Source organism: Bombina bombina, chromosome 4 (assembly GCF_027579735.1).
Source record: "Bombina bombina isolate aBomBom1 chromosome 4, aBomBom1.pri, whole genome shotgun sequence".
In the NCBI taxonomy this organism is placed as follows: domain Eukaryota; kingdom Metazoa; phylum Chordata; class Amphibia; order Anura; family Bombinatoridae; genus Bombina; species Bombina bombina.
In genome coordinates, this window is record NC_069502.1 from 847,962,759 (window position 1) to 848,106,937 (window position 144,179).

Genomic DNA, 144,179 nt, shown 5'->3' on the forward strand with positions numbered 1-144,179 from the left:
AGAATTTTACAGTTTCTTCAGGATGGTTTAGATAAAGGTTTGTCCGCCAGTTCCTTGAAAGGACAAATCTCTGCTCTTTCTGTTCTTTTTCACAAAAAGATTGCTAATCTTCCTGATATTCATTGTTTTGTACAAGCTTTGGTTCGTATAAAGCCTGTCATTAAGTCTATTTCTCCTCCTTGGAGTTTGAATTTGGTTCTGAGGGCTCTTCAAGCTCCTCCTTTTGAACCCATGCATTCATTGGACATTAAATTACTTTCTTGGAAAGTTTTGTTCCTTTTGGCCATCTCTTCTGCCAGAAGAGTCTCTGAATTATCTGCTCTTTCTTGTGAGTCTCCTTTTCTGATTTTTCATCAGGATAAGGCGGTGTTGCGAACTTCTTTTGAATTTTTACCTAAGGTTGTGAATTCCAACAACATTAGTAGAGAAATTGTGGTTCCTTCATTATGTCCTAATCCTAAGAATTCTAAGGAGAAATTGTTGCATTCTTTGGATGTTGTTAGAGCTTTGAAATATTATGTTGAGGCTACTAAGTCTTTCCGAAAGACTTCTAGTCTATTTGTCATCTTTTCCGGTTCTAGAAAAGGTCAGAAAGCTTCTGCCATTTCTTTGGCATCTTGGTTGAAATCCTTAATTCACCATGCTTATGTCGAGTCGGGTAAAACTCCGCCTCAAAGGATTACAGCTCATTCTACTAGGTCAGTTTCTACTTCCTGAGCGTTTAGGAATGAGGCTTCGGTTGATCAGATTTGCAAAGCAGCAACTTGGTCCTCTTTGCATACTTTTACTAAATTCTACCATTTTGATGTGTTTTCTTCTTCTGAAGCAGTTTTTGGTAGAAAAGTACTTCAGGCAGCAGTTTCAGTTTGAATCTTCTGCTTATGTTTTCATTAAACTTTATTTTGGGTGTGGATTATTTTCAGCAGGAATTGGCTGTCTTTATTTTATCCCTCCCTCTCTAGTGACTCTTGCGTGGAAAGATCCACATCTTGGGTAGTCATTATCCCATATGTCAGTAGCTCATGGACTCTTGCTAATTACATGAAAGAAAACATAATTTATGTAAGAACTTACCTGATAAATTCATTTCTTTCATATTAGCAAGAGTCCATGAGGCCCACCCTTTTTGGTGGTTATGATTTTTTTGTATAAAGCACAACTATTCCAATTCCTTATTTTATATGCTTTCGCACTTTTTTTTATCACCCCACTTCTTGGCTATTCGTTAAACTGATTTGTGGGTGTGGTGAGGGCTGTATTTATAGGCATTTTGAGGTTTGGGAAACTTTGCCCCTCCTGGTAGGAATGTATATCCCATACGTCACTTGCTCATGGACTCTTGCTAATATGAAAGAAATGAATTTATCAGGTAAGTTCTTACATAAATTATGTTTTGTTTCACTGCATATGGGTCGCAGTAGTGGCTTCAAATGTCTTTTTCTTTTGTATTTTTGACCCAGACACAGTGAAATAAATGTTTCTGTATGTATGTCTGTTTCAGAGTGCCTGTAAGTGTGAACGTGTGTCTGTGAGTGTTTCTGTGCGCCTGTTAGTGAGTGTGAGAGTGAGTGTGTGCGACTGAGAGAGTGTATATATGTGTGTATGTATGTGTGTGTGTTTTTCTGGCGTATCATAGCCAGTTCCTCACTAGCCTCTGACCTCACCGCACATCACTGAGCTTTTTTCCGCAGCATTTGCCATGGCATTTCACGGGGCCCTAAGAGTGGGAGAATTACCACAGTCAAAGACGGCAAAAGTGGGAGGGGTGTTGTGCGAGCATATCAGATTCGTTGAAAATGGGGTATTGTTATTTATACCCAGATCAGGAAAGTAGGGGCGCATGGTTATTGCTCCCTACGAATCAGGGTTCATCTAGTTGCCCTTATGCCTTGTTGAAGGCCTTCTCGGACGTACGTCCAGTGGGTCCTCATAGGTTTCTAATTCACCGGGATGGTACCCCACTCACGAGATTTCAGTTCCATAGGGTCCTATGATGGGCTGCTGAAAGGGCGGGTTTAAATCCTAATACCATAGCCCCTCATTCATTTAGGGTTGGGGCTGCTACAACAGTGGTGGCTCTAGGTTGGTCGGCTGACCGTATAAAGGCACTGTGGAGGTGGAAATCCAGGAGGTATCAGTTATATGTGAGACCCCTTTTATCCAACTGCTAAGTTAGTTCGGTCTGTTTCTGTTCTGATGTTTTCACTGTTGTGGTATGGAGTTAACACTTTTTTCTTTTGAAGGGCCTAGCAGTGGTCCGCTCCATGTCTGGATTGTGGGGCACTCGTTCGTGCACTGGGCAGCCATCCGAGCGTCAATGCAACCTGGAGGACAGCAGCTGGGGTTCTCGTCATCTAGGGTGGTGGTAAGGGAGGAGAGGCCTTTGCTGGGCAGGTCTGCCTGGATTGCTGCAAGATGGCATGAGACGTTGGTAAGAACCCTATGTCTTGATCCTCCTTTTAGGAGGGAATGATCTTGGTTAAATTCCCGGACGGTATTTGAGTGCAGTTATCCAGTCAGATCTGCACACCTTCAAAGCTTGGATGCCTGGTGTCAGAATGGGATGGTCCAATATTAGGTTAAAAGCTCAATAGGGATGTGAGGAAATTAATGTTCAAACTTAGAGGCTTTGTTGTGGAGCACAAGAACATTACGGCAGCTGACCGGAGTCTCTACCAAGGCGACAGGGTGCATCTTTCTGACCATGGCAGTTATTATTAATTCTTCCTACAGAGGAGTATATGGCATTTATTCTCTTAAAGAAATGTAAGGCAAATTGCCTGGAATGAACATAAGGGTTAAGGCCAAGACAGAGGAGTGGGAGTGTTCTGGTTTGTGTGTGTGAAACAATGTTGCAGTTAGAGAGGAGGGTTTTGGTTTACCTTTTTAAGACCTGTACAGGAAGTCCAAATCCTCTTTCTGCTTGTTTCTTCAAAGTTTTCCCCACCCTATCTCTCCCTTTTTATTGTTTTAGACGGCAATCAGAGGGATCCATCATTATGGTGGTCCCTAGAGTTAGGGGTGTCCGAGGCATGATGAGGGCTATTAAGCCCATTGCTACAAGTCTAAGGACATTATGTTTCAGCTCCCCAGGTGTTCAATGTGGTTTGCACCTTATTGACCCTGGTCCTAATGGTCTGGAGTGGTGGGTTGCACCCTGGGCTGGCGGGTGGACAGTGTCCGGGGGCAGGATGTGATCGAGGTAGAGTGATGACTATTTACAGCCAGGGGTGACGTGCGTCTGGGGTGTTCCCTGCCCATGTGATTCAAAGCCGAGAACTCCCTAAGCCATTACAGTACTGAGCAACGCTCTGCTTTCTCTCCTGCCCCCTAGTACTGCCCATCTTGTTAGCATGGGTTAGTACGCATTAGCTAGTACCTGATTGCCGCCCCCCTGGTCCATGTTTAATCATGTTGGTCATTTGGTTCCTTGTGTTGCCATAATAAATGTGACCTGCGGGTTTTATAACCAAGAAGTTGTGTGTTTATTTCTATGTTAGAAATAAGGTTACTGTTTACATTAAACTTTATTATGTAAATAGTTAAGTTATTATTAATTCTTCCCACAGAGGAGTGTATGGCATTTAATCCCTTATGACATCACATAGTTACATATTGTTCATCAATACTCTATACTGAACACTGATATCACACACTTACATATTGTTCATCACTCCTCTATATTACACAGTGACATCACACAGTAACATATTGTTCATCACTGCTCTATATTGCACACTGACATCACAGTTATATATTGTTCATCACTCCTCTATACTGCACACTGACATCACACAGTTACCTAATGTTCATTACTACTCTATATTGCACACTGACATCACACAGATAAATATAGTTCATCACTCCTCTATATTGCACACTGACATCACACAGTTACTGTCACGGGGTGGGTGTTGCCAGTGGTTGCTGGAGGGAGGAGCGGTCAGTCCTGCAGTCAGCGTGGCTTTTCTTGGGTCCTGAAAAAGACCAACTTCAGGCAGGGAGACACCAGCAATACTCTGCACGACTCCAGTGGACAGGGTCTGTTGCTCAGACCTGTGGGTCACAGCATGCTCAGTGTAACAAGATCCTAAAGTAATAGTAGCTCAGGCAGACAAAGTGATAATAGCCCATTCATCCCAGTGACACAGCCAAGACTTGTATCCTCAGAAGTCTGTTTTATTGAGGAAACTGCAGTAGTATAAATAGCACTTCTTATCACACTCTAGGTGCCATAAAACAATAAAAACTCCCTCTCTTTATCTGTATCTACACTTGAGCAGACCAGATGGACCCTAACGCCAGCTTGATACTAGGAGCCATGGCCCGCCTGCTTAACGAACACTATGAGAGGTTGTCACAAGTGTGGTTTGCTGAAGTGCATAGTCTCCGTACACTTACTCTCCAAATTGGTAACCGGTGTACTATAGCCAAAGGAAAAACTGAGCAAGAAATCAGAGGAGGAGATTCTCATGTATGCCCTACAGACTGGGAGATGTCCACCCCACATGGTCATGAGCCAGGGAAAGATCATGCCCCCAGCACCTCCCAGCAAGCGACTGCACTGGATTTTTCTGCTACGTAATCTATAGCGTTGAATGGAGACGCCATAAAACAGTGTGGGCTGAGAGCTACCGAGGCCAGCGTCGGTTTGCCGAGATCTGAGAAACATGCCATTGTCAGGTCAACGCCTCAACTGCCTAGCTCCTCGAGTCAACTCTGGGATAACTTAGAGGACACAGGCGCTGCCCACAAGGATATAGGAGCGAATACGGAGGAAGCCTTAATGTCTATCCAAGTGGAACTCTCGCTCAATCGGCTAACCTCCCGTTTTACATCAGGCAGTCACAGATTCCCTGGAGATTTGTCCATCAGGTCTCAGCTCCATGTAACAGCAAGGGCAGAGCATTGGTATGCTTGCAGAGACGTTAAAGTAGGTATCGGCTGAACTAATCCTAGGTATGATGTAAGAAATCTTGTTAACACGCTCATGATATCTTACAATAGTGATGTCTTTCACTATCTCTCAGTCCGTTTCCACATAATCAGTGAGTCTGTTCTTTTACATATTCATCTCCACTATAGAGACTCTTTACTTTGGAGCTATGTTTACTTTTAGAGACACATCCACATATCCTTTGGAACTATCTATGACGACCCAGGAGTCTGAATAATTAAGTATCCATATTTATTTCAGATATGTGGCTTGGGTTTAGGGTAGCATGGCTGTTGTCTCATGATCAATTGTATTATATAGCTATGAATCATACCACCAACTACACGCATGAAGTTTCTCCCATCAGTGGCCCTGACAATTATTAGTGTGTTCATGAGCACTTAACCTGCATAGGGTATCAACATTTTTATTTCTTAGTATTTAAGTGTAAACTATGAGGCAGGCGTTAACTATTCCAGATTCAGTCAGGTAGATGGTTAAATATATTAGTCTTTCTTCTTACCTTCTATATGAATACATTTATATACTATGGTTACTATCTGCTAGATTACGAGTTTTGCGTTAGCCTTAAAAAGCAGCGTTGAGAGGTCCCAACGCTGCTTTTTAACGCCGCTGGTATTATGAGTCTTGCAGGTACAGGTGTACCGCTCCCTATTTTTTCGTGACTTGAAAATACCGCAAATCCACTTACGTCAATTGCGTATCCTATATTTTCTATGGGATTTTTCGAACGCCGGTATTACGAGTCTTCATAAAAGTGAGCGGTACACCCTCTCCTGTCAAGAATCGTACCGCATTTAAAAGTCAGTAGTTAAGAGTTTTATGGGCTAACGCCGTAGCATAAAACTCTTAACTAAATTGCTAAAAAGTACACTAACACCCATAAACTACCTATTAACCCCTAAACCGAGGCCCCCCCCCACATCGCAAACACTATAATAAAATTTTTAACCCCTAAGCTGCTGAACCGGACATCGCCGCCACTTTAATAAATATATTAACCCCTAAACCGCCACACTCCCGCCTCGCAAACACTAGTTAAATATTATTAACCCCTAATCTGCTGGCCCTAACATCGCCGCCACCTACCTACATTTATTAACCCCTAATCTGCCGCCCCCAACATCGCCGCCACTATATTAAATGTATTAACCCCTAAACCTAAGTCTAACCCTAACACCCCCCCTAACTTAAATATAATTTAAATAAATCGAAATAAAATTACTACAATTAACTAAATTATTCCTATTTAAAACTAAATACTTACCTATAAAATAAACCCTAAGATAGCTACAATATAACTAATAGTTACATTGTAGCTAGTTTAGGATTTATTTTTATTTTACAGGCAACTTTATATTTATTTTAACTAGGTACAATAGTTATTAAATAGATGTTAACTATTTAATAACTACCTAGTTAAAATAAATACAAATTTACCTGTAAAATAAAACCTAACCTAAGTTATAATTACACCTAACACTACACTACAATTAAATTAATTACCTACATTAAATTAAATTAACTACAATTAAATACAATGAAATAAAATTAACTAAAGTACAAAAAAACAAACACTAAATTACAGAAAATAATAAAATAATTACAAGTTTTTAAAACTAATTACACCTAATCTAATCCCCCTAATAAAATAAAAAAGTCCCCCAAAATAAAAAAAGCCCTACCCTATACTAAATTAAATTAAAATTACCAAAGTAATCAGCTCTTTTACCTGAAAAAAAAAAATACAATACCCCCAACATTAAAACCCACCACCCACACACCCAACCCTACTCTAAAACCCAACCAATCCCCCCTTAATAAAACCTAACACTAACCCCTGAAGATCACCCTACCTTGAGACGTCTTTACCCAACCGGGCTGAAGTCCTCTACGAAGCCAGGCGAAGTGGTCCTCCAGACGGGCAGAAGTCTTCATCGAAGCCGGGCAGAAGAGGTCCTCCAGACAGACAGAAGTCTTCATCCAGACGGCATCTTCTGTCTTCATACATCCGTCGCGGAGCGGGTCCATCTTTAAGACATCCGATGCGGAGCATCCTCTTCATCCGACAGCTACTGGAACAATGACGGGTCCTTTAAAGGATGTTATATTGTAGCTATCTTAGGGTTTATTTTATAGGTAAGTATTTAGTTTTAAATAGGAATAATTTAGTTAATAATAGTAATTTTATTTAGATTTATTTAAATTAGATTTAAGTTAGGGGGGGTTTTAGGGTTAGGGTTAGACTTAGGTTTAGGGGTTAATACATTTAATATAGTTGCAGCGACGTTGGGGGGGCAGATTAGGGATTAATAAATATAATGTAGGTGCCGGGGATGTTAGGGGCAGCAGATTAGGGGTTCATAGCTATAATGTAGGTTGCGGCGGTGTCCGGAGTGGAAGATTAGGGGTTAATAATATAATGTAGATGGCGGCGGTGTCCGGAGCGGCAGATTAGGGGTTAATAATATAAAGCAGGGGTCAGCGATGTCGGGGTCGGCAGATTAGGGGTTAATAAGTGTAAGATTAGGGGTATTTAGACTCGGGGTTCATGTTAGGGTGTTAGGTGCAGACATAAAATGTATTTCCCAATAGGAATCAATGGGGCTGCGTTAGGAGCTGAACGCTACTTTTTTGCAGGTGTTAGGTTTTTTTTCAGCCGGATCTGCCCCATTGATTCCTATGGGGAAATTGTGCACTAGCACGTTTAGCCAGCTCACCGCTACCGTAAGCAGCGCTGGTATTGAGGTGAAATGTGGAGCTAAATTTTGCTCAACGCTCACTTTTCTGCGGCTAACGACGAGTTTGTAAAAACCCGTAATACCAGCGTTGTCTGTAGGTGAGCGGTGAGCATAAACTGCTCATTAGCACCGCACAGCCTTACCGACAAAAACTCGTAATCTAGCCGTATATGTTTTAAAGTTTTACTCTTTGTTTAAATTACAGACCTATGTGACAGTTTGATAGAATTTCAACACCTATACCTATGTATGTTCCTTGGTATTGCTTTGTTAAAATGCATGAAAAATATATTCCTACCAAGATGATGCATTTTGAAATGGTACTATTAGCCTATGCATAGTCACCAGGCTTCTCCACTAGAGGGGAGTAAAGTTTTACTTATAAATTTAAAAGTGTATCAATACTTTCTCAGTTTCAGGATTAATTGTATTATATAGCTGAGAATCATACCATCAATTACACGCATGAAGTTTCTTCCATCAGTGGCCCTGACAATTATTGGTGTGTACATGAGTGCTTAACCTGCATAGGTTGTCAAAATTTGTATTTCTCAGTATGTAAGTGTAAACTCTGAGGCAGGCATTAACTATTCAAGATTCAATCAGGTAGATGGTTAAATATAATAGTCTTGGGCCCGATCCGATATGCAGCGTCGCCCGCAAAAGCCGGCGACACCGAAATTTGCGCTACTTTGGTCGAATTCTGATTGGCTGATAGGATTCTATCAGCCAATCGGAATTAAGGTAGAAAAATCTGATTGGCTGATTGAATCAGCCAATCAGATTCAAGTTCAATCTGATTGGCTGATTGGTTCAGCCAATCGGATTGAACTTGAATCTGATTGGCTGATTCAATCAGCCAATCAGATTTTTCTACCTTAATTCCGATTGGCTGATAGAATCCTATCAGCCAATCGGAATTTGACGGACGCCATCTTGGATGACATCATTTAAAGATACCTCATTCCTCGTTCAGTCGTCGTGCCGGATGGATGCTCCGCAGCGGAGGAGCGAAGAAAGAAGATTGAAGATGCCGCTTTGCTTGAAGACATTGCCGGATGGAAGAAGACTTCACTGCCGCTTGCTTGAAGACATCGCCCGGATGGAAGAAGACTTCTTTGCCGCTTGATTGAAGACATCGCCCGTATGGAAGAAGACTTCTCTGCCGCTTGATTGGATATCGCCCGGATCGGATGAAGAGTTCTGCCCGGCTGGGTGAAGACAAGGTAGGGAGATCTTCAGGGGGGTAGTGTTAGGTTTTTTTAAGGGGGGTTTGGGTGGGTTTAGAATAGGGGTATGTGGGTGGTGGGTTGTAATGTTGGGGGTGGTATTGTGTTGTTTTTAAAAGGCAAAAGAGCTGTTTTCTTTGGGGCATGCCCTCCAAAAGGCCCTTTTAAGGGCTGGTAAAGTAAAAGAGCTGTTAACTTTTTAAATTTAGAATAGGGTAGGGAATTTTTTTTATTTTGGGGGCTTTATTATTTTATTAGGGGGCTTAGAATAGGTGTAATTAGCTTAAAAATCTTGTAATCTTTTTTTTATTTTTTGTAATTTAGTGGGGGTTTTTTGTAATTTAGTTTAGTTTATTTAATTGTATTTTAGTTTAGATATTTGTAGTTTATTTAATTTATTGATAGTGTAGGTGTATTTGTAACTTAGGTTAGGATTTATTTTACAGGTAAATTGGTAATTATTTTAACTAGGTAGCTATTAAATAGTTATTAACTATTTAATAGCTATTGTACCTAGTTAAAATAAATACCAAGTTACCTGTAAAATAAATATAAACCCTAAAATAGCTACAATGTAATTACATTGTAGCTATCTTAGGGTTTATTTTATAGGTAAGTATTTAGATTTAAATAGGAATATTTTAATTAATAATATTAATATTAATTAGATTTATTTTAATAAGAATTTAGTTAGGGATGTTAGAGTTAGATAGGGTTATTATACTTAATATATATATAATATAATAACGATATTAACTATATTAACCGTAATATAATTAGGGTTAATATAGTTAATATATATAATATAATAACTATATTAACTATATTAACCCTAATATAATTAGGGTTAATATAGTTAATATAGCTGGCGGCGGTGTAGAGGGATTAGATTAGGGGTTAATCTATTTAATATAGGTGGCGGCGGTGTAAGGGGATTAGATTAGGGGTTAATACATTTATTATAGGTGGTGGCGGTGTAGGGGGATTTAGCTTAGATGCAAAAGAGCTGTTTACTTTGTGACAATGCCCCGCAAAAAGCCCTTTTAAGGGCTGGTAAAAGAGCTGATTTCTTTGGGGCGTGCCCCGCAAAAAGCCCTTTTAAGGGCTGGCAATAGAGCTGTTTACTTTGGGGTAGTGCCACGCAAAAAGCCCTTTTCAGGGCTATTTGTAGGGTAAGACTTAGGTTTAGTGGTAGGGATAGTTTAGTATTTTAGGGGTTAATTAATTTAATATACGTGGCGGCGGTTTAGCGTGATTAGATTAGGGGTTAATTATTTAATATAGCTGGTGGCGGTGTAGGGGGATTAGATTAGGGGTTATTTAATATAGCTGGCGGCAGGGTAGGAGCTCACATTAGGGGGTAGGTAATGTAGGTGGCGGCGGTGTAAGGGGCTCACTTTAGGGGGTAGGTAAGGTAGATGGCGGCGGGGTAGGGGCTCACTTTAGGGGGTAGGTAAGGTAGATGGCGGCGGTGTAAGGGGCTCACTTTAGCGGCTAGGTAAGGTAGATGGCGGTGGTATAAGGGGCTCACTTTAGGGGGTAGGTAAGGTAGATGGCGGCGGGGTAGGGGCTCACATTAGGGGTTATAGATTTAATATAGCTTGCGGCGGGGTCCGGGAGCGGCGGTTTAGGGGTTAATAACTTTATTAGGTGGCGGCGGGGTCCGGGAGCGGCGGTTTAGGGGTTAATACATTTTTTATTGTTAGGATAGTGAGGGGGGATAGCGGATAGAGGGTTAGACATGTCGGGCTAAGTTTGGGAGGCGTGTTAGACAGTACGGGAGATTTAATACTTTAGTCAGGTTTTGTAGGCGCCGGCAGTTTCTAAAGGGCCGTAAGTCACTGGCGACTCCAGAAATTTGTACTTACGTAGATTTTTGGACATCGCTGGTTTGTCAGACTTACGGCACTTTAGCCTCTGATGGCGCCGTGTATAGGATAGCTCGAGTTGCGAGCTGAAACTGCGGGCGGTGGGGGTTCCCTCGCTTGCGCCGCAAACTACGATCTTTATCGGATCGCGCCCCTTTTTTTTTGCTTTCTACATGAATAAATCTATGTACTATGGTTACTATATGTTTTAGAGTTTTACTCTGTGTTTAAATTACAGACCTGTGTGACATCTTGATAGTATATAAACACCTATACCACTGTTATGGGTTTGTTAAAATGCATGAAAAATATATTCCTACCAAGATGATGCATTATGAAATGCTACTATAAGACTATACATAGACCTCAGACTTCTCCACTGCTCTCTTAGTTTTATCCATTCTAGAACAGCACTTGGACTGATGTGATAACCCTCCTGAAAGACATGGAGTAACCTTAGCAAACATTTTATATATACCCCCTTGTTCCTTAGTATTTAATTAGTGGTAATAATTATTCATTCTGCTATGTATTTGCTCTTTATACCAAGCTGTTATTGTCCCTTATATAATTTGTTTTTCAACAGTCTCTAAAATATCTTGGGCCCAAGAGTAGTGATGTCGCGAACAGTTCACCGGAGAACAGTTCCCGGTGAACATAGCTTGTTCGCCTTCGCCACTGCGGGCGAACATATGCGATGTTCGATCCGCCCCTATTCGTCATCATTGAGGAAACTTTGACCCTGTATCTCACAGCCTGATGACACATTTTAGCCAATCAGCAGCAGACACTCCCTCACAGACCCTCCCAGCTTCTGGGCAGCAGCCATTTTAGATTCATTACGATCTTGCTTTCTTAGTGAGAGGAGGTTTAGTGTTGCTGCTGCTGACATTATAGGGAAATAGATAGCTAGGCTAGTGTATTTAGTGTCCACTACAGTCCTGAAGGACTCATCTAATCTCTGCTGTAAGGACAGCACCCCAAAAAGCCCTTTTTAGGGCTAGAACTTCAGTTGTTTTTTTATTTTTTATTTGTAATTTGATTTGCATTTGCCTGGCTTTCAGCCTGTGTGTGAGGCTCACAGCATATACTGTGATTAGTGCCACCACTGATATCTGCTTAACATTAGTGTAAATTTAAACAACAAAACTTTTAAATCATTTTGCTAGTGTAATCTAATTTCATTTTCTATCAGGCCTGTGTCTCATGCTCACACAGCATATACTGTGGTTAATTGCTCTGTACCAGCCACCACTCATATCTGCTTAACATTATTGTAAATTTAAACAACAAAACTTTTAAATCATTTTGCTAGTGTAATCTAATTTCATTTTCTATCAGGCCTGTGTGTCAGGCTTACGCAGCATATACTGTGGTTAATTGCTCTGTGCCAGCAGCCACCACTCATATCTGCTTAACATTATTTTAAATTTAAACAACAAAACTTTTAAATCATTTTGCTAGTGTAATCTAATTTCATTTTCTATCAGGCCTGTGTCTCAGGCTCACACAGCATATACTGTGCTTAATTGCTCTGTGCCAGCAGCCACCACTGATATCTGCTTAACATTAGTGTACATTTAAACAACAAAACTTTAAATCATTTTGCTAGTGTAATCTAATTTCATTTTCTATCAGGCCTGTGTGTCAGGCTTACACAGCATATACTGTGGTTAATTGCTGTGCCAGCAGCCACCACTCATATCTTCTTAACATTATTGTAAAGTTAAAAAAAAAAAAAATTAAATCATTTTACTAGTGTAATCTAATTTCATTTTTTATCAGGCCTGTGTCTCAGGCTCACACAGCATATACTGTGGCTAATTGCTCTGTGCCAGTCACCACTCATATGTGCTTAACATTAGTGTAAATTTAAACAACAAAACTTTTAAATCATTTTTCTAGTGTAATCTAATTTCATTTTCTATCAGGCCTGTGTCTCAGGCTCACACAGCATATGCTGTGGTTAATCGCTCTGTGCCAGCCACCACTCATATGTGCTTAACATTATTGTAAATTTAAAAAAAAAAACTTTGAAATCATTTTGCTAGTGTAATCTAATTTAATTTTCTATCAGGCCTGTGTCTCAGGCTCACACAGCATATACTGTGGTCAATTGCTCTGTGCCAGCCACCACTCATATGTGCGTAACATTAGTGTAAATTTAAACAAAAAAACTTTTAATTAATTTTGCTAGTGTAATCTAATTTCATTTTCTATCAGGCCTGTGTGTCAGGCTCACACAGCATAGACTGTGGTTAATTGTTCTGTGCCACCACTGATATCTGCTTAACAATCATTAGTGTAAAATTTTTTTAAAAAAACTTTAAAATCATTTTGCTAGTGTAATCTAATTTCATTTTCTATCAGGCCTGTGTGTCAGTCTCACACAGCATATACTGTGGTTAATTGCTGTGCCAGCCACCACTCATATCTGCTTAACATTATTATAAATTTAAAAAAACAACTTTTAAATAATTTTGCTAGTGTAATCTAATTTCATTTTCCATCAGGCCTGTGTGTCAGGCCCACATCATATATTGTGATTAATAGCTCTTTTTTCCACCACTTATATCTGGTGTAACATTAGTGTAAATTTTTAATAATTTTTTTTTTTACATCAGTCCTCTTCTAGTGTTATTTAATTTTAGTTGCCAGGCCAGCCTGGCTGCCATTAGTGCCAGCCTGTTTGTCAGGCTGCCAGCATATACTGTGCCTACTTCCATCCTCAGTGCCAGTCCACCACTCCTATCTGGTGTTACATTATTTTAAATTTAAAAAAAAAAAACTTTTACATCAGTCTTCTAGTGTTATTTAATTTTAGTTGCCAGGCCAGCCTGCCACTAGTGCCAGCCTGTGTGTCAGGCTGCCAGCACATACTGTGCCTACTTCTATCCTGAGTGCCATCACTCCTATCTGTTGTAACATTACTGTAACTTTTTAAAAAAAAAATTACATCAGTCTTCTATTGTTATTTAATTGCAGTTGCCTGTCTGCCAGCGTGTGTCAGGCCCACTTTCCAACTAGTGCCACCAATCATATTTGTTATTACAGCAGTGTAAATATTAAAAAAAAAACTTTTTTGACTGTGAATCATCAGTCTGCTAGTGCAATTGAATTGCAGTTTCCTGCCTGCCAGCGTGTGTGCCAGGCCCACTTGCCAACTAGTGCCACCAATCATATTTGTTCTAGCAGTATTGTAAATATTTAAAATAAAAACTTTTTTGACTGAGAAACATCACTCATCTAGTGTAATCTAATTGCAGTTGCCTTGCTCCCAGCGTGTGTGCCAGGCCCACTTGCCAACTAGTGCCACCAATCACATTTGTTATAACAGTAGTGTAAATATAAAAAAAAAAATCAGTCTGCTAGTGTAATCTAATTGAAGTTTCCTGACTGCCAGCTTGTGTGCCAGGCCCACTTGCTGCCAACTATTGCCACCAATCATATTTGTTATAACAGTTTTGAAAATATTTAATATCAAAACTTTTTTGACTGTGAATCATCAGTCTGCTAGTGCAATTGAATTGCAGTTGCCTGCCTGCCAGCGTGTGTGCCAGGCCCACTTGCCAACTAGTGCCACCAATCATATTTGTTATTACAGTAGTGTTAATATTTAAAATAAACATTTTAGACTGTGAATCATCAGTCTGCTAGTGCAATTGAATTGCAGTTTCTTGCCTGTCAGCGTGTGTGCCATGCCCACTAGCCAACTAATGCCACCAATAATATTTGTTTTAACAGTATTGTAAATATTTTAAATAAAAACTTTTTTGACTGAATCATCAGTCTGCTAGTGCCATTGAATTGCAGTTGCCTGCCTGCCAGCGTGTGTGCCAGGCCCACTTGCCAACTAGTGCCACCAATCATATTTGTTATAACAGTATTTTAAATATTTACAATAAAAAATGTTTTGACTGTGAATCATCAGTCTGCTAGTGCAATTGAATTGCAGTTGCCTGCCTGCCAGCGTGTGTGCCAGGCCCACTTGCCAACTACTGCCACCAATCAAATTTGTTATAACAGTATAGTAAATATTTACAATAAAAACTTTTTTGACTGTGAATCATCAGTCTGCTAGTGCCATTGAATTGCAGTTTCCTGCCTGCCAGCGTGTGTGCCATGCCCACTAGCCAACTAGTGCCACCAATCATATTTGTTGTAACAGTATTTTAAATATTTAAAATAAAAACTTTTTTGACTGTGAATCATCAGTCTGCTAGTGCAATTGAATTGCAGTTGCCTGCCTGCCAGCGTGTGTGCAAGGCCCACTTGCCAACTAGTGCCACCAATCATATTTGTTAGAACAGTATTGTAAATATTTAAAATAAAAAAATTTTAGACTGTGAATCATCCGTCTGCTAGTGCAATTGAATTGCAGTTTCCTGCCTGCCAGCGTGTGTGCCATGCCCACTAGCCAACTAGTGCCACCAATCATATTTGTTGTAACAGTATTTTAAATATTTAAAATAAAAACTTTTTTGACTGTGAATCATCAGTCTGCTAGTGCCATTGAATTGCAGTTGCCTGCCTGCCAGCGTGTGTGCCAGGCCCACTTGCCAACTACTGCCACCAATTATATTTGTTATAACAGTATAGTAAATATTTACAATAAAAACTTTTTTGACTGTGAATCGTCAGTCTGCTAGTGCCATTGAATTGCAGTTTCCTGCCTGCCAGCGTGTGTGCCATGCCCACTAGCCAACTAGTGCCACCAATCATATTTGTTGTAACAGTATTTTAAATATTTAAAATAAAAACTTTTTTGACTGTGAATAATCAGTCTGCTAGTGCCATTGAATTGCAGTTGCCTGCCTGCCAGCGTGTGTGCCAGGCCCACTTGCCAACTACTGCCACCAATCATATTTCTTATAACAGTATAGTAAATATTTACAATAAAAACTTTTTTGACTGTGAATCATCAGTCTGCTAGTGCCATTGAATTGCAGTTGCCTGCCTGCCAGCGTGTGTGCCAGGCCCACTTGCAAACTACTGCCACCAATCATATTTGTTATAACAGTATTGTAAATATTTACACTACAAATTTTTTTGACTGTAAATCATCAGTCTGCTAGTGCAATTGAATTGCAGTTGCCTGCCTGCCAGCGTGTGTGCCAGGCTCACTTGCTAACTACTGCCACCAATCATATTTGTTATAACAGTATAGTAAATATTTACAATAAAAACTTTTTTGACTGTGAATCATCAGTCTGCTAGTGCAATTGAATTGCAGTTTACTGCCTGTCAGCATGTGTGCCATGCCCACTAGCCATCTAGTGCCACCAATAATATTTGTTGTAACAGTATTTTAAATATTTAAAATAAAAACTTTTTTGACTGTGAATCATCAGTCTGCTAGTGCCATTGAATTGCAGTTGCCTGTCTGCCAGCGTGTGTGCCAGGCCCACTTGCCAACTACTGCCACCAATCATATTTGTTATAACAGTATAGTAAATATTTACAATAAAAACTTTTTTGACTGTGAATCATCAGTCTGCTAGTGCAATTGAATTGCAGTTGCCTGCCTGCCAGTGTGTGTGCCAGGCCCACTTGCCAACTAGTGCCACCAATCATATTTGTTATAACAGTATAGTAAATATTTAAAATAAAAAAAATTTAGACTGTGAATCATCAGTCTGCTAGTGCAATTGAATTGCAGTTTCCTGCCTGCCAGCGTGTGTGCTATGCCCACTAGCCAACTAGTGCCACCAATCATATTTGTTGTAACAGTATTTTAAATATTTAAAATAAAAACTTTTTTGACTGTGAATCATCAGTCTGCTAGTGCCATTGAATTGCAGTTGTCTGCCTGCCAGCGTGTGTGTCAGGCCCACTTGCCAACTACTGCCACCAATCATATTTGTTATAACAGTATAGTAAATATTTAAAATAAAAAAATTTTAGACTGTGAATCATCAGTCTGCTAGTGCAATTGAATTGCAGTTGCCTGCCTGCCACCTTGTGTGCCAGGCCCACTTGCCAACTAGTGCCACCAATCATATTTGTTATTACAGTAGTGTTAATATTTAAAATTAAAACTTTTTTCACTGTGAATCATCAGTCTGCTAGTGCAATTGAATTGCAGTTTCCTGCCTGCCAGCGTGTGTGTCAGGCCCACTTGCCAACGAGTGCCACCAATCATATTTGTTATAACAGTATTTTAAATATTAAAAAAAAAAAAATTTTGACTGCGAAGCATCAGTCAGCTAGTGTAATCTAATTGCAGTTGCCTTCCTCCCAGCATGTGTGCCAGGCCCACTGGCCAACTAGTGCCACCAATCATATTTGTTGTCACAGTACTTTTAATCTTTAGAAAAAAAACATTTTTGACTTTGAAACATCAGTCTGTTTTTTTGTGTCAGGCTCACAGCGTATACTGTGCTCACTTGCCCAGTGCCACCACTCATAATTTGTTTAATAGTATTGTAAGTGTACATTTAAAAAAAAATGACAGGCAGAGGCAGGCCATCCCGCAGGTTCCGTCGTGGTCGTGGTGCTGTGATTCCTTTAGACCCTACAACTATGCACATTGTTCAGAGGCCAGGTGCCAGGGAAGCGAAAAGTTCTGAGGAGGACCTAGTTGAATGGCTAACACAGGACACCCAATCTTCTACAGCTTCCGCTCCTAGTCCTAACCTTGACGCACCATCCACCTCCAGCTGTGCTTTGGGCACCTCTCAAGTGACCAGTGCCACTCGCCCACCTGTCGCCACCACCAACACTAGCACCACAGCCGCTTCACTTGATCTGTCAGAGGAGTTATTGACACATAAGTTGGAAGAAATGAGTGATGCGCAACCATCATTGACAGAGGATGTAGATAACAGTGATATGTCTCAGTCAGGCAGCATTACAGACATGGAGGTACGGTGTGATGATGATGATGTTGTACCCGCTGCTGCTTCCTTTGTTGATGTGTCAGATACAAGTGAAGCGGTTGATGATGATGTGTCCGTGGATGTCACGTGGGTGCCTGCAAGAAGAGAAGAAGAAGAGGGGGAAGTTCAGATGGGGAGACAGAGAGGAGGAGGAGGAGACGAGTTCGAAGCAGGGGGAGGTCGTCGCAAGGAGATAGTAGTGGCACAGTCAGACAGCATGCATAGGCACCCGGGGTCAGCCAGACAGCACGCCGACGCCAATCAACGCATGCTGTTGACACCACCAGAATGCCGTCATCGCAGAGCTCAGCAGTGTGGCATTTTTGTGTGTGTCTTCCTCTGACAACAGCAATGCCATTTGCAACCTGTGCCAAAATAAACTGAGTCGTGGGAAGTCCAACACCCACCTAGGTACAACTGCTTTGCGAAGGCACATGGTCTCACATCACAAACGCCGATGGGAAGAACACATGAGTAGAAGCAGCACACAAACTCAAAGCCGCCCTCCTCCTCCTGGTCCAGCATCTTCAGCCACGTCAACCACTGCTGTCCTCCTTGCCCGCTCTCAACCATCCTCCACTCAGTCTCTCTTACGTAGCAGTTCCTGGTCATCTGCCCACAGTCGGGTGTCTGTCAAGGACATTACAAAGCAATTATAGGAGCGCCTAAAAGGCTGAGGTAAATCCCAGGTTCCTTATTTAAGTAACATGAACTAGGTTACATAAAATAATGTCACCAATATTGGATTGTGACCCAATAGATATAAGAAAACTTCAAAAATTCTTAAAAGAATATTTACTTTAATAACAAAATCCAAAAAAACAGAAACAGATATTTTAAAATCCTCACAAATTGGATCAATACTTATGATCAGTGTACCTCCAAATATGGTAAGATACTAACAGTAGTCCAGCTATGATTTAAAACAGTTACATCTAAAACAGTAGACTCATTTAAGGCTGTATCTAAAACAGTAAACTCATGATAAAGCTGGTGCTCAATAATAGTGAATATACAAATATCTCAGGGACCAATGTGAGCCCCAATATGTGTATTAAAGTCAGGTAATAAGTGGGGTTCCCTAACTAGTAACAAAAAGATAAGATAGAGTGATAGATAACACCGGATAAGATAACTACATGAAATACTAATATAAAATAGTAAGTAATCAATACAAAAAATGAAATTTCTTAGGTGAATGTTTACCAAATACAACAATATCAATTGTAAAAACTAAGAAAAATAAGAAAATGGTGTATATATATTCGCTTGTGAACACAATGTGTACCAAAAAAAATGTGTACCAAAAAAATATATACAATGTGTACCAACAAATGTGTACCAAAGAATAATGTGTACCAAAAAATAAATGATCTAATACCGGTATGATCAGTAAATTGGTTTACCAGTTAAGTGAAAAAACATTTATGTCAGGGAGACAAAAAATAAAAAACTATCCAGAATGTATAACCAGAGCTGTCCTTAGCTATGTATTCTAAGAACTGGTCTGGTATTATAGGAACTATTAGGATCCTAAAACTTATTCTTATATAAGTTACTATAAATGGTAATATAGGAGGTATAATTAAAAAACAACACAATCTTCACAGTCTAAAAACAACACAATATTCGCAATCAAAAAACAAGAAACAAATAACAAATGAAATTAAAAGAACAAAGTCCAATGTCCAATAGGGGAATGGTCCATATAAAAGTCAAATGTGAAATACGATGATCTTTAAATCCAATGGTCTCTGAAAACCTGTGGAAAGAAATATAAAGTTCACTAAACAATGGGCTTAAGGGAACTAAGTCTACAGGTATTCAACTCACCCAATAAGCCTTGATCCTGGTGATATATGAGCCTCACAAATCTCTATAATTGTCTACGCGTTTCGGCCCTGTAGTGGGGCATTTTTCAAGACAGTAGTGAGGCTCAATAGTTACTAACCTTAAATAAGGGGTTTGGCGCTAAAAAACTGAAAAAACGGCGCCAAATTCGGAGACACCCGCGACCGGAAATGACGTTTTTTGTCACGTGGTCTGACCGGAAGTTGCCACGACCGGAAATGACGTCACAGTCGTTTCCGGTGTTCTCGCCGACTCCATATTTATGATGGGCATGTCTAGGCGGATATGGGCAATTGGTTATATGAGTAATATCAAATTTGGGAAACAACAAAAAATGTGTGATTTTGACTTCCATAATGTAGATATAAATGGGCATATGTAAATGGATGTAGGTAATAGATACCAAATACGGAAAGAAAATTATTATATTAGATATCAATATAAATATTTTCGCTGACATCTTATTATTAAAGGAATATAAAGGCGAAATATTCCTAATGGTTAATTAAAATAGGGGCATGCCCTGTTGATGACGGATTCATTACAAATATTAAGACATTATTATTAAAAACCATTAATATCGATGTTAAAAAATCTTACTAGGATAATTTCAGTTTTTGATTTTAGGCTCATATACTACCAGGATTTACAAATATCTCATAAAATAAAAATGAAAAATAAAGATGCCTAAGGATCTAACAAATATCTATTGGGTTAGCTAATGGGTAAACTCCGGGTTTATAAATATACATTGTCAATACAAAAGGAACCATTTAGATACATAATATTCAAGAGTGTCATTGTGGGGACAAACCAATTATATTCCTTATACATATAACAGATTAGCCCTGTAAGTATGAATATCTAAGTTCATGAGAAAACGTCAAACAATGACTTATTAAGATGACCCTAAATGGGAAATACTAAACTGGGATTATAAGAAAAGGGATTACAAAAATAGGGGATTACGAAAGATACTCCCTCTGTTGTAAATGGCCCTATATATATGAATAACTTAGTTCGACTGATAAAGGAAACTGAGATAATCCGGGTCTAGAGGACTTCAAACTTATATATATAGGAAGAGACAGATGTAAAATGTCCAATATTATGACTCTATAGCTATAAGGCAAATACTCTCTTCTGAAATTGCCGTGTGAATAGTTAAAACAGGTGTACTATTTCAAAATTAGCATTTAGCCCTCTAGGGTGGATGCAATCCATTTTGAAAATCCATTCTGATTCTTTTTTCAGTAATCTTGACTCAATATTACCTCCTCTCCAATCTTTGGTTAAAGTGAATGTAAAGTGCGCATCCTCACTAACGTTACCCTTAACGTCTATTAAAAATAAATACCAGTTTCATTCATCGATTTACAATGTTTTTGTTATATACCTTGTTTTTTTATTTTGTTCGTTGGCTCCTGTTATTTTGATCTTCCACCCGGCACGCGCGCCTACTTAGTGTCAGTCTGATTGACGTCTTAATTACCAATCAAGGTTCTAACCACAGGGGGACCCACCCACTTACGCTGACGTCACTACTCCTTTCTGCGCCTGCGTTATCATGTTCACCGACGATTTCCTTTAACGCTCGTGCACATTTCGCGCATGCGCAATTGTTTTACTTTACGGAGCCCTGTCATTTCGGTAAGTACATCAGTAACAGGGCTGGGTTAGCAGATCGTTTCCTTCTCTTCACGATAGTATTCATTGAATGTATTGATTCAATGAATACTATGGTTGATTGACAGCAGAGACAGCATTTCACGCATGCACAATGGGAAGTGAAAACGGGAGCGCGCATTGAAGAGACGTAAACAGCGGGTGGGACCGCTGTATACGTGATATGTCTAAAACTAAGGAAGTAAACTATGGGAGGAGCAGGTACTGTGAATAGTCGATATTTTGACTAAAAAATAAACTACATATTACTAATTTTTTAATAAATGTATAGTGGCGGTTAGGTTAATATCAGGATTGCCTACAGGAATATGTGTTCAAAAGAACGAAAATTGACAATCACTTTAATTTATGAATCCCCATATATCTCAGACTTTTATTGCTACCTCCATGTACCTCATAGAAATGCTTATACAGGGGTACATCAGTTTTTTTCCACTTTATTTGGAGTAGATGTTCACGGATCCTATCTTTCAATTTGCGGGTGGTCTGCCCTACGTATTGTAAACCACACCCACATTCAATGAGGTAGATAACACATTGGTCCGTGCATCTAATAGTTTGTCTGATCTTAAATGATTCTTGGGAGATGTTAGACTTGCAGATATCTCTCTTCAGTCCATGGGTACAGGCCTTGCATAGATGGCACGGAAAAAAACCTTGTAACCTCTTCCCCATAACTCCTAAGGTGTTCTCATTTTTCTTATTTTTGGGGACACTTGGAGCCAAGATCGACTTCAAATTTTCTGCTTTCCTGTAAATAAAGCTAGGATGTGAGGGGAGATGTTCACCCAAGATATCATCGTCTTTCAAAAGGTGCCAGTGTCTTCTTATTATATCCTCAATTCTTTTTTTATTTTCACTGTATGTAGTAATGAAAGGTATTTTTATGTTACTGCTCTCTCTCATCTGTGTATTTTCTTTTGGTTTATATGTTAGGAGGGTATCTCTTTTTATAACACTAATTTCTTTGATGGTGTTATTGATAAGGCCTTTATCATAACCCCGTTCCAAAAACCTATTCTTTAATGTAATCGATTGTTCCGTCCACATTTCGTCACTTGAGCAGTTCTTTCTTATTCTCAATAGCTGTCCCTTTGGGATGTTGTCAATCCACTTTTTGTGGTGGCAGCTGGTCTGGTGGATGTAGTTGTTAGAGTCCACTTCTTTGAAGTGGGTGGAAGTTTCGATTTTTCCATTGATGACTTGGATGTTTAGGTCAAGGAAGGTTATGGAGTTCTTACTAATGTGATTAGTGAATTTGAGGTTTAGTTCATTCAGGTTCATGACATCTAGTGTGTGCTTCAGGTCATTTTCACTCCCTCTCCATATAATTAGGAGATCATCTATGTAACGTTTGTAGAGGACCAGATCCGCGCTCGCTGGGCAGGATTCCCAAAAAATGGTTTCCCACTTTCCCATATGTAAGTTGGCATAACTCGGCGCGAATCTGGTCCCCATAGCCGTTCCACAGATTTGCCGATAAAATTTATTTTCAAATTTGAAATAGTTATGTTTGAGAATATAATCAATACCATCTAGTATAAACCTGCTTTGGGGTTCAGGCATATTCTCATCCTTATTCAAATAGTAACTTATGGACTCTAGACCTTTCTCATGGGGAATGGAGGTGTAGAGTGATGTGACATCACTAGTAGCCATAATTAGATTTTCATCCCATTCGATGTCTTTCAACAAGTTAAGAACTTCGGTGGAGTCCCTCAGATAAGATGGTAGCGATCTTACATATGGTTGAAGAGTCTTATCTATGTATTCTGATAAGTTACTAGAAAGAGAGTCAATGCCCGATATTATCGGTCGCCCAGGAGGGCTAACCAAACTCTTATGGATTTTTGGCAAATAGTAGAACACTGGAATCCTTGGGTGTTTATTGGTGAGGTAGTTGTTTTCTTTAACATTAAGAATCCCTATATCGCTGGCTTCTGTAATGAGAGAGTCTAGGATACTTTTATATTCATCAGTCGGATCATTTCTCAATATTTCATAAGTTTCTTTGTCATTCAAAATCCTACTCGATTCCTTTATATAGTCAGCTTTATTCAGTATCACTATTCCCCCGCCCTTATCGGCTGGTTTAATGACAATGTTGTTGTTATCTTCCAACTCAGATATCACTTTTCTTTGTTTAGAGTTAAGGTTCATCTTAAACCCCTTCTTAGATGTCAATTTCTTGATATCATTACTGACCATGGTTTCGAAAGTTTCAATGGCCGGACCTTTGCAGTGAGTTGGATAAAACCGTGATTTTGGACGGAGGTCTGTGTGTATGAACTCATCTTCATCAGGGCGTCTGGGTATAAGTGTCTGAGTATTTTCCAATGGGGACTTCAAAAAATATCTTTTCAGAGTTAACTTTCGTACAAACTCTTTGGTGTTAAGATATGTGTGAAATTTATTCAGTCCCCTCGATGGGGCATATGAGAGACCCAATCTTAAAACTTCTTTTTCATCTGGTTTTAAGACCGTACTACTTAAATTGAATATCCCTTTCACCTCAATCTTTTCAACTTCTTGGTCTGTATCCACAGTTTCGGACGGGGTTATTGGGGGGTCCAGGTGGTGTCTGTTCTTATTTCTAGACCCTGCTCTTCGTCCCCTATGTATCTTCTTTTTTGAGGTGTATCCATGTCCTCCAATGTGACTTGTTTTCTTTTTCCTTTCGGTTCCCTCATCTGTGGATTGTGGCCCATTTCTAAAAAAGGTACCGAAGAAGAGGTTTGAATGGTTCCTTCCCTTGGGTTGTTGCCGTTCTCTCTGAATGGAGGGGTGGCTAATGGAGAAAATCTATTGGGCAATTCCCTAAAATTTTCTTTCCACTCGTTCTGTTTTCTCTGGTTCAACTGGGGGTAGTATTCCTCCCTCTGAGGTAGTCGTATTGAGTTGGTCTGGGGATAGTATTCTTCCCTACGTTGTCGCCATATTCGTCTGAACGGGGTTCTGTCTTGTCGTCTCCCTATCAGTTCATTGAAGTCTCCAAAACCTGATTCATCTTGTTGTTGTCGATATTGTCCATAATTGTCTCTGGACTCATAGGGCTGATATTGTCTGTTGTTACGTCTGTTCCAATATGGGGGATATGCTTCCCTCTGTCAAGGACATGTTTGACAAAGTCACCCCCTTGCCCGGCGTCTGATAGCTGGCTTGTCTGAACTCTTAGCCCGCCAGCTTTTACCATACAAGCTGGTGGAGTCTGAGGCTTTCAAAAAAATTGTATCTATTGGGACACCGCAGTGGAAGGTACCTGGCCGAAATTTCTTTTCACAAAAGGCAATCCCAAACCTGTACTCGATTGTGCGAAAGGAAGTAATGGCATGTCTGCTGACGTCTGACAAGCATGGAATGCGTGGCTCTGCAGAGGAGTTGGTGACACCGCCACGACTTGCAGGCAGGCCTGCTGCTACCTCCTCTACTCCTCCTACTCCATCCTCTTCCATAACCTCTTCCTCGGCTGAGTGCTCTTCTGCTTCTGCTTCTTGCTCCACATCAACGGCACCCCCCGAGCTCCCCAGGTACTATTCAACATCCCGGATATGGCAGTGTCATGCCGTCTTGGGGTTGACTTGCCTGAAAGCCGAGAGTCACATCGCACCAGCACTCCTGTCCGCCCTGAACGCACAGGTGGATCAGTGGCTGATTCCGCACCAACTGGAGATTGGCAAGGTTGTTTCTGACAATGGAAGTAATTTGGTGGCGGCATTGAAATTGGGCAAGTTGACACATGTGCCGTGCATGGCACATGTGTGTAATCTGATTGTACAACGGTTTGTGCATAAGTACCCAGGCTTACAGGACGTCCTGAAGCAGGCCAGGAAGGTGTGTGGCCATTTCAGGCTTTCCTACATGGCCATGGCGCACTTGTCCGATTTCCAGCATCGAAACAACCTGCCAGTGAGGCGTTTGATTTGCGACAGCCCGACACGGTGGAATTCAAAACTCCTAATGTTCGACCACCTGCTCCAACAAGAAAAAGCAGTTAATGAGTATTTGTATGACCGGGGTGCTAGGACAGCCTCTGGGGAGCTGGGGATTTTTTTGCCAAATTACTGGACGCTCATGCGCAATGCCTGTAGGCTCATGCGTCCTTTTGAGGAGCGACATCATACCATTTGTTTTCTTCCTGGAGCGTGCCCTGCGAAGAGTGCTGGATCAGGCCGTAGATGAGCATGAAGAGGAAGAGTTGTGGTGTCCATCACCACCAGAAACAGCCTTATCAGCATCGCTTGCTGGACCTGCGGCAACGCAGGAAGAGGATTGTGAGGAAGAGGAGTCAGAGGAGGAATGTGGCTTTGAGGAGGAGGAGGAAGACCAAGCACAACAGGCATCCCAGGGTGCTCGTTGTTGTCACCTATCTGGTACCCGTGGTGTTGTACGTGGCTGGGGGGAAGAAGATACCTTCAGTGACATCAGTGAGGACAAGGAACGGGACATGATTAGCTCGGCATTCAACCTTGTGCAAATGGGGTCTTTCATGCTGTCATGCCTGTTGAGGGACCCTCGTATAAAAAAGCTGAAGGAGAACGACCTGTACTGGGTGTCCACTATACTAGACACCCGTTATAAGCATAAAGTGAATGAAATGTTACCAAATTCCCGCAAGAAGGAAAGGATGGAGCAGTTAAAAAATAAATTAAAAACTATGCTTTACACAGCGTATAAGGGTGATGTCACAGCTTAACGGGAATCTAACAGGGGAAGAGATGAAAGTAATCCTCCTCCCACGACCACGGCGGCAAGGACAGGACGCTTTCCTGACGTGTTGTTGATGGAGGACATGCGGACCTTTTTAACTCCTATGCATCGCCAGAGCCTTTCGGGATCCAGCCTCAGAGAAAGACTCAACCGACAGGTAGCAGACTACCTAGCATTAACTGCGGATCTCGACACTCTGAGGAGCAATGGACCCCTTGACTACTGGGTGTGCAGGCTTGACCTGTGGCCTGAGCTATCCCAATTTGCAATCGAACTTCAAGTGTCCTGTCAGAAAGGACCTTCAGTGCAGCAGGAGGTTTTGTCACTGAGAAGAGAAGTCGCCTAGGTCAAAAAAGTCTTGATTATCTCACCTTTATTAAAATGAATGAGGGATGGATCCCGAAGCGACTGACATTGGGCGATACATTTGAGTAAAAAAGGCCTGATGATGAGATGAGCAGCCTTGGGCTACAAATGGTACACCCGCTGCCGTATTTTTTCTGACTTGCGTGACTTATCCGCCAACAACTAGTGTTCAAGCTGCAAGGTTTTAGGGCACTTTCTAACTGTTTTACAAACATCAATATTTCTGCCGGCTGCAAAAATACCTAATTTTTCAGGCATTTGGATATGCCTAATTTTTCTGGCCTCTGGTGCTGCACTGTGCCTACAAAACCCAAACCAAAAAAAGGGACATAACAGTGATGAAACTGTTAAGAATAGTACTCATTAACACACCACTCATATCTGGTGGTACAGTAGATTGCACGCGCAGCGCCCCAAATTTGAAGTAGGAGGACGACCAAGCATCTTTTTCCATCTCACGGTTCTGAAAAATTATCTATGGGTTCCTAAAAACGATGCCATACCTGAACTCGATTGTGCAAAAGGATGTCATATGTGGTGTTTCATGCTGTTGTGTCTGTTGAGGGTCGTGGACCATCGTATAAAAAGGCTGAAGGAGAAAGACCTGTACTGGGTGTCCAAGCATGGTTTTTTGTTCAATTTCACGTTTCCTCTAAATTATCTCCGGGTTCCTAAAATCAATGCCATATCTGTAATCTATTGTGCAAAAGGATGGCATATGTGGTGTTTCATGCTGTTGTGCCTGTTGAGGGTCGTGGGCCATCGTATAAAAAGGCTGAAGGAGAACGACCTGTACTGGGTGTCCAATCACGTTTTTTGTTCAATTTCCCGGTTCCTAAAAATTATCTCCGGTTTCCTAAAATCAATGCCATATCTGTACTGGATTGTTCAAAAGGATGGCATATGTGGTGTTTCATGCTGTTGTGCCTGTTGAGAGTCCTGGACCCTCGTCTAAAAAGGCTGAAGGAGAACGAAGTGTACTGGGTGTCCAAGCATGTATTTTTTGTTCAATTTCCTGGTTCCTAAAAATTATCTCCGGGTTCCTAAAATCAATGCCATATCTGTAATCTATTGTGCAAAAGGATGGCATTTGTGGTGTTTCATGCTGTTGTGCCTGTTGAGGGTCGTGGGCCATCGTATAAAAAGGCTGAAGGAGAACGACCTGTACTGGGTGTCCAATCACGTTTTTTGTTCAATATTCCCGGTTCCTAAAAATTATCTCCGGGTTCCTAAAATCAATGCCATATCTGTAATCTATTGTGCAAAAGGATGGCATATGTGGTGTTTCATGCTGTTGTTTTTGTTGAGGGTCGTGGGCCATCGTATAAAAAGGCTGAAGGAGAACAACCTGTACTGTGTGTCCAATCACGTTTTTTGTTCAATATTCCCAGTTCCTAAAAATTATCTCCGGGTTCCTAAAATGGATGCCATACCTGTACTCTATTGTTAAAAAGGATGGCATATGTGGTGTTTCATGCTGTTGTGCCTGTTGAGGGTTGTGGGCCATCGTATAAAAAGGCTGAAGGAGAACGACCTATACTGGGTGTCCAATCACGTTTTTTGTTCAATATTCCCAGTTCCTAAAAATGATCTCCGGGTTCCTAAAATCAATGCCATATCGGTAATCTATTTTGCAAAAGGATGTCATATGTGGTGTTTCATGCTGTTGTGCCTGTTGAGGGTCTTGGGCCATCGTATAAAAAGGCTGAAGGAGAACGACCTGTACTGGTTGTCCAGTTCCTAAAAATGATCTCCGGGTTCCTAAAATCAATGCCATATCGGTAATCTATTTTGCAAAAGGATGTCATATGTGGTGTTTCATGCTGTTGTGCCTGTTGAGGGTCTTGGGCCATCGTATAAAAAGGCTGAAGGAGAACGACCTGTACTGGTTGTCCAAGCACTTTTTTTGTTCAATATTCCCGGTTCCTAAAAATTATCTCTGGGTTCGTAAAATCAATGCCATATCTGTAATCTATTGTGCAAAAGGATGGCATATGTGTTGTTTCATGCTGTTGTGCCTGTTGAGGGTCGTGGGCCATTGTATAAAAAGGCTGAAGGAGAACGACCTGTACTGGGTATCCAAGCACGTTTTTTGTTCAATATTCCCGGTTCCTAAAAATGATCTCCGGGTTCCTAAAATCAATGCCATATCTGTAATCTATTGTGCAAAAGGATGGCATATGTGGTGTGTCATGCTGTTGTGCCTGTTGAGGGTCGTGGGCCATCGTATAAAAAGGCTGAAGGAGAACGACCTGTACGGGGTGTCCAAGCGCGTTTTTTGTTCAATTTCCCGGTTCCTAAAAATTATCTCCGGGTTCCTAAAATCGATGCCATATCTGTAATCTATTGTGCAAAAGGATGGCATATGTGGTGTTTCATGCTGTTGTTTCTGTTGAGGGTCCTGGACCCTCGTCTAAAAAGGATGAAGGAGAACAGAACGACCTGTACTGGGTGTCCAAGCATGGTTTTTTGTTCAATTTCCCGGTTCCTAAAAATTATCTCTGGGTTACTAAAGTCGATGCCATACCTGTACTCTATTGTGCAAAAGGATGGCATATGTGGTGTTTCATGCTGTTGTTTCTGTTGAAGGTCCTGGACCCTCGTCTAAAAAGGCTGAAGGAGAACGACCTGTACTGGGTGTCCAAGCACGTTTTTTGTTCAATATTCCCGGTTCCTAAAAATTATCTCCGGGTTCCTAAAATCAATGCCATATCTGTAATCTATTGTTAAAAAGGATGGCATATGTGGTGTTTCATGCTGTTGTTTCTGTTGAGGGTCCTGGACCTTCGTCTAAAAAGGCTGAAGGAGAACGACCTGTACTGGGTGTCCAAGCATGGTTTTTTGTTCAATTTCCCGGTTCCTGAAAATTATCTCCGGGTTCCTAAAATCGATGCCATACCTGTACTCGATTGTGCCAAAGGATGGCATATGTGGTGTTTCATGCTGTTGTTTCTGTTGAGGGTCCTGGACCCTCGTCTAAAAAGGCTGAAGGAGAATGACCTGTACTGGGTGTACTGTCCAAGCATCTTTTTCCATCTCCCGGTTCCTAAAAATTATCTCCGGATTCCTAAAATCGATGCCATACCTGTACTCGATTTTGCCAAAGGATGGCATATGTGCTGTTTCATGCTGTTTTTTCTGTTGAGGGTCCTGGACCCACGTATAAAAAGGCTGAAGGAGAACGAGCTGTACTGGGTGTAGTTTCCAAGCATCATTTTCCATCTCCCGGTTCCTAAAAATTATCTCCGGGTTCCTAAAATCGATGCCATACCTGTACTCTATTGTGCAAAAGGATGGCATATGTGGTGTTTCATGCTGTTGTGCCTGTTGAGGGTCGTGGGCTATTGTATAAAAAGGCTGAAGGAGAACGACCTGTACTGGGTATCCAAGCACGTTTTTTGTTCAATATTCCCGGTTCCTAAAAATTATCTCCAGGTTCCTAAAATCAATGCCATATCTGTAATCTATTGTGCAAAAGGATGGCATATGTGGTGTTTCATGCTGCGGTGCCTGTTGAGGGTCGTGGGCCATGGTATAAAAAGGCTGAAGGAGAACGACCTGTACTGGGTGTCCAAGCACGTTTTTTGTTCAATTTCCCGGTTCCTAAAAATTATCTCTGGGTTCCTAAAATGGATGCCATACCTGTACTCTATTGTTAAAAAGGATGGCATATGTGGTGTTTCATGCTGTTGTTTCTGTTGAGGGTCCTGGACCCTCGTCTAAAAAGGCTGAAGGAGAACGACCTGTACTGGGTGTCCAAGCATGGTTTTTTGTTCAATTTCCCGGTTCCTGAAAATTATCTCCGGGTTCCTAAAATGGATGCCATACCTGTACTCGATTGTGCCAAAGGATGGCATATGTGGTGTTTCATGCTGTTGTTTCTGTTGAGGGTCCTGGACCCTCGTCTAAAAAGGCTGAAGGAGAACGACCTGTACTGGGTGTACTGTCCAAGCATCTTTTTCCATCTCCCAGTTCCTAAAAATTATCTCCGGATTCCTAAAATCGATGCCATACCTGTACTCGATTTTGCCAAAGGATGGCATATGTGCTGTTTCATGCTGTTTTTTCTGTTGAGGGTCCTGGACCCATGTATAAAAAGGCTGAAGGAGAACAAGCTGTACTGGGTGTAGTGTCCAAGCATCTTTTTCCATCTCCCGGTTCCTAAAAATTATCTCCGGGTTCCTAAAATCGATGCCATACCTGTACTCTATTGTGCAAAAGGATGGCATATGTGTTGTTTCATGCTGTTGTGCCTGTTGAGGGTCGTGGGCTATTGTATAAAAAGGCTGAAGGAGAACGACCTGTACTGGGTATCCAAGCACGTTTTTTGTTCAATATTCCCGGTTCCTAAAAATTATCTCCGGGTTCCTAAAATCAATGCCATATCTGTAATCTATTGTGCAAAAGGATGGCATATGTGGTGTTTCATGCTGCGGTGCCTGTTGAGGGTCGTGGGCCATCGTATAAAAAGGCTGAAGGAGAACGACCTGTACTGGGTGTCCAAGCACGTTTTTTGTTCAATTTCCCGGTTCCTAAAAATTATCTCCGGGTTCCTAAAATTGATGCCATATCTGTAATCTATTGTGCAAAAGGATGGCATATGTGGTGTTTCATGCTGTTGTTTCTGTTGAAGGTCCTGGACCCTCGTCTAAAAAGGCTGAAGGAGAACGACCTGTACTGGGTGTCCAAGCATGATTTTTTGTTCAATTTCCCGGTTCCTAAAAATTATCTCTGGGTTCCTAAAATCGATGCCATACCTGTACTCTATTGTTAAAAAGTATGGCATATGTGGTGTTTCATGCTGTTTTTTCTGTTGAGGGTCCTGGACCCTTGTCTAAAAGGCTGAAGGAGAACGACCTGTACTGGGTGTCCAAGCAACGTTTTTTGTTCAATATTCCCGGTTCCTAAAAGTTATCTCCGGGTTCCTAAAATCAATGCCATATCTGTAATCTATTGTGCAAAAGGATGGCATATGTGGTGTTTCATGCTGTTGTTTCTGTTGAGGGTCCTGGACCCTCGTCTAAAAAGGCTGAAGGAGAACGACCTGTACTAGGTGTCCAAGCATGGTTTTTTGTTCAATTTCCCGGTTCCTAAAAATTATCTCCGGGTTCCTAAAATGGATGCCATACCTGTACTCTATTGTTAAAAAGGATGGCATATGTGGTGTTTCATGCTGTTGTTTTTGTTGAGGGTCCTGGACCCTCGTCTAAAAAGGCTGAAGGAGAACGACCTGTACTGGGTGTCCAAGCCACGTTTTTTGTTCAATATTCCTGGTTCCTAAAAATTATCTCCGGGTTCCTAAAATCAATGCCATATCTGTAATCTATTGTGCAAAAGGATGGCATATGTGGTGTTTCATGCTGTTGTTTCTGTTGAGGGTCCTGGACCCTCGTCTAAAAAGGCTGAAGGAGAACGACCTGTACTTGGTGTCCAAGCATGTTTTTTTGTTCAATTTCCCGGTTCCTAAAAATTATCTCCGGGTTCCTAAAATGGATGCCATACCTGTACTCTATTGTTAAAAAGGATGGCATATGTGGTGTTTCATGCTGTTGTTTCTGTTGAGGGTCCTGGACCCTCGTCTAAAAAGGCTGAAGGAGAACAACCTGTACTGGGTGTCCAAGCACGTTTTTTGTTCAATATTCCCGGTTCCTAAAAATTATCTCCGGGTTCCTAAAATCAATGCCATATCTGTAATCTATTGTGCAAAAGGATGGCATATGTGGTGTTTCATGCTGCTGTGCCTGTTGAGGGTCGTGGGCCATCGTATAAAAAGGCTGAAGGAGAACGACCTGTACTGGGTGTCCAAGCACGTTTTTTGTTCAATTTCCCGGTTCCTAAAAATTATCTCAGGGTTCCTAAAATCAATGCCATATCTGTAATCTATTGTGCATAAGGATGGCATATGTGGTGTTTCATGCTGTTGTTTCTGTTGAGGGTCCTGGACCCTCGTCTAAAAAGGCTGAAGGAGAACGACCTGTACTGGGTGTCCAAGCATGGTTTTTTGTTCAATTTCCCGGTTCCTAAAAATTATCTCCGGGTTCCTAAAATCGATGCCATACCTGTACTCTATTGTTAAAAAGGATGGCATATGTGGTGTTTCATGCTGTTTTTCTGTTGAGGGTCCTGGACCCTTGTCTAAAAGGCTGAAGGAGAACGACCTGTACTGGGTGGTAAAGCAACTTTTTTTGTTCAATATTCCCGGTTCCTAAAAATTATCTCCGGGTTCCTAAAATCAATGCCATATCTGTAATCTATTGTGCAAAAGGATGGCATATGTGGTGTTTCATGCTGTTGTTTCTGTTGAGGGTCCTGGACCCTCGTCTAAAAAGGCTGAAGGAGAACGACCTGTACTAGGTGTCCAAGCATGGTTTTTTGTTCAATTTCCCGGTTCCTAAAAATTATCTCTGGGTTCCTAAAATGGATGCCATACCTGTACTCTATTGTTAAAAAGGATGGCATATGTGGTGTTTCATGCTGTTGTTTTTGTTGAGGGTCCTGGACCCTCGTCTTAAAAGGCTGAAAGAGAACGACCTGTACTGGGTGTCAAAGCATGTTTTTTTGTTCAATTTCCCGGTTCCTGAAAATTATCTCCGGGTTCCTAAAATGGATGCCATACCTGTACTCGATTGTGCCAAAGGATGGCATATGTGGTGTTTCATGCTGTTGTTTCTGTTGAGGGTCCTGGACCCTCGTCTAAAAAGGCTGAAGGAGAACGACCTGTACTGGGTGTACTTTCCAAGCATCTTTTTCCATCTCCCGGTTCCTAAAAATTATCTCCGGATTCCTAAAATCGATGCCATACCTGTACTCGATTTTGCCAAAGGATGGCATATGTGCTGTTTCATGCTGTTTTTTCTGTTGAGGGTCCTGGACCCATGTATAAAAAGGCTGAAGGAGAACGAGCTGTACTGGGTGCAGTGTCCAAGCATCTTTTTCCATCTCCCGGTTCCTAAAAATTATCTCCGGGTTCCTAAAATCGATGCCATACCTGTACTCTATTGTGCAAAAGGATGGCATATGTGTTGTTTCATTCTGTTGTGCCTGTTGAGGGTTGTGGGCTATTGTATAAAAAGGCTGAAGGAGAACGACCTGTACTGGGTATCCAAGCACGTTTTTTGTTCAATATTCCCGGTTCCTAAAAATTATCTCCGGGTTCCTAAAATCAATGCCATATCTGTAATCTATTGTGCAAAAGGATGGCATATGTGGTGTTTCATGCTGCTGTGCCTGTTGAGGGTCGTGGGCCATCGTATAAAAAGGCTGAAGGAGAACGACCTGTACTGGGTGTCCAAGCACGTTTTTTGTTCAATATTCCCGGTTCCTAAAAATGATCTCCGGGTTCCTAAAATCAATGCCATATCTGTAATCTATTGTGCAAAAGGATGGCATATGTGGTGTTTCATGCTGTTGTGCCTGTTGAGGGCCGTGGGCCATCGTATAAAAAGGCAGAAGGAGAACGACCTGTACTGGGTGTCCAAGCACGTTTTTTGTTCAATATTCCCGGTTCCTAAAAATTATCTCCGGGTTCCTAAAATCAATGCCATATCTGTAATCTATTGTGCAAAAGGATGGCATATGTGGTGTTTCATGCTGCGGTGCCTGTTGAGGGTCGTGGGCCATCGTATAAAAAGGCTGAAGGAGAACGACCTGTACTGGGTGTCCAAGCACGTTTTTTGTTCAATTTCCCAGTTCCTAAAAATTATCTCAGGGTTCCTAAAATCGATGCCATATCTGTAATCTATTGTGCATAAGGATGGCATATGTGGTGTTTCATGCTGTTGTTTCTGTTGAGGGTCCTGGACCCTCGTCTAAAAAGGCTGAAGGAAAACTACCTGTACTGGGTGTCCAAGCATGGATTTTTGTTCAATTTCCCGGTTCCTAAAAATTATCTCCGGGTTCCTAAAATCAATGCCATATCTGTAATCTATTGTGCAAAAGGATGGCATATGTGGTGTTTCATGCTGTTGTTTCTGTTAAGGGTCCTGGACCCTCATCTAAAAAGGCTGAAGGAGAACGACCTGTACTAGGTGTCCAAGCATGGTTTTTTGTTCAATTTCCCGGTTCCTAAAAATTATCTCTGGGTTCCTAAAATGGATGCCATACCTGTACTCTATTGTTAAAAAGGATGGCATATGTGGTGTTTCATGCTGTTGTTTCTGTTGAGGGTCCTGGACCCTTGTCTAAAAGGCTGAAGGAGAACGACCTGTACTGGGTGTCCAAGCAACGTTTTTTGTTCAATATTCCCGGTTCCTAAAAATTATCTCCGGGTTCCTAAAATCGATGCCATACCTGTACTCTATTGTGCAAAAGGATGGCATATGTGGTGTTTCATGCTGTTGTTCCTGTTGGGGGTCGTGGACCATCGTATAAAAAGGCTGAAGGAGAACGACCTGTACTGGGTGTGCTGTCCAAGCATCTTTTTCCATCTCCCGGTTCCTAAAAATTATCTCCGGGTTCCTAAAATGGATGCCATACCTGTACTCGATTGTTAAAAAGGATGGCATATGTGGTGTTTCACCCTGTTGTGCCTGTTGAGGGTCGTGGACCATCTGTCAGACTCTCTTACGATAGCTAAGTGATAAGAATCATAAAATGAGTTTTAGAACCACAGCTGCTGAGACTTTAACTATGTACTTATAATTTGAGTAGTTGTAGCAAGAGGAATTACTGCTGTATGACAGGAACTACCAACAGTGATATTGTCAAGCAGCAGATAAAGCAGTAAGCAAGGTTAATGTCAGGGAGAAAATGAGCAGACACTATTGCTACCACATATGCTATTTCTTAACACTGAATTTATGTAGCAGTGTATCTCACATAATAACCCATAAAAATAGATAAACTTGGTAAAAATTTACCTTTAATTATAACAATGAATAACTACTGTTGTACAACATGTAATTGAAAATAGGCAGAAAATAAGTAACATAAACTGTTAGAGAGAAGTGACAAGCTTGTCTGACATATGCTCCTAGCTAGAGGAGTTTAAAGAATTACGGCAAGGTAAGTTTAAAGACAACTGTAAGATACTTGAGTTTTAGGTACCTGATATGAGAGCAATTCCCCTATGAGGGCTCCGTGAGATCCGGTTTAGGAGGTGCCACACAGGCTACAGGAGAACCGGTATTGCAGGTTAGTTCAGAGCTCCGGTTTCTCCGTGGTTGGCGTGTGACGTCACCGCAGAGTGATCCAATGTAGATCCGGACTAACAATCTGAAGACGGTGCAAGCTGGTTAGCAGCAACAACAGGGACAAGCTTTGGCTCAGGATAGTACCGTTTAGCTACCAGTGGGTGGCAGACGGACAATAACAACCAATGGAGAATGGTAAGTCCAGGCTTTTATAGGCAATGCTTGTGTAAAATGGAGTGTTAATTAAAGGGACAGACACAACAATATGCCCTGCAGTGATAATCCTGACAGTATCCCCCCGTCTAGGAGCAACTCCGGTGCTCAGGGTGCGGACGGTCCGGGTTCCTCCTATGGAAAAGCTAAATTAATCGTGGTGCGGAGATGTTACTAGCAGGTTCCCAGGAATCGTGTTCCGATGAGTATCCTTTCCAACTAACGAGATATTGCAACATCCCACGGAATAACCGAGAATCCAGAATTGCTCGGACTTCATATTCAGTGGTAGGGTCTATTGAAACCTGCGCGGCACAATCCGATAGAATGTTTCTTAATGCCTTGTATGGTTTGAGGAGGGAGACATGGTAGGGTGTACTTTCATATTTTCTGGAAGTTTTAGGGTAACGGCATTTACATTCAGAACCCGGGTGATAGGATAGGGTCCTATATATAGAGGAGAGAACTTCTTTGAAGGAGTATTGAGCTTCAGATTTCTGGTGGATAACCAAACGAGGTCTCCGATAGTATAAGAGGGGGGTTTCCTTCTTTTCCTATCATAGTATTTTTTTTGTGTTTCCTTTGATTCTACAATGGCTGTTTGTATAGCAGAGAAACTGTTAGAGATGGCATCGGAGAGTTCAGATATACCTGGAAAAGTGCTACGATTATCAGGGTGTAAATGAAACCTGGGGTGGAAACCATAATTGGCAAAGAACGGTGTAGTTCCAGTGGTGGAATTAATAGTGTTGTTGAATGAAAACTCAGCATAGGGTAAGTGTATGGACCATGAATCTTGTTGATCAGAGCAATAAAGCTGTATATACTGCTCAATCCATTGGTTACATCGCTCTGTCTGCCCGTTACTTTGAGGATGATAAGCAGTAGTGAGTCTTTTGTCAATGCCGAATAACTTGCAGAAGTTTGTCCATAATCTACTAGAAAATTGGCTTCCCCTGTCACTGAGGATAGAAGTAGGAAGACCGTGGAGTTTGAAGACATGTTTTATAAGTAATTGGATGGTTTCCATGGCGGTAGGCAATTTGTGATACGGAACGAAGTGTGCCATTTTACTGAATAAGTCTACCACTACTAAAATGGTGTTAGTTGTTCGATTCAGGTAATTCAACTATAAAATCAAGTGCTATTTCTGACCATGGAATTGATGGAGTAGTGAGAGGTAGTAGAAACCCATAGGGTGCTTGTTTTGTTGATTTGGAAATGGTACATGTATGACACGAAGCTACATACTGTTTTACCTCTTTAGTCATATTAGGCCACCAGTAAGACCTCTTTGCAAGTTCTAGTGTCTTTTTTATTCCCGGGTGTCCAGCTAGTAAAGAATCATGGACAGTTTGTAAAACCATTTGTCTGCGAGTTGGAGGAATGTACAACAGTCCCTGGTGGTAATACAATTTATCATCCCTCCTGTCCAGGAGGGATAGTGGTTTTGTTTGATCTTCCGTTTGTTCACGTAGCAATTGTGTTTTGAAGTTGCAGATAAAAGAAATAAACCTGTCTTTAGGTATCAAGCTTTCATCGGGTGGAGGGTTACGTTCATAACAAGGTAACCTAGAGAGGGCGTCTGCTTTATGATTTTTACTTGCTGGTTGATAGACTATTAGATAATTAAGGAAAACAGATTCCGCAGCAAAGGAGTAAAGAAGGACTGTGAGAGATTTGCAAGTAAAATCGTGTTTAATACATCTCAAACATGTATATCATACAAGGCACAGCAAAACAAACCCGCTGACGCGTTTCCCGCTTTACAAGCGGTTCATCAGAGCTGGGGAAAAGGTGTTACAGACAGCTGTTAAATTACAGGTAACAAAGGTGAATAGCCAATCGGCATACAGAGTTTTCACCTACGTCTCAACTAATCACAAACAAGTTAGTTTACATAATCAATAAAGTCGATACATTCTAGACAATCATATACATATAAAGGATTGTTAAAACAAAAACACCTATTCTAAAAAGAGTAATATATCAAAGTACTGAATAGCGGTATCCCTATGCAAACAAATATATATTGTAACTGTCGTTACATTTAAAGTAACAAAATCCCGCATTATAATAATCCCCACAGTATAAAAGTCAAATGCAAACATATATCTTAAAGGGCAAAACGCGGAAAAGTGTTACAATGTAACGACTACACTTGACTGAGTAGAACTTTAGTCTTATTTAGGATATAATTGTAAAACTATAAATTCAGAAACTTATTAATAAGCTCGATAACAACACTGTGACCAGATAAACAATGTGAATAGAAAATCTTCCACTAGTTAAATTTGATACCTCACATTGTTCACATTATCATCCAATCATCAGAACAGCATTGAAAAACTAAATTTAAAGGTAAATTTAAATTTAAATTTAAAGGTGCACTTACACTAATGTATAGAACATGAAATAAGCAATAACTATTTTAGGCATCAATGAATAGTTTGATATCACTTATTTTATTGATCCCTAAGGGGGAACCTGTTTTTAAAGTGTAGATCCAATAGATCTCTCTCTTACTCAAAGCCTTATATCTATCACCACCTCTAGAGTTCATTTTCACTTGTTCAATACCTTGGAATCGAAAATACCTAAATTTATTAGCATGTTCAAAAAAATGTTTAGCCACTGGTGTTTTTGGTACATCTGCCTCCAGGGACAGAAGATGTTCTCTGATCCTATCCTTAAGACCCCTAGAGGTGAGACCTACATATTGAAAATTGCAATGTAAACAGGTTATGAGGTAAACCACAAATCTGTGTTATCAAAGGGATTGGGTTTCTCCCCTGCACGAGACTTTAATCTATTCGATACAATACTGGACGTAAACAAATTCATACGTAAAATAGCTTTGAAAAAGCATTTTAGTGCCAATGTTGAACCACAGGCTGTGGAAGATGAAATGAGAGACACGATTACCATTAGTGATAGCTGTAACTTTAAAGAACTATGTGATGTTGTGACTCTTTGTGATTTACAGAGTGATGGATCTTGTCCTGGAGTTGTATCGAAACAACAACCAATGTTGAAACCTAAGTCTACCACTTTCTATCCAGTACAGGCACGAAATGATGTAATTGAGTTGTTTCATTCAATTCTAGAACAAGATCTAGTAGAATTGTCTATGAAATTAAATAATGATAACAGCAAGAAAACATCTAAGTATAGCAATTTAAATAAAAAAGAAATAACTGCATTGAATCGATTGAGCACTAATTCTGATTTGATGATAGTCAATTCCGATAAGGGAGGGTCTATTGTTGTGTTAGATAAAGTTGACTACAACAAAGAGGTTTTTCGTCAGCTGGGGGATACTATAACATACAAAAAACTTACTTTTAATCCCACCAATAAATTTCAAAAGGAGCTTAAGCATCTATTGGATTTAGGGACAGAGAATGCTGTTCTTACCAACAAGATAGTGGATTCCATATATGTTGAATACCCAAGGATACCAGTGTTCAAGTATTTACCCAAAATACATAAGTCCTTGGTTAATCCCCCAGGGAGGCCAATTATTTCTGCAATTGGCTCTCTGGGGGAAAGACTGGGTCAATGGGTTGATGCACAGCTCCAGCCAATAGTTCAATCGTTACCAGGGTTCTTGAGAGATACTAAACACTTATTGAGGTCCATTAAAGATTTTGAATGGAAGGAAAGTTTTCTATTTTCCACTATAGATGCAGTTTCCCTCTATTCATGCATACCGCATGAACAGGGACTAAGTGCAACTAGAAGAATGCTCCTTAGGTACTCAGGATATGATGATATTTTAATTGAGTTTCTTATAGAAGCTATATCTTTTTTGCTACATCATAATTATTTCATGTTTAATGACGATTTCTACTTACAACTCAGAGGGACAGCGATGGGGGCAAAATTTGCCCCCTCGTATGCAAATCTATATTTAGCTGATTTTGAAACAAGGAAGATCTTTAATAATGATAACCCTTATAAAAATGAAATCTTATTATACACCAGATATATTGACGATATTTTGATAGTCTGGGGGGGTGCAATAGTAGATCTAGAGAGATTTGTTGACTATATGAATAGTAATGATAATAACCTCAGCTTCACCTATAGTGTCTCGGGGGATAGTGTATCATATCTGGATGTACTCTTAGGACATAATGAGAATTCAATTGTCACTGAAGTTTATAGAAAGGATACCTCTGGGAATACTATCTTGAGAGCTGATTCTCTACATCCTAAACATTTGAAAAAGGGAATCCCAAAAGGCCAGTATATCAGGTTAATGCGTAACTGCAGTACATTAGATGGCTATTGGAAACATGCAAATGAGTTAACTTCACGCCTAGTTGACAGAGGTTATAACCAAGATGAATTAAACAGTATTGCTAAATTGGTCTCTAGTTTTAATAGAGGTAACTTACTTAAAGATAAACCTAGAAACAGGAATGTAGCCCAAGGCAACATTGGTGTTAATTTTATAACTAAATTTAGTAACCAATATGATGCTATTTGTAAAGTCATTAAGAAAAGGCTGCCCTTATTGGAAATGGATGATGATCTCAAAGTATTATCGAGAAACTGTAAATTCATCTCCTATAGATCTGACACTATAGGGGACAAAATTAATAAGAATCGTGGTTCTGGAGCAAACAGTAATACCTCGATGAAGGAAGGCAGAACAGGTAATTGGTTATCGAAAAAAAGTGGTTTCTACAGATGTGGAGTGAGACCGTGCAAGAGCTGTGATTTTGCCCTTGTAGGGGATACGTTCCATTCAACTAATACTAATATTACTTATAATATTAGGGAACGTATCAACTGTAGCTCTACATTTGTGGTTTACCTCATAACCTGTTTACATTGCAATTTTCAATATGTAGGTCTCACCTCTAGGGGTCTTAAGGATAGGATCAGAGAACATCTTCTGTCCCTGGAGGCAGATGTACCAAAAACACCAGTGGCTAAACATTTTTTTGAACATGCTAATAAATTTAGGTATTTTCGATTCCAAGGTATTGAACAAGTGAAAATGAACTCTAGAGGTGGTGATAGATATAAGGCTTTGAGTAAGAGAGAGATCTATTGGATCTACACTTTAAAAACAGGTTCCCCCTTAGGGATCAATAAAATAAGTGATATCAAACTATTCATTGATGCCTAAAATAGTTATTGCTTATTTCATGTTCTATACATTAGTGTAAGTGCACCTTTAAATTTAAATTTAAATTTACCTTTAAATTTAGTTTTTCAATGCTGTTCTGATGATTGGATGATAATGTGAACAATGTGAGGTATCAAATTTAACTAGTGGAAGATTTTCTATTCACATTGTTTATCTGGTCACAGTGTTGTTATCGAGCTTATTAATAAGTTTCTGAATTTATAGTTTTACAATTATATCCTAAATAAGACTAAAGTTCTACTCAGTCAAGTGTAGTCGTTACATTGTAACACTTTTCCGCGTTTTGCCCTTTAAGATATATGTTTGCATTTGACTTTTATACTGTGGGGATTATTATAATGCGGGATTTTGTTACTTTAAATGTAACGACAGTTACAATATATATTTGTTTGCATAGGGATACCGCTATTCAGTACTTTGATATATTACTCTTTTTAGAATAGGTGTTTTTGTTTTAACAATCCTTTATATGTATATGATTGTCTAGAATGTATCGACTTTATTGATTATGTAAACTAACTTGTTTGTGATTAGTTGAGACGTAGGTGAAAACTCTGTATGCCGATTGGCTATTCACCTTTGTTACCTGTAATTTAACAGCTGTCTGTAACACCTTTTCCCCAGCTCTGATGAACCGCTTGTAAAGCGGGAAACGCGTCAGCGGGTTTGTTTTGCTGTGCCTTGTATGATATACATGTTTGAGATGTATTAAACACGATTTTACTTGCAAATCTCTCACAGTCCTTCTTTACTCCTTTGCTGCGGAATCTGTTTTCCTTCTGTGACTTTTTACTAATAGGGGTTTGGAGAGCCCTAGCAGCAAAAGCAGTATATGCCTGTGAATCCGGTATCACGCTAATACCTAGGAAGGCCCTGGATTGTAACTCTCTGCACACACGGATGTTCGGTGCTTGAATGTGTAAACAGAACTGCTATAAACACAGCAACTGAATATTACAGGATCATTCTACACTGAGAGGGTGCTATCTGGGTGAGTCCTTACCTTATTGTTATCCATACTTGGAAATTCTATTGTATAGGTGATGCCCGCATGAGTGGGACTCGCTGATAGAGTTGATTTCACCTGTATGCACATCACGCATAATTTGCTGTATACATTGCATTAATGCTGAGAAGTCTCACCTTGTGATTTTTATTAGATAATTAAATCTGGTGAGGAATAAATTCCACCTTACTTGTCTAGAGGAGAGGGTCCTAGTGCTTTTTAGGTACTGCAAGTTTCTGTGATCCATATAGATCAATATTGGAACACATGTACCCTCAAGAAGGTGCCTCTAATGCTCGAGTGACAATTTCATAGCCAACATTTCTTTTTCCCCAATGGGATAATTTTGTTCAGCTGAATTCAGTGATTGAGAAAAAAAAGCAACAGGGTGTAGAGGTTGTTTTAAGCCGTCTCTTTGTGAAAGAACAGCACCAACGGCGATGTCTGAAGCATCAACTTCCAGTATATATTGATACTCGGGATTCGGAAATCTAAGAATAGGTGCAGTGGTGAATTTTAGTTTCAAAAATTCAAAAGCTTTTTGTGCTTCTTGATTCCATTTAAATGGAATGCTTGTCCTTGTTAAGGTGGTTAATGGTTTGGTGAGTTTAGAGAAGTTCTTTATAAATTTGCGATAAAAATTCGCAAAGCCCAGGAACCTTCGGACTTCTTTTCTTGATTTAGGGCTAGGCCAATCTTTAATGGTTTGTATCTTTGATTCCTCCATGTGGATACCTGAGGGCGTGATGATGTACCCAAGAAAAGCTATACTCTGAGAATTGAAAATACATTTTTCTGGTTTGACATAGAGGTGATTGTCTCTTAAACGAGAGAGGACTTGTCTCACATGTAGTATGTGAGGTCTTCCCGACGGCGCTAACTTACAAGACCTAAGCTCCTATAACGATAGGGTCTCTAGATACCCAAGAGGAAAAGAAAGGAAAAGTTTGGTGTTAGGAGCGCCTATTAAAAGGCTAAGTCTAATGGGGGTATAAACGAAAATTCGTCGTTTAGTATACCAGCACAAGGAGCCCAAGTAAGTAAAATATTTAAAAGTTTAATATAGCTTTAAAATTAACAAATTTATTAAGGCAATAGCTTGGTATCTATAATTGCGCACAGATTATAAAAGCATAAAAGTATATGGATCCATATTACTTCATAAAATAGACAATAATTAAAAACATTCCAATGGTGAACTGTTTATGTGATAAAAACAGTTTTACAATCTATGATAAAATTGGTTTGGGTGAAGTCAAAAAGATGAAAAGATAATACAATAAATACAATAAAATAAAATACAGAAATGATGCAATAAAATTCAGAAAATGGTGTACAAAAAGCAGCAAATGGGGATAGGTCGTGTGACCTAGGATAAAAACATATATGTGAAAAGTGTCTTCCTTATATAAATGTTGATCCTTTGAAAAAAATGAAATAGTGTTTTAAACCTGATGAAATTGTGAAGAAACTTGTGTGAATCCCCTCGTGGAAAAAATCAAAAAGTATCCAAAATTAAAAAGTGTCCAAAATTAAGTCAATAATTATATCAAAAAAGGCAAAAAAGTCAATTACAATAAATCGAAAATCCAAAATAAGATGTCAAATTGAAAATTAAATCCAAAAGAATTTAAGTGATAATGTGATGTCCAATAAAAGTCAAAAAAAGTTAAAAAAATGCCATCTGTGTTTATGAATCAAACCGTGAATAACTGAAAGAATAGAATCCAACTGACCAATTTCTTGAAAATATTTGGATATAAAAAACCATGGATATATAAAAAATGATGAATATAGAAAATAATTATAAAAAAATGTAAGACGATCCAATCCCTGTGGAAAAAGAAAAATGCAACATAGAGCAGTATCGTTTAAAATACGTTTACACAAGTAGAAATAAAACTCACCATATATGTCAACGCGTTTCGGCCCACCAATAGGGCCTTTTTCAAGACTGATGTCTTGAAAAAGGCCCTATTGGTGGGCCGAAACGCGTTGACATATATGGTGAGTTTTATTTCTACTTGTGTAAACGTATTTTAAACGATACTGCTCTATGTTGCATTTTTCTTTTTCCACAGGGATTGGATCGTCTTACATTTTTTTATAATTATTTTCTATATTCATCATTTTTTATATATCCATGGTTTTTTATATCCAAATATTTTCAAGAAATTGGTCAGTTGGATTCTATTCTTTCAGTTATTCACGGTTTGATTCATAAACACAGATGGCATTTTTTTAACTTTTTTTGACTTTTATTGGACATCACATTATCACTTAAATTCTTTTGGATTTAATTTTCAATTTGACATCTTATTTTGGATTTTCGATTTATTGTAATTGACTTTTTTGCCTTTTTTGATATAATTATTGACTTAATTTTGGACACTTTTTAATTTTGGATACTTTTTGATTTTTTCCACGAGGGGATTCACACAAGTTTCTTCACAATTTCATCAGGTTTAAAACACTATTTCATTTTTTTCAAAGGATCAACATTTATATAAGGAAGACACTTTTCACATATATGTTTTTATCCTAGGTCACACGACCTATCCCCATTTGCTGCTTTTTGTACACCATTTTCTGAATTTTATTGCATCATTTCTGTATTTTATTTTATTGTATTTATTGTATTATCTTTTCATCTTTTTGACTTCACCCAAACCAATTTTATCATAGATTGTAAAACTGTTTTTATCACATAAACAGTTCACCATTGGAATGTTTTTAATTATTGTCTATTTTATGAAGTAATATGGATCCATATACTTTTATGCTTTTATAATCTGTGCGCAATTATAGATACCAAGCTATTGCCTTAATAAATTTGTTAATTTTAAAGCTATATTAAACTTTTAAATATTTTACTTACTTGGGCTCCTTGTGCTGGTATACTAAACGACGAATTTTCGTTTATACCCCCATTAGACTTAGCCTTTTAATAGGCGCTCCTAACACCAAACTTTTCCTCACATGTAGTATGTGTTCAGAAAGTGTCTTAGAGTATATTAAAATGTTGTCTAGATATATGACTATGAAAATGTCTAAGATATCTCTAAACAAGTCATTTATTAAATACTGGAAGGTGGCCGGGGCGTTACAGAGCCCGAACGGCATGACTGTGTATTCATAGTGGCCGTATTGGGTCCTGAACGCCGTCAGCCACTCATCCCCACTTAGTACTCTGATTAAATTATACGCCCCCCGAAGGTCCAATTTCGTAAAGAACTTGGCCCCTTCTAATCTCTCGATTAGTTCTGGAATCAGAGGCAAGGGGTATCTATTCTTTACTGTGATCCTGTCTATAGTCTATAATGGGCCTTAGGGAGCCGTCTTTGTTTTTTACAACGAATATTCCGGCTCCCGCCGGTGATGTAGAAGGGCGTATAAACCCCTTCCTTAAGTTATCCTCTAAGTATGATTTTAAGTGTTCGAGTTCTGTTTTAGAGAGAGGAAAGATATGCCCACAGTCATACTTCCTATGTGGAGGTAAACTCTCAGACTCGGTCTTATTGAATAGATCCATAAAATCCCTATACTCACTAGGTATTTGGATCTCAGTATTTGCCTGGGAAGTGTGGAGGATAGCAATAGGGAAACATGTAGTAATGCAATATTTGGAGTTAAAAGTGAGTGATAGTGTTTCCCATGATATACTGGGGTTATGTAAACTTAACCATGTTAAACCCAGAATAACAGGGGATACTGGTGAAGTAATAACATCGAAAGATATATATTCCCTGTGATGTTCAGTCGTAGATACCAATAGAGGTATCGTCTGATATTCGACTGGACCTGAGGAAAGAATCTTACCATCTATACCACGCAAAAGAATAGGAGATTTTTTTGTGCACAAGTGGTATTTTATTACTATGGGTGAATTCCTTATTAATATAACAGGCTGTTGCACCAGAATCAATAATGGCTGGAACGTTGACTCGTAGGAGATCCCACTGTAATAAAAGATTGATTTTACAATAGGTTGTGGTGGAATCATAAGTGTTACAACAGGATAGGGTTGTAGTATTTTTACCCTTTCGTTGTCTCAGCAAAGAGGGACAGTCTTTCACGGTATGCTCTTCTGAGGCACAATATAAACACAAGTTGTTTTCACGTCTTCTATTTTTCTCTTGGGTAGATAGGGGTCCTTTCAGAAAACCGATATCCATAGGTTCAACTGTTGATTTACTAGAGGCATGAGGTGTAGGGGTTGTATAATGTTTTTTGTAATGTGTCTCCTGGTAAAACCTCTCATGCATACGTTCTCTGAGACGCCTATCTATTGTGATAGTGAGATTTATAAGCCCTTCTAAGGTGGAGGGCAGGTCTATGCGAGACAGCTCATCTTTGATAGGCTCGGATAGGCCGAGTCTAAATTGGTTTTTAAGAGATACATCATTCCACTGGGAATCTTTTGCCCATCTTTTAAAGTCAGAGATATACTCTTCTACAATTATTTTCTTTTGTTTCAATGCCCTAAGAGCTGTCTCAGCGGTTTGTTGTTTGAATAGATCTTCGTATAACTGACCCATAGCCGTTAGGAAAGCATCAAGTGAGTTTAATATAGTGTTGTTAGTCTCAAAAAAAGTATTGGCCCATGTACGGGGTTCGCCTCTCAAGTAAGAAATTATAGTCAGAACACGAGACCTATCATTTGGGTAAGTTTGTGGCTTAAGTGTAAAAAGCAGAAGGCAAGCATTTTTAAAATCTCTGTATTGAGATCTGTCACCAGAAAATTTCTCAGGGAGACTTATTTGTGGTTCTGATGAATGTATCTTAGGTTCTATGTATTCTTTAATGTAAGCCTTAAGGGCACTATTTTCTGCCTTGAGTGTGGTTAAGCCCTCTGTTAGTAAATCAACTCTTTGGTTTAAAGTCTGCATACGTGCAGTCATCTCAGCTGGGTCCATTTGTAATTATGGCTTGTTATTCTGTCAGACTCTCTTACGATACCTAAGTGATAAGAATCATAAAATGAGTTTGAGAACCACAGCTGCTGAGACTTTAACTATGTACTTATAATTTGAGTAGTTGTAGCAAGAGGAATTACTGCTGTATGACGTGAACTACCAACAGTGATAGTGTCAAGCAGCAGATAAAGCAGTAAGCAAGGTTAATGTCAGGGAGAAAATGAGCAGACACTATTGCTACCACATGTGCTATTTCTTAACACTGAATTTATGTAGCAGTGTATCTCACATAATAACCCATAAAAATAGTAAAAATAGATAAACTTGGTAAAAATTTACCTTTAATTATAACAATGAATAACTACTGTTGTACAACATGTAATTGAAAATAGGCAGAAAATAAGTAACATAAACTGTTAGAGAGAAGTGACAAGCTTGTCTGACATATGCTCCTAGCTAGAGGAGTTTAAAGAATTACGGCAAGGTAAGTTTAAGGACAACTGTAAGATACTTGTGTTTTAGGTACCTGATATGAGAGCAATTCCCCTATGAGGGCTCCGTGAGATCCGGTTTAGGAGGTGCCACACGGGCTACAGGAGGTCCGGTATTGCAGGTTAGTTCAGAGCTCCGGTTTCTCCGTGGTTGGCGTGTGACGTCACCGTGGAGTGATCCAATGTAGATCCGGACTAACAATCTGAAGATGGTGCAAGCTGGTTAGCAGCAACAACAGGGACAAGCATAGGTTCAGGATAGTACCGTTTAGCTACCAGTGGGTGGCAGACAGACAATATCAAGCAATGGAGAATGGTAAGTCCAGGCTTTTATAGGCAATGCTTGTGTAAAAAGGAGTGCTAATTAAAGGGACAGACTCAACAATATGCCCTGCAGTGATAATCCTGACACTATCGTATAAAAAGGCTGAAGGAGAACGAAGTGTACTGGGTGTCCAATCATGTTTTTTGTTCAATTACCCGGTTCCTATAAATTATCTACAGATTCCTAAAATCAATGCCATACCTGTACTGGATTGTTCAAAAGGATGGCATATGTGGTGTTTCATGCTGTTGTGCCTGTTGAGGGTCCTGGACCCTCGTCTAAAAAGGTTGAAGGAGAACGAAGTGTACTGGTCGTCCAAGCATCTTTTTCCATCTCCCGGTTCCTAAAAATTATCTCCGGGTTCCTAAAATGGATGCCATACCTGTACTGGATTATTCAAAAGGATGGCATATGTGGTGTTTCCTGCTGTTGTTTCTGTTGAGGATCCGGGACCCTCGTATAAAAAGGCTGAAGGAGAACGAAGTGTACTGGGTGTCCAATCATGTTTTTTGTTCAATTTCCCGGTTCCTAAAAATTATCTCCGGGTTCCTAAAATCAATGCCATACCTGTACTGGATTGTTCAAAAGGATGGCATATGTGGTGTTTCATGCTGTTGTGCCTGTTTAGGGTCCTGGACCCTCGTCTAAAAAGGCTGAAGGAGAACAAAGTGTACTGGTTGTCCAAGCATCTTTTTCCATCTCCCGGTTCCTAAAAATGATCTCCGGGTTCCTAAAATCGATGCCATACCTGTAATGGATTATTCAAAAGGATGGCATATGTGGTGTTTCCTGCTGTTGTTTCTGTTGAGGGTCCGGGACCCTCGTCTAAAAATGCTGAAGGAGAATGAAGTGTACTGGGTGTCCAATCATGTTTTTTGTTCAATTTCCCGGGTCCTAAAAATTATCCCTGGGTTTCTAAAATGGATGCCATACCTGTACTGGATTGTTGAAAAGGATGGCATATGTGGTGTTTCATACTGTTGTGCCTGTTGAGGGTCCGGGACCCTCGTCTAAAAATGCTGAAGGAGAACGAAGTGTACTGGTTGTCCAAGCATCTTTCTTTCATGTAATTAGCAAGAGTCCATGAGCTAGTGACGTATGGGATATACATTCCTACCAGGAGGAGCAAAGTTTCCCAAACCTCAAAATGCCTATAAATACACCCCTCACCACACCCACAATTCAGTTTTACAAACTTTGCCTCCGATGGAGGTGGTGAAGTAAGTTTGTGCTAGATTCTACGTTGATATGCGCTCCGCAGCAAGTTGGAGCCCGGTTTTCCTCTCAGCGTGCAGTGAATGTCAGAGGGATGTGAGGAGAGTATTGCCTATTTGAATGCAGTGATCTCCTTCTACGGGGTCTATTTCATAGGTTCTCTGTTATCGGTCGTAGAGATTCATCTCTTACCTCCCTTTTCAGATCGACGATATACTCTTATATATACCATTACCTCTGCTGATTCTCGTTTCAGTACTGGTTTGGCTTTCTACAAACATGTAGATGAGTGTCCTGGGGTAAGTAAATCTTATTTTCTGTGACACTCTAAGCTATGGTTGGGCACTTTGTTTATAAAGTTCTAAATATATGTATTCAAACATTTATTTGCCTTGACTCAGAATGTTCAACTTTCCTTATTTTCAGACAGTCAGTTTCATATTTGGGATAATGCATTTGATTTAATCATTTTTTCTTACCTTCAAAAATTTGACTCTTCCCTGTGGGCTGTTAGGCTCGCGGGGGCTGAAAATGCTTCATTTTATTGCGTCATTCTTGGCGCGGACTTTTTTGGCGCAAAAATTCTTTTTCCGTTTCCGGCGTCATACGTGTCGCCGGAAGTTGCGTCATTTTTTGACGTTATTTTGCGCCAAAAATGTCGGCGTTCCGGATGTGGCGTCATTTTTGGCGCCAAAAGCATTTAGGCGCCAAATAATGTGGGCGTCTTATTTGGCGCGAAAAAATATGGGCGTCGCTTTTGTCTCCACATTATTTAAGTCTCATTTTTCATTGCTTCTGGTTGCTAGAAGCTTGTTCTTTGGCATTTTTTCCCATTCCTGAAACTGTCATTTAAGGAATTTGATCAATTTTGCTTTATATATATGTTGTTTTTTCTCTTACATATTGCAAGATGTCTCACGTTGCATCTGAGTCAGAAGATACTACAGGAAAATCGCTGTCTAGTGCTGGATCTACCAAAGCTAAGTGTATCTGCTGTAAACTTTTGGTAGCTATTCCTCCAGCTGTTGTTTGTATTGATTGTCATGACAAACTTGTTAAAGCAGATAATATTTCCTTTAGTAAAGTACCATTGCCTGTTGCAGTTCCTTCAACATCTAAGGTGCAGAATGTTCCTGATAACATAAGAGATTTTGTTTCTGAATCCATAAAGAAGGCTATGTCTGTTATTTCTCCTTCTAGTAAACGTAAAAAATCTTTTAAAACTTCTCTCCCTAGATGAATTTTTAAATGAACATCATCATTCTGATTCTGATGACTCTTCTGGTTCAGAGGATTCTGTTTCAGAGGTTGATGCTGATAAATCTTCATATTTATTTAAAATGGAATTTATTCGTTCTTTACTTAAAGAAGTACTAATTGCTTTAGAAATAGAGGATTCTGGTCCTCTTGATACTAATTCTAAACGTTTGGATAAGGTATTTAAAGCTCCTGTGGTTATTCCAGAAGTTTTTCCTGTTCCTAATGCTATTTCTGCAGTAATTTCCAAAGAATGGGATAAATTGGGTAATTCATTTACTCCTTCTAAACGTTTTAAGCAATTATATCCTGTGCCGTCTGACAGATTAGAATTTTGGGACAAGATCCCTAAAGTTGATGGGGCTATTTCTACCCTTGCTAAACGTACTACTATTCCTACGTCAGATGGTACTTCGTTTAAGGATCCTTTAGATAGGAAAATTGAATCCTTTCTAAGAAAAGCTTATCTGTGTTCAGGTAATCTTCTTAGACCTGCTATATCTTTGGCTGATGTTGCTGCAGCTTCAACTTTTTGGTTGGAAACTTTAGCGCAACAAGTAACACATCATGATTCTCATGATATTATTATTCTTCTACAGCATGCTAATAATTTTATCTGTGATGCCATTTTTGATATTATCAGAGTTGATGTCAGGTTTATGTCTCTAGCTATTTTAGCTAGAAGAGCTTTATGGCTTAAAACTTGGAATGCTGATATGGCTTCTAAATCAACTTTACTTTCTATTTCTTTCCAGGGTAACAAATTATTTGGTTCTCAGTTGGATTCCATTATTTCAACTGTTACTGGTGGGAAAGGAACTTTTTTACCACAGGATAAAAAATCTAAAGGTAAAAACAGGGCTAATAATCGTTTTCGTTCCTTTCGTTTCAACAAAGAACAAAAGCCTGATCCTTCATCCTCAGGAGCAGTTTCAGTTTGGAAACCATCTCCAGTCTGGAATAAATCCAAGCCAGCTAGAAAGGCAAAGCCTGCTTCTAAGTCCACATGAAGGTGCGGCCCTCATTCCAGCTCAGCTGGTAGGGGGCAGGTTACGTTTTTTCAAGGAAATTTGGATCAATTCTGTTCACAATCTTTGGATTCAGAACATTGTTTCAGAAGGGTACAGAATTGGTTTCAAGATGAGACCTCCTGCAAAGAGATTTTTTCTTTCCCGTGTCCCAGTAAATCCAGTAAAAGCTCAAGCATTTCTGAAATGTGTTTCAGATCTAGAGTTGACTGGAGTAATTATGCCAGTTCCAGTTCCGGAACAGGGGATGGGGTTTTATTCAAATCTCTTCATTGTACCAAAGAAGGAGAATTCCTTCAGACCAGTTCTGGATCTAAAAATATTGAATCGTTATGTAAGGATACCAACGTTCAAGATGGTAACTGTAAGGACTATCTTGCCTTTTGTTCAGCAAGGGAATTATATGTCCACAATAGATTTACAGGATGCATATCTGCATATTCCGATTCATCCAGATCATTATCAGTTCCTGAGATTCTCTTTTCTGGACGAGCATTACCAGTTTGTGGCTCTGCCGTTTGGCCTAGCTACAGCTCCAAGAATTTTTACAAAGGTTCTCGGTGCCCTTCTGTCTGTAATCAGAGAACAGGGTATTGTGGTATTTCCTTATTTGGACGATATCTTGGTACTTGCTCAGTCTTTACATTTAGCAGAATCTCATATGAATCGACTTGTGTTGTTTCTTCAAGATCATGGTTGGAGGATCAATTTACCAAAAAGTTCATTGATTCCTCAGACAAGGGTAACCTTTCTGGGTTTCCAGATGGATTCAGTGTCCATGACTCTGTCTTTAACAGACAAGAGACGTCTAAAATTGATTGCAGCTTGTCGAAACCTTCAGTCACAATCATTCCCTTCGGTAGCCTTATGCATGGAAATTCTAGGTCTTATGACTGCTGCATCGGACGCGATCCCCTTTGCTCGTTTTCACATGCGACCTCTTCAGCTCTGTATGCTGAATCAATGGTGCAAGGATTACACGAAGATATCTCAATTAATATCTTTAAAACCGATTGTTCGACACTCTCTAACATGGTGGACAGATCACCATCGTTTAATTCAGGGGGCTTCTTTTGTGCTTCCGACCTGGACTGTAATTTCAACAGATGCAAGTCTCACAGGTTGGGGAGCTGTGTGGGGATCTCTGACGGCACAAGGAGTTTGGGAATCTCAGGAGGTGAGATTACCGATCAATATTTTGGAACTCCGTGCAATTTTCAGAGCTCTTCAGTTTTGGCCTCTTCTGAAGAGAGAATCGTTCATTTGTTTTCAGACAGTCAATGTCACAACTGTGGCATACATCAATCATCAAGGAGGGACTCACAGTCCTCTGGCTATGAAAGAAGTATCTCGAATTTTGGTTTGGGCGGAATCCAGCTCCTGTCTAATCTCTGCGGTTCATATCCCAGGTATAGACAATTGGGAAGCGGATTATCTCAGTCACCAAACGTTGCATCCGGGCGAATGGTCTCTTCACCCAGAGGTATTTCTTCAGATTGTTCAAATGTGGGAACTTCCAGAAATAGATCTGATGGCGTCCCATCTAAACAAGAAACTTCCCAGGTATCTGTCCAGATCCCGGGATCCTCAGGCGGAGGCAGTGGATGCATTATCACTTCCTTGGAAGTATCATCCTGCCTATATCTTTCCGCCTCTAGTTCTTCTTCCAAGAGTAATCTCCAAGATTCTGAAGGAATGCTCGTTTGTTCTGCTGGTAGCTCCGGCATGGCCTCACAGGTTTTGGTATGCGGATCTTGTCCGGATGGCCTCTTGCCAACCGTGGACTCTTCCGTTAAGACCAGACCTTCTGTCACAAGGTCCTTTTTTCCATCAGGATCTGAAATCCTTAAATTTAAAGGTATGGAGATTGAACGCTTGATTCTTGGTCAAAGAGGTTTCTCTGACTCTGTGATTAATACTATGTTACAGGCTCGTAAATCTGTATCTAGAGAGATATATTATAGAGTCTGGAAGACTTATATTTCTTGGTGTCTTTCTCATCATTTTTCTTGGCATTCTTTTAGAATACCGAGAATTTTACAGTTTCTTCAGGATGGTTTAGATAAGGGTTTGTCCGCAAGTTCATTGAAAGGACAAATCTCTGCTCTTTCTGTTCTTTTTCACAGAAAGATTGCTATTCTTCCTGATATTCATTGTTTTGTACAGGCTTTGGTTCGTATAAAACCTGTCATTAAGTCAATTTCTCCTCCTTGGAGTTTGAATTAGGTTCTGGGAGCTCTTCAAGTTCCTCCGTTTGAACCTATGCATTCATTGGACATTAAATTACTTTCTTGGAAAGTTTTGTTCCTTTTGGCCATCTCTTCTGCCAGAAGAGTTTCTGAATTATCTGCTCTTTCTTGTGAGTCTCCTTTTCTGATTTTTCATCAGGATAAGGCGGTGTTGCGAACTTCTTTTGAATTTTTACCTAAAGTTGTGAATTCCAACAACATTAGTAGAGAAATTGTGGTTCCTTCATTATGTCCTAATCCTAAGAATTCTAAGGAGAAATTGTTGCATTCTTTGGATGTTGTTAGAGCTTTGAAATATTATGTTGAAGCTACGAAATCTTTCCGTAAGACTTCTAGTCTATTTGTTATCTTTTCCGGTTCTAGAAAAGGCCAGAAAGCTTCTGCCATTTCTTTGGCATCTTGGTTGAAATCTTTAATTCATCTTGCCTATGTTGAGTCGGGTAAAACTCCGCCTCAGAGAATTACAGCTCATTCTACTAGGTCAGTTTCTACTTCCTGGGCGTTTAGGAATGAAGCTTCGGTTGACCAGATTTGCAAAGCAGCAACTTGGTCCTCTTTGCATACTTTTACTAAATTCTACCATTTTGATGTGTTTTCTTCTTCTGAAGCAGTTTTTGGGTTGAAAAGTACTTCAGGCAGCGGTTTCAGTTTGAATCTTCTGCTTATGTTTTTCATTAAACTTTATTTTGGGTGTGGATTATTTTCAGCAGGAATTGGCTGTCTTTATTTTGTCCCTCCCTCTCTAGTGACTCTTGTGTGGAAAGATCCACATCTTGGGTAGTCATTATCCCATACGTCACTAGCTCATGGACTCTTGCTAATTACATGAAAGAAAACATAATTTATGTAAGAACTTACCTGATAAATTCATTTCTTTCATATTAGCAAGAGTCCATGAGGCCCGCCCTTTTTTTGTGGTGGTTATGATTTTGTATAAAGCACAATTATTCCAATTCCTTATTTTATATGCTTTCGCACTTTTTTATCACCCCACTTCTTGGCTATTCGTTAAACTGAATTGTGGGTGTGGTGAGGGGTGTATTTATAGGCATTTTGAGGTTTGGGAAACTTTGCCCCTCCTGGTAGGAATGTATATCCCATACATCACTAGCTCATGGACTCTTGCTAATATGAAAGAAATGAATTTATCAGGTAAGTTCTTACATAAATTATGTTTTTTCCATCTCCCGGTTCCTAAAAATTATCTCCGGGTTCCTAAAATCGATGCCATACCTGTAATGGATTATTCAAAAGGATGGCATATGTGGTGTTTCCTGCTGTTGTTTCTGTTGAGGGTCCGGGACCCTCGTTTAAAAAGGCTGAAGGAGAACAAAGTGTACTGGGTGTCCAATCATATTTTTTGTTCAATTTCCCGGTTCCTAAAAATTATCTCTGTGTTTCTAAAATCTATGCCATACCTGTACTGGATTATTCAAAAGGATAGCATATGTGGTGTTTCCTGCTGTTGTTTCTGTTGAGGGTCCAGGACCCTCGTCTAAAAAGGCTGAAGGAGAACGAAGTGTACTGGGTGTCCAATCATGTTTTTTGTTCAATTTCCCGGTTCCTAAAAATGATCACTGGGCTTCTAAAATCGATGCCATACCTGTAATGAATTATTCAAAAGGATCGCATATGTGGTGTTTCCGGCTGTTGTTTCTGTTGAGGGTCCGGGACCCTCGTTTAAAAAGGCTGAAGGAGAATGAAGTGTACTGGGTGTCCAATCATCTTTTTTGTTCAATTTCCCGGTTCCTAAAAATTATCACTGGGTTTCTAAAATCGATGCCATACCTGTAATGGATTATTCAAAAGGATCGCATATGTGCTGTTTCCTGCTGTTGTTTCTGTTGAGGGTCCGGGACCCTCGTTAAAAAAGGCTGAAGGAGAACGAAGTGTACTGGGTGTCCAATCATCTTTTTTGTTCAATTTCCCGGTTCCTAAAAATTATCTCCGGGTTTCTAAAATCGATGCCATACCTGTACTGGGTTATTCAAAAGGATGGCATATGTGGTGTTTCCGGCTGCTGTTTCTGTTGAGGGTCCGGGACCCTCGTTTAAAAAGGCTGAAGGAGAACGAAGTGTACTGGGTGTCCAATCATATTTTTTGTTCAATTTCCCGGGTCCTAAAAATTATCTCCGGGTTTCTAAAATCGATGCCATACCTGTACTCTATTATTCAAAAGAATGGCATATGTGGTGTTTCATGCTGTTGTGCCTGTTGAGGGTCCTTGACCCTCGTCTAAAAAGGCTGAAGGAGAACGAAGTGTACTGGTCGTCCAAGCATCTTTTTCCATCTCCCGGTTCCTAAAAATTATCTCCGGGTTCCTAAAATGGATGCCATACCTGTACTGGATTATTCAAAAGGATGGCATATGTGGTGTTTCCTGCTGTTGTTTCTGTTGAGGGTCCGGGACCCTCGTATAAAAAGGCTGAAGGAGAACGAAGTGTACTGGGTGTCCAATCATGTTTTTTGTTCAATTTCCCGGTTCCTAAAAATTATCTCCGGGTTCCTAAAATCAATGCCATACCTGTACTGTATTGTTCAAAAGGATGGCATATGTGGTGTTTCATGCTGTTGTGCCTGTTTAGGGTCCTGGACCCTTGTCTAAAAAGGCTGAAGGAGAACAAAGTGTACTGGTTGTCCAAGCATCTTTTTCCATCTCCCGGTTCCTAAAAATTATCCCCGGGTTCCTAAAATCGATGCCATACCTGTAATGGATTATTCAAAAGGATGGCATATGTGGTGCTTCCTGCTGTTGTTTCTGTTGAGGGTCCGGGACCCTCGTCTATAAATGCTGAAGGAGAATGAAGTGTACTGGGTGTCCAATCATGTTTTTGTTCAATTTCCCGGGTCCTAAAAATTATCCCTGGGTTTCTAAAATGGATGCCATACCTGTACTGGATTGTTGAAAAGGATGGCATATGTGGTGTTTCATACTGTTGTGCCTGTTGAGGGTCCTGGACCCTCGTCTAAAAATGCTGAAGGAGAACGAAGTGTACTGGTTGTCCAAGCATCTTTTTCCATCTCCCGGTTCCTAAAAATTATCTCCGGGTTCCTAAAATCGATGCCATACCTGTAATAGATTATTCAAAAGGATGGTATATGTGGTGTTTCCTGCTGTTGTTTCTGTTGAGGGTCCAGGACCCTCGTCTAAAAAGGCTGAAGGAGAACGAAGTGTACTGGGTGTCCAATCATGTTTTTTGTTCAATTTCCCGGTTCCTAAAAATGATCACTGGGTTTCTAAAATCGATGCCATACCTGTAATGGATTATTCAAAAGGATCGCATATGTGGTGTTTCCGGCTGTTGTTTCTGTTGAGGGTCCGGGACCCTCGTTTAAAAAGGCTGAAGGAGAACGAAGTTTACTGGGTGTCCAATCATCTTTTTTGTTCAATTTCCCGGTTCCTAAAAATTATCACTGGGTTTCTAAAATCGATGCCATACCTGTAATAGATTATTCAAAAGGATTGCATATGTGGTGTTTCCGGCTGTTGTTTCTGTTGAGGGTCCGGGATCCTCGTTTAAAAAGGCTGAAGGAGAACGAAGTGTACTGGGTGTCCAATCATCTTTTTTGTTCAATTTCCCGGTTCCTAAAAATTATCTCCTGGTTTCTAAAAACGATGCCATACCTGTACTGGATTATTCAAAAGAATGGCATATGTGGTGTTTCCTGCTGCTGTTTCTGTTGAGGGTCCGGGACCCTCGTTTAAAAAGGCTGAAGGAGAACGAAGTGTACTGGGTGTCCAATCATATTTTTTGTTCAATTTCCCGGGTCCTAAAAATTATCTCCGGGTTTCTAAAATCGATGCCATACCTGTACTCTATTATTCAAAAGAATGGCATATGTGGTGTTTCATGCTGTTGTGCCTGTTGAGGGTCCTGGAACCTCGTCTAAAAAGGCTGAAGGAGAACGAAGTGTACTGGTCATCCAAGCATCTTTTTCCATTTACCGGTTCCTAAAAATTATCCCCGGGTTCCTAAAATGGATGCCATACCTGTACTGGATTATTCAAAAGGATGGCATATGTGGTGTTTCCTGCTGTTGTTTCTGTTGAGGGTCCGGGACCCTCGTATAAAAAGGCAGAAGGAGAACGAAGTGTACTGGGTGTCCAATCATGTTTTTTGTTCAATTACCCGGTTCCTATAAATTATCTACAGATTCCTAAAATAAATGCCATACCTGTACTGGATTGTTCAAAAGGATGGCATATGTGGTGTTTCATGCTGTTGTGCCTGTTGAGGGTCCTGGACCCTCGTCTAAAAAGGCTGAAGGAGAACAAAGTGTATTGGTTGTCCAAGCATCTTTTTCCATCTCCGGGTTCCTAAAATCGATGCCATACCTGTAATGGATTATTCAAAAGGATGGCATATGTGGTGTTTCCTGCTGTTGTTTCTGTTGAGGGTCCGGGACCCTTGTCTAAAAATGCTGAAGGAGAATGAAGTGTACTGGGTGTCCAATCATGTTTTTTGTTCAATTTCCCGGGTCCTAAAAATTATCCCTGGGTTTCTAAAATGGATGCCATACCTGTACTGGATTGTTGAAAAGGATGGCATATGTGGTGTTTCATACTGTTGTGCCTGTTGAGGGTCCTGGACCCTTGTCTAAAAATGCTGAAGGAGAATGAAGTGTACTGGGTGTCCAATCATGTTTTTTGTTCAATTTCCCGGGTCCTAAAAATTATCCCTGGGTTTCTAAAATGGATGCCATACCTGTACTGGATTGTTGAAAAGGATGGCATATGTGGTGTTTCATACTGTTGTGCCTGTTGAGGGTCCTGGACCCTCGTCTAAAAATGCTGAAGGAGAACGAAGTGTACTGGTTGTCCAAGCATCTTTTTCCATCTCCCGGTTCCTAAAAATTATCTCCGGGTTCCTAAAATCGATGCCATACCTGTACTGGATTATTCAAAAGAATGGCATATGTGGTGTTTCCTGCTGCTGTTTCTGTTGAGGGTCCGGGACCCTCGTTTAAAAAGGCTGAAGGAGAACGAAGTGTACTGGGTGTCCAATCATATTTTTTGTTCAATTTCACGGGTCCTAAAAATTATCTCCGGGTTTCTAAAATCGATGCCATACCTGTACTCTATTATTCAAAAGAATGGCATATGTGGTGTTTCATGCTGTTGTGCCTGTTGAGGGTCCTGGAACCTCGTCTAAAAAGGCTGAAGGAGAACGAAGTGTACTGGTCATCCAAGCATCTTTTTCCATTTACCGGTTCCTAAAAATTATCCCCGGGTTCCTAAAATGGATGCCATACCTGTACTGGATTATTCAAAAGGATGGCATATGTGGTGTTTCCTGCTGTTGTTTCTGTTGAGGGTCCGGGACCCTCGTATAAAAAGGCAGAAGGAGAACGAAGTGTACTGGGTGTCCAATCATGTTTTTTGTTCAATTACCCGGTTCCTATAAATTATCTACAGATTCCTAAAATAAATGCCATACCTGTACTGGATTGTTCAAAAGGATGGCATATGTGGTGTTTCATGCTGTTGTGCCTGTTGAGGGTCCTGGACCCTCGTCTAAAAAGGCTGAAGGAGAACAAAGTGTACTGGTTGTCCAAGCATCTTTTTCCATCTCCCGGTTCCTAAAAATTATCTCCGGGTTCCTAAAATCGATGACATACCTGTAATGGATTATTCAAAAGGATGGCATATGTGGTGTTTCATACTGTTGTGCCTGTTGAGGGTCCTGGACCCTTGTCTAAAAATGCTGAAGGAGAATGAAGTGTACTGGGTGTCCAATCATGTTTTTTGTTCAATTTCACGGGTCCTAAAAATTATCCCTGGGTTTCTAAAATGGATGCCATACCTGTACTGGATTGTTGAAAAGGATGGCATATGTGGTGTTTCATACTGTTGTGCCTGTTGAGGGTCCTGGACCCTCGTCTAAAAATGCTGAAGGAGAACGAAGTGTACTGGTTGTCCAAGCATCTTTTTCCATCTCCCGGTTCCTAAAAATTATCTCCGGGTTCCTAAAATCGATGCCATACCTGTAATGGATTATTCAAAAGGATCGCATATGTGGTGTTTCCTGCTGTTGTTTCTGTTGAGGGTCCGGGATCCTCGTTTAAAAAGGCTGAAGGAGAACAAAGTGTACTGGGTGTCCAATCATATTTTTTGTTCAATTTCCCGGTTCCTAAAAATTATCTCTGTGTTTCTAAAATCTATGCCATACCTGTACTGGATTATTCAAAAGGATGGCATATGTGGTGTTTCCTGCTGTTGTTTCTGTTGAGGGTCCAGGACCCTCGTCTAAAAAGGCTGAAGGAGAACGAAGTGTACTGGGTGTCCAATCATGTTTTTTGTTCAATTTCCCGGTTCCTAAAAATTATCACTGGGTTTCTAAAATCGATGCCATACCTGTAATGGATTATTCAAAAGGATCGCATATGTGGTGTTTCCGGCTGTTGTTTCTGTTGAGGGTCCGGGACCCTCGTTTAAAAAGGCTGAAGGAGAACGAAGTGTACTGGGTGTCCAATCATCTTTTTTGTTCAATTTCCCGGTTCCTAAAAATTATCTCCGGGTTTCTAAAATCGATGCCATACCTGTACTGGATTATTCAAAAGGATGGCATATGTGGTGTTTCCTGCTGTTGTTTCTGTTGAGGGTCCGGGACCCTCGTCTAAAAAGGCTGAAGGAGAACGAAGTGTACTTGGTGTCCAATCATGTTTTTTGTTCAATTTCCCGGTTCCTAAAAATGACCCCTGGGATTCTAAAATCGATGCCATACCTGTACTGGATTATTCAAAAGGATGGCATATGTGGTGTTTCCTGCTGCTGTTTCTGTTGAGGGTCCGGGACCCTCGTTTAAAAAGTCTGAAGGAGAACGAAGTGTACTGGGTGTCCAATCATATTTTTTGTTCAATTTCCCGGGTCCTAAAAATTATCTCCAGGTTTCTAAAATCGATGCCATACCTGTACTCTATTGTTCAAAAGGATGGCATATGTGCTGTTTCCTGCTGTTGTTTCTGTTGAGGGTCCTGGACCCTCGTCTACAAAGGCCCGCAGGAGAACTACCTGTACTGGGTGTACTGTCCAAGCATCTTTTTCCATTTCCCGGTTCCTAAAAATTATCTCCAGGTTCCTAAAATCGATGCCATACCTGTACAGGATTATTCAAAAGGATGGCATATGTGGTGTTTCATGCTGTTGTTTCTGTTGATAGTCCGGGACCCTTGTATAAAAAGGCTGAAGGAAAACGACCTGTACTGGGTGTCCAATCATGTTTTTGCATCTCCCGGATGTAGCGTTACTCCACTAGGGGGTCTCCCTTCCTCTGTCCAAACCCAGGGGTGGCCACCGTATAGTGGGACCAGAGATATAGTTGCTGAGACCGGGGTCAAGCCAGCACGTGTATCTCCCGCAGCTGGGCTGGTCTCAGTGGACTCCCATTCAGGTTGCATCCTCTCTGCACTGCAGCTCTTTCTTAGCAGGTATCGCCCCCTCTGCCTGTCTGCTTCTATGCAGGAATAAATCCACCTGCCAGGCTGCTTCTTGACAGGAATTGATCCCTCTTTTTCCAAATAGTGGGACCAGGGCTATCGTGGCTGAGACCGGGTTCAAACCAGCGGCTGTATCTCCCCCAGCTGGGCTGGTCTCAGTGTGCTCCCAGGCAGGTAGCGTCCGCTCTGCCTGTCTGCTTCTAGGCAGGAATAGATCACTCTGCCTCACTGCACACTTCAAGCAGGTATCATGCCCTCTGGTTTCTTATAGGCATGAATCAATCGCTCTGCCTTGCTGCTCCTTTCAGGCAGGCCAGCTCTTTGCATACAGGCCCACAGACTCTGTAACAGATCTCTCTTGCAGGGAGAGGTGCAGCCAGAATGCAGGGTCAGAACCTTTGGCAACTGGTATACCTGAAAGAATCAAACAGCACAAAAAGGCAATCCCGGACCCCAACCTGTACTCCATTATGCAAAAGGAAGTAACCTTACCATGGTTCCCTGACCGCACATCTTGTAATACTCTGTCATTGAAATTATATATCTATCAAATCTATCTATCTATTTATCTATCTAATCTATCAATCTATCTAATCTATCTAACTCAATCGTATCTATCAAATATATATTGCATCTATCGATCTCTGTATTTCTTATCTATCAAATGTATATTGCATCTTTTGATCTGCCTTGCTGCTCCTTTCAGGCAGGCCAGCTCTTTGCATACAGGCCCACAGACTCTGTAACAGATCCCTCTTTTAGGAAGAGGTGCAGCCATAATGCAGGGTCAGAACCTCTGCAACTGGTATACTTGATTGTGCAAAAGGAATTAACCTTACCATGGTTCCCTGACCGCACATCTTGTTGTTATATTTGGTGAGGGTAATCAGGCAGGCCGTATAGACCTCCCCCGATAGGGGGAGTAAAAGGGATTAAAGAGCTAAGAATAGTACTAATATAAACACAACCTAGTTATGATGGGTCCCAGACCGCATGTCTTGTTGTTATATTTAGTGAGGGTAATCAGGCAGGCTGTATAGACCTCCCCCCATAGGGTGAGTAACAGGTATTAACCCCTTAAGGACCAGCGACGTACCCTGTATGTCGCTGGCCTTTTTTTGGGACTTGATTGTTTTATAGCACGGTCTTGCCACCAGCGTTGAGACTGCTCTATTCCACAAAGCCTGCTGGAGGGAGGGCATTAATAGCGTGTTCTTGCTAGACTTGTGCTATTATGGCCTGAAAAAACCCTTAACGACCAGTGACATACAGGGTACATTGTGGTCATTAAGGGGTTAAACTAATAAGAACTGTACTACTTAACACAACCTAGTTACCATGGGTCCCAGAACGCATGTCTTGTTATATTTGGTGAGGGTAATCAGGCAGGCCGTATAGACCTCCCCCGATCGGGTGGGTAACAGGTATTGAACTAATAAGAATAGTACTACTTAACACAACCTAGTTACCATGGGTCCCAGACCACATGTCTTGTTGTTATATTTGGTGAGGGTAATCAGGCAGGCTGTATAGACCTCCACCGATAGGGGGAGTAAAAGGGATTAAAGTGCTAAGAATAGTACTAATATAAACACAACCTAGTTACCATGGGTCCCAGACCGCATGTCTTGTTGTTATATTTTGTTAGGGGAATCAGGCGGGCCATATAGACCTCCCCCGATAGGGTGAGTAACAGGTATTAAACTAATAAGAACTGTACTACTTAACACAACCTAGTTACCATGGGTCCCAGACCGCATGTCTTGTTGTTATATTTGGTGAGTGTAATCAGGCAGGCTGTATAGACCTCCCCCGATAGGGTGAGTAACAGGTATTAAACTAATAAGAACTGTACTACTTAACACAACCTAGTTACCATGGGTCGCAGACCGCATGTCTTGTTATTATATTTGGTGAGGGTAATCAGGCAGGCCGTATAGACCTCCCCCGATAAGGAGAGTTACAGGGATTAAAGTGCGAAGAATAGTACAACTTCACACAACCATGGGTCCCAGACTGCATGTCTTGTTGTTATATTTGGTGAGGGAAATCAGGCAGGCAGTATAGACCTCCACCGATAGGGGGAGTAAAAGGGATTAAAGTGCTAAGAATAGTACTAATATAAACACAACTTAGTTACCATGGGTCCCAGACCGCATGTCTTGTTATATTTGGTGAGGGTAATCAGGCAGGCCAATAGACCTCCCCCGATAGGGGGAGGAACAGGGATTAAAGTGCTAAGAATAGTACTAGTTAACACAACCTTACCATGGCTCCCAGACCGCATGTTTTATTGTTATATTTTGTGAGGGTAATCAGGCAGGCCATATAGACCTCCCCCGATAGGGGGAGGAACAGGGATTAAAGTGCTAAGAATAGTACTAGTTAACACAACCTTTCCATGGCTCCCAGACCGCATGTCTTATTGTTATATTTTGTGAGGGTAATCAGGCAGGCCGTATAGACCTCCCCCGATAGGGTGAGTAAAAGGGATTAAAGTGCTAAGAATAGTAATTAAACAAGATATACCCAGTCGGTAGAATATAGCTACTCTTTATGTGTGATAATCCCCAATAATCACACTAATACTAGAAATATATTACAAAAGATAAGAGTGCGCTCCAAGGAGCTCTACCATTCAATACTCAGCAATAACAAAATAATATAACCCAATATATTTATGGTCTTATTTATTTCACATAAAAAAATTTTTTAAAAACTTATTTAATATTACAATACATCAATAACATAAACAAATGTAATTTATAATAAGGTGCACATTTTTGTATTACACAATTTAAACAACAAAAATAAGGATAAAATTAAGAGGCTTGTTTCAGCGTGTTACTTTTTTAACCATATATTGCAATTATTTGCAGTGATACTTTTCTATCAAAATCTCGCTACTTATTGTAGCAATAATTGATACAAGAATATGACAACAATGTTGTGAACGATAATTAAATCTCAAACTGACTTTTTCGAATACTAAGAGTGTGCAAATGCTTGAAAGTCTGTATTGAGGCAATGTTATAACCTTGTATCCCTTGCTTGCCAAACTTTTATGTGCAAGTAGTAAGTCAATATTTTATGACACAATGATAAGTTCTGTTTTCTTTTGTGTGCAGCAATAAGTTCCGTTTTAAAGATCTTTTTAAGAAGCCCCAAATGGGTACACAAACTCACCAGAATCCGAAAGGCAAATATTTTTAAAAAACCTTTCCCTGACCTCTCCAAGTGTTGGCGTCTTCTGAGTCAGCCGTTAGCTCCGGCTGTGACGTGTAGCATTCACGTGATACCACTTCTCCGCCAATAGCTCAGTCAGGTTACCGGTAGATTGCTTTTTTAAATAAGATCTCAAATGGGGATAGATCCAATTGCTATGATTCCATATAGCAGAGTTTTGCTTATGCACAACAAGTCTCAACACACCAGGTCTCTTCCGTGATTTAGATCACTGTAGTTCCCGTTTAACTTTTTGCAATTATACAGGATAGAGCGTTCAGTAAGGCATAGATAGAGCTGGCCAGCTTCCACAGGTCCGATCATCTACGCGTTTCAGCAGAAATGCTTTTTTCAAGATGTGCCTGTGGACTTCCCATCATGCCTTTATACATATCCCATTTAAACTGCAGTTTTTTATTGGATAGTTGATCAGAATAGTTCATTTGACACGCTTCTGCCTCATATTAGTCAGTTCATTTGACACATTTATGCCTCATATTAATTATTTATTTCATTTGTCACTCTTATGCCTCATATTAGTCAGTTTATTTGATACACTTATGTCTCATGTTAGTCAGTTCATTTGGCACGCTTATGCCTCATATTAATAAATTCATTTAACACGCTTATGCCTCTTATTACCTTATACATTTTTTAAAAACAATTATCATTATCATAACTCTATTCCTAATAATATTATTTTTCAATACACATAATATAGCTTACTACCAATTAGTATTAGGTTAAAATTCAGAATATTACATTTATTTAATTACTTAGTTTGCCTATACCTATAGTACATAATAAAAAACAAATATGAAAAGATAATACAATTCCAATTTTAAAATTACATATAAAATGTATTGCACATTTAAAAGTTATTTAGGGATGAACATATAGTGTTATTGTTAAAATGCATCTACTCTATATTAAAAATATATTCTCTAAAATCTATGATCCAAAATTATATTATAAATTAAATAAAAGGGTTAAGATCCAATTCAGCATTTAGCCCTAGTGGTGTTAACGTTTTAAATTTAAAAATTAGTTCAGCCTCAGTTTTTAAAAGTTTTTTATTTACATCTCCACCTCTCCAATCCTGTGTGATTTTTCTCAGGCCCCAATATTTTAGTCCCTTAGGGTTTTTATTATGGGCTTCTTTAAAATGTTTGGAGAGTAGATGGCCTTCTACACCATTTTCAATATTAAGTAGGTGTTCCCTAATTCTGTCCCTCAACATGCGTGAGGTCTCACCTAAATATTGCATCTTACAAGGACATTCTATTAAGTAGACTACATTCTTGTCAGAACATCTAATTAGATCCTTGATTTTAAATTCTTTATGTGTCACTGTAGATGTTACACTAGTTTTTTTTACAGCTAAATTTACAGGCTTTACACGATATGCAAGGATAGTAGCCTTCTAATTTGTTGCCTTTTAAGTCTTTGTCTATACTTTTCCTTGGCTTAAAAGTGCTAGGTGCTAGAATTGATTTCAAATTTCTTGCTTTTTTAAAAACTATTCTTGGTCTGTCAGTTAGGGACTCTCCTAAAAATGGGTCTCTGTGCAACAAATGCCAATGTTTATTAAGGACCCCTCTTAATTTATTGTGCTCAATATTAAAATCAGTTATAAATGGTATATCTAATATACCTTCTATACGTTCTTTAGGTTGTTTTCCTATTTAAAGCTCATCCTGTGTTTTTTCTTGGGCTTTTTGTTTAGCTGTTTTTATTAGATTCGAATTATAACCTCTCTTTTTAAAATTTTCTTCTAGAATTGTAGATTGTTGAGTAAAATCATCTTGTTCACTACAATTTTTTCTAATTCTCAAGAATTGATTTTTAGGGATATTTTCAAGCCACATTTTATAGTGGCAGCTATTATTATGAATAAAATTATTAGAATCAACCTCTTTAAAATGTGTTTTAGTAGTGATCTTATCATTGGTGATTATAATATCCACATCCAGAAAATTTATCTTAGTTTTACTTTTTTCATAAGTTAAATCTATACCAAATCTGTTATTTTTAAAATCTTCTATAAAAATATCTAAAAGTTATTCATCCCCTTTCCAAATAATTATAATGTTATCTATGAAACGACGATAGAGCACCAAGTTCGCCTCCCAGCTAGATCCATGGATCATCTCCTCTTCAATGAAACCCATGAATAAGTTGGCATAGCTGGGAGCGAACTTGGTGCCCATCGCCGTTCCTTTAGTTTGTAGATAATATTGGTTATTAAAATTAAAATAATTATTGTTTAATATAAAAGTTATACTTTCAATTAAAAACTCAATTTGTTCAATTTGTATTTCTCCATATTTGTGTAGAAAATGTTCAACTGCCTGAATTTGTGCTGTATATTGGTGTACAAAGAGCACACATCACAGGTTGCAAATATTAAATCATTTTTCCATTCTATGTTTTTTAATAATTGTAATAATTCTGTGGAATCTTTTAAGTGAGAGGGTAATTTAACCACATAATGTTGTAAGTAATTATCCACAAATTATTACAATTATTAAAAAACATAGAATGGAAAAATGATTTAATATTTGCAACCTGTGATGTGTGCTCTTTGTACACCAATATACAGCACAAATTAGGAATTCAGGCAGTTGAACATTTTCTACACAAATATGGAGAAATACAAATTGAACAAATTGAGTTTTTAATTGAAAGTATAACTTTTATATTAAACAATAATTATTTTAATTTTAATAACCAATATTATCTACAAACTAAAGGAACGGCGATGGGCACCAAGTTCGCTCCCAGCTATGCCAACTTATTCATGGGTTTCATTGAAGAGGAGATGATCCATGGATCTAGCTGGGAGGCGAAACTTGGTGCTCTATCGTCGTTTCATAGATAACATTATAATTATTTGGAAAGGGGATGAAGAACTTTTAGATATTTTTATAGAAGATTTAAAAATAACAGATTTGGTATAGATTTAACTTATGAAAAAAGTAAAACTAAGATAAATTTTCTGGATGTGAATATTATAATCACCAATGATAAGATCACTACTAAAACACATTTTAAAGAGGTTGATTCTAATAATTTTATTCATAATAATAGCTGCCACTATAAAATGTGGCTTGAAAATATCCCTAAAAATCAATTCTTGAGAATTAGAAAAAATTGTAGTGAACAAGATGATTTTACTCAACAATCTACAATTCTAGAAGAAAATTTTAAAAAGAGAGGTTATAATTCGAATCTAATAAAAACAGCTAAACAAAAAGCCCAAGAAAAAACACAGGATGAGCTGTTGAGGGACAGAATTAGGGAACACCTACTTAATATTGAAAATGGTGTAGAAGGCCATCTACTCTCCAAACATTTTAAAGAAGGCCCATAATAAAAACCCTAAGGGACTAAAATATTGGGGCCTGAGAAAAATCACACAGGATTGGAGAGGTGGAGATGTAAATAAAAAACTTTTAAAAACTGAGACTGAACTAATTTTTAAATTTAAAACGTTAACACCACTAGGGCTAAATGCTGAATTGGATCTTAACCCTTTTATTTAATTTATAATATAATTTTGGATCATAGATTTTAGAGAATATATTTTTAATATAGAGTAGATGCATTTTAACAATAACACTATATGTTCATCCCTAAATAACTTTTAAATGTGCAATAAATTTTATATGTAATTTTAAAATTGGAATTGTATTATCTTTTAATATTTGTTTTTTATTATGTACTATAGGTATAGGCGAACTAAGTAATTAAATAAATGTAATATTCTGAATTTTAACCTAATACTAATTGGTAGTAAGCTATATTATGTGTATTGAAAAATAATATTATTAGGAATAGAGTTATGATAATGATAATTGTTTTTAAAAAATGTATAAGGTAATAAGAGGCATAAGCGTGTTAAATGAATTTATTAATATGAGGCATAAGCGTGCCAAATGAACTGACTAACATGAGACATAAGTGTATCAAATAAACTGACTAATATGAGGCATAAGAGTGACAAATGAAATAAATAATTAATATGAGGCATAAATGTGTCAAATGAACTGACTAATATGAGGCAGAAGCGTGTCAAATGAACTATTCTGATCAACTATCCAATAAAAAACTGCAGTTTAAATGGGATATGTATAAAGGCATGATGGGAAGTCCACAGGCACATCTTGAAAAAAGCATTTCTGCTGAAACGCGTAGATGATCGGACCTGTGGAAGCTGGCCAGCTCTATCTATGCCTTACTGAACGCTCTATCCTGTATAATTGCAAAAAGTTAAACGGGAACTACAGTGATCTAAATCACGGAAGAGACCTGGTGTGTTGAGACTTGTTGTGCATAAGCAAAACTCTGCTATATGGAATCATAGCAATTGGATCTATCCCCATTTGAGATCTTATTTGAAAAAGCAATCTACCGGTAACCTGACTGAGCTATTGGCGGAGAAGTGGTATCACGTGAATGCTACACGTCACAGCCGGAGCTAACGGCTGACTCAGAAGACGCCAACACTTGGAGAGGTCAGGGAAAGGTTTTTTTAAAAATATTTGCCTTTCGGATTCTGGTGAGTTTGTGTACCCATTTGGGGCTTCTTAAAAAGATCTTTAAAACGGAACTTATTGCTGCACACAAAAGAAAACAGAACTTATCATTGTGTCATAAAATATTGACTTACTACTTGCACATAAAAGTTTGGCAAGCAAGGGATACAAGGTTATAACATTGCCTCAATACAGACTTTCAAGCATTTGCACACTCTTAGTATTCGAAAAAGTCAGTTGGAGATTTAATTATCGTTCACAACATTGTTGTCATATTCTTGTATCAATTATTGCTACAATAAGTAGCGAGATTTTGATAGAAAAGTATCACTGCAAATAATTGCAATATATGGTTAAAAAAGTAACACGCTGAAACAAGCCTCTTAATTTTATCCTTATTTTTGTTGTTTAAATTGTGTAATACAAAAAGGTGCACCTTATTATAAATTACATTTGTTTATGTTATTGATGTATTGTAATATTAAATAAGTTTTTAAAAAATTTTTTATGTGAAATAAATAAGACCATATATATATTGGGTTATATTATTTTGTTATTGCTGAGTATTGAATGGTAGAGCTCCTTGGAGCGCACTCTTATCTTTTGTAATATATTGCTAAGAATAGTACTAATATAACACAACCTAGTTACCATAGGTCCCAGACCGCATGTCTTGTTGTTATATTTGGTGAGGGTAATCAGGCAGGCCGTATAGACCTCCCCCGATAGGGGGAGTTACAGGGATTAAAGTGCTAAGAATAGTACAACTTAACACAACCTAGTTACCATTGGTCCCAGACTGCATGTCTTGTTGTTATATTTGGTGAGGGAAATCAGGCAGGCCGTATAGACCTCCACCGATAGGGGGAGTAAAAGGGATTAAAGCTAATAAGAATTGTACTACTAAACACAACCTAGTTACCATGGGTCCCAGACCGCATGTCTTGTTGTTATATTTGGTGAGTGTAATCAGGCAGGCCGTATAGACCTCCCCCGATAGGGGGAGGAACAGGGATTAAAGTGCTAAGAATAGTACTAGTTAACACAACCTTACCATGGCTCCCAGACCGCATGTTTTATTGTTATATTTTGTGAGGGTAATCAGGCAGGCCATATAGACCTCCCCCGATAGGGGGAGGAACAGGGATTAAAGTGCTAAGAATAGTACTAGTTAACACAACCTTTCCATGGCTCCCAGACCGCATGTCTTATTGTTATATTTTGTGAGGGTAATCAGGCAGGCCGTATAGACCTCCCCCGATAGGGTGAGTAAAAGGGATTAAAGTGCTAAGAATAGTAATTAAACAAGATATACCCAGTCGGTAGAATATAGCTACTCTTTATGTGTGATAATCCCCAATAATCACACTAATACTAGAAATATATTACAAAAGATAAGAGTGCGCTCCAAGGAGCTCTACCATTCAATACTCAGCAATAACAAAATAATATAACCCAATATATTTATGGTCTTATTTATTTCACATAAAAAAATTTTTAAAAACTTATTTAATATTACAATACATCAATAACATAAACAAATGTAATTTATAATAAGGTGCACATTTTTGTATTACACAATTTAAACAACAAAAATAAGGATAAAATTAAGAGGCTTGTTTCAGCGTGTTACTTTTTTAACCATATATTGCAATTATTTGCAGTGATACTTTTCTATCAAAATCTCGCTACTTATTGTAGCAATAATTGATACAAGAATATGACAACAATGTTGTGAACGATAATTAAATCTCAAACTGACTTTTTCGAATACTAAGAGTGTGCAAATGCTTGAAAGTCTGTATTGAGGCAATGTTATAACCTTGTATCCCTTGCTTGCCAAACTTTTATGTGCAAGTAGTAAGTCAATATTTTATGACACAATGATAAGTTCTGTTTTCTTTTGTGTGCAGCAATAAGTTCCGTTTTAAAGATCTTTTTAAGAAGCCCCAAATGGGTACACAAACTCACCAGAATCCGAAAGGCAAATATTTTTAAAAAACCTTTCCCTGACCTCTCCAAGTGTTGGCGTCTTCTGAGTCAGCCGTTAGCTCCGGCTGTGACGTGTAGCATTCACGTGATACCACTTCTCCGCCAATAGCTCAGTCAGGTTACCGGTAGATTGCTTTTTTAAATAAGATCTCAAATGGGGATAGATCCAATTGCTATGATTCCATATAGCAGAGTTTTGCTTATGCACAACAAGTCTCAACACACCAGGTCTCTTCCGTGATTTAGATCACTGTAGTTCCCGTTTAACTTTTTGCAATTATACAGGATAGAGCGTTCAGTAAGGCATAGATAGAGCTGGCCAGCTTCCACAGGTCCGATCATCTACGCGTTTCAGCAGAAATGCTTTTTTCAAGATGTGCCTGTGGACTTCCCATCATGCCTTTATACATATCCCATTTAAACTGCAGTTTTTTATTGGATAGTTGATCAGAATAGTTCATTTGACACGCTTCTGCCTCATATTAGTCAGTTCATTTGACACATTTATGCCTCATATTAATTATTTATTTCATTTGTCACTCTTATGCCTCATATTAGTCAGTTTATTTGATACACTTATGTCTCATGTTAGTCAGTTCATTTGGCACGCTTATGCCTCATATTAATAAATTCATTTAACACGCTTATGCCTCTTATTACCTTATACATTTTTTAAAAACAATTATCATTATCATAACTCTATTCCTAATAATATTATTTTTCAATACACATAATATAGCTTACTACCAATTAGTATTAGGTTAACATTCAGAATATTACATTTATTTAATTACTTAGTTTGCCTATACCTATAGTACATAATAAAAAACAAATATGAAAAGATAATACAATTCCAATTTTAAAATTACATATAAAATTTATTGCACATTTAAAAGTTATTTAGGGATGAACATATAGTGTTATTGTTAAAATGCATCTACTCTATATTAAAAATATATTCTCTAAAATCTATGATCCAAAATTATATTATAAATTAAATAAAAGGGTTAAGATCCAATTCAGCATTTAGCCCTAGTGGTGTTAACGTTTTAAATTTAAAAATTAGTTCAGCCTCAGTTTTTAAAAGTTTTTTATTTACATCTCCACCTCTCCAATCCTGTGTGATTTTTCTCAGGCCCCAATATTTTAGTCCCTTAGGGTTTTTATTATGGGCTTCTTTAAAATGTTTGGAGAGTAGATGGCCTTCTACACCATTTTCAATATTAAGTAGGTGTTCCCTAATTCTGTCCCTCAACATGCGTGAGGTCTCACCTAAATATTGCATCTTACAAGGACATTCTATTAAGTAGACTACATTCTTGTCAGAACATCTAATTAGATCCTTGATTTTAAATTCTTTATGTGTCACTGTAGATGTTACACTAGTTTTTTTTACAGCTAAATTTACAGGCTTTACACGATATGCAAGGATAGTAGCCTTCTAATTTGTTGCCTTTTAAGTCTTTGTCTATACTTTTCCTTGGCTTAAAAGTGCTAGGTGCTAGAATTGATTTCAAATTTCTTGCTTTTTTAAAAACTATTCTTGGTCTGTCAGTTAGGGACTCTCCTAAAAATGGGTCTCTGTGCAACAAATGCCAATGTTTATTAAGGACCCCTCTTAATTTATTGTGCTCAATATTAAAATCAGTTATAAATGGTATATCTAATATACCTTCTATACGTTCTTTAGGTTGTTTTCCTATTTAAAGCTCATCCTGTGTTTTTTCTTGGGCTTTTTGTTTAGCTGTTTTTATTAGATTCGAATTATAACCTCTCTTTTTAAAATTTTCTTCTAGAATTGTAGATTGTTGAGTAAAATCATTTTGTTCACTACAATTTTTTCTAATTCTCAAGAATTGATTTTTAGGGATATTTTCAAGCCACATTTTATAGTGGCAGCTATTATTATGAATAAAATTATTAGAATCAACCTCTTTAAAATGTGTTTTAGTAGTGATCTTATCATTGGTGATTATAATATCCACATCCAGAAAATTTATCTTAGTTTTACTTTTTTCATAAGTTAAATCTATACCAAATCTGTTATTTTTAAAATCTTCTATAAAAATATCTAAAAGTTCTTCATCCCCTTTCCAAATAATTATAATCTTATCTATGAAACGACGATAGAGCACCAAGTTCGCCTCCCAGCTAGATCCATGGATCATCTCCTCTTCAATGAAACCCATGAATAAGTTGGCATAGCTGGGAGCGAACTTGGTGCCCATCGCTGTTCCTTTAGTTTGTAGATCATATTGGTTATTAAAATTAAAATAATTATTGTTTAATATAAAAGTTATACTTTCAATTAAAAACTCAATTTGTTCAATTTGTATTTCTCCATATTTGTGTAGAAAATGTTCAACTGCCTGAATTCCTAATTTGTGCTGTATATTGGTGTACAAAGAGCACACATCACAGGTTGCAAATATTAAATCATTTTTCCATTCTATGTTTTTTAATAATTGTAATAATTCTGTGGAATCTTTTAAGTGAGAGGGTAATTTAACCACATAATGTTGTAAGTAATTATCCACAAATTATTACAATTATTAAAAAACATAGAATGGAAAAATGATTTAATATTTGCAACCTGTGATGTGTGCTCTTTGTACACCAATATACAGCACAAATTAGGAATTCAGGCAGTTGAACATTTTCTACACAAATATGGAGAAATACAAATTGAACAAATTGAGTTTTTAATTGAAAGTATAACTTTTATATTAAACAATAATTATTTTAATTTTAATAACCAATATTATCTACAAACTAAAGGAACGGCGATGGGCACCAAGTTCGCTCCCAGCTATGCCAACTTATTCATGGGTTTCATTGAAGAGGAGATGATCCATGGATCTAGCTGGGAGGCGAAACTTGGTGCTCTATCGTCGTTTCATAGATAACATTATAATTATTTGGAAAGGGGATGAAGAACTTTTAGATATTTTTATAGAAGATTTTAAAAATAACAGATTTGGTATAGATTTAACTTATGAAAAAAGTAAAACTAAGATAAATTTTCTGGATGTGAATATTATAATCACCAATGATAAGATCACTACTAAAACACATTTTAAAGAGGTTGATTCTAATAATTTTATTCATAATAATAGCTGCCACTATAAAATGTGGCTTGAAAATATCCCTAAAAATCAATTCTTGAGAATTAGAAAAAATTGTAGTGAACAAGATGATTTTACTCAACAATCTACAATTCTAGAAGAAAATTTTAAAAAGAGAGGTTATAATTCGAATCTAATAAAAACAGCTAAACAAAAAGCCCAAGAAAAAACACAGGATGAGCTGTTGAGGGACAGAATTAGGGAACACCTACTTAATATTGAAAATGGTGTAGAAGGCCATCTACTCTCCAAACATTTTAAAGAAGCCCATAATAAAAACCCTAAGGGACTAAAATATTGGGGCCTGAGAAAAATCACACAGGATTGGAGAGGTGGAGATGTAAATAAAAAACTTTTAAAAACTGAGACTGAACTAATTTTTAAATTTAAAACGTTAACACCACTAGGGCTAAATGCTGAATTGGATCTTAACCCTTTTATTTAATTTATAATATAATTTTGGATCATAGATTTTAGAGAATATATTTTTAATATAGAGTAGATGCATTTTAACAATAACACTATATGTTCATCCCTAAATAACTTTTAAATGTGCAATAAATTTTATATGTAATTTTAAAATTGGAATTGTATTATCTTTTAATATTTGTTTTTTATTATGTACTATAGGTATAGGCGAACTAAGTAATTAAATAAATGTAATATTCTGAATTTTAACCTAATACTAATTGGTAGTAAGCTATATTATGTGTATTGAAAAATAATATTATTAGGAATAGAGTTATGATAATGATAATTGTTTTTAAAAAATGTATAAGGTAATAAGAGGCATAAGCGTGATAAATGAATTTATTAATATGAGGCATAAGCGTGCCAAATGAACTGACTAACATGAGACATAAGTGTATCAAATAAACTGACTAATATGAGGCATAAGAGTGACAAATGAAATAAATAATTAATATGAGGTATAAATGTGTCAAATGAACTGACTAATATGAGGCAGAAGCGTGTCAAATGAACTATTCTGATCAACTATCCAATAAAAAACTGCAGTTTAAATGGGATATGTATAAAGGCATGATGGGAAGTCCACAGGCACATCTTGAAAAAAGCATTTCTGCTGAAACGCGTAGATGATCGGACCTGTGGAAGCTGGCCAGCTCTATCTATGCCTTACTGAACGCTCTATCCTGTATAATTGCAAAAAGTTAAACGGGAACTACAGTGATCTAAATCACGGAAGAGACCTGGTGTGTTGAGACTTGTTGTGCATAAGCAAAACTCTGCTATATGGAATCATAGCAATTGGATCTATCCCCATTTGAGATCTTATTTGAAAAAGCAATCTACCGGTAACCTGACTGAGCTATTGGCGGAGAAGTGGTATCACGTGAATGCTACACGTCACAGCCGGAGCTAACGGCTGACTCAGAAGACGCCAACACTTGGAGAGGTCAGGGAAAGGTTTTTTAAAAATATTTGCCTTTCGGATTCTGGTGAGTTTGTGTACCCATTTGGGGCTTCTTAAAAAGATCTTTAAAACGGAACTTATTGCTGCACACAAAAGAAAACAGAACTTATCATTGTGTCATAAAATATTGACTTACTACTTGCACATAAAAGTTTGGCAAGCAAGGGATACAAGGTTATAACATTGCCTCAATACAGACTTTCAAGCATTTGCACACTCTTAGTATTCGAAAAAGTCAGTTTGAGATTTAATTATCGTTCACAACATTGTTGTCATATTCTTGTATCAATTATTGCTACAATAAGTAGCGAGATTTTGATAGAAAAGTATCACTGCAAATAATTGCAATATATGGTTAAAAAAGTAACACGCTGAAACAAGCCTCTTAATTTTATCCTTATTTTTGTTGTTTAAATTGTGTAATACAAAAAGGTGCACCTTATTATAAATTACATTTGTTTATGTTATTGATGTATTGTAATATTAAATAAGTTTTTAAAAATTTTTTTATGTGAAATAAATAAGACCATATATATATTGGGTTATATTATTTTGTTATTGCTGAGTATTGAATGGTAGAGCTCCTTGGAGCGCACTCTTATCTTTTGTAATATATTGCTAAGAATAGTACTAATATAACACAACCTAGTTACCATAGGTCCCAGACCGCATGTCTTGTTGTTATATTTGGTGAGGGTAATCAGGCAGGCCGTATAGACCTCCCCCGATAGGGGGAGTTACAGGGATTAAAGTGCTAAGAATAGTACAACTTAACACAACCTAGTTACCATTGGTCCCAGACCACATGTCTTGTTGTTATATTTGGTGAGGGTAATCAGGCAGGCCGTATAGACCTCCCCCGATAGGGTGAGTAACAGGTATTAAACTAATAAGAATTGTACTACTTAACACAACCTAGTTACCATGGGTCCCAGACCGCATGTCTTGTTGTTATATTTGGTGAGTGTAATCAGGCAGGCCGTATAGACCTCTCCTGATAGGGTAAGTAACAGGTATTAAACTAATAAGAACTGTACTACTTAACACAACCTAGTTACCATGGGTCCCAGACCGCATGTCTTGTTGTTATATTTGGTGAGGATAATCAGGCAGGCCGTATAGACCTCCACCGATAGGGGGAGTAAAAGGGATTAAAGTGCTAAGAATAGTACTAATATAAACACAGCCTAGTTACCATGGGTCCCAGACCGCATGTCTTGTTGTTATATTTTGTTAGGGGAATCAGGCGGGCCATATAGACCTCCCCCGATAGGGTGAGTAACAGGTATTAAACTAATAAGAACTGTACTACTTAACACAACCTAGTTACCATGGGTCCCAGACCGCATGTCTTGTTTTTATATTTGGTGAGTGTAATCAGGCAGGACGTATAGACCTCCCCCCGATAGGGTGAGTAACAGGTATTAAACTAATAAGAACTGTACTACTTAACACAACCTAGTTACCATGGGTCGCAGACCGCATGTCTTGTTATTATATTTGGTGAGGGTAATCAGGCAGGCCGTATAGACCTCCCCCGATAGGGAGAGTTACAGGGATTAAAGTGCGAAGAATAGTACAACTTAACACAACCTAGTTACCATGGGTCCCAGACCGCATGTCTTGTTGTTATAATTGGTGTGGGAAATCAGGCAGGCCGTATAGACCTCCACCGATATGGGGAGTAAAAGGGATTAAAGTGCTAAGAATAGTACTAATATAAACATAACCTAGTTACCATGGGTCCCAGACCGCATGTCTTGTTGTTATATTTTGTTAGGGGAATCAGGCGGGCCATATAGACCTCCCCCGATAGGGTGAGTAACAGGTATTAAACTAATAAGAACTGTACTACTTAACACAACCTAGTTACCATGGGTCCCAGACCGCATGTCTTGTTGTTATATTTGGTGAGTGTAATCAGGCAGGCTGTATAGACCTCCCCCGATAGGGTGAGTAACAGGTATTAAACTAATAAGAACTGTACTACTTAACACAACCTAGTTACCATGGGTCGCAGACCGCATTTCTTGTTATTATATTTGGTGAGGGTAATCAGGCAGGCCGTATAGACCTCCCCCGATAGGGAGAGTTACAGGGATTAAAGTGCGAAGAATAGTACAACTTAACACAACCATGGGTCCCAGACCGCATGTCTTGTTATATTTGGTGAGGGTAATCAGGCAGGCCAATAGACCTCCCCCGATAGGGGGAGGAACAGGGATTAAAGTGCTAAGAATAGTACTAGTTAACACAACCTTACCATGGCTCCCAGACCGCATGTCTTATTGTTATATTTTGTGAGGGTAATCAGGCAGGCCATATAGACCTCCCCCGATAGGGTGAGTAAAAGGGATTAAAGTGCTAAGAATAGTACTAATATAAACACAACCTAGTTACCATAGGTCCCAGACCGCATGTCTTGTTGTTATATTTGGTGAGGGTAATCAGGCAGGCCGTATAGACCTCCCCCGATAGGGGGAGTTACAGGGATTAAAGTGCTAAGAATAGTACAACTTAACACAACCTAGTTACCATTGGTCCCAGACCGCATGTCTTGTTGTTATATTTGGTGAGGGTAATCAGGCAGGCCGTATAGACCTCCCCCCGATAGGGGGAGTTACAGGGATTAAAGTGCTAAGAATAGTACAACTTAACACAACCTAGTTACCATTGGTCCCAGACCGCATGTCTTGTTGTTATATTTGGTGAGGGTAATCAGGCAGGCCGTATAGACCTCCCCCGATAGGGGGAGTTACAGGGATTAAAGTGCGAAGAATAGTACAAAATAACATAACCTAGTTACCATGGGTCCCAGACCGCATGTCTTGTTGTTATATTTGGTGAGGGTAATCAGGCAGGCCGTATAGACCTCCCCCGATAGGGTGAGTAACAGGTGTTAAACTAATAAGAATTGTACTACTTAACACAACCTAGTTACCATGGGTCCCAGACCGCATGTCTTGTTGTAATATTTGGTGAGGATAATCAGGCAGGCCGTATAGACCTCCCCCGATAGGGGGAGTTACAGGGATTAAAGTGCGAAGAATAGTACAAAATAACATAACCTAGTTACCATGGGTCCCAGACCGCATGTCTTGTTGTTATATTTGGTGAGTGTAATCAGGCAGGCCGTATAGACCTCTCCTGATAGGGTGAGTAACAGGTATTAAACTAATAAGAACTGTACTACTTAACACAACCTAGTTTCCATGGGTCCCAGACCGCATGTCTTGTTGTTATATTTGGTGAGGATAATCAGGCAGGCCGTATAGACCTCCACCGATAGGGGGAGTAAAGGGATTAAAGTGCTAAGAATAATACTAATATAAACACAGCCTAGTTACCATGGGTCGCAGACCGCATGTCTTGTTATTATATTTGGTGAGGGTAATCAGGCAGGCCGTATAGACCTCCTCCGATAGGGAGAGTTACAGGGATTAAAGTGCGAAGAATAGTACAACTTAACACAACCTAGTTACCATGGGTCCCAGACCGCATGTCTTGTTGTTATAATTGGTGTGGGAAATCAGGCAGGCGGTATAGACCTCCAACCTATAGGGGGAGTAAAAGGGATTAAAGTGCTAAGAATAGTACTAATATAAACACAACCTAGTTACCATGGGTCCCAGACCGCATGTCTTGTTGTTATATTTGGTGAGGTTAATCAGGCAGGCCGTATAGACCTCCCCCGATAGGGTGAGTAACAGGTATTAAACTAATAAGAACTGTACTACTTAACACAACCTAGTTACCATGGGTCCCAGACCGCATGTCTTGTTTTTATATTTGGTGAGTGTAATCAGGCAGGCCGTATAGACCTCCCCCGATAGGGTGAGTAACAGGTATTAAACTAATAAGAACTGTACTACTTAACACAACCTAGTTACCATGGGTCGCAGACCGCATGTCTTGTTATTATATTTGGTGAGGGTAATCAGGCAGGCCGTATAGACCTCCCCCGATAGGGAGAGTTACAGGGATTAAAGTGCGAAGAATAGTACAACTTAACACAACCTAGTTACCATGGGACCCAGACCGCATGTCTTGTTGTTATAATTGGTGTGGGAAATCAGGCAGGCTGTATAGACCTCCCCCGATAGGGTGAGTAACAGGTATTAAACTAATAAGAACTGTACTACTTAACACAACCTAGTTACCATGGGTCGCAGACCGCATTTCTTGTTATTATATTTGGTGAGGGTAATCAGGCAGGCCGTATAGACCTCCCCCGATAGGGAGAGTTACAGGGATTAAAGTGCGAAGAATAGTACAACTTAACACAACCATGGGTCCCAGACCGCATGTCTTGTTATATTTGGTGAGGGTAATCAGGCAGGCCAATAGACCTCCCCCGATAGGGGGAGGAACAGGGATTAAAGTGCTAAGAATAGTACTAGTTAACACAACCTTACCATGGCTCCCAGACCGCATGTCTTATTGTTATATTTTGTGAGGGTAATCAGGCAGGCCATATAGACCTCCCCCGATAGGGTGAGTAAAAGGGATTAAAGTGCTAAGAATAGTACTAATATAAACACAACCTAGTTACCATAGGTCCCAGACCGCATGTCTTGTTGTTATATTTGGTGAGGGTAATCAGGCAGGCCGTATAGACCTCCCCCGATAGGGGGAGTTACAGGGATTAAAGTGCTAAGAATAGTACAACTTAACACAACCTAGTTACCATTGGTCCCAGACCGCATGTCTTGTTGTTATATTTGGTGAGGGTAATCAGGCAGGCCGTATAGACCTCCCCCCGATAGGGGGAGTTACAGGGATTAAAGTGCTAAGAATAGTACAACTTAACACAACCTAGTTACCATGGGTCCCAGACCGCATGTCTTGTTGTTATATTTGGTGAGGGTAATCAGGCAGGCCGTATAGACCTCCCCCGATAGGGGGAGTTACAGGGATTAAAGTGCGAAGAATAGTACTAAATAACACAACCTAGTTACCATGGGTCCCAGACCGCATGTCTTGTTGTTATATTTGGTGAGGGTAATCAGGCAGGCCGTATAGACCTCCCCCGATAGGGTGAGTAACAGGTGTTAAAATAATAAGAACTGTACTACTTAACACAACCTAGTTACCATGGGTCCCAGACCGCATGTCTTGTTGTTATATTTGGTGAGGTTAATCAGGCAGGCCGTATAGACCTCCCCCGATAGGGGGAGTTACAGGTATTAAAGTGCTAAGAACTAGTACTACTTAACACAACCTAGTTACCATGGGTCCCAGACCGCATGTCTTGTTGTTATATTTGGTGAGTGTAATCAGGCAGGCCGTATAGACCTCCACCGATAGGGTGAGTAACAGGTATTAAACTAATAAGAACTGTACTACTTAACACAACCTAGTTACCATGGGTCCCAGACCGCATGTCTTGTTGTTATATTTGGTGAGGGTAATCAGGCAGGCCGTATAGACCTCCCCCGATAGGGTGAGTAACAGGTATTAAACTAATAAGAACTGTACTACTTAACACAACCTAGTTACCATGGGTCCCAGACCGCATGTCTTGTTGTTATATTTGATGAGTGTAATCAGGAAGGCCGTATAGACCTCCCCCGATAGGGTGAGTAACAGGTATTAAACTAATAAGAACTGTACTACTTAACACAACCTAGTTACCATGGGTCGCAGACCGCATGTCTTGTTATTATATTTGGTGAGGGTAATCAGGCAGGCCGTATAGACCTCCCCCGATAGGGAGAGTTACAGGGATTAAAGTGCGAAGAATAGTACAAATTAACACAACCTAGTTACCATGGGTCCCAGACCGCATGTCTTGTTGTTATAATTGGTGAGGGAAATCAGGCAGGCGGTATAGACCTCCAACCGATAGGAGGAGTAAAAGGGATTAAAGTGCTAAGAATAGTACTAATATAAACACAACCTAGTTACCATGGGTCCCAGACCGCATGTCTTGTTGTTATATTTGGTGAGGTTAATCAGGCAGGCCAATAGACCTCCCCCGATAGGGGGAGGAACAGGGATTAAAGTGCTAAGAATAGTACTAGTTAACACAACCTTACCATGGGTCCCAAACCGCATGTCTTATTGTTATATTTTGTGAGGGTAATCAGGCAGGCCAATAGACCTCCCCCAGCTAGGTGGAGTAACAGTGATTAAAGTGCTAAGAATAGTACTAGTTAACACAACCTTACCATTGTTCCCAGCCCGCATGTCTTATTGTTATATTTTGTGAGGGTAATCAGGCAGGCCATATAGACCTCCCCCGATAGGGGGAGGAACAGGGATTAAAGTGCTAAGAATAGTACTAGTTAACACAACCTTTCCATGGCTCCCAGACCGCATGTCTTATTGTTATATTTTGTGAGGGTAATCAGGCAGGCCGTATAGACCTCCCCCGATAGGGTGAGTAAAAGGGATTAAAGTGCTAAGAATAGTACTAATATAAACACAACCTAGTTACCATGGCTCCCAGACCGCATGTCTTATTGTTATATTTTGTGAGGGTAATCAGGCAGGCCGTATAGACCTCCCCCGATAGGGTGAGTAAAAGGGATTAAAGTGCTAAGAATAGTACTAATATAAACACAACCTAGTTACCATAGGTCCCAGACCGCATGTCTTGTTGTTATATTTGGTGAGGGTAATCAGGCAGGCCGTATAGACCTCCCCCTATCGGGGGAGTTACAGGGATTAAAGTGCTAAGAATAGTACAACTTAACACAACCTAGTTACCATGGGTCCCAGACCGCATGTCTTGTTGTTATATTTGGTGAGGGTAATCAGGCAGGCCGTATAGACCTCCCCCGATAGGGAGAGTTACAGGGATTAAAGTGCTAAGAATAGTACAACTTAACACAACCTAGTTACCATGGGTCCCAGACCGCATGTCTTGTTGTTATAATTGGTGAGGGTAATCAGGCAGGCGGTATAGACCTCCACCGATAGGAGGAGTAAAAGGGATTAAAGTGCTAAGAATAGTACTAATATAAACACAACCTAGTTACCATGGGTCCCAGACCGCATGTCTTGTTGTTATATTTGGTGAGGGTAATCAGGCAGACCGAATAGACCTCCCCCGATAGGGTGAGTAACAGGTATTAAAATAATAAGAACTGTACTACTTAACACAACCTAGTTACCATGGGTCCCAGACCGCATGTCTTGTTGTTATATTTGGTGAGTGTTATCAGGCAGGCCGTATAGACCTCCCCCGATAGGGTGAGTAACAGGTATTAAAATAATAAGAACTGTACTACTTAACACAACCGAGTTACCATGGGTCTCAGACCGCATGTCTTGTTGTTATATTTGTTGAGGGTAATCAGGCAGGCCGTATAGACCTCCACCGATAGGGGGAGTAAAAGGGATTAAAGTGCTAAGAATAGTACTAATATAAACACAACCTAGTTACCATGGGTCCCAGACCGCATGTCTTGTTGTTATATTTTGTTAGGGGAATCAGGCGGGCCATATAGACCTCCCCCGATAGGGTGAGTAACAGGTATTAAACTAATAAGAACTGTACTACTTAACACAACCTAGTTACCATGGGTCCCAGACCGCATGTCTTGTTGTTATATTTGATGAGTGTAATCAGGAAGGCCGTATAGACCTCCCCCGATAGGGTGAGTAACAGGTATTAAACTAATAAGAACTGTACTACTTAACACAACCTAGTTACCATGGGTCGCAGACCGCATGTCTTGTTATTATATTTGGTGAGGGTAATCAGGCAGGCCGTATAGACCTCCCCCGATAGGGAGAGTTACAGGGATTAAAGTGCGAAGAATAGTACAAATTAACACAACCTAGTTACCATGGGTCCCAGACCGCATGTCTTGTTGTTATAATTGGTGAGGGAAATCAGGCAGGCGGTATAGACCTCCAACCGATAGGAGGAGTAAAAGGGATTAAAGTGCTAAGAATAGTACTAATATAAACACAACCTAGTTACCATGGGTCCCAGACCGCATGTCTTGTTGTTATATTTGGTGAGTGTAATCAGGCAGGCCGTATAGACCTCCCCCGATAGGGTGAGTAACAGGTATTAAACTAATAAGAACTGTACTACTTAACACAACCTAGTTACCATGGGTCGCAGACTGCATGTCTTGTTATTATATTTGGTGAGGGTAATCAGGCAGGCCGTATAGACCTCCCCCGATAGGGAGAGTTACAGGGATTAAAGTGTGAAGAATAGTACAACTTAACACAACCTAGTTACCATGGGTCCCAGACCGCATGTCTTGTTGTTATAATTGGTGAGGGACATCAGGCAGGCGGTATAGAGCTCCAACCGATAGGAGGAGTAAAAGGGATTAAAGTGCTAAGAATAGTACTAATATAAACACAACCTAGTTACCATGGGTCCCAGACTGCATGTCTTGTTGTTATATTTGGTGAGGGTAATCAGGCAGGCCAATAGACCTCCCCCGATAGGGGGAGGAACAGGGATTAAAGTGCTAAGAATAGTACTAGTTAACACAACCTTACCATGGCTCCCAGACCGCATGTCTTATTGTTATATTTTGTGAGGGTAATCAGGCAGGCCATATAGACCTCCCCCGATAGGGGGAGGAACAGGGATTAAAGTGCTAAGAATAGTACTAGTTAACACAACCTTTCCATGGCTCCCAGACCGCATGTCTTATTGTTATATTTTGTGAGGGTAATCAGGCAGGCCGTATAGACCTCCCCCGATAGGGTGAGTAAAAGGGATTAAAGTGCTAAGAATAGTACTAATATAAACACAACCTAGTTACCATAGGTCCCAGACCGCATGTCTTGTTGTTATATTTGGTGAGGGTAATCAGGCAGGCCGTATAGACCTCCCCCTGATAGGGGGAGTTACAGGGATTAAAGTGCTAAGAATAGTACAACTTAACACAACCTAGTTACCATTGGTCCCAGACCGCATGTCTTGTTGTTATATTTGGTGAGGGTAATCAGGCAGGCCGTATAGACCTCCCCCGATAGGGAGAGTTACAGGGATTAAAGTGCGAAGAATAGTACAACTTAACACAACCTAGTTACCATGGGTCCCAGACCGCATGTCTTGTTATTATATTTGGTGAGGGTAATCAGGCAGGCCGTATAGACCTCCCCCGATAGGGAGAGTTACAGGGATTAAAGTGCGAAGAATAGTACAAATTAACACAACCTAGTTACCATGGGTCCCAGACCGCATGTCTTGTTGTTATAATTGGTGAGGGAAATCAGGCAGGCGGTATAGACCTCCAACCGATAGGAGGAGTAAAAGGGATTAAAGTGCTAAGAATAGTACTAATATAAACACAACCTAGTTACCATGGGTCCCAGACCGCATGTCTTGTTGTTATATTTGGTGAGTGTAATCAGGAAGGCCGTATAGACCTCCCCTGATAGGGTGAGTAACAGGTATTAAACTAATAAGAACTGTACTACTTAACACAACCTAGTTACCATGGGTCCCAGACCGCATGTCTTGTTGTTATATTTGGTGAGGGTAATCAGGCAGACCGAATAGACCTCCCCCGATAGGGTGAGTAACAGGTATTAAAATAATAAGAACTGTACTACTTAACACAACCTAGTTACCATGGGTCCCAGACCGCATGTCTTGTTGTTATATTTGGTGAGTGTTATCAGGCAGGCCGTATAGACCTCCCCCGATAGGGTGAGTAACAGGTATTAAAATAATAAGAACTGTACTACTTAACACAACCTAGTTACCATGGGTCTCAGACCGCATGTCTTGTTGTTATATTTGTTGAGGGTAATCAGGCAGGCCGTATAGACCTCCACCGATAGGGGGAGTAAAAGGGATTAAAGTGCTAAGAATAGTACTAATATAAACACAACCTAGTTACCATGGGTCCCAGACCGCATGTCTTGTTGTTATATTTTGTTAGGGGAATCAGGCGGGCCATATAGACCTCCCCCGATAGGGTGAGTAACAGGTATTAAACTAATAAGAACTGTACTACTTAACACAACCTAGTTACCATGGGTCCCAGACCGCATGTCTTGTTGTTATATTTGATGAGTGTAATCAGGAAGGCCGTATAGACCTCCCCCGATAGGGTGAGTAACAGGTATTAAACTAATAAGAACTGTACTACTTAACACAACCTAGTTACCATGGGTCGCAGACCGCATGTCTTGTTATTATATTTGGTGAGGGTAATCAGGCAGGCCGTATAGACCTCCCCCGATAGGGAGAGTTACAGGGATTAAAGTGCGAAGAATAGTACAAATTAACACAACCTAGTTACCATGGGTCCCAGACCGCATGTCTTGTTGTTATAATTGGTGAGGGAAATCAGGCAGGCGGTATAGACCTCCAACCGATAGGAGGAGTAAAAGGGATTAAAGTGCTAAGAATAGTACTAATATAAACACAACCTAGTTACCATGGGTCCCAGACCGCATGTCTTGTTGTTATATTTGGTGAGTGTAATCAGGCAGGCCGTATAGACCTCCCCCGATAGGGTGAGTAACAGGTATTAAACTAATAAGAACTGTACTACTTAACACAACCTAGTTACCATGGGTCGCAGACTGCATGTCTTGTTATTATATTTGGTGAGGGTAATCAGGCAGGCCGTATAGACCTCCCCCGATAGGGAGAGTTACAGGGATTAAAGTGCGAAGAATAGTACAATTTAACACAACCTAGTTACCATGGGTCCCAGACCGCATGTCTTGTTGTTATAATTGGTGAGGGACATCAGGCAGGCGGTATAGAGCTCCAACCGATAGGAGGAGTAAAAGGGATTAAAGTGCTAAGAATAGTACTAATATAAACACAACCTAGTTACCATGGGTCCCAGACTGCATGTCTTGTTGTTATATTTGGTGAGGGTAATCAGGCAGGCCAATAGACCTCCCCCGATAGGGGGAGGAACAGGGATTAAAGTGCTAAGAATAGTACTAGTTAACACAACCTTACCATGGCTCCCAGACCGCATGTCTTATTGTTATATTTTGTGAGGGTAATCAGGCAGGCCATATAGACCTCCCCCGATAGGGGGAGGAACAGGGATTAAAGTGCTAAGAATAGTACTAGTTAACACAACCTTTCCATGGCTCCCAGACCGCATGTCTTATTGTTATATTTTGTGAGGGTAATCAGGCAGGCCGTATAGACCTCCCCCGATAGGGTGAGTAAAAGGGATTAAAGTGCTAAGAATAGTACTAATATAAACACAACCTAGTTACCATAGGTCCCAGACCGCATGTCTTGTTGTTATATTTGGTGAGGGTAATCAGGCAGGCCGTATAGACCTCCCCTGATAGGGGGAGTTACAGGGATTAAAGTGCTAAGAATAGTACAACTTAACACAACCTAGTTACCATTGGTCCCAGACCGCATGTCTTGTTGTTATATTTGGTGAGGGTAATCAGGCAGGCCGTATAGACCTCCCCCGATAGGGAGAGTTACAGGGATTAAAGTGCGAAGAATAGTACAAATTAACACAACCTAGTTACCATGGGTCCCAGACCGCATGTCTTGTTGTTATAATTGGTGAGGGAAATCAGGCAGGCGGTATAGACCTCCAACCGATAGGAGGAGTAAAAGGGATTAAAGTGCTAAGAATAGTACTAATATAAACACAACCTAGTTACCATGGGTCCCAGACCGCATGTCTTGTTGTTATATTTGGTGAGGGTAATCAGGCAGGCCAATAGACCTCCCCCGATAGGGGGAGGAACAGGGATTAAAGTGCTAAGAATAGTACTAGTTAACACAACCTTACCATGGCTCCCAGACCGCATGTCTTATTGTTATATTTTGTGAGGGTAATCAGGCAGGCCATATAGACCTCCCCCGATAGGGGGAGGAACAGGGATTAAAGTGCTAAGAATAGTACTAGTTAACACAACCTTTCCATGGCTCCCAGACCGCATGTCTTATTGTTATATTTTGTGAGGGTAATCAGGCAGGCCGTATAGACCTCCCCCGATAGGGTGAGTAAAAGGGATTAAAGTGCTAAGAATAGTACTAATATAAACACAACCTAGTTACCATAGGTCCCAGACCGCATGTCTTGTTGTTATATTTGGTGAGGGTAATCAGGCAGGCCGTATAGACCTCCCCTGATAGGGGGAGTTACAGGGATTAAAGTGCTAAGAATAGTACAACTTAACACAACCTAGTTACCATTGGTCCCAGACCGCATGTCTTGTTGTTATATTTGGTGAGGGTAATCAGGCAGGCCGTATAGACCTCCCCCGATAGGGAGAGTTACAGGGATTAAAGTGCGAAGAATAGTACAACTTAACACAACCTAGTTACCATGGGTCCCAGACCGCATGTCTTGTTGTTATAATTGGTGAGGGAAATCAGGCAGGCGGTATTGACCTCCAACCGATAGGAGGAGTAAAAGGGATTAAAGTGCTAAGAATAGTACTAATATAAACACAACCTAGTTACCATGGGTCCCAGACCGCATGTCTTGTTGTTATATTTGGTGAGGGTAATCAGGCAGGCCGTATAGACCTCCCCCGATAGGGGGAGTTAGAGGGATTAAAGTGCTAAGAATAGTACAACTTAACACAACCTAGTTACCATGGGTCCCAGACCGCATGTCTTGTTGTTATATTTGGTGAGTGTAATCAGGAAGGCCGTATAGACCTCCCCCGATAGGGTGAGTAACAGGTATTAAACTAATAAGAACTGTACTACTTAACACAACCTAGTTACCATGGGTCCCAGACCGCATGTCTTGTTGTTATATTTGGTGAGGGTAATCAGGCAGACCGAATAGACCTCCCCCGATAGGGTGAGTAACAGGTATTAAAATAATAAGATCTGTACTACTTAACACAACCTAGTTACCATGGGTCCCAGACCGCATGTCTTGTTGTTATATTTGGTGAGTGTTATCAGGCAGGCCGTATAGACCTCCCCCGATAGGGTGAGTAACAGGTATTAAAATAATAAGAACTGTACTACTTAACACAACCTAGTTACCATGGGTCTCAGACCGCATGTCTTGTTGTTATATTTGGTGAGTGTAATCAGGCAGGCCGTATAGACCTCTCCTGATAGGGTGAGTAACAGGTATTAAACTAATAAGAACTGTACTACTTAACACAACCTAGTTACCATGGGTCCCAGACCGCATGTCTTGTTGTTATATTTGGTGAGGGTAATCAGGCAGGCCGTATAGACCTCCACCGATAGGGGGAGTAAAAGGGATTAAAGTGCTAAGAATAGTACTAATATAAACACAACCTAGTTACCATGGGTCCCAGACCGCATGTCTTGTTGTTATATTTTGTTAGGGGAATCAGGCGGGCCATATAGACCTCCCCCGATAGGGTGAGTAACAGGTATTAAACTAATAAGAACTGTACTACTTAACACAACCTAGTTACCATGGGTCCCAGACCGCATGTCTTGTTGTTATATTTGATGAGTGTAATCAGGAAGGCCGTATAGACCTCCCCCGATAGGGTGAGTAACAGGTATTAAACTAATAAGAACTGTACTACTTAACACAACCTAGTTACCATGGGTCGCAGACCGCATGTCTTGTTATTATATTTGGTGAGGGTAATCAGGCAGGCCGTATAGACCTCCCCCGATAGGGAGAGTTACAGGGATTAAAGTGCGAAGAATAGTACAAATTAACACAACCTAGTTACCATGGGTCCCAGACCGCATGTCTTGTTGTTATAATTGGTGAGGGAAATCAGGCAGGCGGTATAGACCTCCAACCGATAGGAGGAGTAAAAGGGATTAAAGTGCTAAGAATAGTACTAATATAAACACAACCTAGTTACCATGGGTCCCAGACCGCATGTCTTGTTGTTATATTTGGTGAGTGTAATCAGGAAGGCCGTATAGACCTCCCCCGATAGGGTGAGTAACAGGTATTAAACTAATAAGAACTGTACTACTTAACACAACCTAGTTACCATGGGTCCCAGACCGCATGTCTTGTTGTTATATTTGGTGAGGGTAATCAGGCAGACCGAATAGACCTCCCCCGATAGGGTGAGTAACAGGTATTAAAATAATAAGAACTGTACTACTTAACACAACCTAGTTACCATGGGTCCCAGACCGCATGTCTTGTTGTTATATTTGGTGAGTGTTATCAGGCAGGCCGTATAGACCTCCCCCGATAGGGTGAGTAACAGGTATTAAAATAATAAGAACTGTACTACTTAACACAACCTAGTTACCATGGGTCTCAGACCGCATGTCTTGTTGTTATATTTGTTGAGGGTAATCAGGCAGGCCGTATAGACCTCCACCGATAGGGGGAGTAAAAGGGATTAAAGTGCTAAGAATAGTACTAATATAAACACAACCTAGTTACCATGGGTCCCAGACCGCATGTCTTGTTGTTATATTTTGTTAGGGGAATCAGGCGGGCCATATAGACCTCCCCCGATAGGGTGAGTAACAGGTATTAAACTAATAAGAACTGTACTACTTAACACAACCTAGTTACCATGGGTCCCAGACCGCATGTCTTGTTGTTATATTTGATGAGTGTAATCAGGAAGGCCGTATAGACCTCCCCCGATAGGGTGAGTAACAGGTATTAAACTAATAAGAACTGTACTACTTAACACAACCTAGTTACCATGGGTCGCAGACCGCATGTCTTGTTATTATATTTGGTGAGGGTAATCAGGCAGGCCGTATAGACCTCCCCCGATAGGGAGAGTTACAGGGATTAAAGTGCGAAGAATAGTACAAATTAACACAACCTAGTTACCATGGGTCCCAGACCGCATGTCTTGTTGTTATAATTGGTGAGGGAAATCAGGCAGGCGGTATAGACCTCCAACCGATAGGAGGAGTAAAAGGGATTAAAGTGCTAAGAATAGTACTAATATAAACACAACCTAGTTACCATGGGTCCCAGACCGCATGTCTTGTTGTTATATTTGGTGAGTGTAATCAGGCAGGCCGTATAGACCTCCCCCGATAGGGTGAGTAACAGGTATTAAACTAATAAGAACTGTACTACTTAACACAACCTAGTTACCATGGGTCGCAGACTGCATGTCTTGTTATTATATTTGGTGAGGGTAATCAGGCAGGCCGTATAGACCTCCCCCGATAGGGAGAGTTACAGGGATTAAAGTGCGAAGAATAGTACAACTTAACACAACCTAGTTACCATGGGTCCCAGACCGCATGTCTTGCTGTTATAATTGGTGAGGGACATCAGGCAGGCGGTATAGAGCTCCAACCGATAGGAGGAGTAAAAGGGATTAAAGTGCTAAGAATAGTACTAATATAAACACAACCTAGTTACCATGGGTCCCAGACTGCATGTCTTGTTGTTATATTTGGTGAGGGTAATCAGGCAGGCCAATAGACCTCCCCCGATAGGGGGAGGAACAGGGATTAAAGTGCTAAGAATAGTACTAGTTAACACAACCTTACCATGGCTCCCAGACCGCATGTCTTATTGTTATATTTTGTGAGGGTAATCAGGCAGGCCATATAGACCTCCCCCGATAGGGGGAGGAACAGGGATTAAAGTGCTAAGAATAGTACTAGTTAACACAACCTTTCCATGGCTCCCAGACCGCCTGTCTTATTGTTATATTTTGTGAGGGTAATCAGGCAGGCCGTATAGACCTCCCCCGATAGGGTGAGTAAAAGGGATTAAAGTGCTAAGAATAGTACTAATATAAACACAACCTAGTTACCATAGGTCCCAGACCGCATGTCTTGTTGTTATATTTGGTGAGGGTAATCAGGCAGGCCGTATAGACCTCCCCTGATAGGGGGAGTTACAGGGATTAAAGTGCTAAGAATAGTACAACTTAACACAACCTAGTTACCATTGGTCCCAGACCGCATGTCTTGTTGTTATATTTGGTGAGGGTAATCAGGCAGGCCGTATAGACCTCCCCCGATAGGGAGAGTTACAGGGATTAAAGTGCGAAGAATAGTACAAATTAACACAACCTAGTTACCATGGGTCCCAGACCGCATGTCTTGTTGTTATAATTGGTGAGGGAAATCAGGCAGGCGGTATAGACCTCCAACCGATAGGAGGAGTAAAAGGGATTAAAGTGCTAAGAATAGTACTAATATAAACACAACCTAGTTACCATGGGTCCCAGACCGCATGTCTTGTTGTTATATTTGGTGAGGGTAATCAGGCAGGCCAATAGACCTCCCCCGATAGGGGGAGGAACAGGGATTAAAGTGCTAAGAATAGTACTAGTTAACACAACCTTACCATGGGTCCCAGACCGCATGTCTTATAGGTTATATTTTGTGAGGGTAATCAGGCAGGCCAATAGACCTCCCCCGATAGGGGGAGGAACAGGGATTAAATTGCTAAGAATAGTACTAGTTAACACAACCTTACCATGGCTCCCAGACCGCATGTCTTATTGTTATATTTTGTGAGGGTAATCAGGCAGGCCATATAGACCTCCCCCGATAGGGGGAGGAACAGGGATTAAAGTGCTAAGAATAGTACTAGTTAACACAACCTTTCCATGGCTCCCAGACCGCATGTCTTATTGTTATATTTTGTGAGGGTAATCAGGCAGGCCGTATAGACCTCCCCCGATAGGGTGAGTAAAAGGGATTAAAGTGCTAAGAATAGTACTAATATAAACACAACCTAGTTACCATAGGTCCCAGACCGCATGTCTTGTTGTTATATTTGGTGAGGGTAATCAGGCAGGCCGTATAGACCTCCCCCGATAGGGGGAGTTACAGGGATTAAAGTGCTAAGAATAGTACAACTTAACACAACCTAGTTACCATTGGTCCCAGACCGCATGTCTTGTTGTTATATTTTGTGAGGGTAATCAGGCAGGCCGTATAGACCTCCCCCGATAGGGTGAGTAACAGGTATTAAACTAATAAGAACTGTACTACTTAACACAACCTAGTTACCATGGGTCCCAGACCGCATGTCTTGTTGTTATATTTGGTGAGGGTAATCAGGCAGGCCGTATAGACCTCCCCCGATAGGGTGAGTAACAGGTATTAAAATAATAAGAACTGTACTACTTAACACAACCTAGTTACCATGGGTCCCAGACCGCATGTCTTGTTGTTATATTTGGCGAGTGTAATCAGGCAGGCCGTATAGACCTCCCCCGATAGGGTGAGTAACAGGTATTAAAATAATAAGAACTGTACTACTTAACACAACCTAGTTACCATGGGTCCCAGACCGCATGTCTTGTTGTTATATTTGTTGAGTGTAATCAGGCAGGCCGTATAGACCTCTCCCGATAGGGTGAGTAACAGGTATTAAACTAATAAGAACTGTACTACTTAACACCACCTAGTTACCATGGGTCCCAGACCGCATGTCTTGTTGTTATATTTGGTGAGGGTAATCAGGCAGGCCATATATACCTCCCCTGATATTGGGACTAACAGGTATTAAAGTGCTAAGAACAGTACTACTTAACACAACCTAGTTACCATGGGTCACAGACAACATGTTTTGTTGTTATACTTTCTCAGGGTAATCATGCAGGCCATATAGACCTACACAGATAGGGGGAGTAACATGGATTAAAGTGCTACGAATAGTACTAATATAAACAAAACCTAGTTACCATGGGTCCCAGACCGCATGTCTTGTTGTTATACTTTGTCAGGGTAATCATGCAGGCCATATATACCTCCCCTGATATTGGAACTAACAGGGATTAAAGTGCTAAGAATAGTACTACTTAACACAACCTAGTTACCATGGGTCCCAGACCACATGTCTTGTTGTTATACTTTGTCAGGGTAATCATGCAGGCCATATATACCTCCCCTGATATTGGGACTAACAGGTATTAAAGTGCTAAGAACAGTACTACTTAACACAACCTAGTTACCATGGGTCACAGACAACATGTTTTGTTGTTATACTTTCTCAGGGTAATCATGCAGGCCATATAGACCTACACAGATAGGGGGAGTAACATGGATTAAAGTGCTAAGCATAGTACTAATATAAACAAAACCTAGTTACCATGGGTCCCAGACCGCATGTCTTGTTGTTATAATTTGTCAGGGTGATCATGCAGGCCATATAGACCTCCCCCGATAGGGGGAGTTACAGGGATTAAAGTGCTAAGAATAGTACTACTTAACACAACCTAGTTACCATGGCTCCCAGAACGCATGTTTTATTATTATACTTTGTAAGGGTAATTATATATCTATCAAAATGATCTATTTATCTTCTATCGATTCTATCTAACTATCAATCTATGTATATCTCTCTATCAAATCTATCTATCTCGTGGCCGGACTGATTTGAGACAGCCACTTGTGTTTAGGCCAAATTTGAAGTAGGAGGACAGACCAATCATCTTCTTCCATCTCCCTGTTCCAAAAATGCAGCCCATATAGACCTCCCCCGATAGGGGGAGTAACAGGTAGTAAACTGCTAAGAATAATACTACTTAACACACCACGGGTCCCAGACCGCATGTCTTATTGTTATACTCTGTCAGGGAAATCATATATCTATCAAATCTATCTATTTATCTATCAAATCTATCTAACTATCAATCGTATCTATCAAATATAAATTGAATCTATTGATCGATGTAATTCGTATCTATCAAATGTATATTGCATCTTTTGATCTATGTAATTCGTATCTATCAAATGTATATTGCATCGATTGATCTATGTAATTTGTATCTATCATATGTATATTGCATCTATTGATCTATGTAATGTATGTATCTAACTATCAAATCTATCTAACTCGTGGTTGTGCAAATGGACTGTTTGCAGTTGTTTGCGGTGCATTACACAGGGAGTTTGGTCTGTCACTGTGAAGCAGTGGTAATTTTGACGGCAAATTTCAATTTAGTCTTAGTTTTAGTCTTTTGACTAAAATGCCATTTTAGTTTTAGTCATATTTTAGTCATCTGAATTGTTTTAGTTTTAGTCTAGTTTTAGTCGACTAACTCTTCAGTTGATATTAGTCGACTAAATCTCCAGTAGATTTTAGTTGACTAAAATCTAAGGGGTTTAGTTAAAGTGTAATGTATTATTTAAGCATTTCTCTATAATTTTCAAACTCATTATATACTCCAGGAGTAAACATAACACACATTATTATTAATTGTATTAAGGTTTAAACATGCAGTATAGACACAGATTTAGAAACTGTTAATTTTGACAGCAAATTTTGATTTAGATTTAGTCATAGTCTTTTGACTAAAATGCCCTTTTAGTTTTAGTCATATTTTAGTTATCAGAATTTCTTTAGTTTTATGCTCATTTTAGTCAAGTTTTAGTCGACGAAATTAACACTGCTGTGAAGCGGGCGTAACCCTTTCACTACCTGATAGATACTATATCATACCTGATGTTTTAGAGCACATTATTCAAAACAATTTAGGAATGTTAGGTGATTTATGCCCTTTATGGCTTAAAACCAGACTCTGAATCAACTATGTAATTTTCCGTGGGAGTTTTGCCATGGATCCCCATCCGGCATGCCACAGTCCAGGTGTTAGTCCCCTTGAAACAACTTTTCCATCACTATTGTGGCCAGAAAGAGTCCTTCTGGGTTTTAAAGTTCGCCTGCCTATTGAAGTCAATGGTGGTTCGCGCGGTTCGCCGGTTCGCGAACAGTAGCGGAAGTTCAAGTCCGCCGTTCTCCCCAAAGTCCCCCATTATTTCATTAATCTAATCTAGGAGGTCCAAAAGAGGCCCCCTTTTGTCTTTGGGGGAATTATTACTTCATTTTATATCTCACTATATCTTAAAGGGATACACCTTAATAGAAAATATGAGGTTCCATTTTTATTTGCTTTCTTAGGCAATATGAGTGTTCCTAGTTTGACAAGTCTTTATTTGGAGATTATAATCATGTCAGTGATTTCATCTCTTGTATGTTTGTAGCTCTGTGATATAACTTGCCTGTTTTACTTATTCTACTACCTCAATAAATATCCTATATAATAAAAGGCTAAGTGTGTTTGTCCGAAGCTGTCATGCGCAGTAGAGACAGCACAAGGTCAAACACACCTGGCCTTTGAGTCCCTAGCTGATCTGCAGCAGAAATGGGCGAGGGGGCGTGGCCGGGCTTGAAGTGTCGTGGAGGGGGCGTGGCTGTGCATGAAGGGGGCGTGACCAGGCGTGGTCGCGAGATAGAGAGGGGGAGAGATAGAGAGGGGAGAGAGATAGAGAGGAAGGGAGAGAGAGGAGGGGAGAGAGAGAGCTCAAAAGAGAGGGGGGAGAGAGAACAGAAGAGGGTGAATAGAGAGAGCAGAAGAGGGGGGATAGAGCGAGGGAGAGAGAGACAGCAAAAAAGAGAGGGGGAGAGAGACAGCAAAAGAGAGGGGGGAGAGAGATAGCAAAAGAGGGGGTAGAGAGAGACAGCAAAAGAGAGGGGGAGAGAGACAGCAAAAGATGGAGGGGGAGAGAGACAGCAAAAGAGAGGGGGAGAGAGACAGCAAAAGAGAGGGGGAGAGAGACAGCAAAAGAGAGGGGGAGAGAGACAGCAAAAGAGAGGGGGAGAGAGACAGCAAAAGAGAGAGGGGGAGAGAGACAGCAAAAGAGAGGAGGGAGAGACAGCAAAAGAGAGAGGGGAAGAGAGACAGCAAAAGAGAGGGGAAGAGAGACAGCAAAAGAGAGGGGGGAGAGAGACAGCAAAAGAGAGGGGGAGAGAGACAGCAAAAGAGAGGGGGGAGAAAGACAGCAAAAGAGAGAGGGGAAGAGAGACAGCAAAAGAGAGGGGGGGACAGCAAAAGAGAGGGGGGAGAGAGACAGCAAAAGGGAGAGGAGGAAGAGAGACAGCAATAGAGAGGGGGGAGAGAGACAGCAAAAGAGAGGGGGGAGAGAGACAGCAAAAGAGAGAGGGGGAGAGAGACAGCAAAAGAGAGGGGGGAGAGAGACAGCAAAAGAGAGAGGGGAAGAGAGACAGCAAAAGAGAGGGGGAGAGAGACAGCAAAAGAGAGGGGGAGAGAGACAACAAAAGAGAGAGGGGGAGAGAGACAGCAAAAGAGAGAGGGGAAGAGAGACAGCAAAAGAGAGGGGGGAGAGAGACAGCAAAAGAGAGAGGGGGAGAGAGACAGCAAAAGAGAGGGGGAGAGAGACAGCAAAAGAGAGAGGAGAAGAGAGACAGCAAAAGAAAGGGGGAGAGAGACAGCAAAAGAGAGAGGGGGAGTGAGACAGCAAAAGAGAGGGGGGAGAGAGACAGCAAAAGAGAGGGGGGGAGAGAGACAGCAAAAGAGAGAGGGGAAGAGAGACATCAAAAGAGAGGGGGAGAGAGACAGAAAAAGAGAGGGGGAGAGAGACAGCAAAAGAGAGAGGAGGAAGAGAGACAGCAAAAGAGAGGGGGGAGAGAGACAGCAAAAGAGAGGGGGGAGAGAGACAGCAAAAGAGAGAGGGGGAGAGAGACAGCAAAAGAGAGGGGGGAGAGAGACAGCAAAAGAGAGGGGGGAGAGAGACAGCAAAAGAGAGAGGGGAAGAGAGACAGCAAAAGTGAGGGGGTGAGAGACAGCAAAAGAGAGGGGGGAGAGAGACAGCAAAAGAGAGAGGGGGAGAGAGACAGCAAAAGAGAGGGGGGAGAGAGACAGCAAAAGAGAGGGGGGAGAGAGACAGCAAAAGAGAGGGGGGAGAGAGAGCGCAAAAGAGGGGGGAGAGAGAGAGCGCAAAAGAGAGGAGGGAAGAGCGCAAAAGAGAGGGGGGAAGAGCGCAAAAGAGAGGGGGGGAGAGAGAGCGCAAAAGAGAGGGGTGGAGAGAGAGCGCAAAAGAGAGGGGAGAGAGAGAGCGCAAAAGAGAGGGGAGAGAGAGCACAAAAGAGAGGGGAGAGAGAGAGCGCAAAAGAGAGGGGAGAGAGAGAGCGCAAAAGAGAGGGGAGAGAGAGAGAGCGCAAAAGAGAGGGGGAGAGAGAGAGCGCAAAAGAGAGGGGGGAGAGAGCGCAAAAGAGAGGGGAGAGAGAGACAGCAAAAGAGAGGGGGGAGAGAGACAGCAAAAGAGAGAGGGGAAGAGAGACAGCAAAAGAGAGGGGGTGAGAGACAGCAAAAGAGAGGGGGGAGAGAGACAGCAAAAGATAGAGGGGGAGAGAGACAGCAAAAGAGAGGGGGGAGAGAGACAGCAAAAGAGAGGGGGAGAGAGACAGCAAAAGAGAGGGGGGAGAGAGACAGCAAAAGACAGAGGGGGAGAAACTAAGTTAAATGAACAAAGACATTTGCTAAACAGCATTATAAACCTAATAAAATAATCACACAACACAGACTTCACTTGCATTTCTCTGCAAACTGTTCTTTCTATGCATTCCAATCTGGACTGATTTATAGCCAGGAAGGTCTTGTTCCTTTGAAATCTGCTTGATAGCTCAGGTCTGGTTAAACTGATTAATTTCAGCTTGCTTGGCTTTGCTGCAACACAAGCGGACAGCTCCACATACTGGCTATTTTAATAAATGCACTGCTTCTCAATGCTTTTCAATAGCAGTCACATGACTGGAAAAAAAGGTTGTTATTCTGAAACGGTGTAAATTGAACCGTTGTAAAACGAGGGCCACCTGTATATATATATATATATATATATATATATATATATATAATTACTCCCCTCTCTTAGAAACTGAACAATAGCAGCCAGAATCTAGACACATGTGACCAATTAGCAGCATAGTGGTAAGGCAACCAATAGCAGAATGTCAGCTGCAGCTATTCCTGATTGTTCATTAACTTGACTCTTGATTGGCTAAAACAGAACCAATTAAATGAATGTGTTTCAGCCAATTAAAGGAGTGCCTACTTCCTATGGAGATTTACACTGAGTTTGTCTGACTGCAGATTGCCGACATTACACAGTTACATATTGTTCATCACTCCTTTATATTGCACACTGACATTACACAGTTACATATTGTTCATCACTCCTCTATATTGCACACTGACATCACACAGTTAAATAATGTTCATTACTCCTCTATATTGCACACTGACATCACACAGTTACATATTGTTCATCACTCCTCTATACTGCACACTGACATAACACAGTTACATACTCTGCATCACTCCTCTTTATTGCACACTGACATCACACAGTTAAATAATGTTCATAACTCCTCTATATTGCACACTGACATCACACAGTTACATATTGTTCATCACTCCTCTATACTGCACACTGACATCACACAGTTACATACTCTGCATCACTCCTCTTTATTGCACACTAACATTACACAGTTACATATTGTTCATCACTCCCATATATTGCACACTGACATCACACAGTTACATAATGTTCATTACTCCTCTATACTGCACACTGACATCACACAGTTACATATTATTCATCACTAGTGATGTCCCGAATAGTTCGCCGGCGAATAGTTCCAGACGAACGAAGCTTGTTCGCGTTCGCCGTGGCGGGCGAACATATGCGATGTTCGATCCGCCCCCTATTCGTCATCATTGAGTAATACTTTGACCCTGTACCTCACAGTCAGAAGACACATTCCAGCCAATCAGCAGCAGACCCTCCCTCCCAGACCCTCCTACCTCCTGGACAGCATCCATTTTAGATTCATTTGGAAGCTGCATTCTTAGTGAGAGGAGGGATAGTGTAGCTGCTGCTGATAATAGCAGTCAGTTTCCTTCACACGGGTGCGTTTCAGTGCCTGTCAGGGCACAGTGTCACCCCAGTGCAACTCATATCTGGCGTAACAGTAGTCTACATTTTAAAAAAACAACACTTTTTTTACTGTGTTAAATAATAGCAGTCAGTTTCCTTCACACGTGTGCGTTTCAGTGCCTGCCAGGGCACAGTGTCACACCAGTGCAACTCCTATCTGGTGTAACAGTAGTGTACATTTAAAAAAAAAAATACAATTTTGACTGTAATAGATTGAATAGCAGTTAGTTGTCTGCAAGCGTGTGTGTCAGGCCTACAGCGTCTACTCTGCCAACTTCTGCCAGTACACAGTGCCACTCATATCTGTTGTCACAGTAGCTTGCATGCATAGTACCACTAATCGAAAAAAAAATGACAGGCAGAGGCAGGCCACCCCGCAGGGGCCGTCATGTTTGTGGTGCTGTGATTCCCTTTGGCCCTAGAATAATGCCCAGTGTTCAGAGGCCACGTACCCTGAACTCGAACAGTTCTGAGGACATAGTTGACTGGCTAACACAGGACACCCAATCTTCTACAGCTTCCGCTCGGAACCTTGACACACCATCCTCCTCCAGCTTAGCTTCGGGCACCTCTCAAGTTACCACTCGCCCGCCTGCCGCCACCACCAACACTAGCACCACAGCCGCTTCACTTGATCTGTCAGAGGAGTTATTTACACATCAGTTGGAAGAAATGAGTGTTATGGTTGCCTCCAGGCTGGCTGGAAGTTGGACCGTAGAAAAGGATGCTCCTAGCGCTCCCCAAAGGATCATCAGCACCGTAGACATCATACGTAATGCAGACTCTACGAACCACCGCTGCTGGGCTGGTATCTCGCCGTCTGCTCTGCGTCCTGGACCTACGACAAGTTAGAGGGTCAGAATAGGTCTGTTGTGCTGGAACACACAGCCTGCTTTTTATTGAGGTTACATGCAAAAAGGACACTCTCAGGGGGAGGCATAAAATCCCCAATCACACATTTGATACATTTAGATAGAGAGGCAACGCCCTTTTACAGGCCATAGTAGAATTACATTTCTTCAGCAGATAACAATTTACACACAATAAAACAATGCAGTCCACCTTATCACTAGCAGGCTGATTAGACAAAGGGAATGTTTATCACTAAACTTAATTAGAGCTGATCCCAGCAAACTTGTATTTAGAATTGAACAAAATTAACTCTTAATGGCACACAATGAAAACTAATGCTTTTGTAATAGTGCTCCCTTTCTGTGGAACACTCTGCCTGTGTGGTACTTGGTTCAGTAAGCCCTATTTACTGAACCAAGTGGGAGAAAGCCAGGGACAAGTTATTTTACAGGTCTGGGGACATAGTCTTAAAGGGGCATTGTTCACCAAAGTCACAATATGTCCCCAGACGGTTCTTAAAGGGCCATACACACCCAATAAAAGTTAATATGTTCTCAGGGGCACAATCTTCCAGGGGCCATAGTCATGAGGAAGGAGGCTGGCAAATAGGCTTCTCCAAAATCTAGGGAAGCAGGGCAATTTCCCATTTAAAGGGCCAGTTACAAATAGCAGTTTGTAACATATCTCCCCTTTTGGAGGGAGACTAACCAGGCACCTGACCTTCTGTCGGTCAGTGCCTAAGTTAGTCTCGCAACCCACCCACAAATAAACATTAGCAGCAAAGTAGCCCCCCCACAATAAGTAGTACTGGCCTGTAGGTTCCAGGTTGTAGGATGAAAGTGTAGCATCCTCGGCCTTCCTGGCGCAGCTGGGCAAATAGCTGATGGTACTTGGGGGGCAGAGGCTAGCGGCACTCTGCCCTGGTGCCAGCGCTTCTGCTGGGGTGAGGGGTTTGCAGGCCAGTCCTGTAACAAGGGGGTCTGTAGGGCAGAGGCCAGCAGCGCTCTGTCCTGATGCCAGCTCTTCTGCTGGGGGAATTGGGGCATAGTCCTGCCCGGTGGCAAAGGGAACGTGGGGGTCAGTGGGGGTTAACATCTCCACTGTTAACCCTGGGCCCAAGTTAGGAGTTAGCTGGGGAGGGGGAGATTGGCTTACCTCCTCCTCCTGATACTCCGGTGGCCGTTGGGAAGGGAGGTCGATGCTCTCCGCTTCCTGTGGAACATGCTGCGGCTGGGGAGAGAGACCGGTTGTCTCCTCTCCCTGGAAGGCACACTCCAGCTGGGGAGGGAGGTCGATGCTCTCCCCTCCCTGTAGCTGGGTCTGTCGCTGGGGATCTGGGCCGCCTGCCCAGCATCCCTGTAGGGCCGGTAGAGATACTGCGGTCCCATCTCTACCTGCCTTCTGGGGGTCCTCCCAGGACCAGTCTATGAGGCCTGCTGCCTCTGGTATCTCTGGTTGGGAAAGGAGACTGGTTGTCTCTTCCCTCTGCACGGTATACTGCCGCTGGGGAGGGAGGTCGCTGCTCTCCTCTCCCTGTAACTCCGGCTGCCGCTGGGGAGGGAGGTCGTTGCGAGGTCGTTGCTCTCCGCTCCCTGTAACTCACTTTCTCACTGGAGACCAGGTGTCCATACCCTCATACTCCACAGTTGGCGCTCAAAGGCTCGTGTCGCTTTGTTCTCCGTATCCAATTCCCGGATGATGCGACTGACTACCTCCTGCGCAGGGTCTGGACCATATCGGACTAGCCGCCTCTTTACCTTTGGAACGAAATCCGCGCCCTCATAGCGACGGATCCGGTTGAGGTGCTCTTCACAGGGTTCTGACCAGTATCTTGTCAGCTCCATGCTGCTGTAGGTAGGGACGCTGCGCAGTGGCTAGCGTTGCCCTCAATAACTCTCCTACGATACCAGTGCTGTTGGGGTGCTGCTCCCTGCGCTAGGACGCCATCCCACCGCTGCCGCCAAATGTTACTGTTGCCTCCAGGCTGGCTGGAAGTTGGACCGTAGAAAAGGATGCTCCTAGCGCTCCCCAAAGGATCATCAGCACCGTAGACACTATAACTACTGCGTAGCCACCATACGTAATGCAGACTCTACGAACCACCGCTGCTGGGCTGGTATCTCGCCGTCTGCTCTGCGCCCTGGACCTACGACCAGGCTCCAGTAGGTGAACCTCTTCCTTCTTTAGAGCGAAGCAGGATCAGGAACAAGAGCTCTTACAGGAGCTCAGTAGCTAAGGGAGTATGAAGAGCATAGCAATCCCTGTAGTGATAATAGCTGTCCCCTACAAACATGAGTCAAAGCTGCAAGTTAGAGGGTCAGAATAGGTCTGTTGTGCTGGAACACACAGCCTGCTTTTTATTGAGGTTACATGCAAAAAGGACACTCTCAGGGGGAGGCATAAAATCCCCAATCACACATTTGATACATTTAGATAGAGAGGCAACGCCCTTTTACAGGCCATAGTAGAATTACATTTCTTCAGCAGATAACAATTTACACACAATAAAACAATGCAGTCCACCTTATCACTAGCAGGCTGATTAGACAAAGGGAAGGTTTATCACTAAACTTAATTAGAGCTGATCCCAGCAAACTTGTATTTAGAATTGAACAAAATTAACTCTTAATGGCACACAATGAAAACTAATGCTTTTGTAATAGTGCTCCCTTTCTGTGGAACACTCTGCCTGTGTGGTACTTGGTTCAGTAAGCCCTATTTACTGAACCAAGTGGGAGAAAGCCAGGGACAAGTTATTTTACAGGTCTGGGGACATAGTCTTAAAGGGGCATTGTTCACCAAAGTCACAATATGTCCCCAGACGGTTCTTAAAGGGCCATACACACCCAATAAAAGTTAATATGTTCTCAGGGGCACAATCTTCCAGGGGCCATAGTCATGAGGAAGGAGGCTGGCAAATAGGCTTCTCCAAAATCTAGGGAAGCAGGGCAATTTCCCATTTAAAGGGCCAGTTACAAATAGCAGTTTGTAACATATCTCCCCTTTTGGAGGGAGACTAACCAGACACCTGACCTTCTGTCGGTCAGTGCCTAAGTTAGTCTCGCAGCCCACCCACAAATAAACATTAGCAGCAAAGTAGCCCCCCACAATAAGTAGTACTGGCCTGTAGGTTCCAGGTTGTAGGATGAAAGTGTAGCATCCTCGGCCTTCCTGGTGCAGCTGGGCAAATAGCTGATGGTACTTGGGGGGCAGAGGCCAGCGGCACTCTGCCCTGGTGCCAGCGCTTCTGCTGGGGTGAGGGGTTTGCAGGCCAGTCCTGTAACAAGGGGGTCTGTAGGGCAGAGGCCAGCAGCGCTCTGTCCTGATGCCAGCTCTTCTGCTGGGGGAATTGGGGCATAGTCCTGCCCGGTGGCAAAGGGAACGTGGGGGTCAGTGGGGGTTAACATCTCCACTGTTAACCCTGGGCCCAAGTTAGGAGTTAGCTGGGGAGGGGGAGATTGGCTTACCTCCTCCTCCTGATACTCCGGTGGCCGTTGGGAAGGGAGGTCGATGCTCTCCGCTTCCTGTGGAACATGCTGCGGCTGGGGAGAGAGACCGGTTGTCTCCTATCCCTGGAAGGCACACTCCAGCTGGGGAGGGAGGTCGATGCTCTCCCCTCCCTGTAGCTGGGTCTGTCGCTGGGGATCTGGGCCGCCTGCCCAGCATCCCTGTAGGGCCGGTAGAGAGACAGCGGTCCCATCTCTACCTGCCTTCTGGGGGTCCTCCCAGGACCAGTCTATGAGGCCTGCTGCCTCTGGTATCTCTGGTTGGGGAAGGAGACTGGTTGTCTCTTCCCTCTGCACGGTATACTGCCTCTGGGGAGGGAGGTCGCTGCTCTCCTCTCCCTGTAACTCCGGCTGCCGCTGGGGAGGGAGGTCGTTGCTCTCCGCTCCCTGTAACTCACTTTCTCACTGGAGACCAGGTGTCCATACCCTCAAACTCCACAGTTGGCGCTCAAAGGCTCGTGCCACTTTGTTCTCCGTATCCAATTCCCGGATGATGCGACTGACTACCTCCTGCGCAGGGTCTGGACCATATCGGACTAGCCGCCTCTTTACCTCTAGAACGAAATCCGCGCCCTCATAGCGACGGATCCGGTTGAGGTGCTCTTCACAGGGTTCTGACCAGTATCTTGTCAGCTCCATGCTGCTGTAGGTAGGGACGCTGCGCAGTGGCTAACGTTGCCCTCAATAACTCTCCTACGATACCAGTGCTGTTGGGGTGCTGCTCCCTGAGCTAGGACGCCATCCCACCGCTGCCGCCAAATGTTACTGTTGCCTCCAGGCTGGCTGGAAGTTGGACCGTAGAAAAGGATGCTCCTAGCGCTCCCCAAAGGATCATCAGCACCGTAGACACTATAACTACTGCGTAGCCACCATACGTAATGCAGACTCTACGAACCACCGCTGCTGGGCTGGTATCTCGCCGTCTGCTCTGTGCCCTGGACCTACGACCAGGCTCCAGTAGGTGAACCTCTTCCTTCTTTAGAGCGAAGCAGGATCAGGAACAAGAGCTCTTACAGGAGCTCAGTAGCTAAGGGAGTATGAAGAGCATAGCAATCCCTGTAGTGATTATAGCTGTCCCCTACAAACATGAGTCAAAGCTGCAAGTTAGAGGGTCAGAATAGGTCTGTTGTGCTGGAACACACAGCCTGCTTTTTATTGAGGTTACATGCAAAAAGGACACTCTCAGGGGGAGGCATAAAATCCCCAATCACACATTTGATACATTTAGATAGAGAGGCAACGCCCTTTTACAGGCCATAGTAGAATTACATTTCTTCAGCAGATAACAATTTACACACAATAAAACAATGCAGTCCACCTTATCACTAGCAGGCTGATTAGACAAAGGGAATGTTTATCACTAAACTTAATTAGAGCTGATCCCAGCAAACTTGTATTTAGAATTGAACAAAATTAACTCTTAATGGCACACAATGAAAACTAATGCTTTTGTAATAGTGCTCCCTTTCTGTGGAACACTCTGCCTGTGTGGTACTTGGTTCAGTAAGCCTTATTTACTGAACCAAGTGGGACAAGTTATTTTACAGGTCTGGGGACATAGTCTTAAAGGGGCATTGTTCACCAAAGTCACAATATGTCCCCAGACGGTTCTTAAAGGGCCATACACACCCAATAAAAGTTAATATGTTCTCAGGGGCACAATCTTCCAGGGGCCATAGTCATGAGGAAGGAGGCTGGCAAATAGGCTTCTCCAAAATCTAGAGAAGCAGGGCAATTTCCCATTTAAAGGGCCAGTTACAAATATCAGTTTGTAACAATGAGTGATAGTGATGCGCAACCATTATTGCCAGAGGATGTAGATAACAGGGATATGTCTCAGTCAGGCAGCATTACACACATGGACGTACGGTGTGATGATGATGATGTTGTACCCACTGCTGCTTCCTTTGTTGAGTTGTCAGATACAAGTTTAGCGGTTGATGATGACGATGCGTCCGTGGATGTCACGTGGGTGCCCGCTAGAAGAGAAGAAGAAGAGGGGGAAAGTTCAGATGGGGAGACAGAGAGGAGGAGGAGACGAGTTGGAAGGAGTGGGAGGTCGTCGCAAGGAGCTAGTGGCACAGTCAGACAGCATGCATCGGCACCCGGGGTCAGCCAGACAGCACGCCAATCAACGCATGCTGTTGCCACCACCAGAATACCGTCATTGCAGAGCTCAGCAGTGTGGCATTTTTATTGTGTGTCTGCCTCTGACAACAGCGATGCCATTTGCAACCTGTGCCAAAAGAAACTGAGTCGTGGGAAGTCCAACACCCACCTAGATACAACTGCTTTGCGAAGGCACATGATCGCACATCACAAACGCCTATGGGATCAACACATGAGTACAAGCAGCACACAAACTCAAAGCCACCATCCTCCTCCAGGTCCAGCATCTTCAGCCACGTCAACCGCTGCTGTCCTCCTTGCCCCCTCTCAACCATCCGCCACTCTGTCTCTTGCCTTGAGCAGTTCCTGCTCATCTGTCCACATTCAGGTGTCTGTCAAGGAAATGTTTGAGCGTAAGAAGCCAATGTCACAAAGTCACCCCCTTGCCCGGCATCTGACAGCTGGCTTGACTGAACTCTTAGCCCGCCAGCTTTTACCATACAAGCTGGTGGAGTCTGAGGTGTTCCAAAAATGTGTAGCTATTGGGACACCGCAGTGGAAGGTACCCGGCTGAAATTTCTTTGCACAAAAGGCAATCCCCAACCTGTACTCGATTGTGCAAAAGGAAGTAATGGTATATCTGGCACACAGTGTTGGGGCAAGGGTCCATCTGACCACTTATACCTGGTCTGTAAAGCATGGTCAGGGCAGGTATATCACCTACACTGCGCATTGGGTAACCTGCTGACGGCTGCCAAGCATGGAATGCGTGGCTCTGCAGAGGAGTTGGTGACACCGCCACGACTTGCAGGCAGGCCTGCTGCCACCTCCTCTACTCCTCCTACTCCATCCTCTTCCATAACCTCCTCGGCTGAGTCCTCTTCTGCTGCTGCATCTCGCTCCACATCAACGGCACCCCCCCAGCTCCCCAGGTACTATTCCACATCCCGGATACGGCATTGTCACGCCGTCTTGGGGTTGACTTGCCTGAAAGCAGAGAGAGTCACACCAGAGCAGCACTCCTGTCCGCCCTGAACACACAGGTGGATCAGTGGCTGACTCCGCACCAACTGGAGATCGGCAAAGTGGTTAGTGACAACGGAAGAAATTTGGTGGCGGCATTGAAATTGGGCAAGTTGACACATGTGCCGTGCATGGCACATGTGTGTAATCTGATCGTACAACGCTTTGTGCATAAGTACCCAGGCTTACAGGACATCCTGAAGCAGGCCAGGAAGGTGTGTGGCCATTTCAGGCGTTCCTACACGGCCATGGCGCACTTTTCAGATATCCAGCGGCAAAACAACATGCCAGTGAGGCGCTTGATTTGCGACAGCCCGACATGTTGGAATTCAACACTCCTAATGTTCGACCGCCTGATCCAACAAGAAAAAGCCGTTAACGACTATTTGTATGACCGGGGTGCTAGGACAGCCTCTGCGGAACTGGGAATTTTTTGCCACGTTACTGGAGGCTCATGCACAATGCCTGTAGGCTCATGCGTCCTTTTGAGGAGGTGACAAACCTAGTCAGTTGCACCGAAGGCACCATCAGCGACATCATACCATTTGTTTTCTTCCTGGAGCGTGCCCTGCGAAGAGTGCTGGATCAGGCCGTAGATGAGCGTGAAGAGGAAGAGTTGTGGTCACCATCACCACCAGAAACAGCCTTATCAGCATCGCTTGCTGGACCTGCGGCAACGCTGGAAGAGGATTGTGAGGAAGAGGAGTCAGAGGAGGAATGTGGCTTTGAGGAGGAGGAGGAGGAAGACCAACCACAACAGGCATCCCAGGGTGCTCGTTGTCACCTATCTGGTACCCGTGGTGTTGTACGTGGCTGGGGGGAAGAACATACCTTCAGTGAGATCACTGAGGATGAGGAACGGGACATGATTAGCTCGGCATCCAACCTTGTGCAAATGGGGTCTTTCATGCTGTCGTGCCTGTTGAGGGACCCTCGTATAAAAAGGCTGAAGGGGAACGACCTGTACTGGGTGTCCACGCTACTAGACCACCGGTATAAGCATAAAGTGCCTGAAATGTTACCGAATTCCCGCAAGTCGGAAAGGATGCAGCAGTTCCAAAATAAATTTAAAAGTATGCTTTGCACAGCGTATAAGGGTGATGTCACAGCACAACGGGAATCTAACAGGGGAAGAGGTGAAAGTAATCCTCCTCCTCCCACGACCACGCTGGCAAGGACAGGACGCTGTACAGACGTGTTGTTGATGGAGGACATGCAGAGCTTTTTAAGTCCTACTAATCGCCACAGCCCTTCGGGGTCCACCATCAGAGAACTACTCGACCGACAGGTAGCAGACTACCTTGCCTTAACTGCAGATATCGACACTCTGAGGAGCGATGAACCCCTTGACTACTGGGTGTGCAGGCTTGACCTGTGGCCTGAGCTATCCCAATTTGTGATAGAACTTCTGGCCTGCCCCGCTTCAAGTGTCCTGTCAGAAAGGACCTTCAGTGCAGCAGGAGGTATTGTCACTGAGAAGAGAAGTCGCCTAGGTCAAAAAAGTCTAGATTACCTCACCTTTATTAAGATGAATGAGGGTTGGATCCTGAAGGGACTGACAGTGGGCGATACATTCGACTAAAAAAGGCCTGATGAGATGAGCTGCCTTGGGCTAAAAATGGTCCACACGCTGCTGTATTTTATCTCTGAATGCCGGATGACTTGCGTGACTTATCCGCCACCAACTAGGGTTCAAGCCGCAATGTTTTAGGGCACTTTCTGCCAGGGAAACAAACATAAATTTTTCTGGCTGCTGCTACCTAATTTTTTAGGCATGTGTACATGCCTAATTTTTCTGGCCTCTGGTGCTGCACTGTGGCTTCAAAAACCAAACCAAAAAAAAGGCACATAACAGGGATTAAACTGATAGGAATAGTACTACTTAACACACCACTCCTATCTGGTGGCACATTAGATTGCACACGCAGTGCCCCAAATTTGAAGTAGGAGGTTCGACCAAGCATCTTTTTCCATCTCCCGGTTCCTAAAATCGATGCCAAATACACGTCCCCTGATAGGGGACGTAACAGGGAATAAACTGGTAAGAATAGTACTACTTAACACACCACTCCTATCTGGTGGCACATCAGATTGCACGCGCAGTGCCCCAAATTTTAAGTAGGAGGACCGACCAAGCATCTTTTTCCATCTCCCGGTTCCTAAAATCGATGCCATATACACGTCCCCTGATAGGGGACATAACAGGGATTAAACTGATAGGAATAGTACTACTTAACACACCTTATAATAATGCAGAGAGAGGCAACGCAGAGAGAAGAGTCTGCAGAAGAGGAGTCAGAGGAGGAAGGTGGCTTTGAGGAGGTGGAAGACCAAACACAGCAGCCGTCCCAGGGGGCTTTTTGTCACCTTTCGGGGACCCTTGGTGTTGTATGTGGCTGGGTGGAGGAAGAGACCTTCAATGACATCAGTGAGGACAAGGAACGGGACATGGCTAGCTTGGTATCCAACCTTGTGCAAATGGGGAGTTTGCGGTTGTGCAAATGGACTTTTTGCGGTTGTTTGAGGTGCGTTAAAGGGACAGTCTAGGCTAAAATAAACTTTCATGATTCAGATAGAGCATGTAATTTTAAACAATTTTCCAATTTTGCTTTGTTCTCTTGGTATTCTTAGTTGAAAGCTTAACCTAGGAGGTTCATATGCTAATTTCTTAGACCTTGAAGCCCACCTCTTTCAGATTGCATTTTAACAGTTTTTCACCACTAGAGGGTGTTAGTTCACGTATTTCATATAGATAACACTGTGCTCGTGCACGAGAAGTTATATGGGAGCAGGCACTGATTGGCTAGACTGCAAGTCTGTCAAAAGAACTGAAAAAAGAGGCAGTTTGCAGAGGCTTAGATACAAGATAATCACAGAGGTTAAAAGTATATTATTATAAATGTGTTAGTTATGCAAAACTTTGAAATGGGTAATAAAGGGATTATCTATCTTTTAAAACAATAAAAATTCTGGTGTAGACTGTCCCTTTAAACGGGGAGTTTGGTCTGTCACTGTGAAGCGGGCGTAACCCTTACACTACCTGATCGATACAACATCATACCTGATGTTTTAAAGCACGTTATTCCAAACAATTTAGGAATGTTAGGTGATTTATGCCCTTTATGGATTAAAACCAGACTCTGCATCAACTATGTCATTTTCCATGGGAGTTTTGCCATGGATCCCCCTCCGGCATGCCACAATCCAGGTGTTAGTACCCTTGAAACAACTTTTCCATCACTATTGTGGCCAGAAAGAGTCCCTGTGGGTTTTAAAATTCGCCTGCCTATTGAAGTCTATGGCGATTCGTCCGGTTCGCCCGTTCGCGAACAGTTGCGGAAGTTCACTGTTTGCGACATCACTATTCATCACTTCTCTATACTGCACACTGACATCACATAGTTGCATATTGTTCATCACTCCTCTATATTGTACACTGACATCACACAGTTACATATTGTTCATCACTCCTCTATATTGCACACTGACATCACACAGTTACATATTGTTCATCACTCCTCTATACTGCACACTGATATCACATAGTTACATATTGTTCATCACTCCTCTATACTGCACACTGACATCACACAGTTACATGCTCTGCATCACTCCTCTTTATTGCACACTGACATCCCACAGTTACATATTGTTCATCACTCCTCTATATTGTACACTGACATCACACAGATACATATTGTTCATCACTCCTCTATAATGCACACTGACATCACAGTTATATATTGTTCATCTCTTCTCTATATTGTACATTGACATCACAGTTATATATTGTTCATCACTCCTCTATATTGTACAGTGACATCACACAGTTACATAATGTTCATCACTCCTCTATATTGTACACCGACATCACAGTTATATATTGTTCATCACTCCTCTATATTGTACAGTGACATCACACAGTTACATACTCTGCATCACTCCTCTTTATTGCACACTGACATCACATAGTTACATATTGTTCATCACTCCCAAATACTGCACACTGACATCACACAATTACATATTGTTCATCACTCCTCTATATTGCACACTGACATCACACAATTACATATTGTTCATCACTCCTCTATATTGCACACTGACATCACACAGTTACATATTGTTCATCACTCCTCTATATTGCACACTGACATCACACAGTTACATATTGTTCATCACTCCTCTATATTGCACACTGACATCACACAGTTACATATTGTTCAACACTCCTCTATATTGCGCACTGACATCACACAGTTACATATTGTTCATCACTCCTCTATATTGCACACTGACATCACACAGTTACATATTGTTCATCACTCCTCTATTTTGCACACTGACATCACACAGTTACATATTGTTCATCACTCCTCTATTTTGCACACTGACATCACACAGTTACATATTGTTCATCACTCCTCTATTTTGCACATTGACATCACACAGTTACATATTGTTCATCATTCCTCTATATTGCACAATGACATCACACAGTTACATATTGTTCATCACTCCTCTATATTGCACACTGACATCACACAGTTACATATTGTTCATCACTCCTCTATATTGCACACTGACATCACACAGTTACATATTGTTCATCACTCCTCTATATTGCACACTGACATCACAAAGTTACATATTGTTCATCATTACTACTCTCTATTACACACTGACTTCACACAGTTACATATTGTTCATCACTCCTTTATATTGCACACCGACATCACACAGTTCCATATAGTTCATCACTCTTCTGTATTGCACTCTGACATCACACATCTACATATTGTTCATCACTCCTCTATACTACACACTGACATCACACAGCTACATATTATTCATCACTCATTTATATTGCACACTGACATCACACAGTTACATATTATTCATCACTCATTTATATTGCACACTGACATCACACAGTTACATATTGTTCATCACTCCTCTATATTGTACACTGACATCACACAGTTACATATTGTTCATCACTACCATATATTGCACACTGACATCACACAGTTACATACTCTGCATCACTCCTCTATATTGCACACTGACATCACACAGTTACATATTGTTCATCACTCCTCTATATTGCACACTGACATCACACAGTTACATACTCTGCATCACTCCTCTATATTGCACACTGACATCACACAGTTACATACTCTGCATCACTCCTCTATATTGCACACTGACATTACACAGTTACATATCGTTCATCACTCCTCTATATTGCACACTGACATCACACAGTTACATATTGTTCATCACTCCTCTATATTGTACACTGACATCACACAGTTACATATTGTTCATCACTACCATATATTGCACACTGACATCACACAGTTACATATTGTTCATCACTCCTCTATATTGCACACTGACATCACACAGTTACATATTGTTCATCACTCCTTTATATTGCACACCGACACACAGTTCCATATAGTTCATCACTCTTCTGTATTGCACTCTGACATCACACATCTACATATTGTTCATCACTCCTCTATACTACACACTGACATCACACAGCTACATGTTGTTCATCACTCCTCTATATTGCACACTGACATCACACAGTTACATATTATTCATCACTCATTTATATTGCACACTGACATCACACAGTTACATATTGTTCATCACTCCTCTATATTGCACACTGACATCACACAGTTACATATTGTTCATCACTCCTCTATATTGCACACTGACATCACACAGTTACATATTGTTCATCACTCCTCTATTTTGCACACTGACATCACACAGTTACATATTGTTCATCACTCCTCTATTTTGCACACTGACATCACACAGTTACATATTGTTCATCACTCCTCTATTTTGCACATTGACATCACACAGTTACATATTGTTCATCATTCCTCTATATTGCACAATGACATCACACAGTTACATATTGTTCATCACTACCATATATTGCACACTGACATCACACAGTTACATATTGTTCATCACTCCTCTATATTGCACACTGACATCACACAGTTACATATTGTTCATCACTCCTTTATATTGCACACCGACACACAGTTCCATATAGTTCATCACTCTTCTGTATTGCACTCTGACATCACACATCTACATATTGTTCATCACTCCTCTATACTACACACTGACATCACACAGCTACATATTATTAATCACTCATTTATATTGCACACTGACATCACACAGTTACATATTATTCATCACTCATTTATATTGCACACTGACATCACACAGTTACATATTGTTCATCACTCCTCTATATTGTACACTGACATCACACAGTTACATATTGTTCATCACTACCATATATTGCACACTGACATCACACAGTTACATATTGTTCATCACTCCTCTATATTGCACACTGACATCACACAGTTACATATTGTTCATCACTCCTCTATATTGCACACTGACATCAAACAGTTACATACTCTGCATCACTCCTCTATATTGCACACTGACATCACACAGTTACATACTCTGCATCACTCCTCTATATTGCACACTGACATCACACAGTTACATACTCTGCATCACTCCTCTATATTGCACACTGACATTACACAGTTACATATCGTTCATCACTCCTCTATATTGCACACTGACATCACACAGTTACATATTGTTCATCACTCCTCTATATTGTACACTGACATCACACAGTTACATATTGTTCATCACTACCATATATTGCACACTGACATCACACAGTTACATATTGTTCATCACTCCTCTATATTGCACACTGACATCACACAGTTACATATTGTTCATCACTCCTTTATATTGCACACTGACATCACACAGTTACATATTGTTCATCACTCCTTTATATTGCACACTGACATCACACAGTTACATATTGTTCATCACTCCTTTATATTGCACACCGACACACAGTTCCATATAGTTCATCACTCTTCTGTATTGCACTCTGACATCACACATCTACATATTGTTCATCACTCCTCTATACTACACACTGACATCACACAGCTACATGTTGTTCATCACTCCTCTATATTGCACACTGACATCACACAGTTACATATTATTCATCACTCATTTATATTGCACACTGACATCACACAGTTACATATTGTTCATCACTCCTCTATATTGTACACTGACATCACACAGTTACATATTGTTCATCACTACCATATATTGCACACTGACATCACACAGTTACATACTCTGCATCACTCCTCTATATTGCACACTGGCATCACACAGTTACATATTGTTCATCACTCCTCTATATTGCACACTGACATCACACAGTTACATACTCTGCATCACTCCTCTATATTGCACACTGACATCACACAGTTACATACTCTGCATCACTCCTCTATATTGCACACTGACATTACACAGTTACATATCGTTCATCACTCCTCTATATTGCACACTGACATCACACAGTTACATATTGTTCATCACTCCTCTATATTGTACACTGACATCACACAGTTACATATTGTTCATCACTACCATATATAGCACACTGACATCACACAGTTACATATTGTTCATCACTCCTCTATATTGCACACTGACATCACACAGTTACATATTGTTCAACACTCCTCTATATTGCACACTGACATCACACAGTTACATATTGTTCATCACTCCTCTATATTGCACACTGAAATCACACAGTTACATATTGTTCATCGATCCTCTATATTGCACACTGACATCACACAGTTACATATTGTTCATCACTCCTCTATATTGCACACTGAAATCACACAGTTACATATTGTTCATCGATCCTCTATATTGCACACTGACATCACATAGTTACATATTGTTCATCACTACCATATATTGCACACTGACATCACACAGTTACATATTGTTCATCACTCCTTTATATTGCACACCGACACACAGTTCCATATAGTTCATCACTCTTCTGTATTGCACTCTGACATCACACATCTACATATTGTTCATCACTCCTCTATACTACACACTGACATCACACAGCTACATGTTGTTCATCACTCCTCTATATTGCACACTGACATCACACAGTTACATATTATTCATCACTCATTTATATTGCACACTGACATCACACAGTTACATATTGTTCATCACTCCTCTATATTGTACACTGACATCACACAGTTACATATTGTTCATCACTACCATATATTGCACACTGACATCACACAGTTACATACTCTGCATCACTCCTCTATATTGCACACTGACATCACACAGTTACATATTGTTCATCACTCCTCTATATTGCACACTGACATCACACAGTTACATACTCTGCATCACTCCTCTATATTGCACACTGACATCACACAGTTACATACTCTGCATCACTCCTCTATATTGCACACTGACATTACACAGTTACATATCGTTCATCACTCCTCTATATTGCACACTGACATCACACAGTTACATATTGTTCATCACTCCTCTATATTGTACACTGACATCACACAGTTACATATTGTTCATCACTACCATATATTGCACACTGACATCACACAGTTACATATTGTTCATCACTCCTCTATATTGCACACTGACATCACACAGTTACATATTGTTCAACACTCCTCTATATTGCACACTGACATCACACAGTTACATATTGTTCATCACTCCTCTATATTGCACACTGAAATCACACAGTTACATATTGTTCATCGATCCTCTATATTGCACACTGACATCACATAGTTACATATTGTTCATCACTCTTCTATATTGCACACTGACATCACACAGTTACAAATTGTTCATCACTCCTCTATAATGCACACTGACATCCCACAGTTACATATTGTTCATCACTCCTCTATATTGCACACTGACATCACACAGTTACATATTGTTCATCACTCCTCTATAATGCACACTGACATCACAGTTACATATTGTTCATCTCTTCTCTATATTGTACACTGACATCACACAGTTACATAATGTTCACCACTCCTCTATATTGCACACTGACATCACAGTTACATATTGTTCATCATTACTACTCTCTATTACACACTGACATCACACAGTTACATATTGTTCACCACTCCTCTATATTGCACACTGACATCACACAGTTACATATTGTTCACCATTACTATTCTCTATTACACACTGACATCACACAGTTACATATTGTTCATCACTCCTCTATTTTGCACACTGACATCACACAGTTACATATTGTTCACCACTCCTCTATATTGCACACTGACATCACACAGTTGCAAATTGTTCATCATTCCTTTATACTGCACACTGACATCACACAGTTACATATTGTTCACCACTCCTCTATATTGCACACTGACATCACACAGTTGCAAATTGTTCATCATTCCTTTATATTGCACACTGACATCACACAGTTACATATTGTTCACCACTCCTCTATATTGCACACTGACATCACACAGTTACATATTGTTCATCACTCCTTTATATTCCACACTGACATCACAGTTACATATTGTTCATCACTCCTCTATATTACACACTGACATCACACAGTTAAATATTGTTCACCACTTCTCTATATTGCACACTGACATCATACAGTTACACATTGTTTATCACTCCTCTATACTGCACACTGACATCACAGTTACATATTGTTCAACACTCCTTTATATTGCACACTGACATCACAGTTACATATTGTTCAACACTCCTCTGTATTGCACACTGACATCACACATCTACATATTGTTCATCACTCCTCTACATTGCACACTGACATCACACAGTTACATATTGTTCATCATTCCTCTATATTGCACACTGACATCACACAGTTACATATTGTTCATCACTCCTCTATATTGCACACTGACATCACACAGTTACATATTGTTCATCACTCCTCTATATTGCACACTGACATCACACAGTTACATATTGTTCATCACTCCTCTATATTGCACACTGACATCACACAGTTACATATTGTTCATCATTCCTCTATATTGCACACTGACATCACACAGTTACATATTGTTCATCACTCCTCTATATTGCACACTGACATCACACAGTTACATATTGTTCATCACTCCTCTATATTGCACACTGACATCACACAGTTACATATTGTTCATCACTCCTCTATATTGCACACTGACATCACACAGTTACATATCGTTCATCACTCTTCTATATTGCACACTGACATCACACAGTTACATATCGTTCATCACTCTTCTATATTGCACACTGACATCACACAGTTACATATTGTTCATCACTCCTCTATATTACACACTGACATCACACAGTTACATATCGTTCATCACTCTTCTATATTGCACACTGACATCACACAGTTACATATTGTTCATCATTCCTCTATATTGCGCACTGACATCACACAGTTACATATTGTTCATCACTCCTCTATATTGCACACTGACATCACACAGTTACATATCGTTCATCACTCCTCTATATTGCACACTGACATCACATAGGTTACATATTGTTCATCACTCCTCTATATTGCGCACTGACATAACACAGTTACATATTGTTCATCACTCTTCTATACTGCACACTGACATCCCACAGTTACATAATGTTCATCACTCCTCTATATTGCACACTGACATCACACAGTTATATATTGTTCATCACTCCTCTATAATGAACACTGACATCACAGTTATATATTGTTCATCTCTTCTCTATATTGTACATTGACATCACAGTTATATATTGTTCAAATCATCACTCCTCTATATTGTACACTGACATCACAGTTATATATTGTTCATCACTCCTCTATATTGTACAGTGACATCACACAGTTACATAATATTCATCACTCCTCTATATTGTACACTGACATCACACAGTTACATACTCTGCATCACTCCTCTTTATTGCACACTGACATCACATAGTTACATATTGTTCATCACTCCCAAATACTGCACACTGACATCACACAGTTACATATTGTTCATCACTCCTCTATATTGCACACTGACATTACACAGTTACATATTGTTCATCACTCCTCTATATTACACACTGACATCACACAGTTAAATATTGTTCACCACTTCTCTATATTGCACACTGACATCACACAGTTACACATTGTTTATCACTCCTCTATACTGCACACTGACATCACACAGTTATATACTCTGCATCACTCCTCTTTATTGCACACTGACATCACATAGTTACATATTGTTCATCACTCCCAAATACTGCACACTGACATCACACAGTTACATTTTGTTCATCACTCCTCTATATTCCACACTGATATCAGTTACATATTGTTCATCACTCCTCTATATTGCACACTGACATCACACAGTTACATATTGTTCATCACTCCTCTATATTCCACACTGACATCACAGTTACATATTGTTCATCACTCCTCTATATTGCACACTGACATCACACAGTTAAATATTGTTCACCACTTCTCTATATTGCACACTGACATCACAGTTACATATTGTTCAACACTCCTCTGTATTGCACACCGACACACAGTTCCATATATTTCATCACTCTTCTGTATTGCACACTGACATCACACATCTACATATTGTTCATCACTCCTCTATATTGCACACTGACATCACACAGTTACATATTGTTCATCATTCCTCTATATTGCACACTGACATCACACAGTTACATATTGTTCATCACTCCTCTATATTGCACACTGACATCACACAGTTACATATTGTTCATCACTCCTCTATATTGCACACTGACATCACACAGTTACATATTGTTCATCATTCCTCTATATTGCACACTGACATCACACAGTTACATATTGTTCATCACTCCTCTATATTGCACACTGACATCACACAGTTATATATTGTTCATCACTCCTCTATACTACACACTGACATCACACAGTTACATATTGTTCATCATTCCTCTATATTGCACACTGACGTCACACAGTTACATATTGTTCATCACTCCTCTATATTGCACACTGACATTACACAGTTACATAGTGTTTATCACTCCTCTATATTGCACACTGACATCACACAGTTACATATTGTTCATCACTCTTCTATATTGCACACTGACATCACACAGTTACATATTGTTCATTACTCCTCTATATTGCACACTGACATCACACAGTTACATATTGTTCATCACTCCTCTATATTGCACACTGACATCACACAGTTACATATCGTTCATCACTCTTCTATATTGCACACTGACATCACACAGTTACATATTGTTCATCATTCCTCTATATTGCACACTGACATCACACAGTTATATATTGTTCATCACTCTTCTATATTGCACACTGACATCACACAGTTACATATTGTTCATCATTCCTCTATATTGCGCACTGACATCACACAGTTACATATTGTTCATCACTCCTCTATATTGCACACTGACATCACACAGTTACATATCGTTCATCACTCCTCTATATTGCACACTGACATCACATAGGTTACATATTGTTCATCACTCCTCTATATTGCGCACTGACATCACACAGTTACATATCGTTCATCACTCCTCTATAATGCACACTGACATCACAGTTATATATTGTTCATCTCTTCTCTATATTGTACATTGACATCACAGTTATATATTGATCAAATCATCACTCCTCTATATTGTACACTGACATCACAGTTATATATTGTTCATCACTCCTCTATATTGTACAGTGACATCACACAGTTACATAATGTTCATCACTCCTCTATATTGTACACTGACATCACACAGTTACATACTCTGCATCACTCCTCTTTATTGCACACTGACATCACATAGTTACATATTGTTCATTACTCCCAAATACTGCACACTGACATCACACAATTACATATTGTTCATCACTCCTCTATTTTGCACACTGACATCACACAATTACATATTGTTCATCACTCCTCTATATTACACACTGACATCACACAGTTACATATTGTTCATCACTCCTCTATTTCTTTCATGTAATTAGCAAGAGTCCATGAGCTAGTGACGTATGGGATATACATTCCTACCAGGAGGGGCAAAGTTTCCCAAACCTCAAAATGCCTATAAATACACCCCTCACCACACCCACAATTCAGTTTTACAAACTTTGCCTCCGATGGAGGTGGTGAAGTAAGTTTGTGCTAGATTCTACGTTGATATGCGCTCCGCAGCAAGTTGGAGCCCGGTTTTCCTCTCAGCGTGCAGTGAATGTCAGAGGGATGTGAGGAGAGTATTGCCTATTTGAATGCAGTGATCTCCTTCTACGGGGTCTATTTCATAGGTTCTCTGTTATCGGTCGTAGAGATTCATCTCTTACCTCCCTTTTCAGATCGACGATATACTCTTATATATACCATTACCTCTGCTGATTCTCGTTTCAGTACTGGTTTGGCTTTCTACAAACATGTAGATGAGTGTCCTGGGGTAAGTAAATCTTATTTTCTGTGACACTCTAAGCTATGGTTGGGCACTTTGTTTATAAAGTTCTAAATATATGTATTCAAACATTTATTTGCCTTGACTCAGAATGTTCAACTTTCCTTATTTTTCAGACAGTCAGTTTCATATTTGGGATTATGCATTTAAATTATTCATTTTTTCTTACCTTCAAAAATTTGACTCTTTTTCCCTGTGGGCTGTTAGGCTCGCGGGGGCTGAAAATGCTTAATTTTATTGCGTCATTTTTGGCGCTGACTTTTTTGGCGCAAAAATTCTTTTCCGTTTCCGGCGTCATACGTGTCGCCGGAAGTTGCGTCATTTTTTGACGTTATTTATTGTACCAAAGAAGGAGAATTCCTTCAGACCAGTTCTGGATCTAAAAATATTGAATCGTTATGTAAGGATACCAACGTTCAAGATGGTAACTGTAAGGACTATCTTGCCTTTTGTTCAGCAAGGGAATTATATGTCCACAATAGATTTACAGGATGCATATCTGCATATTCCGATTCATCCAGATCATTATCAGTTCCTGAGATTCTCTTTTCTGGACAAGCATTACCAGTTTGTGGCTCTACCGTTTGGCCTAGCTACAGCTCCAAGAATTTTTTCAAAGGTTCTCGGTGCCCTTCTGTCTGTAATCAGAGAACAGGGTATTGTGGTATTTCCTTATTTGGACGATATCTTGGTACTTGCTCAGTCTTTACATTTAGCAGAATCTCATACGAATCGACTTGTGTTGTTTCTTCAAGATCATGGTTGGAGGATCAATTTACCAAAAAGTTATTTGATTCCTCAGACAAGGGTAACCTTTCTGGGTTTCCAGATAGATTCAGTGTCCATGACTCTGTCTTTAACAGACAAGAGACGTCTAAAATTGATTGCAGCTTGTCAAAACCTTCAGTCACAATCATTCCCTTCGGTAGCCTTATGCATGGAAATTCTAGGTTTTATGACTGCTGCATCGGACGCGATCCCCTTTGCTCGTTTTCACATGCGACCTCTTCAGCTCTGTATGCTGAATCAATGGTGCAAGGATTACACAAAGATATCTCAATTAATATCTTTAAAACCGATTGTACGACACTCTCTAACGTGGTGGACAGATCACCATCGTTTAATTCAGGGGGCTTCTTTTGTGCTTCCAAACTGGACTGTAATTTCAACAGATGCAAGTCTCACAGGTTGGGGAGCTGTGTGGGGATCTCTGACGGCACAAGGAGTTTGGGAATCTCAGGAGGTGAGATTACCGATCAATATTTTGGAACTCCGTGCAATTTTCAGAGCTCTTCAGTTTTGGCCTCTTCTGAAAAGAGAATCGTTCATTTGTTTTCAGACAGACAATGTCACAACTGTGGCATACATCAATCATCAAGGAGGGACTCACAGTCCTCTGGCTATGAAAGAAGTATCTCGAATTTTGGTTTGGGCGGAATCCAGCTCCTGTCTAATCTCTGCGGTTCATATCCCAGGTATAGACAATTGGGAAGCGGATTATCTCAGTCGCCAAACGTTGCATCCGGGCGAATGGTCTCTTCACCCAGAGGTATTTCTTCAGATTGTTCAAATGTGGGAACTTCCAGAAATAGATTTGATGGCGTCTCATCTAAACAAGAAACTTCCCAGGTATCTGTCCAGATCCCGGGATCCTCAGGCGGAGGCAGTGGATGCATTATCACTTCCTTGGAAGTATCATCCTGCCTATATCTTTCCGCCTCTAGTTCTTCTTCCAAGAGTAATCTCCAAGATTCTGAAGGAATGCTCGTTTGTTCTGCTGGTAGCTCCGGCATGGCCTCACAGGTTTTGGTATGCGGATCTTGTCCGGATGGCCTCTTGCCAACCGTGGACTCTTCCGTTAAGACCAGACCTTCTGTCTCAAGGTCCTTTTTTCCATCAGGATCTGAAATCCTTAAATTTAAAGGTATGGAGATTGAACGCTTGATTCTTGGTCAAAGAGGTTTCTCTGACTCTGTGATTAATACTATGTTACAGGCTCGTAAATCTGTATCTAGAGAGATATATTATAGAGTCTGGAAGACTTATATTTCTTGGTGTCTTTCTCATCATTTTTCTTGGCATTCTTTTAGAATACCGAGAATATTACAGTTTCTTCAGGATGGTTTAGATAAGGGTTTGTCCGCAAGTTCCTTGAAAGGACAAATCTCTGCTCTTTCTGTTCTTTTTCACAGAAAGATTGCTATTGTTCCTGATATTCATTGTTTTGTACAAGCTTTGGTTCGTATAAAGCCTGTCATTAAGTCAATTTCTCCTCCTTGGAGTTTGAATTTGGTTCTGGGGGCTCTTCAAGCTCCTCCATTTGAACCTATGCATTCATTGGACATTAAATTACTTTCTTGGAAAGTTTTGTTCCTTTTGGCCATCTCTTCTGCCAGAAGAGTTTCTGAATTATCTGCTCTTTCTTGTGAGTCTCCTTTTCTGATTTTTCATCAGGATAAGGCGGTGTTGCGAACTTCTTTTGAATTTTTACCTAAAGTTGTGAATTCCAACAACATTAGTAGAGAAATTGTGGTTCCTTCATTATGTCCTAATCCTAAGAATTCTAAGGAGAAATCGTTGCATTCTTTGGATGTTGTTAGAGCTTTGAAATATTATGTTGAAGCTACTAAATCTTTCCGAAAGACTTCTAGTCTATTTGTTATATTTTCCGGTTCTAGAAAAGGCCAGAAAGCTTCTGCCATTTCTTTGGCATCTTGGTTGAAATCTTTAATTCATCTTGCCTATGTTGAGTCGGGTAAAACTCAGCCTCAGAGGATTACAGCTCATTCTACTAGGTCAGTTTCTTCTTCCTGGGCGTTTAGGAATGAAGCTTCGGTTGATCAGATTTGCAAAGCAGCAACTTGGTCCTCTTTGCATACTTTTACTAAATTCTACCATTTTGATGTATTTTCTTCTTCTGAAGCAGTTTTTGGTAGAAAAGTACTTCAGGCAGCGGTTTCAGTTTGAATCTTCTGCTTATGTTTTTCATTAAACTTTATTTTGGGTGTGGATTATTTTCAGCAGGAATTGGCTGTCTTTATTTTATCCCTCCCTCTCTAGTGACTCTTGTGTGGAAAGATCCACATCTTGGGTAATCATTATCCCATACGTCACTAGCTCATGGACTCTTGCTAATTACATGAAAGAAAACATAATTTATGTAAGAACTTACCTGATAAATTCATTTCTTTCATATTAGCAAGAGTCCATAAGGCCCGCCCTTTTTTTGTGGTGGTTATGATTTTGTATAAAGCACAATTATTCCAATTCCTTATTTTATATGCTTTCGCACTTTTTTATCACCCCACTTCTTGGCTATTCGTTAAACTGAATTGTGGGTGTGGTGAGGGGTGTATTTATAGGCATTTTGAGGTTTGGGAAACTTTGCCCCTCCTGGTAGGAATGTATATCCCATACGTCACTAGCTCATGGACTCTTGCTAATATGAAAGAAATTAATTTATCAGGTAAGTTCTTACATAAATTATGTTTTTGCACACTGACATCACACAGTTACATATTGTTCATCACTCCTCTATTTTGCACACTGACATCACACAGTTACATATTGTTCACCACTCCTCTATATTACACACTGACATCACACAGTTACATATTGTTCATCACTCCTCTATTTTGCACACTGACATCACACAGTTACATATTGTTCATCACTCCTCTATTTTGCACACTGACATCACACAGTTACATATTGTTCATCACTCCTCTATATTACACACTGACATCACACAGTTACATATTGTTCATCACTCCTCTATATTGCACACTGACATCACACAGTTACATATTGTTCATCACTCCTCTATATTGTACACTGACATCACACAGTTACATATTGTTCACCATTACTATTCTCTATTACACACTGACATCACACAGTTACATATTGTTCACCACTCCTCTATATTGCACACTGACATCACACAGTTGCAAAATGTTCATCATTCCTTTATACTGCACACTGGCATCACACAGTTACATATTGTTCATCACTCCTCTATATTGCACACTGACATCACACAGTTACATATTGTTCATCACTCCTCTATATTGCACACTGACATTACACAGTTACATATTGTTCATCACTCCTCTATATTACACACTGAAATCACACAGTTACATATTGTTCATCACTCCTCTATATTGTACACTGACATCACACAGTTACATATTGTTCATCACTCCTCTATATTGCACACTGACATCACACAGTTACATATTGTTCATTACTCCTCTATATTGTACACTGACATCACACAGTTACATATTGTTCACCATTACTATTCTCTATTACACACTGACATCACACAGTTACATATTGTTCACCACTCCTCTATATTGCACACTGACATCACACAGTTGCAAATTGTTCATCATTCCTTTATACTGCACACTGGCATCACACAGTTACATATTGTTCATCACTCCTCTATATTGCACACTGACATCACACAGTTACATATCGTTCATCACTCCTCTATATTGCACACTGACATCACACAGTTACATATCGTTCATCACTCCTCTATATTGCACACTGACATCACATAGGTTACATATTGTTCATCACTCCTCTATATTGCGCACTGACATCACACAGTTACATATCGTTCATCACTCCTCTATAATGCACACTGACATCACAGTTATATATTGTTCATCTCTTCTCTATATTGTACATTGACATGACAGTTATATATTGTTCAAATCATCACTCCTCTATATTGTACACTGACATCACAGTTATATATTGTTCATCACTCCTCTATATTGTACAGTGACATCACACAGTTACATAATGTTCATCACTCCTCTATATTGTACACTGACATCACACAGTTACATACTCTGCATCACTCCTCTATATTGTACACTGACATCACACAGTTACATACTCTGCATCACTCCTCTTTATTGCACACTGACATCACATAGTTACATATTGTTCATCACTCCCAAATACTGCACACTGACATCACACAATTACATATTGTTCATCACTCTTCTATATTACACACTGACATCACACAGTTACATATTGTTCATCACTCCTCTATTTTGCACACTGACATCACACAGTTACATATTGTTCATCACTCCTCTATTTTGAACACTGACATCACACAGTTACATATTGTTCATCACTCCTCTATATTACACACTGACATCACACAGTTACATATTGTTCATCACTCCTCTATTTTGCACACTGACATCACACAGTTACATATTGTTCATCACTCCTCTATTTTGCACACTGACATCACACAGTTACATATTGTTCATCACTCCTCTATATTGCACAATGACATCACACAGTTACATATTGTTCATCACTCCTCTATATTACACACTGACATCACACAGTTACATATTGTTCATCACTCCTCTATATTGCACACTGACCTCACACAGTTACATATTGTTCATCACTCCTCTATATTGTACACTGACATCACACAGTTACATATTGTTCACCATTACTATTCTCTATTACACACTGACATCACACAGTTACATATTGTTCACCACTCCTCTATATTGCACACTGACATCACACAGTTGCAAATTGTTCATCATTCCTTTATACTGCACACTGGCATCACACAGTTACATATTGTTCATCACTCCTCTATATTGCACACTGACATCACACAGTTACATATTGTTCATCACTCCTTTATATTACACACTGAAATCACACAGTTACATATTGTTCATCACTCCTCTATATTGTACACTGACATCACACAGTTACATATTGTTCATCACTCCTCTATTTTGCACACTGACATCACACAGTTACATATTGTTCATCACTCCTCTATATTGTACACTGACATCACACAGTTACATATTGTTCACCATTACTATTCTCTATTACACACTGACATCACACAGTTACATATTGTTCACCACTCCTCTATATTGCACACTGACATCACACAGTTGCAAATTGTTCATCATTCCTTTATACTGCACACTGGCATCACACAGTTACATATTGTTCATCACTCCTCTATATTGCACACTGACATTACACAGTTACATATTGTTCATCACTCCTCTATATTACACACTGAAATCACACAGTTACATATTGTTCATCACTCCTCTATATTGTACACTGACATCACACAGTTACATATTGTTCATCACTCCTCTATATTGCACACTGACATCACACAGTTACATATTGTTCACCATTACTATTCTCTATTACACACTGACATTACACAGTTACAATCAGGCCCATTTATCAAGCTCCGTATGGAGCTTGAAGGGCCGTGTTTCTGGCGAGTCTTCAGACTCGCCAGAAACACAAGTTATGAAGCAGCGGTCTAAAGACCGCTGCTTCATAACCCTGTCCGCCTGCTCTGAGCAGGCGGACAGGAACCGCCGGAAATCAACCCGATCGAATACGATCGGGTTGATTGACAGCTCCCTGCTGGCGGCCGATTGGCCGCGAGTCAGCAGGGGGCGGCGTTGCACCAGCAGCTCTTGTGAGCTGCTGGTGCAATGTTAAATGTGGAGAGCGTATTGCTCTCCGCATTTAGCGAGGTCTTGCGGACCTGATCCGCAGTGTCGGATCAGGTCCGCAAGCCCTTTGATAAATGGGCCCCATAGTGTTTATCACTCCTCTATATTGCACACTGACATCACACCGTTACATATTGTTCACCACTCCTCTATATTGCACACTGACATCACACAGTTACATATTGTTCATCACTCCTCTATATTGCACACTGAGATCATATAGGTTACATATTGTTCATCACTCCTCTATATTGCACACTGACATCACACAGTTACATATTGTTCATCACTCCTCTATATTACACACTGAAATCACACAGTTACATATTCTTCATCACTCCTTTATATTGCACACTGATATCACAGTTACATATTGTTCAATACTCCTCTGTATTGCACACTGACATCACACATCTACATATTGTTCATCACTCCTCTATAATGCACACTGACATCACACAGTTACATATCGTTCATCACTCCTCTATAATGCACACTGACATCACACAGTTACATATCGTTCATCACTCCTCTATATTGCACACTGACATCACACAGTTACATATTGTTCATCACTCCTCTATATTGTACACTGACATCACACAGTTACATATTGTTCATCACTACCATATATTGCACACTGACATCACACAGTTACATACTCTGCATCACTCCTCTATATTGCACACTGACATCACACAGTTACATATTGTTCATCACTACCATATATTGCACACTGACATCACACAGTTACATATTGTTCAACACTCCTCTATATTGCACACTGACATCACACAGTTACATACTCTGCATCACTCCTCTATATTGCACACTGACATCACATAGTTACATATTATTCATCACTCATTTATATTGCACACTGACATCACACAGTTGCAAATTGTTCATCACTCCTCTGTATTGCACACTGACATCACACAGTTACATACTCTGCATCACTCCTCTATATTGCACACTGACATCACACAGTTACATATTGTTCATCACTACCATATATTGCACACTGACATCACACAGTTACATATTGTTCAACACTCCTCTATATTGCACACTGACATCATATAGTTACATATTATTCATCACTCATTTATATTGCACACTGACATCACACAGTTGCAAATTGTTCATCACTCCTCTATATTGCACACTGACATCACACAGTTACATATTGTTCATCACTCCTTTATATTGCACACTGACATCAGTTACATATTGTTCATCACTCCTTTATATTGCACACTGACATCAGTTACATATTGTTCAATACTCCTCTGTAATGTACACCGACACACAGTTCCATATAGTTCATCACTCCTCTATAATGCACACTGACATCACATAGTTACATATCGTTCATCACTCCTCTATAATGCACACTGACATCACACAGTTACATATCGTTCATCACTCCTCTATATTGCACACTGACATCACACAGTTACATATTGTTCATCACTCCTCTATAATGCACACTGACATCACATAGTTACATATCGTTCATCACTCCTCTATAATGCACACTGACATCACATAGGTTACATATTGTTCATCACTCCTCTATATTGCGCACTGACATCACACAGTTACATATCTTTCATCACTCCTCTATATTGCACACTGACATCACACAGTTACATATTGTTCATCACTCCTCTATACTACACACTGACATCACACAGTTACATATCGTTCATCACTCTTCTATATTGCGCACTGACATCACACAGTTACATATTGTTCATCATTCCTCTATATTGCACACTGACATCACATAGTTACATATTATTCATCACTCATTTATATTGCACACTGACATCACACAGTTACATATTGTTCATCACTCCTCTATATTGCACACTGACATCACACAGTTACATATTGTTCATTGATCCTCTATATTGCACACTGACATCACAGTTACATATTGTTCATCACTCCTCTATATTGCACACTGACATCACACAGATACATATTGTTCATCACTCCTCTATATTGCACACTGACATCACAGTTACATATTGTGCATCACTAATCTATAATGCACACTGACATCACACAGTTACATATTGTGCATCACTCCTTTATATTGCACACTGACATCACAGTTACATATTGTTCAACACTCCTCTGTATTGCACACTGACATCACACATCTTAATTTTGTTCATCACTCCTCTATAATGCACACTGACATCACACATCTTCATTTTGTTCATCACTCATCTATGAACACTGATATCACACAGTTAAATAGAGTTCATCCCGGGGCGTAGTTACATATTGTTCATTGATCCTCTATATTGCACACTGACATCACACAGTTAAATATTGTTCATTACTCCTCTATATTGCACACTGACATCACACATCTACATAGTGTTCATCACTCATCTATAATGCACACTGACATCACAGAGTTACATATTGTGCATCACTCCTCTATATTGCACACTGACATCACAGTTACATATTGTGCATCACTAATCTATAATGCACACTGACATCACACAGTTACATATTGTGCATCACTCCTTTATATTGCACACTGACATCACAGTTACATATTGTTCACTCCTCTGTATTGCACACTGACATCACACATCTTAATTTTGTTCATCACTCCTCTACAATGCACACTGACATCACACATCTTCATTTTGTTCATCACTCATCTATGAACACTGATATCACACAGTTAAATAGAGTTCATCCCGGGGCGTATTTAAGTTTTGTGCTGCCCTAGGCACTCAAAATTCTGCTGCCCCCACCCAGGTTTAAGGCCTTTTTTTAGCCATAATATTTTTGGGGCAGAGTGTAAAAAATTTAAAAAAATAATGTCTTTTTAAGTAGATGTTCACCAGGGCTTGCATTCACTCTGGTCACACACACACACACACACACACACACACACACACACACACACACACACACACACACACACACAAATAGATATATATATATATTAATATATTAAGACATTATTTTGCAAGTCAGATGATTAAAGATGAAAAAAATATCCTTCACTGTATGATAGTTTATCAGTAGGTAGTTGTTTAACCTTAAACATCTTCTTTGGTGATTGACAGTTATTTAAGCAAAATATCTGCTTGGATAAATATGTAATGAATATACAAACTGGCCTTTAAAAGTACTTAAAAAATTCAACAGTAGTTATGATAGGTTTAGGAATTGTATCCTAGGGGATAAAGTCACATGATACAATCATAATAAAGTATATACTTGTATTGTTTCTGAATGTATTAAATGCATACAACATATTTTCAGTTGTGTTTTAAGTCACATAGTTGTATAGATTCAGCAATAAATACTTATTATTTGCATGTATGACAGATAGACAAACAGTAAATGTACTAGTATTTAGTGACTAATCCGTTTAAGTATTTTAATGCCTAATGAAGATGTATTGAAGGGAGAAAGGCATATGCTGTTTCACAGTGGTCACGGTGTAGTGCACACTGCACTGTGTAGTCTGTGTGAGTCTCAATCACGCGGTGGAGCCAGGAAGAATACCGCATTCCCTCTCAGTCCAGGCCAGGCTGCGCAAGTGAGCTCTGCCTCCACTGTCACCACGTCATGCGCACCCACATACAATCCCATAGGATAGCAATAGCCGGGTCAGCCATTTAAGTCATTAGTAATTGGTTGATTTAGCCACCCGGCCCTGAGTTCAGTAGAGTGGCCCTAGGGACTCAAAATTCTGCTGCCCCTTAAAAATCTGCTGCCCTAGGCACCGGCCTTGTTGGCCTATGCCTTAATACGCCCCTGGCACACTGACATAACGCAGTTACATATAGTTAATCACTCCTCTATACTGCACAAGACATCACACAGTTACATATAGTTAATCACTCCTCAATATAGCACACTGACATCACACATCTACATACTATTCATCACTTATCTATAATGCACACTGACATTACACAGTTACATATTGTGCATCACTCCTCTATATTGCACACTGACATCACACAGTTACATATTGTTCATCACTTATCTATATTGCACACTGACATCACACAGTTACATATTGTTCATCGATCCTCTATTTAGCACACTGACATCACACAGTTACATCTTGTTCATCACTCCTCTATATTGCACACTGACATCACTGAGTTACATATAGTTCATCACTCCTCTTAAGGGATTAAATGCCCTACTGTTCTTGAGTGGCTGACATAACATATATGTAAATAAGTAAATAACTAACGGCTAGATTACGAGTTTTGCGTTATGAGTGAAAAAGCCTCATAACGCTGCTTTTTCACTACCGCTGCTATTACGAGTCTTGTAGGTATAGCTGTACCGCACACTTTTTTGGCCGTCACGCAACGTAACTACCGCACTTTTTAAAAAGGCCTTTTTCAATGGGACTTCCACAGCGCCGGTATTACGAGTTTGCCTGTCCGGCCAAAAAGTGAGCGGTACAGCCTATAACTACAAGATCCGTACCGTCAACTGAAAGTCAGTAGTTATGGGTTTTACATTACAAAGCTGTACCATAAAACTCATAGCTAAAGTGTTACAAAGTACACTAACACTCATAAACTACCTATTAACCCTTAAACTGAGGCCCTCCCGCATCGCAAACACTAAAATAAACGTATTAACCCCTAATCTGCCGCTCCAGACATCGCCGCCACTATAATATACATATTAACCCCCAAACTGTATCATAAACACTAGTTAAATATTATTAACCCCTAATCTGCTGCCCCCAATGTTGTCGCCACCTACATACACTTATTAACCCCTAATCTACTGTCCCTAACATCACCGCAAACTACATTACTGTTATTAACCCCTAATCTGCTGCCCCCAAAATCGCCGCCACCACCTACCTACACTTGTTAACCCCTAATTTGCTGCCCCCAAAGTCGCTGCCGCCACTATACTAAAGTTATTAACCCCTAAACCTCTGGTCTCCCACATCACTAACACTAAATAAATATATTAACCCCTAAACCTAACCCTAAGTGTAACCCTAACCCTAACACCCCTAACTTTAATATAATTAAAATAAATCTAAATACAAATTACTATTATTACCTAAATAATACCTATTTAAGGCTAAATACTTACCTGTAAAATAAACCTTAAGCTAGCTACAATATAACTAATAGTTACAGTGTAGCTATCATTCGGCTAGACTACGAGTTGTGCGTTAGGCTGAAAAAGCAGCGTTAACAGGTCCTAACGCTGCTTTTTCACTACTGCTGCTATTATGAGTCTTGCAGGTTTAGGGGCACCGCACACTTCTTTGGCCTTACCGCAAAACGACTTACGTAAACTTCGTAAAGTCTTTTTTCCATGGGACTTCCATAGCGCTGATATTACGAGTCTGTCCTGCAAGGCCAAAAAGTGAGCGGTAGACTACCCCGTCAAAAGTCCTAACACATTTAAAAGTCAGTAGTTAAAGGATTACTTTCTGTTATAATTTTTAAGCTAAACAACTAACATATTAAAGTTAATAAACATTAATTAAAACCTACTGACCTATATTTTCTCCAAAACGAAGTTTCATATCGTTCTAAAAGTTATATCTTTTATTCGCTGATGATGTCAAGTTATCCTGCCCACTATTTTCAGCACTGCATGTTCAAAATACTTAAACCAATAACTTTGTGTTTAAAGCGCCATTTTGAAACCTAGGTATTGTAAACGGATTGGTACAGACCAAAGGATACCCACGGAGTGGGTTTGGAAAACAATTACATTTGCAGACAAGATTTCTGATATACTGTAGAGATATGTTAATGAAATGCTATTGATAAAAAGCGTATTTGGGGTAGTTAGTTAGTAACAGGCATAGAAAATATTTACTTACAGTGGCCCTTTAAGAGTTTTATGGTACAACGCCATAGCATAAAACTCATAACTAAAGTTCTAAAAGTACACTAACACCCATAAACTACCTCTTAACCCCTAAACCGAGGCCCTCCCACATCACAAACAATATAATAAAAATTTTAACCCCTAGTCTGCCGCTCCGGACATCGCCGCAACTATAATAAACATATTAACCTCTAAACTGCCGCACTCCCGCCTCGCAAACACTAGTTAAATATTAAGTTACCAAAACAGTGACCACACCACCTTCTAGATTAATTTATAATATGCTCATGCACGGGATAGAGTCTGGTCTCTGACTCAATAATATTAGAAAATAAATAAATCCCAGCCTACGAGTCTTAGTTTAAATAAAGAATTTTTAATTATATATATTGCTTCACAATATGCATGAAAGATGAAAAAGGAAAGTCTAAATGTAAATCCACTCAAATTCACACATACCCCATCCACCATATTTACTAGTTAAATATTATTAACCCTTAATCTGTGGTCCCTAACATCGCCGCCACCTACCTACATTTATTAACCCCTAATCTGTTGTCCCCAACGTTGCCGCCACTATACTAAATGTATTAACCCCTAAACCTAAGTCTAACCCTAACTTAAATATAATTACAATAAATCTAAATAAAAATTAATATTACCTAAATAATTCCTATTTAAAACTAAATACTTACCTGTAAAATAAACCCTAAGCTAGCTACAATATAACTAATAGTTACATTGTAGCTAGCTTAGGGTTTATTTTTATTTTACAGGCAAGTTTGTATTTATTTTATCTAGGTAGAATAGTTATTAAATAGTTATTAACTATTTAATAACTACCTAGCTAAAATAAATACAAAAGTACCTGTAAAATAAAACCTAACCTAAGTTACAATAACACCTAACCTAACCCTGCAATTAAATAAATTAACTAAATTGAAAACAATTAAATAAATTAAATTAAATTAGCTAAAGAACAAACCCCCCACCACTAAATTACAGAAAATAATAAACAATTACAATATATTTAAACTAATTACACCTAATCTAATAGCCCTATCAAAATAAAAAAAGCCCCCCAAAATAAATAAAAACCCCTAGCCTAAACTATCTTAAAAGGGCCTTTTGCGGGGCATTGCCCCAAAGTAATCAGCTTTTTTAACTGTAAAACAACCCCCCCAACAGTAAAACTCACCACCCACACAACTAACACCCCAAATAAAATACTATCTAAAAAAACCTAAGCTCCCCATTGCACTGAAAAGGGTATTTGGATGGGCATTGCCCTTAAAAGGGCAGTTAGCTCTTTTGGGCCCAAATCCTAATCTAAAAAATAAAACCCACCCAATACACCCTTAAAAAACCTAACACTAAACACCTGAAGATCGACTTATTGTTCTGAAGACTCGACATCCATCCTCAAGGAAGCGACAGAAGTCTTCATCCTATCGGGCCGAATTCCTCAGCGAAGCCGGGAGAAGTCTTCATCCAAGCTGGGCGAAGTGGTCCTCCAGACGGGCAGAAGTCTTTATCCAGACAGCATCTTCTATCTTCATCCATCCGACGCGGAGCGGCTCCATCTTCAAGGCATCCGACGCGGCGCATCCTCTTCAAATGAAGTCTTCTTACTGAATGACGGTTCATTTAAGTGACGTCAGCCAAGATGGCGTTCCTTAGATTCCAATTGGCTGATAGAATTCTATCAGCCAATTGGAATTAAGGTAGAAAAAATCCTATTGGCTGTTAATTTAGTTAATTTATTTAATTATAGTGTAGTGTTAGGTGTTATTGTAACTTAGGTTAGGTTTTATTTTACAGGTACTTTTGTATTTATTTTAGCTAGGTAGTTATTAAATAGTTAATAACTATTTAATAACTATTCTACCTAGTTAAAATAAATACAAACTTGCCTGTAAAATAAAAATAAACCCTAAGCTAGATACAATGTAACTATTAGTTGTAGCTAGCTTAGGGTTTATTTTACAGGTATTTAGTTTTAAATAGGAATTATTTAGTCAATGATAGAAATTTTTAGTTAGATTTATTTTAATTATATTTAAGTTAGGGAGTGTTAGGGTTAGACTTAGGTTTAGGGGTTAATACATTTAGTATAGTGGCGGCGACATTGGGGGTGGCATATTAGGGGTTAATAAGTGTAGGTAGGTTGCGGCGACATTGGGGGCGGCAGATTAAGGGTTAATAAATATAATGCAGTTGTCAGTGATGTTGGGGGCAGCAGATTAGGGGTTCATAAGGATAATGTAGGTGGCGGCGTTGTCCGCAGCGGCAGATTAGGGGTTAATAATATTTAACTAATGTTTGCGAGGCGGGAGTGTGGTGGTTTAGGGGTTAATATGTTTATTATACTGACGACGACGTTGGGGGCAGCAGATTAGGGGTTAATAAGTGTAGGTAGGTTGCGGCGACATTGGGGGCGGCAGATTAAGGGTTAATAAATATAATGCAGGTGTCAGTGATGTTGGGGGCAGCAGATTAGGGGTTCATAAAGATAATGTAGGTGGCGACGTTGTCCGCAGCGGCAGATTAGGGGTTAATAAATATAATGCAGGTGTCAGCGTTGTCGGGGGCGGCAGATTAGGGTTAATAAATGTAACATTAGAGGTGTTTAGACTCGGGGTTCATGTTAGGGTGTTAGGTGTAGACATAAAATTCCGTTACTGAGTTTTACGCTGCTTTTTGGCAGGTGTTAGACTTTTTCTCAGCCAGCTCTCCCCGTTGATTCCTATGGGGAAATCGTGCACGAGCATGTACGACCAGCTCACCACTGACTTAAGCAGCGTTGGTATTGGAGCGCGGTAAGGAGCAAAATTTTGCTCAACGCTCAGTTCTTGCCTTTTAACGCCGGGTTTGTAAAAACCAGTAATACCAGCGCTGCAGGTAAGTGAGCGGTGAGAGAAAACTGCTCATTAGCACCACATAGCCTCTAACGCAAAACTCGTAATCTACTCGTAATCAAACTTATTTTTATTTTACAGGTAAGTTCGTATTTATTTTAACTAGGTAGACTCATTAGTAAATAGTTATTAACTATTTACTAGCTACCTAGTTAAAATAAATACAAAGTTACCTGTAAAATAAAACATAACCTGTATTACACTAAAACATAACCTGTATTACACTAAAACCTAACATTACACTAAAATTTTATAAATTAAATGAACAAAATACATTTATCAAAAATACAAAAAATAATAAACACTAAATTACACAAAATAAAAAATAAATGATCAAATATTTAAACTAATTACACCTAATCTAATAGCCCTATCAAAATAAAAAAGCCCCCCCAAAATAAAAAAAAACCCTAGCCTACACTAAACTGCCAATGGCCCTTAAAAGGGCCTTTTGCGGGACATTGCCCCAAAGAAATCAGCTCTTTTACCTGTAAAAAAAATACAAACAACCCCCCAACAGTAAAATCCACCACCCACACAACCAACCCCCCCCAATAAAAAAACTACCTAAAAGACCTAAGCTCCCCATTGCCCTGAAAAGTGCATTTGGATGGGCATTGCCCTTAAAAGGACATTTAGCTCTTTTATGTTTCCAAAGTCCCTGATCTAAAAATAAAACCCACCCAATGAACCCTTAAAAAACCTAACACTAACCCCCGAAGATCCACTTACAGTTTTTGAAGACCGGACATCCATCCTCATCCAGTCAGGAGAAGTCTTCATCCAATCAGCAAGAAGTCCTCAACAAAGCAGGGAGAAGTCTTCATCCAAGCGGCAAGAAGTCGTCCTCCAGGCGGCAGAAGTCTTCATCCAGACGACATCTTCTATCTTCATCCTTCCGACGTGGAGCGGCTCCATCTTCAAGACATCCGGCGTGGAGCATCCTCTTCTTTCGCTGGCTCTTGAAGAATGAAGTTTCCTTTAAATGACGTCATCCAAGATGGCGTCCCTTGAATTCCATCAGCTAATCGGAATTAAAGGGTAAAAAATCCTATTGGCTGATGCAATCAGCCAATAGGATTGAGCTCACATTCTATTGTAGAATATGGTCCGAGGACAAACCAAATTCCGCTGCTGTTGTGGCCGCCCCTACCCTGAATAAATGTGGTGCAATGCGCGAGGAGTCGAGACCAGAACCAAATCATCCATACTGGAAAGCGCACAGTCTGCAAAAGAAAGCCACTGCTGAAAGCCTGGACACTACTATATCCAGATGCCCCAGCCGCATCTGTGAAAAGGTGCAATGCCTGATTTGACACTGGATCGCCTCTCCACAAGCATATGCCATTAAAGTCCTGCAAGAACCTCTCCCATACCTGCAGGTCTGCCACCAGATTCCCCGTGACTCTGATGCATGATGTTGCTTTCTTACCACCCCTCAGCTGTCTTTCCAATCTTTTCTGGAAAATCATACCCTATGGGATAACTTTCCCTGCAAAGTTTAGAAGACCCAAGAGGGATTGCAACTCCTTCAGCGAGGCAATAGTCCTAGCGGTTGCCAACATTTTGCCAACCTTTTCCTTAGGTAACCTGCATTCCATTGCTACAGAGTCTATCTCAATACCCAGGAATGTCAGGCACATGCACGGACCTTCCGTCTTCTCCTCTGCTAAAGGGACCCTAAACATGTTCATCATAAACCTCATGATGTACATCAAAGAAGGGAACTCCTTCGTACTAGGGGCTCCTACCAACAGGAAATCGTCCGAGTAATGGGCGATCCCACTTTTCCCGAGGCTGAAACTACTGCCCAGTGTAAGAAAGAGCTAAATGCCTCAAAGTAGGCACAAGATATGGAGCAACCCATGGGTAGACGACAACGTCCACGTAATAGTCATCCTCAAATCAGCACCCCATCAACCTGAAGGAAGACCGGTGAATAGGGAGTAAGTGAAATGCGGACACAATGTCCAATTTCACCATTAAAGCACCAGGCCCAACTCCCCGCACTATGTCCAATGCATCGTCAAATGACTGGTAATGCACTGAACTCAATTCCGGAGGGATAGCATCGCTCACTGAATGTCCTACAGGATAGGATAGGTGCTTTATAAATCTAAACTTACCCATCTCCTTTTTGGGAACCACCCCCAACAAGGGTAACACCAAATCTGGAAAAGACAAGTCTGGAAAGGGGCCCTCATAGGGTGCCACTACAACTGTAGCGTATATATTTAAAATAAGTGTGATAAAATAGGGTGTTACTATACCTGTAGTTTATTATATATTTAAAATATTTTTATATATTTAGGACAGCAGTCCATAAAAATACAGTATTGCTACACCTGTTAGTTAAATATTTATATAAAAGCAAACTTACAAAATAGGGTGTTGCTACATCTGTAGCTTAAAAAATAAATAGACTGCCCTCTGGGCAGGCTTATAACCTAGTTAAAATATAATGCATATCTGGCCTGTTAAGGGCCCTGAGGACTAGGGTTGAGAAACACTGATTTAAAAGCTATCCTTTTTCTGTAACTTTCACCAAGTTTAATTAAATATGTTTAATTAGATACACAGCACATTTAGCCATGTAATATATGAAATCAAAGGCCTTTAAATATTAAAAAATGGTGAGTTCCATCGATATATAATTTGTGGTCCCACTGAGATCTATATAATTGTTAGAACAGTTGTAGGATCAGGGGTGTAATGTGGTTATAGGTATAGCAGATCAGTTGCAGGGTCTGGGGTGTGATGTGGGTATGGGGATGACAGAGCAGTTGCAGGGTCAGAGATGTGATGTGGTTATAGGTATAACAGAACAGTTGCAGGGTCAGGGGTGTGATGTGGTTACAAGAATGACAGAGCAGTTGCAGGGTCAGGGGTGTGATGTGGTTATAGGTATAACAGGGCAGTTGCAGGGTCAGAGGTAAAGTTGCCACTTGGCCTTGTTTTCCTGAACACTTATGAGTTATACATGCTGCAGGGTGTACAGGGGGCAACATGCAATGTGTACCTGGGCAGCACACAAATAGGGACCCTGGACAGCACTATTCATGTTCCTCCCTGCACACCCTGCAGCATGTGTAGCTCATAAGTGTCCAGAAAAACATGGCCGAGGTGGCAACCCTAGTCAGAGGTGTGATGTGGGTAAAAGATGACAGATTAGTGACAGGGTCAGAGGTGTGATGTTGGACCAAGGATGACAGAGCATTGTCAGGGTCAGGGGTGCAATGTGAGTATGGGGATCAGGGCCACAACTAAAAATTTTGGGGCCCCTGACAGACAGGGTGAGCCGTGGACTCGATAAATCGCAAGAGAAAGAAATTTATCAGGTAAGCATAAATTCTGTCTTCTCTTGCAAGATGTATCGAGTCCACGGATTCATCCATACTTGTGGGATACCAATACCAAAGCTTTAGGACACGGATGAAGGGAGGGACAAGACAGGTGCCTTAAACGGAAGGCACCACTGCTTGTAGAACCTTTCTCCCAAAAGCATAAGTATCGAATTTGTAAAATTTGGAAAAAGTATGAAGCGAAGACCAAGTCGCCGCCTTACAAATATGTTCAACAGAAACCTCATTTTTAAAAGCCTATGTGGAAGCCACTGCTCTAGTAGAATGAGCAATAATCCTTTCAGGAGGCTGCTGGCCAGCAGTCTCATAAGCTAAACGGATGATGCTTTTCAGCCAAAAAGAAAGAGAGGTAGCCGTAGCCTTTTGACCTCTCCGCTTACTAGAATAAACCACAAACAATGAAGATGTTTGACGGAAATCTTTAGTTGCTTGTAAGTAGAACTTTAAAGCACGAACCACATCAAGATTGTGCAACAGACGTTCCTTCTTTGAAGAAGGATTAGGACACAGCGAAGGAACAACAATCTCCTGATTGATATTCCTATTAGAAACAACCTTAGGAAGGAATCCAGGTTTGGTACGCAAAACTACCTTATCTGCATGGAAAACAAGATAAGGTGAGTCACACTGTAAAGCAGATAACTCAGAAACTCTTTGAGCCAAAGAGATAGCTACTAAAACCAGAACTTTCCAAGATAGAAGCTTAATATCTATGGAATGCATAGGTTCAAACGGAACCCCTTGAAGAACTTTAAGAACTAAGTTTAGGCTCCATGGCGGAGCAACGGGTTTAAATACAGGCTTGATTCTGACTAAAGCCTGACTAAACGCCTGAACGTCTGGGACATCTGCCAGACGCTTGTGTAAAAGAATAGACAAAGCAGATATCTGTCCTTTTAAGGAACTAGCTGATAATCCCTTCTCCAATCCTTCTTGGAGAAAAGACAATATCCTAGGAATCCTAATCTTACTCCATGAGTAACCCTTGGATTCACACCAAGAAAGATATTTTCGCCATATCTTATGATAAATTTTCCTGGTGACAGGCTTTCTAGCCTGAATCAGGGTATCAATGACCGACTCAGAGAAACCACGCTTTGATAAAATCAGGCGTTCAATCTCCAAGCAACCAGACGCAGAGAAATTAGATTTGGATGCTTGAATGGACCTTGGATTAGAAGGTCCTGCCTCATCGGCAGAGTCCACGGTGGAACAGTTGACATGTCCACCAGGTCTGCATACCAAGTCCTGCGTGGCCACGCAGGTGCTATCAAAATCACCAAAGCTATCTCCTGCTTGATTCTAGCAACCAGACGTGGAAGGAGAGGAAAAGGTGGAAATACATAGGCCAGGTTGAAGGACCAGGGCATTGCTAGAGAATCTATCAGTACTGCCTGGGGATCCCAGGACCTGGACCAGTAACAAAGAAGTTTGGCGTTCTGACGGGACGCCATCAGATCCAATTCTGGTGTGCCCCATAGCTGAGTCAGCTGGGCAAATACATATCCCAGTTCTCTACCCCTGGGATATGGATTGCTGAAAGATGGCAAGAGTGATTCTCTGCCCATCGGATTATTTTGGTTACCTTCATCATCGCTAGAGAACTCCGTGTTCCTCCTTGATGATTGATATAAGCTACAGTCGTGATGTTGTCCGACTGAAATATGATGAATTTGGCTGCAGCTAGCTGAGGCCACGCCTGAAGCGCATTGAATATCGCTATCAGTTCTAGAATGATTATCGGGAGGAGAGTTTCCTCCCGAGACCATAAGCCCTGTGCTTTCAGTGAGTTCCAGACTGCACCCCAGCCCAGCAGCCTGGCATCTGTCGTTACTATGAGCCACTCTGGCCTGCGGAAACACATTCCCTGAGACAGGTGGTCCTGAGACAACCACCAGAGAAGAGAATCTCTGGTCTCCTGATCCAGATGTATTTGAGGAGATAAATCTGCATAATCCCCATTCCACTGTTTGAGCATGCATAGTTGTAGTGGTCTGAGGTGTAGGCGGGCAAAAGGAACTATGTCCATTGCCGCTACCATGAGTCCGATTACCTCCATACCCTGAGCCACTGATGGCCTAGGAATGGAATGAAGAGCTCGGCAAGTGGTTAAGAGTTTTGATTTTCTGACCTCTGTCAGAAATATTTTCAGTTCTACCGAGTCTATCAGAGTCCCTAGGAAGGAAACTCTTGTGAGAGGGAAGAGAGAACTCTTTTGTATGTTCACCTTCCACCCGTTAGATCTCAGAAAAGCCAACACGATGTGTGAGACTTGGTTAGTTGGAAAGTCGACGCCTGAATTAAGATGTCGTCTAGATAAGGCACCACTGCTATGCCCCGCGGTCTTAGAACCGCCAACAGGGACCCTAGCACCTTTGTGAAAATTCTGGGAGCCGTAGCCAACCCAAAGGGAAGGGCCACAAACTGGTAATGCCTGTCCAGAAAGGCAAATCTGAGGAACTGATGATGATCTCTTTGAATAGGGATGTGTAAATACGTATCCTTTAAGTCCACGGTAGTCATATATTGACCCTCCTGGATCAGAGGTAGAATAGTCTGAATAGTCTCCATCTTGAATGATAGTACTCTGAGGAACTTGTTTAGAATTTTGAGATCCAAGATTGGTCTGAAAGTTCCCTCTTTTTTGGGAACCACAAACAGGTTTGAGTAAAACCCTAGCCCTTGTTCCGCCTTTGGAACTGGGCGGATCACTCCCATGGTATGTAGGTCTTCTACACAGTATAAGAACGCCTCTCTCTTTGTCTGGTTTGCAGACAACTGAGAAATGTGAAATCTCACCCTTGGGGGGGATATTTGAAGTTTAGAAGATATCCCTGGGACACAATTTCTAAAGCCCAGGAATCATGAACATCTGTTGCCCAAGCCTGAGCGAAGAGAGAGAGTCTGCCCCCTACTAGATCCGGTCCCGGATCGGGGGCTACCCCTTCATGCTGTCTTTGAGGCAGCTGCAGGCTTCTTGGCCTGTCTTAGCAGTTAAGCAGGCAAAGAGAATGACTGGGGGCGGAGCTAAGGGAGGACCTATATAGACAGCTCTGCTGTGGGTGCTCTCTTTGCCACTTCCTGTTAGGAAGGAGAATATCCCACAAGTATGGATGAATCTGTGGACTTGATACATCTTGCAAGAGAAAAGGAGATTTACAAAACAAAATATGGAGTTCTGATTATCTTTTTGTCAAGGAAGATGCCAACTAAATGATGACAACAGCATGCAGTGGCTGAAAGGAAGGGGCCTGAACTGCCTAAACAATAATTTAAAGGTTAAATGATGCATTGGTGACTTCCGGAAAGGTCTCATTAGTCTCAAAGTCTGTAGAAAGATGTGAATAATCAGTAGTAAGGTCAAAATGTCCTAAAATGGAACAGACAATGGATACACACACATAAACTCAAACTTACACATACACCCAAGGAAACACCGATAGAGACAGCCTCAGAAAACACACAAAGACATACACACACACACACAGAGACACCAACAGAAAACACACAGACATACACACACAGAGTGACAACCACATAAAACACACAAAGACATACTTACACACACACCCTCACTGAGACATCCACAGAAAACACACAAAGACATACACACACTCTCACAGAGACACCCACAGAAAATGCGCAGACATACACACACCCTCACAGAGACACCCACAGACATACACACACCCACTCTGAGACACCTATAGAAAAAGCACTAAGACATACGCATACACCCTCACATACATCCACAGAAAATGCACAAAGACATACACACCCACCCTCACAGAGAGACCCACAGAATAAAAATACATACATACTCATAGAGACACAAACAAAAGCAAAAATACATAAACACAGAAACACTCACAGGAGGTAAAATTTCTGCTCATTGCATCCCCTAAATCAACAGTGTGTGACATGCATGGAAAAAAATAATTCTGTGAATTCAAAATTGTACATTAATGATCTGGGTAGATGGCTAGATGAAGAAAAGTACTTTTGAAAGGTTGGCATATGTTTGTTTTTTCCCCATTTTCCCCAACCAAGAGCACCACTTCAAATGTTCCCATCTGTCAGCTGTACTTATGGATTTTGAAAATGCTGTAATCGATTTAGTCTTGGTGGAACCATAAGCTGTGGTACTCATACCATTAGATCTGGTTAAATGCAGGATTTAGGCTTGTTTGTATGTATTTCAAAATTAAGTCAGCTGTAGTGTAAACTGAACAGTGTTAAGTTAACCTGTCTCATTTCAAACATTGAGCAATCTTAGTCTGAGAGTATAACATTTTATTTAGATGTAAAAATCTTAGAAAAAATGCCTCCTTGCATCTGGAAAGTCCTTGCATAAAGGGGCAGTAAACTGGAATGTAATTAACATATATATATTAATTTAAAAAAAAACTCATATCTGCCAAAAGGGCACCTACCATTTGTATATTGAGGAGGAAAATGTGATTTTATGGACACCTGGCCCCACCATACAACTACTACCACACTGAAGTTACAATCTGAAATTGCACAAAGAAATAAAAAACATTTACTAAGTCCTACCTCCTCTGCAGAATTATATAACATTAATTTAGTGCCAACTTTATACTTCAAAGTACTTGAAAGATTTTTAATGCCAAAGTAGAAATTTGTAGAACGCTGCTCCTGGCTCTACTGAGCGGGTCTGGTCTTTTTAGAAGCGCATCGCAGTACGCTATATAGTCACAGCCGGCCCGAACGCTCGGTCATTATACTCAATGTAGCTCACTCCCGCTACTAGATCAGGGCGGGAGCGAGCTACAGTGAGTTTAATAGCGCAATCGGGCCGGCTGAAACTAAACAGCGTGCCGCGATGCACTTCTGAAAAGACCAGACCCGCTCAGTAGAGCCAGGAGCGGCGCTCTACAAATTTCTACTTAAGCATTAAAAATCTTTCAAATACTTTGAAGTATAGAGTTGGCACTAAATTAATGTTATATAGTTCTGCACTATGTGCAGAATTATATAACATTATTGTTTAGGTTTACTGCCCCTTTAAGATACAAAATATTCCAAAGGTTATTAATTATTTATTAATAAGGATATTTATTCATTATTAAAAACTGTGAATCTGTCTTCAGAAATAACAAGCCTCTTCTTCAGAGCAAAAATGTTACAGAATAAACAAAGTTGAGAAATAGACCTTTAATGGACATAAACCCCAAATGTTTCTGTTATGATTCAGATGGAACACACAATTTTATACAACTTCTATTATCAATTCATTCTCTTGGTATCCTTTATTGAAGGAGCAGTATTGGGAGCTAGCTGTCTTTGTAGATTGCTGCTTTGGATCCCGGCCTGGATCTCCACAGATAGCTGCCTGTTTTCATCTCAGTGACTTTCCATCACCACTACTAGAGATTATATTACTACCAATTTAGGACTGATTGTCCTCCACGAGCTTGCCACACAGTGTATTGGACTTAATAGTTCACACTACATTGTGAACTCTACATCAGAGACTGAACTATCTATTTAATATTGTATTCTGGTTGTATGATATTTTTATCTTGTTTCTCTTTCTCTTAGGAGGTACATAGGCATTGTGCTACCTATCACCATTGTGTGTTTTATATATTACCACATCTTGTCTTTCTCTTAGGAGGTATATATTGTGTTACTAATATATAGACTATTTAGTCTTTGACTAGTATGTTATATTATCTTTCTCTATTGAGGCTTATATACCAATTGGCTATTTAATATAACCTTGACAGGATATCTGTTATATCCCCTGATAGGGTGCCCCCTCCTATTTTTTGCATATAGCTGAACACATTGGGCATGCAGCCACCAAT